A 130083-nucleotide genomic window follows, 5' to 3' on the forward strand; every position below is an offset into this window, starting at 1 on the left:
CCTCCTTTTCAATTCTTGCAGTCACCTCGGAGTGGAGTAGTCCTCGTGCCCATAGTTGAAGTCGGGCCACTGCTGCATTGTGTCCTAGCCAACAGGAAGGGACAAGGCCAGGACAGTGGACAACCCTTGGACAACCTTAGCCATACAGCCACCCCTCCCTGCAATGGTTCCTGGGAGATGCTGTGTCCAGCAGCGGGGCCGAGTGGGCATCACAGACTGGGGCTGGGGAAGCTGGGACGTTCCAGGATACAGAGAGATGGACAAGCACACCCGCCCGCACCCTTGGCATCTTGGGGTCAGTCTCCCACTGTGCTGCATTTGTGTGACGTTAACTATCTGGATTGTCCTGGGGCTTTTTGTGGCCCTGTGAAAGGCCAGAAATATTTCAATGGACCCCAAAGTGCGCGGGCTTCAGTTTGCAGGCTGTGTGCATGTGGGGAGTTGAGCTGCTCAGCCCTCCGATGCACCGCCTCATTCTGCATCTCCCTGGGCCAGCTTGGTGCAGAGGGTCCCCCCGGGTGTGGAGGTGCTACTGGGTGCCCACGGTGCAGCCTCTCCTTTCTCGGGTGAGGCATTGTGTCTGTGGCCCTGCAGGACTGCTCTCTCAGGCTTGGGTGTGGTGACCAGCAGGTGTTTTCTCGTCCCTTGTTGTGAAAGCTGAAAGGCCGCACTCCAGGCGCTGGCTGCAGGGGAAGGCTGTCTCTGAGCCTCCACTCTGGGACTCCTCCTGGTCGCCTTTAGATTCGGTTTCTCCCTCAGCCTATTGGCAACCTTCACGGCACAGGCACCGCCGCCTCCGCTTGGGCTTGACTCTGCGCCCCGTCTGCCCTTGCACAAGAAGTAGACAAGTGTGCGTCACCCATTTGTAAAATTAGGCTAAGTTAAAACTGCCACAAAATGCCTTCAGCCCAGGAAGTTGTCCCTCTCCACCACCACCCACCCTTGACAAAAGCACCAAACTTTGCCCTGACTGCCCTTTGCTTTGTTTGTTTTTTTAAAAATGTTTTATTAGGGGCTCATACAACTCTTATCACAATGCATACATACATCAAATGTATAAAGCACATCTGCACATTCATTGCCGCCATCATTCTCAAAGCATTTGCTCTCCACTTAAGCCCTTGGCATCAGGTCCTCTTTTTTCCCCTCCCTCCCTGCTCGCCCCTCCCTCATGAGCCCTTGATAATTTATAAATGATTATTTTGTCATATCTTGCCCTGTCCAACGTCTCCCTTCACCCTCTTTTATGTTGTCCGTCCCCCAGGGAGGAGGTCACATGTAGATCCTTGTAATCGGTTCCCTCTTTCCAACCCACTCTCCCTCTACCCTCCCAGTATTGCCACTCACACCCCTGGTCCTGAAGGTATCATCCACCCTGGGTTACCTGTGCCTCCAGCTCCTATCTGCACCAGTGTACATCCTCTGGTCTAGCCAGACTTGCAAGGTAGAATTCGGATCATGGTAGTTGGGGGGAGGAAGCATCCAGGATCTGGGGGATAGCTGTATTCTTCATCAGTGCTACATCACACACTGACTGAATCTCCTCCCCTAGACCCCTCTACAAGGGGATCTCCAGTGGGTGACAAATGGGCTTTGGGTCTCCACTCTGCATGTCCCCCCTCTTTCATTATGGTAAGATTTTTTTGTTCTGATGATGCCTTATACCTGATCCCTTCGACACCTCGTGATCGCACAGGCTGGTGTGCTTCTTCCATGTGGGCTTTGTTGCTTCTGAGCTAGATGGCTGCTTGTTTACCTTTAAGCCTTTAAGACCCCAGACACTATACCTTTTGTTAGCCAGGCACCATCAGCTTTCTTCGCCACATTTACTTATTTACCCACTTTGTCTTCAGAGGTTGTGTTGGGAGGGTGAGCATCATAGAATGCCAATTTAAAATAAGAAAGTATTCTTGCATTGAGGGAGTACTTGAGTGGAGGCCCAATGTCCTTCCGCCAACTTAACACTAAACCTATAAATATAGGCACATAGATCTAGTTCCCCATCCTCATATATATATTTGCATATATACATGTCTTTGTCTAGATCTCTATAAATGCCCTTTGCCTCCCAGCTCTTTCCTCTATTTCCTTTGCCTTTCCTCCTGTTCCACTATCATGCTCACTCCCCACCTGGGTTTCAGCAATACCTCTTCGTTACAGTACCCTTGATCATGCCCTACCAGGCCTCCCACACCCACCTCACCACCAATTTGGATCACTTGTTGTTCCTTTGTCCCTGAGTTTGTTAACACCACTTCCTTACCTCCCACCTCCCCCTATCCCAAGTCCCCACAGAACTGTTGGTCCCATTGATTTTCCTCCAGATTGTTCATCCAGCCTATCTTATTTAGACAAACCTGCAGAGATAATAACATGCACAAAAACAAGACAGAGCAAAACCAAGCAACACTATACAACAAAACAACAAAAAAAACCACTGACAAAGAACAAAACACAACAAAAAAGAAAAGCTTGTAGGTAGTTTAAGGATCGTTTGCTGGTCCTTAGGAGCGTTTTCCAGTCCAGTCTGTTGGGGCACCCTGCCCTGGCCCCAAAGTCCACCTTCAGCATTCCCTGGAGACCTTGCTGTTCCGCTGCACTCTCCCAGTGCTTTGCCTCGGTGTGGTGGGATCAAGTTGGGCACAATTCCCATACTGTGTCTCCGGTGTTGTCCCCCGCAGGGCTATGGGTCAGTGAGGGACGTCATGTCTCATAGTAGGGCTAGCTATGTGGTCCTCTCTGTGGACTGGCTGCTCTAATGGGGTCATCGTCCTCAAGATCTGGTGGACCAGGATGTGTTCCACTTTCTCCTCCCCCCCTTCATCTGCTCCTGTGTGCTCTGATCAGATATGTCCCTCTCGCAGAGCTGCAGGTTCAATGCCATTCTTTGAAATAAATTCTTCTGGGGGGAGTGTCAGGCGTCCACTTAGTATTTGGTACTGGGGCAAGCCCCCCTGACCTCTCCACTGGTTCCCTACTCCACACCAGAATGTTGCATTCACACCTTGGGGCACTGGGTTGAAGTCTGGTCCCTCTCTCCCTGTGGAGATGTAAACAATACCCTCCCCTTGGGTGGGTTAGCACCCCATGCCCCCGCTACTCATTTCTTCCTTATATTCATCCTTTTATTTTCCTTTCCCCACCTCCTCCCCCGTTGCCTACCATGTGCATCCCTGGATTTGATCTGGTCCCTGCCATACTACACAGACCTCACCCCAAGAATGTTTGTATAAGTAGCTTTTTCCCTATGCCCCTTTTGCATTTTTAAAAAATGCTTACCTCAGTGGGCTCATGTTATACTTGTCTTTTTGTGCCGGACTTACTTCGCTTAGCATGATTTCCTCCAGCTCTTCCCATGCTGCTATGTGCTTCATACATCCATCACTGCTTTTTAGTGATACGCAGTACTCCACTGTATGTATATACCACAGTTTTTTAATCCACTCGTCAGTTGATGGACATTCGGGTTGCTTCCAACTCCTTGCAATTGTGAACTGTGACACAATGAACATTGGAGCACAGATGTCTGGCCGTGGTTTGTTTCATGCCTCTTCTGGGTATATGCCCAGTAGGGGGATTGCTGGGTCCTATGGTAACTCGATTTCCATCTGTTTTAGATATCGCCAGATCGATTTCCATAGTGGCTGTATGTACTTACAAGTCCACCAGCAGTGGATGAGAGTTCCTGTGTCCCCACAGCCCCTCCAGCACTTGTTGCTTTCTGATTTTTTGAATTGGGCTACCTTTGAGGGTGTCAGGTGGAATCTCATTGTTGTTTTAATTTGCATTTCTCTTATGGCTAAAGATCGGGAACATTTTCTCATATGTTTGTTGGCTATTTGGATTTCTGCTCCTGTGAAACTTCCGTTCAAGTCCTTTGCCCACCTCTCAAGTGGGCAATTAGTTTTTTTCGTTTTGGAAGCTAGCAGAGTATTGTAGATTTTAGTAATAAGGCCTTTGTCTGATGTGTCATTGCTAAAGATGTTTTCCCAGTCCGTGGACTCTCTTATTACTCTCTTGGTGAATTCTTTCAATATACACAGATATTTTATCTTCAGTATATCCCATTGTCAATTGGTGCATCCTGTGCTTGTGTCCTTCCCTGTTTCTGATAGCCTATGTATTCCCTATGGCAAAGTCCTCAAGTTGGTGCCAATTCCCTCATTGGCCCTGACTGCCCTTTGTGTTCTGTCCAAGGTAACCTGTGTTTCATCATCTCCCGAATGGAATAGTGGCCGGTAATTGTCCTTAACTTCTCCTCTCCTTCCAGAGTCATTCTCCCCAGGCCGGTGTGTCCGTTTTCCCTTACAGAGGGGCTAACCAAGGACAAGATCTAGGGATAGGTCATAAAACAGGGTGTGTGGTAGTTACATCATCTGGTGTCAATTGGGGGCTGGAGAGGATTAAGAGTGAAGGGGTGGAGTCTAGTCTGCCAATCAGGTCATAGCCAATGAGGCCTCTGTGTGGCCGTGGCCTTCCCCTGAGGATTCTGGGGACTCCTGGGTTTCCTCCTTGAAGGCAGGAGAGACTCTCTCTCTGCTCACTTCCTGCAAGACATCCCTGAGGAGAAGCCACAGGGACCTACCCTGATGTAGCCCTGGATGTTGGGAGAAGCCACATGGAGGCCCTTGCCAGCACTGGGATGCTCACAGGCCACTGGACCCAAAGACTTTCAAACCACTGGCCTGTGATCATCCTGCATTTGGCATCATTGCATGTGTTTCGTGAGTCTGAAGAGGACTTTATGGATTCTATTAGACATATGATGTGGACCAGGTGGAGATGTTTTCTCGATATTCAACTGCTCTTGTATATAAGCCTCTTTCTTATACACATGTGTGTCCATGAATTTGTTTCTCTACTCTGCCAGGATTAACACAAGGTGTCTAAGAACTTTGCCTAGATCTGCTTTACTTTTGCTTCTGCTTAACAATATATAAAGTTTTACTTGCTGTTCTGGTTTCTATACCCCGCTTGCTTCCTGCCAAAGAAATGTCGGGACTCTAGCGTTTCACATCCCCTCTGCAGGCTGGGCCAGCCTGAGGGAATGCAGATTTGGACTTTGTAGCGGTCTTCATTTCCTCGAACCCGTAACACGTACACCTCAGACGTGACTGGCTGGAAACACATCTTACATGGATGTAGAAAACAATACCTGCTACCAAATGGGGTTCCACCCACAGGTTTTGTGTGTGGGGGGACAAAATTCACCCCATCAGAGTGAGGGGCCCTTTCTTCTGGTTCATCTGCCTTTTTGTTTAGATTGCTTCTCCCTGACAGCATTCTGTTGAAGCTCGCTTGCTTTGGTTTTTCAAATGCAACTACAAATCTGCTTCAATGGGTAAGTGGGGTTACGTGCATTCTAATGATGGTTCTATTTGCACCGAATCCTGCCATTGCATTTCACACGATAAAAATGAAAGAAAAACCACCCACTGGCATCTCATAACAACCCCATAGCCCAGGGTAGAACCGACCCTGTGGGTGTCTGAGACTAGCTCTTCAGAGAAGTAGAAAGCCCATTTTCTCCCCTAGAGAGGCTGGTGGTTCCGAATGGCGGACCTTGTGGATCGCAGCCGCAGGTGTAACCACTACACCGACAGGGCTGTTTATAAAATCATTATGTTTATCGTGATCTATTTCCCGTTACCTTCCCTTGAATGCCTCACATTTCCTTAGCGAATGCGCTTCTGCTGGCGGCCGGCTGACTCCTGTTGGTGTTCCGCAGGCCCTGGGTGGTACCCGCAGTGGAACCCATCCTGGGGACCCTCAGGACACAGGCTTGGTCTCTGCTGACAGACAGCTCATGGCCTTGAAACCCGGTGAAGCAGTTTTTCTCTGCACTCGGGCGGGCTGGGGGGTGGACAACGATTGAGACAAGGGCGCCACTACCAACAGCATCTCCTGCCCTGGGACTGGTGGACCTCCCCACGCCCCGCCCCTCAGCCTCTGTGGGCGTGGACCCCCCCACGGCCCACCCCTCAGCCTCTGTGGGCGTGGACCTCCCCACGCCCCGCCCCTCAGCCTCTGTGGGCGTGGACCCCCCACGGCCCGCCCCTCAGCCTCTGTGGGTGTAGACCTCCCCACGCCCCGCCCCTCAGCCTCTGTGGGTGTGGACCTCCCCACGCCCCGCCCCTCAGCCTCTGTGGGCGTGGACCCCCCCACGCCCCGCCCCTCAGCCTCTGTGGGTGTGGACCTCCCCACGCCCCGCCCCTCAGCCTCTACGCAGCCTGTGCCCTGGCAGTGGGGGGCGGGGCATTCCCCGGCAGTCTTGTCCGCATTGATTTCCTCTGTACTGGGCTGTCTGCCTGCCTCCAGGATGCTCTCCCTCAGGAGGGCTTGTGGCCTGCAGGTGCCTCAGTCTAGACTGGTCCTTTGAATGGCAATTGAATGGCTGGGCTGGCCAGAGGTCCAAAGTCCTTCTAGGCACAAGGCTCCATTGTCTCCTGCTCCAGGGCCAGGGCAGGAGCCTATGGCTGGACTGGCAGCTCTTCAAGAAGTCTGCTCTGTTGTGGGCATTTTCAGTGTTTCCTCTTATCTCTGAAGCTGTGGAATGCCACCCCCTGGGGTCTGGGGGGGCTTTTCCAGCTGTCTCCTCTGGGTCCACTCCAGCCCTTATTTCTTCGATTCTGGAATGTGCCGTTCTGTCGGACTCTCTTCTTAATTTGCCAATGAAATGTTTATTTAAATATCATGTGTTTAATACTACAAAGGTCTATAACATCGAAAAGGCTCATGCTTTAGGCCATCCCGTCCGGCCCACACGAGAGCTAGTCAACCCAAACCTGTGCCAGTGTGTCTCACCTGCAGGGCCTCGAAGGAGATGTTGTTATTTACACAAGAGAAAGCTTGGTCCCTGCTACAGTCTTTGACAAAAAAGTTACAAAAATCTTTGGATAAAGGAAGTAGTTGAATAAAGATTTCTAAGTATGACCTTCCTACTCTCCAAGGATTGTTTGTATCTCTCAAATAAATTTATTGATAACTTTTTAATTGTGAAGTAGGTGGGGGCTTATATTTTTTTAATTAAATACTTTTATTGGGGGCTCTTACAGCTCTTATCACAATCCATACGTTTATCATTGTGTCGAGCACATTTGTGCATATGTTAACATCATCATTTTCAAAGCATTTTCTTTCTACTTGAGCCCTTGGTATCAGTTCCTCACTTATATTTCTTATCATCTTTTTTGCATTCAACAACCTAAGTCACTCGCTTGCCCTGTCCCTCCCCCGACTCCCATCCTTCATGTAGGGTGTCACCTTCCCCTTCGACCAGGGGCCTACTGCCTCCCCTCCCACCTGGTCTGCTAGCTCTTTGGTACAAAAAGATTTCTCTCCATTCTTCCCTTGTCACCAGGGGTCTCATGTCATCTCTGTCCTCTTGTCAGCGACTGACTCTCCTGACAGCGGCACCACGGTTTTAGCGAACGTGCAGCCCCACTCACTGCCATGAAGCTTCTCCAGTTATTGCCCAGAAAGCGACAATGATGCCTTGAAGGTGCGATGATGGAGAACTTCATTGTGGCTCCACAGGAAGATTTCCAAATTATTTTTAACCCTTACCTCTTCGCATACCCGCTCCTGTTCTCACTGCTGAGCTGCGCTGCATTCCTCTGGCCTGGAGGAGGCGTCTCCATTGCCCTTGTCTGTCTTGTATTTTCTTTATTTTTAACTATTTAATTGGGGATTTGTACAACTCATCACAATCCATCCATCCATCCATCGTGTCAGGCATATTTGTACATTTGTTGCCATTGTCATTCTCAAAACATTTGCTTTCTGCTCAGGCCCTTCATATCAGCTCCTCATTTCCCCCTCCCTCCCTCACGAACCCTTGATAATTTATAAATTATTATTATTCCATGTCTTACACTGTCCAATGTCTCCCTTTACCAACTTCTCTATTTTGTATTTTCCATCTCCTCCCCCTTCCCGTCCGGCCCTGACTCACAGGAGTCCCCACCACTCCCTGGGCTCCAGCAGCTCCCCCTCCTCCTGCTTTTCCATACTGCCCAGAAATCCCTGCGGCCTAAATGTCTCCTTGCAACTATTTCAGCAGGTCTACTCCCGGTTTGTCTGGCCTTACTCCTCAGAGCTGGAGTTTTGGGAGGCCCTGCACCCTCCAGCTGTCCGTGCACCTGGCAGTGTGGGGGATGCAGTGAGACAGGACTCAGACAAAGGTGTGGCCAGGCATGTGTGACAGGGTGCGGCCAAAGGTGTGGCCCTGCATGCTGTGGTCCAGGCTGCTGACACAGCCCCCAGGCAGCGCCACACCGCTCCCTTTTTCCAGTGAAAATGCCAGCCTAGCTATCATGTATCTGTTTGGGACGCAGGCACACCCAGCCTTCCCGAGACCTGTCCCCGGGTTTGGGCTGGGGGAGCAAGGCGTGGAGTCCCACAGTGCTCGGGAGAAGGATGGTGTGGGCATGTGCTAGGCACAGCATCCACGCTCCCCCCGCCCCCCAGCAGCAGACAGCGGCTAGTGGGGCCTCTGGGTTTCCATGCCACTTTCCCGCGGCACTCCCTCCCATCCTGCTGAGGCCACCTCACCCAGTGACACTGCTCTGCACTTCTCCAGGGCAGGGCTGGAAAGTGGCCAGCTGGTCACAGAGGCCAATACTCCTCTGGGCACCCACAGTATTGCTGCCTCGGGCCCCAGGTGGGCTATCGGAGTGGCCTTGTAAGGTCTCTCTCCGGGACTAGATTTCAGCCTCGGTCCTTGGCTCCATGAGAGAAAGATTTCACGCCGAAGCCGGGCTCGTGATCCAAGTAAATTTAATGAGAGTTAAAAGAAGCTTCAGGTTTTACGCGGCACCCACAGGATTCCTTTGACCATGCGGCCTGGCAGAGACTGCTCCGGGTCACGCAAGGATCTCTCTCCTCTTACCACACAAGCCAAGCCACTCTCCCTTCCTGTCCCTGCCTTTTCTAGGGTTCCCGGGGGAGGGGGAGGGGTGGTGAACGACCCCAGGTCGATCCCATTGGCTGAATTGCAATCACCTGGCCCAGGTGGGCTGCTCCAGGTGTAACGCCCATCCGAGCCCACCGGCGGGAAAATCCAGCTTTGTCCTATGCTGGCTCTCCTGGGCATGCGTAAATGGACTTCCCAATTCCCTAAGCTAAGCTGCCTAACAGTCTCTGACCAACCCTGAACTTGCCCATCTCTCCCAGGCTCCCAGGTGCATCCGTAGGGAAACCCTGGAGTTGGCAGACACAGGCTCAGGATGCTGGGCTCAGCTGTGCGGGGGAGATCCCGAGGCCTCCCTTTGCCCTGCACCTTTCCCTCCTCCCATCTGGAAGCCACTGTCTGTCTTTCACCATGAAGCCTGGAGAAAAGAGCTGGTGACAGGTCTGTATCCCAGGTTGGGCCTCAGTGGCTTTGAGCCTCCAGCCTGACAGCCTCGCTCCTGGGAGTGGAGAGGTGGCCCTGGTTTGTAAATCAGCTCACAGCTGGGGCAGGAGCTGAAAGAGCATTTTCTCACCATTCTGGAAGCTACATATTAGGCAAGGATTCTGGTGGGGAGGGGGGGGATGCAAAAGACTTTCTCCCAGCTTTGTCTCCCCAAAGATATGCCAAACATTAGCGGCTGTTTGCCAGCACGTGGTGGGAGGTCAGATGCTTAGAGATGTTCTCCCTGAAGGCTTTCAGCCATCAATGAGGTCCACTGTAGGTGGGGTTCACACCCTACTGATAACGGTTTCCATGGAGAGCCAGAGAACAGGTCAAACCTGCTCAGTGACATCCAAGTTAGGCTGTCATCCTGAGTCTGGGATGGCCCATCTTGTCACATGTGGGCCCCCAATCCCTCCCCAATTTGGGGCATGAACCTACGACTGCTCTACTGACCGAGCCTGCCGGGTCTGTGAAGATTTGTTAGGGGCTGGCTACCCTGACAGGTGTGGGTCCTATCTGGCTGGCAGCCTGGGTCCCTGGGTCCTGGTCAGTAGCCCACGGCCCCCATTCCCAGTCAGCAGCCTGGGGTGTCCCTGTTCCTGGTTGGTAGACCCCGGCTGTCCCAGTCTCTTGGCTCGGAGACAATCTTCTCGAGCGTCCGTGTCCCCAGGACATGTCTGTGTCTGATCCCCCAATTAATTTCTCAGCGGAGATTCTGTTTCGGTCACAGCCCACGCTGACGCAGACAATTCAAGACCACACAGACGTTAGCTCCTCCGAGGAGCCCCAAGTCCACGTGGGGGCACAGACTCAGGGATGGAGTCAGGCTTCTGACACGCCTGTAGGAAGCTCTGGGTTGCCTGGGAGCAAGAGATGGTGCTACAGCTGTCTAGGATCCCGAGTCCCCCAGCACCTCGTGCCCTGTGCCAAGCCTGCGGTGCAACCCCAGAAGGTCCAAGTGGGGCTTGGCGTTTCCAGCAACGCTTGGCTTTGTGATGGTGTGAAATGTGTCCTTCAATCCTGTGAGCACAGGCTTGCAGGGACACATGAGGCCATGGGTGGTGGTGGGGGGGGTGGTCTGATCCATTAGAGTGGGGTCTCATGAGAGACACAGACCCAGAGGGCTGACAGCCGTGTGAGGAGGGAGCAAGGCTGCTGCTGCTGCTGCTCTTGGCGTGGAGTGACCCCTGAACCCAGCTCTGCGCCTGCTCTGTGTCTGCTCTCATAAACCCCTTAAGGTGCTTTCGTCTGGCCGACCAAGACACTAACAGCTGCGTTTGAGAAACAGCCCTGGGCCAGCCTCAGCCCACCAGGTGCAGATGCCCAACCAGGACACAAGCAGGCCAGGTGCCTCGGGCTGCCCGTGTGGAGTCAAAGTCACAGGTCATAAAGCTGGGTGCGTACCCCAGCCCCTGCTGCCAGGAGACACAGTGCACCTACTGTGAGCACCATCCAAGGGCCCTGATGCCCCACCCCTCCCTCCCTCAGGGTCCCTGGCCTCCTCCACCTTCATAAGGGGGCAGCAGCAGCAGCCTCTCCTATCAGACAGGCCTCCTCTCGGCAACCTTTCTGTCAGTTTGGACACCAGCCGTCCCTCTCACAAACGCTCCACTCCTTGGCTCCTTCCCATGGCCACACAGAACTCCTGGACGGCGCCCATGCCCACGGTGATAGAGCTTATCAAGGACGTGACACGTTACAATTCCGCCTCAGGAAAGACTCGGGATACAGCTCTATGTTGGCTTCCACGGGGGGCCACTCATGGGCTCTCCTGGTCCCCGCCTCTCAGTGTCGGCCACTTAGCAGATCTGGTGGGATAACCCAGGCCCGAGGGGTCTGAGGCCCTGGTCACCATGCCCTGGTCAGACAGACGGTGAGTCACAGTGACTGCTGATGCCCAGGGGCAGTCACCACTGGGCGTGCTCCCTGTGGGTGCTCTGTGAACCTTCTGAATTCCCACGCACTGCTCCACACCCCCTCTGGGCGCCATGACGCCACGTCTCCATGAGGACCTTCGGCACTGGCCTCCTGTGGGGAGGAGTCCAAGGTACACAGGGGCACGTGTCTGGAGCCTGGAGCTGGCGGGATGAGAGGCTCAGTATTAAGTGGTCACTGGAAGTGACAGTCTAGGGGCCACTCATGTCTTCCCATCATGTCCTCCCCCATCTACCAACTCTTGTTATTGGCACTAACAAGAGAACAGCTCTCAGCTCGAGACAGAAACACCACCCGAAGAGTCAGCAAAGTGTTGCCCAGAACACTGTCTGCCCGTCCTTATCCGCGTCACTAACAATGCCAATAACCGAAGAGCCTGGCACTGAAGGGAGGTTTTATAACACACTGCATCCTAAAGATTGTGCAGTCGGGCCTGGGGGGATGACAGTGTCACTTACTGTGATTACAGAGTATGGGTACAAAGTGAGGGTCACGTGCCAGGCAGTCACCTATATGCTGAGCAAATCACCCAAGAAGCTGAGGAGATGAGGAGTGTGGCATCAGGGCTGGAGGAAGGCTCTTCAGCAGCTGGCCACAGGCAGGTAACACAGCCTTGGTGGCTGAAAGCAGGACTTGAAGCGCTTGCTGAAGAGGAGGGGCGGCGCCTGCCTGCAGCGTGGATCCCACCGTGCAAGAAGGCACTGCTTCCTCCCTGCAGGACCAGCAAGGCCATGGAGGGGATTTAAGCAGATCCATTGAAACAAAACATGTTTAAATTGTTGAAGGTCAAACTCATGATCTGCTCTGTAAGCCTTCACCATAGTCACAATAAAAAAAATTTTTTTAAAGAAAAGAAAAATCTGAGATGGGTTTGTAAACCCTAGAGTGAGATTCTGCCTGGCCCACGGGTGAGACCATTGTCACATGTCTGACCAGGAGGCAACCCCCCCCCCCTCCCACTGCAGACTTAGGGGCTAAGAAGGAAGGAGAATGCACGGAACTCAAAGCCACCGAAGGACAGCAGTGAGGTCACCTTCAAGGTGAAAACGACACTTCTCCAGAAACCCCAAGAATCACACTGCCAGAGGCAGGGCGTTCTGCTGAATTCACTCGGGTTTCTCTGTAAAGGTCAGAGCATTGCTGGCAGCCCCACCCCCACAGAACTGGGGAGGGAGGGAGGTGTGACTGAGCTTATGCAACAGTTTAAGTATTCTTCACATTCCCCCCTGTTCCCTCTATCCCCCACTTTTTAAAGCAGTTCTTTGGAAGGTGGTGCTCACAGTGGCATTGAAAAGCGACTCCTCTCTTGCAGGCACCTTGGAGGTGATCTCACTGCTGTCCTTTGGTGGCATTTGGAACCTACTGCCCGCTGTTCTCCTCATGCAGACTCCAGAGTGCCCTCCTCTCAAACCTGGCGCGTGTGCACAATAAGGCACCTTGCCCGGGACTGTACAGACGCTAGCTTGTGGGATAAGTGAGACTGGCCGTCTCGAATGCTCATAAAGATGTTCCAATTGGCCCTGAAGTTCCAGCAAGTGACTGGAACACTCCTGGGCTGTGAGTTTCAGCGGGAGAGGACGTTTTTCAGAGAAGGGAACCGTGGGGGAAAGGACCTTCCTGCAACTTGGAAGTGACCTTGAAAACCTGAGACTGGACCAGACGAGGAGGAATGTCCGGTGGGAGCCTGAGGAACAACAAAGATGGCTTCACTGAAGAGACGAAGCGTTTTAGGGTGAAAATGAAAGCTTGCCAGAAGACCCCAGAACAGTTCTAAATTTCTTTTTTTTAAGTTCTAAATTTTATTAGCAATTAATAAAACTATCTGTGCAGAAGTGTATTCCACAGAACACAGCCCTTTGGATTTTGTTTGTACTTTCTGACCTGGGATGTGGGCTTCAAGTGGGCACTGTGCCAGCTTCATTAAAATAAACAAAAATACCTGTAGAACCCGGAAAAAGAAAAGTCAAATCCCCACAGCTGGAAGGATGAGCAACATTCCAATGAAGAGGGAAAGAATGAAGTTTTCAAGGATTTCATTTCAGGTGGATCCACAGGTAACATCCATGGAAGCAGCAGCCAAGAAATCAAATGATGTATGACTTCGGTCAAGTCTGCTGCAGAAGACCCCTTCTGTGCTTGAGCTACACAAAGCAGAGCTGACTCTGACGGGTCAGGCGTGCCTGCACCAAGTCACGGTCTCGCCCCTCACCAGACAGCCGCGAAGCCGGACCATGACTGAGAGCGCGCAGACAAGACCGAGGTCTTGGAGCGATGGTGCTGGACAGAGGCAATGACAAGTCCACGACCTGGCCGCAGCGAGGCGATCTGTCCTGGAGTGGAGAATTCATCTCTGTACCTTGCTCGTGCTATTAGGACCATGACCATTCCCAGGAGTAGGTCGTCGTATTTAGTAACACAGGGCTGGGGTGGGAGGGGGGTGGTGTCAGAGTAAGAGAGGAGCACCCTCAGCAAGATGGGCCCACACGGGGCAGCAGCAGTACCTGGCCTTGCTTTGTTCTGTTGTCCATCGGCTGCTCCGTGTCAGACCCGACCTGACAGCACCTGCAGACACCAACAGCGATTGAGCCTTCCTTTAAAGTGACGCAGAGCTCCGTTCCATGGATCCCAGTGGTGTAGCCAGCAGTCCTCGTAAATTTGCTTTCGTTGCTACTTTGTAACTATCATTTTGCTACTGTTATGGATCTGGAGATGCCTGTGAAAGGGTCGCTAGGCCCCCAAAGGGATGGAGACCCACAGGTTGAGAACCACTGGTGTATCCTGTCTCGGGGCACAACGCCCAGCTGCACAGAATGGCAAACATATTGTTCTCTAACTTTGTGCCCGTCTTAAGGTGTCTACTTGATGGGTCATTGTTCTTTAAGGGTGCATACTATTCCATGGTATGAATGTACCAGAGCTCATTAATTCCTCCACAGTCTTTTGTTTGTTTGTTTGTTTTATTTTATTGTTTCCATCTTTTGGCTATTCCAGAAGTTGCTGCAATAAACAGGTGGGCATGTGTCTGTCCGTGTTTCCGTCTTGATTTCTTTAAGGTACAAGGCAGGAATGTGCGGTCTTTCTGTCTGTGTCTGTTTGGTGACTGTTCGGTCCTACAATTCCACCAGGAGCCTGTGTGCTCCAATCTCTCCATCTCTTCTCCAGCATTTATTATTCTCTGGGAGGTTCGTTTGTTTGTTTGTTTGTTTTAACTTTTGCTAACACTGTCAGTGTGAGATGGCCTCTCATTGCTGCTTTAATTTGTATTTCTCCTATTGCTAATGAATGCACACATTTCTTCATGTGCTTGTTAGCCACCTGGATGTCATCTTTAGTAATTTGTCCATTCATGTCTTTGTGCCCATTTTTTGATGGGGTTATTCGTATTTCTCTTACTAAGGTGTTGCAGTTTTCTATAGATTTTTGAAATTAGCCTTTTATCTGATACATCCTTGCTAAATATGTTTCCCAATCTGTAGGTTTTCTTTTAGCTCTTCGATGATGGGGTTACTTTTCATTGTGTTTGGTAGTGTATTTTATGCCTTGTGTTAGAGACCTTACGTCTGTCTCTGTTTCTCACTGGTGGGCTCTGTGACTCTAGGGCTGCATGTAGGTCTTTACTCCGTCCTGTTTGTGTTTGCTTTTGGGGAGGCAGGAGACTGTCTCATTCTGTTGCAGGTAGAGACCCAGCTTTTCCAGCACTATTTTTCGAAAAGGCTCCCTCTCCCCACTTACCGTGTTCTAATCTTTTATTCAGAGCAGGCGTCTGTAGGGACTTGGCTGTGTTTCGCGGTTCTTGATTCTAACCCCCTGGTCTTCATGTCAGACACTGTACCGATACCAACCTGCTTTGATTACTACGCTATGGAGCGGATTTTAAGGCCTGGGAGTGAATGGCCTCCCCTTTGTTTTCGTTTTTTAACAGTGTTTCATTTATCCTGAATTCCTTCCTTTCCAAATAAAGTGGGAGACTAGTTTTCTACTTCTTTGAAGACTTGTGCTGGGATTTGACTAGGGGTCACAATGAATTGATAGCATGCTTTTGGTAATGCTGAATCTCCATTATTTCAGTCTTCCTATTGGGGTGGGAGGCTCCTCCTTTTGTGTATCTCTCTTTAGGTTTCTTGTAGAAGTGTTTCACAATCTTCTTTGTGTAAATCTTTTGTTTCTCTGGTAAGATTTATTCCCAGGTATTTTATCTTTTGGGTACTTACTATAAATGGTGTATATATTTTTAAGATTTACTTTTCAGTTTCATCTACTTTAAGACACAAGAATCCAACTGATTTCTGTATTTGATCTTATAGCTGCTGCATTGCCAACATTCTCAAGAAGCCCCAGCAACTTCTTGATGGAAACGGCGCGGTTATACATATAGGATTATATCATCTGAAAGTAGGGAGTGTTGTTTCTCCTGTGCCGATATGGAGGCCTTTAATGTCACTTGTACATCATATTGCTCTGACTAAGGCTCCCAGGACTTCATCACGTAAGAGTGGTGGTGGAGGGCAACTCCGTCTGGTCCCTGCTCGCAAGGGCCATGCTCGATTCCTCTCTAGTGAGTGAGCTGCTAACCACTGGATTTGCATATATGGTCTTTATTATGTTGAGAAAGTTCCCTTCTACCCCCATTTTGTTGAGTGTTTTAGTGAATGACTTTTCCGCATCAGTTGACACAGTCATGTGATTTAACCTTTACCTTGTTTATGTGGTGACTTACATCATACTTTTTCTAATGTTGAACCGTCCTTGCATATCTGGTATGAATCCTGCTCGATGGAAAGGTGCTTTTTGTTCGTTTGCTTTAACTTTGTTGAATTCTGTTGTTTAGAATGTTGTTGGAAAAGTTGACATCTATATTCATCAGAGGCATTGGTCTGTAGTGTTCAATTCTGGTGATGAAGGATGGCAGGACTTCATCTCACGTGCTTGGGCGTGCTGCCAGGAGAGACCATCCCTGGAGAAGGACGTCGCGGCTGGTAAAGTCCAGGGGCAGCTAAAAGAGGTAAAGCTAAAAGAGGTAAAGCTAAAAGAGGTAAAGAGGTAAAGTCCAGGGGCAGCAGTGGCTCAGACAAAAACGATGCTGAGGATGGAGCTGCAGGACTGGGCAGTGCTTCTGTCTGTTGCTCCTGGGTTTCTATTGGCTGAAGCCATCGGGGAGCACCTAGCAACAATGTCACACTCTGACCCCCAGGGACCAGGTTGTCTGATCATCCCTGGTCCACCGTGGTGCAAAGATCACAGTAACTGGATCTGGAGATTCTCTGAATGGCCATGTAGCCACAGCCTTAGTTTCTTGAAGCCGCCATAACCAAAACTCCCCACTAAGGGGTGACTTATAGGAACAGATGTTTGTTTTCGCATCATTTGGGGGCTAAAAGTTCCACACCCAGGCCTCCACCTTATGGGAAGGTCCTTCTCTGCCCTGCTGGCAAACCCTGGATTTCCTTGGCATAAGCTCCCACCTCCACGTGGTCTGTCCTTCCTGGGTGTGACTCACTCGACCAGCTGTGGGGGTAAGCAGCCCCCCACAACTAGTCCTGGGTTCAGTAAATGCAATTGTACAGTTGAGATATATAAAGATTATAATAAAGTCACAGAGAATGAGAGAGATCGCAGAGAGAGTAAAATAAAGAAATCAGACACATTTCATGGTAGCAAGCTCACCTCCTGGACGGCCATGATCTCAACAGCCAGGTCTGCGCACAGCGTGGGCCGAGAGGGCAGGGGAGAGAGCAATTTATTGCTAACTAAGACATATATATGTCTTTGGGGGTGTGCATGCCTCTCAATTACAGGTAAAATATGTCACAGGAAGGGGATGTACAATAGGCAATACAAGCAATAGGAGGAGAATATACAATGGGCATTAAGCGTAACAGGAAGGGGATGAACTAGGGGTGTACACATGATAGGAAGGGGAGGGACTAGGGTATACACGTGACAAGATGGGCAGACCCCAGACTCATAATCGGGGCCTAACCTTGGTCACCCTTGAGTGGGCTTGACCTCCTTGGGCTCTCCTTCAGGGAAACATCCATTACTGTCCTTATCAGAAGGGAGAGGGCCCGACTTAGGGTGGGACAGACTATACAGTCTGATTGCTCCAGATGGCGGATAACCCTTAGTGAGCATAACCTCTGACCTGCTTCCAGTGGCCTCCTAGTGTAGTCATGCACCATGTGTAGCAAACAGCTAGGTTTGGCGTATATTTGGGGTGACAACTTGGGAGAAATCTTTCTGTTTCCCCAAATCAGCCATCACTCAGTGGGGTCAGGGATAGAGCTGCCCTGCCCTGGTCTGACCCGAAGGTAAAAGGAGAAAACCTCCAGTCCCAGCCAGGGGCAGGGGCATGCACGTGTCCTCCAGGTGCACGAGCCCTCTCACCACCTTTGGGCGGGAGGTCAGTTGGGCACAGGGAAGAGGGTGAGCCTTGCAGAACCAAGGCAGCCCAGGCGTGAAGACCTGGTGGACGTGAAGATGGCTGGTGTGGGTGGAGGCCAGGGCTCAGGGCTGAGCGAGGAAGTGGGAGAGCTCCGTGGGCGTGGGAAGCTCGGCCAACATCCAGGGTGCAAGAGTGGAACGAGAAGCTGGGGCACAGGGGCCCGCGGCCCTCCAGCACAGCTGAGTCATAGTCGACCATCAGGAATTTGGGTGGAGCTCTCCCTCTTCATCGAATGATCTTGTAGTGAGCATTTCCCCTCCGAGTTCCTAACTTGCCTGGCATACCAAAGCACCACTGCTGCTGCCATCTATGTTGCCCCAAGGGTGGCAGCCCTCAACGCCACAGTCCACAGGCTGAGGGATACCCAGGGTTTCCTTAATTGTCCCAGAGAGTTCTCTGGCTAAAGTTCGGTGTTGCGTCTGCCAGGCAACTCGATGCTCTCATCAAAGGTGATGCTCCCACGTGCTCCTACTTCTTTCTGCCCCTGGCCGGTTTCCCGAGAGCTCTGGTGATCGGGGTACAGGCAGAAGGCCCCCCTCACTCAGGGCCTGTGGGCTCTGAATGGTCAGTTTCACAGCCATTCTTAACCCCTTCCAGTCACCACGGTGCCTTGGCAATGCCATCACCAGCCTTCTTTGAAGACAAACCAAGGAGGCAGATTTTGGGGGGGGTGTCAGCGCAGCTGTGGCAGCCACTTTCCCACTGGTGCACCTCCAGTGCAGGGCTGTGTCCCAATGGTGTGGGGCTCGGGAAAGTGGTGGAGGTGGCTGGCATCCGGTGGACCCCGCTGTGAGACAGCCCGAGAAAGTCTCACCTAGGAGTCCGAGCTGAAAACCGAGAGGAGGGAGAACTGTCTTTTGGGTGACCTCTAGCCTCTGAGGTCACCTGACGTTTTGCCAACTTTATCTTGGAGTAAGACATGGGAAAACCTAGGCCCCCACAAAGGCACGTGAGAAACATCATAGTTTGACTTTTGTAACTCAGGTTAATCTTTCTTTGAGCCCCATTGACAGACTTGTGGGCTCAGCCTCCTGGCCTCCCCAGTTCCTGGATCGCTTATCAAAGGTCTGGATGTTCAGGGTTGCTGGGGGGTCGGGGTGGGGCGACTTTGGGTTTTAAATCACTGCCATTGAGTATCTGCGGAGAGGGAGCCACCAGCTCCAAGCCCACCTCCTCTGACCCCCGCCACAGCTGTGTGCCCTTTGTCCCAGCACCATGCCACCTTCTCCTGGTGCATGAGGAATTCGTGTGGGAATTCCAGAGGAAGCAAGAGGCCCCCTGCCCCACACTTCCCTGGATCGGACTGTGTCCCCACAGGTGACTTGTGGCCCTAACCCCTGTACCTGTGACTACGGGGTTTCCTGTAGGGAGAAAGAAGAGGCAGGCTCAGAACTCATGGGGGCAATGCTATCCTGAACCTACCCAATGGCCGTGGGCTTGGTTTCCTGTTTCGTCTGTGTGCTGAGAAGCCCTGGTGGGAGAGTGGCTGCTGTCTGCAAGGCCAGCGGTTCAATACCACCAGCTGCTCTGAGGGAGAACAGCAGGACTCTCCACTCCGGTAGAGATGCAGTCTCAGAAACCAGAGGGGAGCTCAGTCCAGTCCGACAGGGTCGCTGTGAGTCAGCATCGACTCAATGGCAGTGAGTTTGTGTTGTGTGTGCACACGTGTGTTGATGAGGTCAGTGCCAGAGAGCACCATGTGTCCCTGCCTTCTGAGTGGGAACTTATGAAGAGACCCAGAGACACACACGGTAACAGTGACAGACATCAGGGACCCCCCCTTTGCTCCAGTGCCCCCGAAACTGAGAGGACACTCCTGTTCCTTACAGCCATTTCCTGTGGAGCTTCTGCCCAAGCAAAACCATGTAGCACAGCTCCCCACTGCACCGCCCCCCACCCCCTCCAGGCTGGGATGCTTGGGATGGATGAGATCCTCCCCAGCTGGGCCAGCGGGGGTATTGTCTGTGCCCAGCCACTGTGTGCAGTGGGCAGAGCACCCAGCCAGGGCCAGGAAAGCTGCCTGACCTTTGGCAGCCGTGTGGGAGGGAGGAAGACATGTGGGCTCTTCCTCCTGCGTCCATGTGAGCCTTTAGGTCCTCTGACTTCCACACAAGGCCTGGCTGTGGCGGGGGCAGCAGAGAGGATTGTTGTTGGGTCCAGTAGGCTGTGTCGTCCCCTGAGGATGTGAGGAACAAGGGCCCTGGCACCACCCCTCCTGTGTGAGCCCACCACCAGCACCTCCTGCTGGGAGGAGGGAGAGGAGGCGCGGCAGGCACAGAGGCCTGGCCCTGGTCTGGGACTCCGGTGTCCTGCATGAGACTGGGGCCCAGGGCAGAGTGGCAGGGTGTGTGTGTGTGGGGGGGGAGGCGGTCTCCCTGCATCTTATACTCGGCCCGACCAAATGCCGAGGGAGGGCTGGGTAGCCTCAGAGAAAGGTCTCCGGCTTTGGCTGTCACCCTGGAAATGACAGACCACCCAAGTCCGGCCACAGGTTTTAAAGAGGTTTGCATGCACAGGGACATGGTGACCCCTAATCCTCCCGGCTGGACCCAGAAGCGGCTGGTTGAGGGATCAGAGCATGGAGGGGGCTGCCGAGAGTTCCATAGTCCACACTGATGGAGCAGCGAGGAGCAGATGCTGGTGCGTGTTCAGCGGTGAATAGCAAAGAGGTCATTTTGAGGACTAAGGTGTGCTGACCCAAGTCAGGGTGTTTTGAATTGCCTCACTGACATGTGAAAGTTGGATGAAGAATAAGGAAGGAGATGGCAACAACAACAACAAAAATTTGATACCTTTCAATGACAGTGCTGGCAAGAACATCGAGCATGCCACGGACTGCCGGGAGATCTGACAAATCCGTCTTGGAAGGAATCCAGCCAGAATGTTCCTTAGAAGGGAGGATGACGAGACTTCGGCTCATATTCTTTGGACAAGCTGTCCTGAGAGACCAGTCCTTGGGGCAGGACAGCGTGCTTGGTAAAGCGGAGGGCAGAGAAGGCTCAGAAGATCCTCAAGGAGAGGGACAGACATGGTGGCTACAGCAACGGGCTCACACACAGCCTGGATTGTGTGTCCGCGCTGTGGTCCCGCACCCGGCACCTCCCGGCGTCACAGAGACTGGGAAGGGAATGACCTGGCAGCCTTGGAGCCTGCAGGGTTTGGGGGTTCGAAGCAAACCCTGAATCAGGAGGAGAGACACCGGAGGTGCTCACATACTGGTCCCCCACGATTCCCTCTAAAGAGGTCAATGAGCAAGCAGGGTGCTGCTGCCCATAGAGTGTTTCTCAGGTGTGCCCGTGACCAAGGTCAGGAGCAGAGTGGGCAGCTGACTCGTGGGCCAGTCGGGCTGTTGAGTTCAGCAGGACATAAGTTGTGTCCTGGGCCACTGACTCGTGCCTGCCCCGCCAGCCACACACCCCTTGCACCTGCAGTGTCAGGAGGGGCTAGATGTTGCTTCTCCTGGGACCCCCCACCTGCCCAAGATGAACCAGACACATCCGAGGTAGAGCTGGGGAGCTGGCACAGGGTCTATGGTGGACCAGCCAATTAGCTGTGGTGGGGCTGGCACTTGGAGAAAAGAGGCGTGGATGCGGGCTGACCCAGGGGTAGGGCGGGGGCTGGCTGGGCACTACTGCTTTGCTGCCGGTCACCTGGGGCAGCAATGACCTCCTTTAGAAAGACCAGCCCCCAGTCGGCCCCGTCAGGCCAGGGTTGAAGATGTCTCAACGTCCAGCCTTTGCAAAGTGTGGTGACAGCATCCTCTCCTCCTCCCCCATGTTCCCCTGGCCTTGGTTGCTGACCTCACAGAACTCGTGAACCACCATCAAAGGGCTTACGCGGCTGTGTCATCCCAAGTCACTGTCAGGTGTTAGGGTGGGGGTTCTCCTGGCTCACACGGCAGCAGGGCTGAGGGGCCCATGATCTGCTTGCCAGGACAAGGTACTGGCTCACGTTCTAAGAGGGAGGTCAGGTGATAATGGGCCAGCTGCAGGACCCAATGCATGAGAGCATCGGATGTCTGCTGGCTGCAGGCCACACCCTCAGGGACACGGCCCTGACTTAAGCAAGGTGGCATAAGGGTATGAAGGATCCTGCCTCGTCCACTGAGTGGACTGCACAGCCCACACCACAGCCACCAACACTGTGACTCACATAGACAGGGATGGGGGGCTCTGAGGTCATTTACCGTACCTCCCCCACCCTTCCTGATTAAATGCTGAGCTTTACCTGCAGACCCCACTTCTGCCCACCAGATCTAGCTCTGCAGACCCCCCACCCCTGACCGGGTGCTGTGTGTGGGTGACCTCCCCCCTCTTGGGGTCCCCTGCAGGGTTGGCCATCTGTCTGTCTTGATAGTTGGCTTACTGAGCCAGGAGAGGGCCTGGGGGGCAGAGTGGAGTCCTGAGCGCCCTCCCAGGGCTGAGGTCAATGTCTGGGCCAAGAACAGCTTCTACATTTGTGTGTTTCCTCTGGGCTCCAGTGGAGGTTCCTCACTGAGCCTCTGCCTCTCCTGCCTCCGGGGGACCCCAAGACGCAGCCTGCTCCCCACCCACTGGGGTTTTCTGCCTCACACACATACATAAAAGAGATCCCCTGCCAGGCCTCTTCCCTGTAAGACTTGGGTCTTAAGAAGAAAACCACTTCTGGTCTGCACGTCCCACCATGTACCCCTGCCAGGCAAGGAGAAAAAGTACCTGGCCTGAACCAGCTCTCTGGAGAAACCCCACACTGACCAACCCTCCCTTCCAGCCTCAGGTCTCCACCTTCGCCCTAGGGAGTCTCAGGTAGGAGGTCCCCTCTCCCCCTCCATCCTTGACCCTCTGTTCCTCCCATTTCAGCAGACGCCCACCCCCACTTCCACCTTCCACCTAGACACTGCTTGGGCCCCAGGAGCAAGCCTATCCCTCCAGCCCAGCAGCTCCTCCTTCTGTGCTCCAGCCTGCTGCCCCATCCCCAAGGGAGCCCCTGCCCCACCCCATAGGAGCCCCTGCCCCATCCCCATGGGAGCCCCTGCCCCACCCCATGGGAGCCCCTGCCCCACCCCCATGGGAGCCCCTACCCCATCCCCACAGGTGGGTTCCAATGGGCAAGAGCAGCCACTAGGGACTCAGCAGGACCCCACCATCTGTGTCGCCAGCTGCCTCTGTCTTGGAGAGCTGCATCCCCATCTGGACTTGTCTGTAGTCCCCCTGGTGCAACCCCACGACACCCCACGTTGTGTGTGCGTGCATGAGTGTGTGTGTCTGTGAGTGAGAGTGTGGGAGTGAACAGAGGTGCGAACAACTGTGTAGACATGCATGGACGTGTGTGCATGTGTGTGTGTGTGTGAGCATGGCTGGATGTGTGTGCACGTGTGTAGATGGGTGTGTCTGGGAGTGGGTGCATGCATGGTACACACACGTGTGTGCATGTTTGGGTGTGCACATGGTTGTGACTGTATGCTTGTATGCATGTGTGCTCATATGTGGGAGCATTACAGGTATGAGTATGTGAATGTGTGTGTATGTATGCCAGGATGCACACATGTGAATATGTGTGTTCATGTGTGCCTGTGCGTGTGCACACACATGGAGGCTTACTGTGTGTTTGTGTGTGTGGGGTCCTCACTGTGTGAGTATGTGTTGGTGTGCCCATGTGTGTGCTCATGTGCATGTGTACAGGCGTGTGTGTGCACATGTGGGTCTTCACTGTGTGTGTGTGTGTGTGTGTGTGCACTTGAGCACACAGTCTTCCCTGGTGTAATGGCCTGAGAGCTGGGTGGAGACCCCAGTGGGAGTGGGAGACCCCCAGGGGTCAGTTTAAACATATATGGCAAGGCCAGGGAGAAGGGGTCATGGCAGGGGTAGACAGAAGCCGAGCCCTGCACTTTGGGCCCTGGAGACCATGGCCCCTGCCTGACCCGCCCCGACTCCATGTCACGGTGTCTGTGGCAAGGGAGAAGCCTGCAGGAAGGTACTCTGTCACCAGAGTGGCCAGGAGCTGGACACTTGGGCAAGTGGGTGACAGTATGGGGGGGCCCATGGGGTGGATGTTACTGGTCTGTCCAGAGAGCCACTCAGCCCGAGTCCAGGGGCCCCTCCACCAAGGGGTCTGAGGATGAGGCTGAGTGGGGCAGAACAAGGGGTCCTGCCTGGACCTTGTCAGGGCAAGCTCTGTGTGTGTGAGTCCCTCCGAGGCTGGCCCCCACACTCAGACACTCCCTGGGCCTGGTCAGAGACCCAGCACCAGGGCTGGGCAGGGCAGTGAGGCATCAACCCTGCCAGCCATCCACCCCCGGTTGCGTCTGCCCTGCCTGCCCCAGCCTGCCACTGCTGCCCCGCCTGGCATTTTCCAATGCACAGTTTCCAGGCAACAGCACCAGGCCAAGGGAGACAGGCCTGGGCCAGGCTGGTCTATGAGGCCCATGGACCCTGGGGCCCTCGAGCTCCACTGGAGGGTCAGGCTCAGGACACAGGACACAGGCGGGGGCAGCCTGTCCCCAGCAGAGGCACCCTTTACATGAAGAGATCAATTCATGAATGAGGGGAGCTCAGTTCACACAGGGGCTCAGTTCATAGGGTTCAGTGCACAGGGGTCAGTGCACACAGGGGCTCAGTTCACACAGAGACTCAGTTCACACAGGGGCTCAGCTCACAGGGACTCAGTTCACACAGGGGCTCAGATCACAGGGACTCAGTTCACACAGAGACTCAGTTCACACAGGGGCTCAGCTCACAGGGACTCAGCTCACACAGGGGCTCAGCTCACAGGGGCTCAGCTCACAGGGGCTCACTCAGTTCACAAGAACTCAGTTCACACAGGGGCTCAGCTCACAGAACCTCAGCTCACACAGGGGCTCGGTCACAGGGGCTCAGCTCACAGGGGCAGTGCCTCTGCTGGGAGGAGGATCTGAACTAGAGGTGGGGTACATCCCAGACCCACTGGGGAGGCTCCAGAATTCTTAGGGGTGTCTGGGGCTGCACGGGTGGGGCCTGGAGGGGACTGGCAAGGACCACGTGGTGGGAGGGGTTAGAGCCAGGGTCCCAGGGAGCCCCCAGTCACACCTCCTGCAGAGACTGCCTTTCCTACCCCCTCCACCTCCTCATGGGAACCCCCGGAGCTCAGCTGGGTGAGTGGGCCTGGGGCAGTCATAGTTCCTGCTGGGGGGCGGGGTGGGAAGCTGGGTCTCGCCCCTTCCCCACCCTCCAGGCTGCAGCCCCCAGCAGTTTCCTAGGGAACTGGAGCAGGCAGGCGGCTGGTGGGGAAAGGCTGGACACAGAGCAGCATGGGCAAAGGGAGAGCAGGCTCCAGACTCACACTCCTCCTCCCATAGGGTCCCCATGTCCAGCAGCCCGACCCCTGTGGTGACCCCAACTTTGGGAAAGGGCATGAGGGGATCATGGGAGGAGGGTGCGCTGCCATCTGCCCTCAGCCCCCTTGCCTTCCTGCCATCCGCCTACTCCCCATTGCCATGGAGAGCCCTTTCTCTCCCCTCAGCCGCCTGGGAGACCAGAAAAGCCACCTGGGGGCAGGGGCAAGGCTCGAGGGAGCTGCCGCCCCTGCAGCCACCAGTTGCCACCCAGGCCGGACCCCAACCACGACCTCCTGGACCTTTTGGGGTCCCCGTGCTGTGGAAGTGACACAGGTGATGGAGACTGTGGTGGCAGATGGTGCAGGGTGACCCCTGTGGAAGAAGAGGGTCCTCAACCCCCGACTGCCACACGCACAGCTGACTGGATGGCATGGAGGGGCTGCTGGCCTTACAGGGCCCCTGAGCCCCTCGTGCTGTGGTGGCCGCCACCCAGATGAGGAAGCAGGAGGTACAGGGCGTGGGCATGGGCATCTTTGGGCCCCAGGATCCTCACCCAGGCAGTGCTGATGGACGGTTCTGGATGGGCAGCACCCCCTAGAAAACCTTCCCCACCCCCAACCATGTGCCCTTCTCCCCTGCAGCTGCTCCTGCACTTGCTGAGGCAGCGGGGTCTGCAGGTGAAGCAGAGGTCTAGGTGGTACCAGCTGCCCCTCCCCAGCTTAGAGGAGGACTGCAGGGGCTGGGGGAGAGGCTTCTGGAGGGGCTGGGACCTGGGGACGGGATTATAGTACTTCAGGGGCGGGGCTGTGGGACCTGGGTGGGGACAGGAGCCAGGGGTTGTGAGGCTCAGGACTGTGTCCACAGTGCGTCCTTGCGGAGGCCACAGTGTGGATGGATGACCGGGAGCAGGTGCTGAAGAACCCAGGAAACTGGCAGTTTGTTGCTGACAGATGAGGGGCTGGTAGGGGGTATTAGAGACCCGGTCATTCCAACTGGTTGTCCATCCTACCTCTGAGGGGATGGCCAGTTATCAGTGCTCCTAGTGTGGACACCAGGCCTCTCTGCACATCTGACCCTGTCGTCTGACCCTGTCCATTCCCTGCCCAGGGCCGACACTCACCTTTGTCCCCTGACCTCACGTGCTGAGCATGGTGAGTGCAGGGCAGCTGCAGTAGCTCTGGGAGTGGGCAGTGCTGGCTGCCCAGGACAAGGCAGGAGCTGTGCAGCCAAGGACTCTGGGCCTCGGGGGCCCTCACGGCAGGCAGGCCCAGGTGCCAGGCTGGACATGAAGCAGACAGCCTCTGAACACCAAAGGTTCAGTAACCCAGACAGGTGCCAGGCCCACCTCGGCTGCTCATGGGGGTGCAGGAACTGGGCAGGTACTGTGGTCTCCTGAGACAACGCTGCCCCCATTTAGCTCAAGTCCAGCTGTCCTGCAGGCAGAGGGCTCTGACCCAGTAGGAGGCCGCTGAGCAGCTGCCCAGGACAGGCCCTCCTATTGGCACTCTAGGGGTCACCAGACAGAAAGCGCTTGGCCAGGCCTGGTAGGTTTGTGCGGGGGAACCCAGGAGCGCAGGAAGGCAGCTGGAAGGGGGCCCCATCTCAGGTGATCCTTTCCTCAGCTGTGCTTTGGAGCAGAATGGGACCCTCCCCAAGGGGGAGCTGGTAAGAGGTTTCCGTGCAAGTCATTGGTGCCATGTGGGTACAAGCCCAGAGGGTTTGGTGAGGCCAGGTTGGATTACCTCACTGGAAATGCCCTGGACACGGGTTGGGGTTGGGTCCTAAGGCCCAAGGAAGGAGAAAATCCCACCACTGACTGCTGGTGGGAGGGGCCTAGAAAGGGGAGACCTGCCCTTTCAGGAGGTGAGGTGGATGCAGACGCGGAGCCCCTGAAAGCAATGCCCAGGACTCAATTCTCACCCCAACAACCTGAAGACCTACTGTGCGCTGTATGTGCCGTGCAGGCCCTGGCCACCAGCACCCCAGTGGATCTGGGGCAGGGTCGGAGTCAGATAGAGGCCCCACCTCTCAGCTGGAGTGGGCACAGACGGGACTAAGGGAGCGACACACACACACACACACACACACACACACGTCCTTCTATGCAGCAGTCCCTGGAGAGAAGCGAATATTTGGAGCTAGATATCAATACCTTTAGCTCTGAGGTCAAGGGAAGGCCTCTTCTACACCTGGCTCCTATCCTCTGTGCCTGACTGGGCCTTCCTCTTTGTCCTCCTCCTCTCTCTCCCCTTCCTCTCCCTCCTCCCCCCTCCTTCTCCTCTCCCCTTCTCCCCTCATTCCTCTTCCTTCCCTGATACAATCATGAGGTCTGCATCCTGTCCTGAAACCCAGGCTTGTTTCTCCAGCATGGGGAGACCCCTGCCAGCTCCACTGGACTCTTCCCCCATCTCTGACCCCCAGCATCCTTAATGGTCCCTGCCAGTCAGGAGGTCTACCTGCTCCCAGTCACCTCTCTAAGGCCTGGGCCACGCTGACAGACCAGCGTATAGGGAAGTGGGGGAAGGGCAAGGAGGCAGCAGGGGAGGTGTGGGGGGCCATGTTCCTGTGGTGTCTTCGGATCTACAGGGAGGAACCTGCCTCCTTAAGGTCCCTGGCCCCTGGGGCGGCTGCTGGAACTGCCCTTCAGCCATGCCCAGCCTCCTGAACTCTCTTTTGACAGCCCACCCTGGAGGAGTCAGCCTTCCCCCTGGCCCCACCTTGTCCCCTGGCTCCCTCTCTTGGCTGCCACCCTGGAGGGGATGTTGCTGTCCTGGGTCATTGGTGGAGGACCTGCTCTTACTGCTACTGGGGCTGTCCCTTACTGTGCCCAGGGACCAGGTGGGGACCTGTGGCCAGAGGCTCCAGCCAATACAGTGACTTCAAGGACCAGCCCTGGGTCAGCACCATGGGGGAACTCTGGCACCACTTGGGGTTCCCTGGGCCCTTCCTTGTTCCCTGGCTCCGTGCCTTGCTCCATAGGGGGTACTGGCACAGTCCTGCAGGCCTCCAGGCTAAAGCACACCCCAAGTCCCAGGGCAGGTGCTGGCTCTGAGGGGCCTGACCAGCAGTGGCCTGCTGCCCCAGGGAGCAGGGCCTTGGCCGGACTTGCCCTCCAGGGAGGTCTGTTAGAAGAGTGGAGCACCATGGACAGGGGCTGCCATGGGGAAAGGGCTTGGAGGATGTCGGAAAGGACTTCCTCAGGGAGGGGGTCCCCACCAGGAGAGGGTCTGGGCAGAGGATGAGAGAGGCCCCCCTGCAGTGGCTATGATCCAGGGCCAGGTAGGGGCAGGCAGGGCTGGCTGCACTGGGAAGAGGTGACCTGCCTGCCTCATGGTGCCTTCCCACATTGAAGGGGCAGGCGCTCATCTGGACACTGGGCAAGTGCTGTGGCCACGCAGAGATGCCAGAGCAGGGTGGCTTGCCGGTCTCCTGGCAGGACTTCCCAGACAGCATGCTGGCACCTGGTGAGCCGGGTGGGCTGCCAGAAGCAGTCACAGGTGACATGGGTGGGGATGAATTCGAGGCAGTCCAAGGCCTGTCCAGGTTCCAGAGAGCCTCAGCAAGCAGGTGTGAGCTGGGCAGTGTTGACCCTCACCCTCTCACACCTGTGTAGGTGGGACACGGGGCCCTCATGGTGTAAGTCGGGGGCAGCTGGCTGGCCCTGGATGAGTTTCTGGTCAAGAATGACTGGGGCAGACGTGAGGCCTGGGACCAGGGCATGGTCTCTGGCCTGCCTTGGGGAGTGAGTGGAGGCAAGTGGCCAATCCCACCTGTCTATCTGGCTTTCTGGACAGCCCAGTGAAGGACCAGCCAGAAAATCCACCAGCAGTCCCAGTCCTGGGCACCCTCCCCACAGCAGGCAGGCTTCTGGGCTGCCCTCCCCAGCCCTGCCAGCAGCCCCCGCAGGAAGGTGAGTGCAGGGCAGGATTGAGGGGGGTGGGGGCTGGCAGCTGCTCCCCAGGCTGGCGCCCCATAGGTGAGGCTGGCTACCCTTTCAGACAGGACTTCAAGGGCGCTGGGGATCCCCACCCCCGATGTGCCAGGAGGAGCTTCACACAGGCAGCAGTGGAGGGGAGCCCCAGGACCCAGAAGACCCTGGAAGCCAAGCAACAGGGGCAGGATTCTAGGACTTGGCTAGGGCTGAGCCTGTCCTGAAACAAGTGGCATGCCCGAAATCGAAACCTGGCTGACTCTCATTTCCCTTGCAAACTCCGTACAAATGCCCCCTCCGCCCCAAGCCTGCCCTGCATTCCAAAGGGCTGATGAAGGAGGGGCCCTGGCCCCCTGGTACAGCCCTCTGACCCCTGCCCCACCCTGCGCCCAGAGGGGCTCACAGAGGGGGCGTGCCCTTGCGCGGGCTCCACACCTGCCTGCCCCAACTGCTGGTGGCCCCCACACCTGGCCGCACCCCACCTTCCCGCTGCCACCCCCAGATGGAGGGAGGGTGCATTCGCCGTGGGCGGAGCCTGCGCCCAGGTTTAAATTTGGACCCGGGCACCTGGCAAGCGTAGACGCAGTAGGAGTCGAACCACAGACGGGCGGAGCACTGAGCCCCGCAAGGCTGCAGGTGGGCGACGGAGGCGGGACCGGCGGGAGGCCTAACATCTGCTCCGTGGCGGCGGGAGGGGAGGAGGGGTCTGGGTTACCCCCATGTCCCTAGCTACTGGCTGAGCTCTGGGGTCTCAAGGGCACAGGCATTAGGGGGTCAGTTGTGGTTAGATCGGAGCGCGGGATGGGGAGGTTCTGGGAAGGCCAGGTTTGGGGAGGGGGATGGTCTCACCCGATTACCCCTCCTCCATTTCCGGCAGGAGAGACTGCAGAGACTGTGGTCTTCCCGCCCCTTCCTCCGGCCAGGACCGGGGGCTTCTGCTGGGGTGGCACAAAGCAATCAGATTGATAAATTGGAGGTGGGGCGCCTGACAGCGGGAGGGCAGGTGGCTGGGGGGAAGGCGCCAGCAGTGGGGGGGGGCGCCACCTGCAGCTTGGGTACAAAGGGACTGGGAACACCCTCCCAGGAAGCCCGCCCCTAGTCCGCCTCCACCTGGCAGCATGCCTTGCCGCCTGTGCCAACCCTGGTGGGTGGATAGGCTGGTGGCCTGGCAAAGGCTAAGGTCACTGCCTACAGGGATTGGCCCCTGGACCAGGCTGCAGCTGTTAGGTTCCTACCGGGCTCAAATTGACAGACTGAGGGCTACCGCCCCACCGATACATCCAGTTCAGGGGAGCTGCACCCGGTGTTGACAGATGCGGCCCACACCCAGTGTGGGAATCATATCCCCCCTCCTGGTGCCTGCAGGCCACCTGAGGTGTGGCCACTTCAGGGAAGCCGCAGAGGGCCGCCCCTCTGGGGAATCTCTCAGAAGGCACTTTCTCACACCTACCAAGCATCCTGCCACTTCCAGATGTCAGACTGTCTGGATTCCACCCCCAAGGCCCTACCCCCCCACCCCACCCTTTCCAAGCTCCCCCTGCCACCTACTCACCCAATGCCCTGCTGCCTGGCTCCATCCCCACAAGGCTCAACCTGTCCTCAGAGCCTTCCTCCTGGGCTGCCAGGGAAGAGGTGGGGCTGGACAGAGGACACTCATACCAGGCCCAAGGTCACTGCCCAACCAGCCACCCAAATACAGGTGCATGGGCGCGCATGCGCATGCACACACACACACACTGACAGACGGCGTATTTGTGCACACTCAGACTATGCTCACACTAGAGCGTTCTTGCACACCCACACACATGTTCACTCACACACCTGTGCTCACTCACATACTCACACACATGTGCTCACACCAGCACACTCCCACATGCTGGGAAGCACACTCACGTGTTTGCCCTCACACACCTGTGCTCACACACATTCGCACACTAAGACCATGCACACCAGCCGCCCACCTCCTCTCCTCCCCGCTGTATCCTCCCTGAACCTCCTGTTTGGGAATCTGAGCCACTGGCTGGCCTGGGACCTGGCTCCCTGGGCTTCTCTTCCCAGCAGGGCTCCTCCCTGCGAAGGTGGAGCATTACTGAGGTCACACCCACAGGTCCCTCATCTCCCAGCTCGCCCTGGTGCAGATCAGCAGTCAGATGTCCACCACCCAGTGGCCTTGTGCACTGCTGACGGTGGCTGGGCACAGTGCCCTGGGGCTCAGACCACAACGTCACAGGGAGGGCTGGGCAGGTAGGTTAGACAAGGCTGCCTTGCCAGGGAGGCGGCCCACAGGTCCCAGCATGCCAGGCCTGTGAGCTCAAGACTCCAGGCCAAGGAGGGCCACTTCCAGATCCAGCCCCAAGTTGCTCGGTGAGGGGATAACTTTGCTCATGAGGGGTGCCTCCTACAGCCCCAGCCGGCCCCACCCCCACCAGCCCAGAAGCCTGCTGACCTGCCCTGTGATTTTCCATGGGGTCACCACAAGGCCTGCCCCACTCCCCACCATCACATCCCTCAGTCACCACCAAGCAGCAAGTGAGGCAGCCCAGCAAGGACCTTAGCTGAGTCCAAAGCTGAAAGGCCTAAGCTTCCCCAGTGGGGTGGGGGTCCTGGCTGCCTGAGCAGAGTGGGGGTCCCAGCTCCCTAAGTGGATGGGGGGGGTGAGACTCGGCTTCCTAGGTGGGATTGGGGACCCAGCTTGCACTGGCCATGCTGATAAGTCACATCTGCTTGAGAAGGGCTGGCCTTGGGCAGGACGACCCCAAGGAAGTTCAGCAGCTGGCCTTGCTCCCAAAGGCCCTCCCTCCAGCCCTGGGAAGCGTCAGGATGGAGGGCGTCAGGGGGGCATCTCACAGTGCCACCACCCCAGACCCCTGTTACATCACTCAAAAGAACCAAATGCTCTGCCAGAGTTGATTCCGACTTGCAGCAACTCCTGCAGGACAGGGCAGAACTGCTCCGTGGGAGCGGCAAACTTCATCTTCCTCTGAAGGGTGGCCGGTGGTTTCGAACGGTTGGCCTTGCAGTTAGCATCCTGATATCAGCTTGACCACAATGCCACCAGGGCTCCGAGGAAAAGGAGGTTAAAATACTAAAATTATGAGGGAAAGAGGGAAGAGGAACATGGCCTCACAGAAACAAACAAGTGTGTGCCAGCCAGGCGGTAACCGATTCCTGGAAGGAAGGCACGGACAATGATAACAAATTCAAGGAGGGTTTTTAAAATGTGGGGTGCCCTGGGGAACATGGCATTGGATTAGTAATGATAATTTTTTTTTAAGTTCCCAGAGGAAAGCCGAGGACCACAGGGCTTGATGGTTCATTTGACGAAAAGTTTGCAGAAAAGTTTCGTAAACAAACCACAAAGAGGGGATGCCCCATAATCTATACTATTAGGCCACGTTTACCCTGATGCCCAAACCAGAAAAAGATGCCACAAGAAAAGTTGTAGATCAATATCCCTTCCTGATGAAATGTTATCAGTTGAAACCCCCCCACTCCCAACACCCCCCACCCCCGCGGCAGCAGTAGTTTAAAGGAGACTGGTGGTGCAGACATGGAAGTGAAGGGTGTTTCTCTCAGGTCTCAGGCAGAAATGAGGAGCATGCTACTGGCAGCTGGAGGAAAGGCCATCCTTGTTACAAAGTGTCAGAGAACTTGGCTGACATGGCCTCTGTGGTGCATGGATCTTGAGCTGAGATTGCTCAGCCACAGTAGAAGGTGCCCCCTGGTGTCTCAGGGCTGTTATAAACTGTGAGGAAGGAAGGAGCCAGCCCTGGAGGGTTTGGGAAATTCGCAGCCTCTCCAGATGGTGTGCTTGGGGTGAGCCCGGGGGCACCTGGACTTCCTTAAGAGCTCAGGGATGTGACTCCTGGGTCCTGCCAGGGTCTCTGCAGAACCCATGGACAGAGCCGGGCTTGTTCCGGGCAGAGCTGTGGAGGAGGCCCACGGGGTTTCTGAGGTGTGACCACAGCAGAAACTGGCCCCAGTGTGGATCGAAAGGATCAGAGACAGAATGAAATGAGCGAAGGCTGTCAGACCATCAGTTTGCTCCTGAGCCGAGTGGCTGTGGGAGGCACAGAGGGCAGGGACAGAGCCCTAGAGGGTCACTGTTGGGCCTTGAAACAGAACGTTACTCTGCTGAGTGGGACTTGCTTGGATCCAGTGGCTCCTTCATTCCTTGGACTTGCTGTGGGGTGGCGGGGAGGTGGGGGTGGGGGTGGGGGGCAGGGACTGGCCAGGAACATGGTCATAGCAGGCAGCCGGCAAGGCCATGCTGCAGCCAGATGACCATGAGCTATGGGGACAGACCAGGGTGCACACACAGTGTGGAGGGAAGCTCTGCAGGGGAGAGAGGTGGCAGAGAGGCTGGCTCCCGGTGCCTGGGGTCTAGGCTGTGAAGATTGGAGGAGGGGGTCTGTGAGAGGCAGGCCCAGACCATGGGTTCCAAGCCACCCTTTCCCTGGGCAGGGGGCAGCCTGGAAAGGCTAGGAGGAGCTCTGGCCGGGTGTGTCCCACCGCAGGCCACGGTCCTCCAGAGTCAGCTAAAGGCCTCTAACAGAGCCTTTGATTCCCCTCAGGAGCAGACTTCCACGTGTTCTGTGAACCAGTCAGCACCATGAATGGCCACGTTAACTGTGACATCCTAGACACCAGTGGCACTGAAGCACCCAGAGTCCCCCAGACCGGGAAAACCATGCTGGGATCCGGCACCACCCCGGCACCCCAGCCTGAGGCAGCCCCCCACATCCAGGTCCGGAGCATTGCTGGGGTGCACATGGAGGTCTCTGGGCAGACCCTGAGTCTCTATGCAGCCATGAAGCAGGGCCTGCTCCCCTCGGAGCTTGGGCTGGCTCTGCTGGAGGCCCAGGCAGTCACTGGGGGTCTAGTGGACCCTGCCCAGGGCCATCTACTCTCCGTCTCTGATGCCCTGCGCCAAGGGCTGGTCGGGCTGGAGCTGAAGGAGAAGCTGCTGGCAGCTGAGCGGGCATTCACCGGATACCCAGACCCTTACGGAGGTGCGAGGCTGCCTCTCTTCCAGGCCATCGGGAAGGAGGTGGTGGAGAACGTGCTGGGGAGGCGCTGGTTGGAGGCCCAACTGGCCACAGGAGGCTTGGTGGACCCTTCCCAGGGTGTGTGGGTGGCCCCGGAGCCGGCGTGCCAGCTCGGCCTCCTGGACCGGGGCACGTGGCACAGCCTGGAGGAGCTGCAGCCTGGCTCCGATGCCGTGGGCTTCTGCGACCCAAACACCCTGGAGCCGTTGCCCTACCGTGAGCTCCTAGGTCGGTGCATGGAGGCCTCCGGCTCAGGGCTGGCCCTGCTGCCCCTGAAGACCACCTTCCACACACTGAGCGGGGCTGTGAGCGCAGATGAACTGCTGGAAGCTGGGGTCCTGGATGCACAGACAGCGCAAGACCTGCAGGAAGGCCAGCTGACTGTGGCGGACGTGAGCACCCGTACCGAGGTGCAGCAATACCTGCAGGGCACCGGTGGAGTGGCAGGGGTGGTCCTGCTGCCCACCGGCCGCAAGATGGGGTTCAGCCAGGCTGCTGCTGAACACCTGCTTCCGCTGGGCACTGTACTGCCCTTCCTGGAGGCCCAGGCCGCCACCCGCACCCTGGTGGACCCAACCACTGGCCGGCAGCTGTGGGTGGACGAGGCGGTCCGGACTGGCCTGGTCGGGCCTGAGCACCACACACAGCTGCGGGTGGCGGAGCAGGCGGTGACTGGTTTCCACGACCCCTTCAGTGGCTCCAGTGTCCCCCTGTTCCAGGCCATGCAGAAGCAGCTGGTGGATGAGCCACTAGCACTGAGGCTGCTGGAAGCCCAGCTAGCCACTGGGGGCCTCGTGTGCCCTTCCCGCAGGCTCCGGCTGCCCATGGAGGCTGCCCTCCGCTTTGGTTGCCTGGACGAGGGGCTTCATCAGCGGCTTTTGCAGACCACTGGCTTCCCAGACCCCGGGGCGCAGGGCAGTCTCAGCTTCAGCCAGCTGCTGACCCGCTGCGTCACCGACCCGGAGACGGGCCTGGCCTTTCTGCCCATCCGGGGTGGCACCGCCCATGGGGACGGGCCCCAGGGGCTGCCCTTCATTGACCACAGCACCCGACAGGCCTTGAATTTGGCCACGGCCACCGTCTCTGTGGGGAAGTTTCGAGGCCGCCCTGTGTCTCTCTGGAGGTTGCTCTTCTCGGAAGCAGTCCCTGCGGAGCGAAGGGCCGAGCTGGCCCAGAAGCACAAAGAGGGGGCTCTGTCGGTGGACGCGTTGGTCTTCCAGCTGAAGGCTGCCGTGGAGCAGGCTGCCACTGTGGCCAGGGTCACCTTCTCAGGGCTCAGGGGCACAGTGACGCCAGGTGAGCTGCTGGAATCTGAGATCATTGACCGGAACGTGTTTGAGCAGCTGGAGCGAGGGCAGACCTCGGCGCAGGAAGTGGGCTGCCTGGACTCTGTGCAGCGTTACCTGCAGGGCACCGGCAGCATCGCGGGCCTTCTGCTGCCGGGCTCCCAGGAGCGGCTGGGCATCCATGAGGCCCGCAGCCGGGGCCTGCTGCGGCCCGGCACCGCGCTAGTGCTGCTCGAGGCCCAGGCCGCCACAGGCTTCATGGTCGACCCGAAGGAGAACAAGACATACTCAGTGGACGAGGCTCTGCGGGCCGGCATCATTGGGCCCGACGTGTACGCCAAGCTGCTATCCGCCGAGCGCGCCGTCACCGGCTACACTGACCCCTACACGGGGGAACAGATCTCCCTCTTCCAGGCCATGCAGAGGGACCTGATCGTGCGCGACCACGGCGTGCGCCTGCTGGAGGCCCAGATCGCCACGGGCGGCGTCATCGACCCCTTGCACAGCCACCGCGTGCCCGTGGAGGTGGCCTACCAGCGCGGCTACTTCGACCGGGCTCTGAATCTGGTCCTGTTGGACCCGGCAGATGACACCAAGGGCTTCTTCGACCCCAACACGCACGAGAACCTGACCTACCTGCAGCTGCTGGAGCGCTGCGTGCGCGACCCCGACACCGGGCTGCGCCTCCTGCCGCTCAGGAGTGCTCAGCCGCAGCTGGTAGACGGAGCCACGCGGCAGGCCTTCCAGGCCCGGCCGCTGTCTGTGCGCTACGGCCGGTTCGCAGGCCAGCACGTGTCCCTGTGGGAGCTCGTCAACTCGGAGTATGTTCCTGAGCACCAGCGACGGCAGCTGCTCCGGCAGTTCCGGCTGCGCCAGGTGACGTTGGACCAGGTGGCCTGCTTGCTGCAGACCGAATCGCGGCAGTGGGCGGAGCTCACGCTGCCCGGTCTGCATGGCCCTGTGCCTGCTCACCAGCTCCTGGAGGCTGGGGCCATTGATGAACTGCTGCTAGACCAGTTCCTGTCAGGGGCCATCAGCCACGAGGCACTACTGCAGATGGATTCTGTGCACAGGTGCCTGCGCGGCTCCCGGGCGCTGGGTGGGGTGGTGCTGCAGCCCTCAAACCGGCGTCTTAGCCTCTATCAGGCCATGCGGCAGAAGCTGCTGGGCCCAAGAGTGGGCCTGGCCCTGCTGGAGGCCCAGGTGGCCACTGGTGCACTGCTGGACCCACACAGCCAGGAAGCCCTGACAGTGGATGAGGCCGTGCGCCAGGGGCTGGTTGGGCCTGAGCTGTATGACCAGCTGCGGAGGGCAGAGGCTGCGGTCACAGGCTACAGAGATCCGTACTCAGGAAAGCAAGTGTCCATCTTCCAGGCCATGAAGAAAGGCCTGGTTCCCGCAGAACAGGCCACCCGCCTCCTGGAGGCCCAGGTGGCCACAGGAGGGGTGATTGACCCTGCTGGGCACCACCACCTACCGATGCCCGTAGCCGCTGAGCGAGGCTGCATTGACCAGGAGGTAGAGAAGGCTCTGAGCCTCAGCCCACAGACCTTCCCCAGTCCGGATGGCCAAGCCCTCACCAGCTATGCCCAGCTCCTCGAGCAGTGTCCCCAGGACGCGGCCTCAGGCCTGCTGCTTCTGCCACTGCCCGATGGTGCCCCTGCTGTGCCCACTGAGGAGCAGGTCCAGGAAGCCCTGCAGGCCGCCCGGGGCTCAGAGGATGGCCAGTCGCTCTGGGAACTGCTGGGCTCCCATCACCTCACCGAGGAGGAGCGCAGACGCTTCCTGGAGGACTTCCGGGGGGGCAGCATCTCTGAGCACCAGCTGCGGGCAGCCCTGCAGAGCAGGCTGCGGGGAGCGGAGCTGCGGGCCCGGACCCACATCTCGCTGCCTGGGCCTCGGGGCGAGGTCCCGGCCGTGTGGCTGCTGGATGCCGGCATCATCTCCCAGGACACGCTGGAGGCCCTGGCCCATGGCCAGCTGTCGCCCGGGGAGGTGGCCATGCAGCCTGCCGTGAGAGCCTGCCTGTGGGGCACAGGCTGCGTGGCTGGGGTGCTGTTGCAGCCCTCAGATGCTAAGGCCAGTGTTGCCCGGGCCGTGCAGGATGGCCTCCTGCCAGCAGGCCTTGGACAGAAGTTGCTAGAGGCCCAGGTGGCCTGTGGGGCACTAATCGACCCCATAGCCAACCAGCGAATGTCCGTGGAGGACGCAGTGAAGTCTGGCCTGGTGGGCGGGGAGCTGAACGAGCAGCTGCTACTGACTGAGAAGGTGGTGACAGGGTTCCCAGACCCCTGCTCCAGCCACACCCTCTCTTTGTGGCAGGCTGTGGAGCGGGGGCTGGTAGACCGGGCTGAAGGCCTCCCCCTGCTGCAGGCACAGTTAGCCACCGGGGGCATAGTGGACACTGTCTACCAGGTACACCTGCCACTGCCCGCCGCCTGCAGGCTTGGGCTCTTGGACGAGGCCATGGGCCAGGAACTGAGCTCAGCCGACGAGAATGTTAAGTTCTTCTATGACCCCAGCACCCGTAACAAGGTGACCTACCAGGAGCTCAGAGGACGGTGCATCCAGGATGTCACCTCGGGCCTGTGGCTGCTGCCGCTCCCCCAGGACAGGGTGCTCGAGGTGGACGAGCACACAGCGGTGGCCCTGCGTGCAATGAAGGTGCCTGTGGGCGCAGGCAGGTTCAAGGGTCAGACCGTGTCGTTGTGGCGCTTGTTGCAATCCGAGTATGTGGGTGCCGAGCAGCGTCAGAAGCTGGCGGCACTCTGCCGGTCGGGCCGGGCCGCGGCACTGCGAGAAGTGGTCCAGGCCATCACCACGCTGGTCCAGGCAGCAGAGTCCACACCCTCACAGGCTGCTTTCCAGGGGCTGCGGAAGCAGGTGTCGGCCAGTGACCTGTTTCGGGCCCAGCTGATTGACAAGAGGACGCTGGACGAGCTGGCTCAGGGGAGGAAGACAGTGCGGGAAGTGACACAGATGGCCGCTGTGCAACGCTTCCTGGAGGGCTGCAACTTCATTGCTGGTGTGCGCATCCAGGCCACAGGCGAGGTCATGAGCATCCCCGAGGCCCTCCGCCGGCGTCTGCTGCGGCCCGGCACCGCGCTGGTGCTGCTCGAGGCCCAGGCCGCCACGGGCTTCGTCATCGACCCCGTGGAGAACAAGAAGCTGACAGTGGAGCAGGCGTATGCCTCAGGGATGTTTGACAAGGAGACCTGTGCCAAGCTGCTGTCCGCCGAGCGCGCCGTCACCGGCTACACCGACCCCTACACGGGGGAACAGATCTCCCTCTTCCAGGCCATGCAGAGGGACCTGATTGTGCGCGACCACGGCGTGCGCCTGCTGGAGGCCCAGATCGCCACGGGTGGCATCATCGACCCCGTGCACAGCCACCGCGTGCCCGTGGAGGTGGCCTACCAGCGCGGCTACTTCGACGAGGCCATGCACCGCGTGCTGCAGGACCCCGGCGACGACACCAAGGGCTTCTTCGACCCCAACACGCACGAGAACCTGACCTACCTGCAGCTGCTGGAGCGCTGCGTGCGCGACCCCGACACCGGGCTGTACATGCTGCAGCTGGTGCAGAAAGGAGAGCCATACCTGTACATCGATGAGGTCACCAGACGCCATCTGGGTACACAGACCACGCGGATACAGGTGGGCTGCTTTGCAGGCCAGACCATCTCCCTCTGGGAGCTGCTAGCCTCTGAGTACTTCACGGAGGCCAGGAGGCTTGAACTCGTCCAGGGACACAGAACAGGGACACTGTCCCTGCAGAGACTGACAGAGATCATCACCTCCACCGTGGAGAAGGCTGAAAATCACAATGGAGCCATCCAGGTGGCAGGGCCACAGGGACTGGTATCAGCCACCGAGCTCCTCCACTCAGGCATCATCGACAGCAAGACCCTGGATGCTCTGCAGAGGGACAAGGACAGTGTGGAGAGCCACCAAGAGCTGGCTCGGGTGCAGCGCTTCCTCCAGGGCCACGGGTGCATAGCAGGGGTGCGCACACCATCCTCCCAGGAGGTTATGGGCCTCCATGAGGCCAGCAGGGTGGGGCTGATTCCTGCAGGGATCGCAGCCCTGCTACTGGAGGCTCAGGCAGCCACAGGCTTCATGCTGGACCCCCACAGCCAACAGAGACTCCAGGTGGAGACAGCTGTAGCGGTTGGTCTGGTGGGTACGGAGTTACAGGAGAAGCTGCTGCGTGCAGAGCAGGCGGCCAAGGGCTACACCGGCCCAGTCCAAGGGACCCCACTCTCTCTGTTCCAGGCCATGCAGCAGAAGCTGGTCCCTCGGGAGGAAGCTCTGAGACTGCTGGAGGTGCAGGTGGCTACGGGTGGCATCATTGACCCGGCGAAAGGCCACCGTGTACCCCTGCACACGGCCTACAAGCGCGGCCTCCTAAACCAGGACACGTATGACCTGGTGTCAGATCAGAAACTCATGAAGAAGCGATTTGTAGATCCGACCACTGGCCAGACCACCACATACCAGGAGTTGCAGGCCCGCTGCCAGATGGATGAGATGGGCTGGGCCGTGCTGCACATCTCTCAGGAGAGCGAGGACTACAGCTATGTCGACCAGGCAACCAGGAAGGCACTTGAGGACGAATGGGTGGACATCACCTTGGGGCGGTACAAGGGCCAAAGGTGGTCAGTGTGGGCCCTACTGAACTCAGAGTACATGACAGAGCAGAAGAAACAGGAGCTGGTGGCGAAATACAAAAAGGACACCAGGCGAGCACTGCAGGGGGTGGTGAATGTGATCTTGGAGCAGATTGCAGAAAAGGAGAGGACCAGAAAGCAACTGTGGTTCCAGGGAATCCGGAGTAGTGTCACGGCCAGAGAGCTCTGCCAGGCCGAGATCATCAGTAAAAACCAGCTGCAGCAGCTGGAAGAGGGCAGTAGGTCTGTGCAGGAGGTGACGGAGATGGACGCGGTCAAGCGCTACCTGGAGGGCACCAGCTGCATCGCCGGCGTGCTGGTGCCTCGCCGGGACGCGCCGGACCGCCACGACAAGATGAGCATCTACCAGGCCATGTGGAAGGGCGTGCTGCGGCCCGGCACGGCGCTGGTGCTGCTCGAGGCCCAGGCCGCCACGGGCTTCGTCATCGACCCCGTGGGCGGCAGGCGGCTGTCGGTGGAGGAGGCCGTGGCCGCGGGCGTGGTGGGCGGCGAGGTGCGCGAGAAGCTGCTGTCCGCCGAGCGCGCCGTCACCGGCTACACCGACCCCTACACGGGGGAGCAGATCTCCCTCTTCCAGGCCATGCAGAGGGACCTGATCGTGCGCGACCACGGCGTGCGCCTGCTGGAGGCCCAGATCGCCACGGGCGGCGTCATCGACCCCGTGCACAGCCACCGCGTGCCCGTGGAGGTGGCCTACCAGCGCGGCTACTTCGACGAGGCCATGCACCGCGTGCTGCAGGACCCCGGCGACGACACCAAGGGCTTCTTCGACCCCAACACGCACGAGAACCTGACCTACCTGCAGCTGCTGGAGCGCTGCGTGCGCGACCCCGACACCGGGCTGTACATGCTGCAGCTGGCCGGCCCCGGCGCCCCCCTGCACCAGCTGAGCGAGGAGCTGCGCGCGGGGCTGCGCGGCGTCCACGTGACGCCCGCCGCGGGCGCCCTGCGGGGACGGCGCATGTCCTCGTGGGAGCTGCTCTTCCACCGCGAGGTGCCCGAGAGCCGGCGGCAGGACCTGCTGCGCAGGTACGGGGCGGGCGCGCTGACCGCGCAGGAGGTGGGCGCCGTCCTGACGGCCCTGCTGGACCGGGACCCTCAGGGCACCCTGCGCGCCGCCACCATGGAGGTGCTGGTGGGCAGCCTCCGGGGCCCGGCGGTGCCCGTCTGGGACGTCCTGGCGTCCAGCTACGTGAGCGTCCCCACGCGGGAGGAGCTGCTGGCCCAGTTTGGCTCCGGGGCGCTCGGCCTGCCCCAGCTGACCCGCCGGCTGACCGCCATCCTGGAGGAGGCCCAGGGGCGCCCCGGGTCCCCCGGAAGGGGTCCCCGGCCAGGGTCGGCCGGGTCCCGGGACAGCCCCGCGACCAGGGACGGGAGCGAGGTGGCCGCGGGGGCCGCCGCCGACGAGCCCAAGGCTGACCCGGAAGGGGACGCCCGGAGGCGCCGAGAACAGGCCCTGCGTGCCGCCACGGTGCGGCCGCGCGTCGGACGCTTCCGGGGCCAGACGGTGTCCATCTGGGAGGTGCTCTGGTCCTCCGATGTGAGCGAGCCTCGGCGAGAGGAGCTGCTGGCCCAGTTTGGCTCGGGGGAGCTGGCCCTGCCCAAGCTGACCCGCAGGCTGACCGCCATCCTGGAGGAGGCCCAGGGGCGCCCCGAGTCCCCCTCCAGGGACGGGGGCGAGGTGACCGTGGACGACGGCGGGCCCAAGGCTGACGCTGACGCGGAAGGGGCCGCCCGGCGGCGCCAGGAGCAGGCCCTGCGTGCCGCCACCATGCGGCCCCAGGTCGGCCAGTTCCAGGGCCAGACGGTGTCCGTCTGGGAGGTGCTCTGGTCCTCGTACGTCAGCGGGCCTCGCCGAGAGGAGCTGCTGGCCCAGCACGCGGCCAGCTCCCTGGCCCTGCCCGCCCTGGTGGCCGCGCTCACGCAGCTGATGGAGGAGGCGGAGGAGCGGCTGAGCCGCGTGTCCTTCCCGGGCCTGCGGCGCCAGGTATCCGCCGCCGAGCTGCACAAGGCCAAGATCCTGGGCCCCGAGACGCTGCGGGACCTGGCCCAGGGCACCAAGACCCTGCAGGAGGTGACGGAGATGGACGCGGTCAAGCGCTACCTGGAGGGCACCAGCTGCATCGCCGGCGTGCTGGTGCCTCGCCGGGACGCGCCGGACCGCCACGACAAGATGAGCATCTACCAGGCCATGTGGAAGGGCGTGCTGCGGCCCGGCACGGCGCTGGTGCTGCTCGAGGCCCAGGCCGCCACGGGCTTCGTCATCGACCCCGTGGGCGGCAGGCGGCTGTCGGTGGAGGAGGCCGTGGCCGCGGGCGTGGTGGGCGGCGAGGTGCGCGAGAAGCTGCTGTCCGCCGAGCGCGCCGTCACCGGCTACACCGACCCCTACACGGGGGAGCAGATCTCCCTCTTCCAGGCCATGCAGAGGGACCTGATCGTGCGCGACCACGGCGTGCGCCTGCTGGAGGCCCAGATCGCCACGGGCGGCGTCATCGACCCCGTGCACAGCCACCGCGTGCCCGTGGAGGTGGCCTACCAGCGCGGCTACTTCGACGAGGCCATGCACCGCGTGCTGCAGGACCCCGGCGACGACACCAAGGGCTTCTTCGACCCCAACACGCACGAGAACCTGACCTACCTGCAGCTGCTGGAGCGCTGCGTGCGCGACCCCGACACCGGGCTGTACATGCTGCAGCTGGCCGGCCCCGGCGCCCCCCTGCACCAGCTGAGCGAGGAGCTGCGCACGGGGCTGCGCGGCGTCCACGTGACGCCCGCCGCGGGCGCCCTGCGGGGACGGCGCATGTCCTCGTGGGAGCTGCTCTTCCACCGCGAGGTGCCCGAGAGCCGGCGGCAGGACCTGCTGCGCAGGTACGGGGCGGGCGCGCTGACCGCGCAGGAGGTGGGCGCCGCCCTGACGGCCCTGCTGGACCGGGACCCTCAGGGCACCCTGCGCGCCGCCACCATGGAGGTGCTGGTGGGCAGCCTCCGGGGCCCGGCGGTGCCCGTCTGGGACGTCCTGGCGTCCAGCTACGTGAGCGTCCCCACGCGGGAGGAGCTGCTGGCCCAGTTTGGCTCCGGGGCGCTCGGCCTGCCCCAGCTGACCCGCCGGCTGACCGCCATCCTGGAGGAGGCCCAGGGGCGCCCCGGGTCCCCCGGAAGGGGTCCCCGGCCAGGGTCGGCCGGGTCCCGGGACAGCCCCGCGACCAGGGACGGGAGCGAGGTGGCCGCCGGGGCCGCCGCCGACGAGCCCAAGGCTGACCCGGAAGGGGACGCCCGGAGGCGCCGAGAACAGGCCCTGCGTGCCGCCACGGTGCGGCCGCGCGTCGGACGCTTCCGGGGCCAGACGGTGTCCATCTGGGAGGTGCTCTGGTCCTCCGATGTGAGCGAGCCTCGGCGAGAGGAGCTGCTGGCCCAGTTTGGCTCGGGGGAGCTGGCCCTGCCCAAGCTGACCCGCAGGCTGACCGCCATCCTGGAGGAGGCCCAGGGGCGCCCCGAGTCCCCCTCCAGGGACGGGGGCGAGGTGACCGTGGACGACGGCGGGCCCAAGGCTGACGCTGACGCGGAAGGGGCCGCCCGGCGGCGCCAGGAGCAGGCCCTGCGTGCCGCCACCATGCGGCCCCAGGTCGGCCAGTTCCAGGGCCAGACGGTGTCCGTCTGGGAGGTGCTCTGGTCCTCGTACGTCAGCGGGCCTCGCCGAGAGGAGCTGCTGGCCCAGCACGCGGCCAGCTCCCTGGCCCTGCCCGCCCTGGTGGCCGCGCTCACGCAGCTGATGGAGGAGGCGGAGGAGCGGCTGAGCCGCGTGTCCTTCCCGGGCCTGCGGCGCCAGGTATCCGCCGCCGAGCTGCACAAGGCCAAGATCCTGGGCCCCGAGACGCTGCGGGACCTGGCCCAGGGCACCAAGACCCTGCAGGAGGTGACGGAGATGGACGCGGTCAAGCGCTACCTGGAGGGCACCAGCTGCATCGCCGGCGTGCTGGTGCCTCGCCGGGACGCGCCGGACCGCCACGACAAGATGAGCATCTACCAGGCCATGTGGAAGGGCGTGCTGCGGCCCGGCACGGCGCTGGTGCTGCTCGAGGCCCAGGCCGCCACGGGCTTCGTCATCGACCCCGTGGGCGGCAGGCGGCTGTCGGTGGAGGAGGCCGTGGCCGCGGGCGTGGTGGGCGGCGAGGTGCGCGAGAAGCTGCTGTCCGCCGAGCGCGCCGTCACCGGCTACACCGACCCCTACACGGGGGAGCAGATCTCCCTCTTCCAGGCCATGCAGAGGGACCTGATCGTGCGCGACCACGGCGTGCGCCTGCTGGAGGCCCAGATCGCCACGGGCGGCGTCATCGACCCCGTGCACAGCCACCGCGTGCCCGTGGAGGTGGCCTACCAGCGCGGCTACTTCGACGAGGCCATGCACCGCGTGCTGCAGGACCCCGGCGACGACACCAAGGGCTTCTTCGACCCCAACACGCACGAGAACCTGACCTACCTGCAGCTGCTGGAGCGCTGCGTGCGCGACCCCGACACCGGGCTGTACATGCTGCAGCTGGCCGGCCCCGGCGCCCCCCTGCACCAGCTGAGCGAGGAGCTGCGCGCGGGGCTGCGCGGCGTCCACGTGACGCCCGCCGCGGGCACCCTGCGGGGACGGCGCATGTCCTCGTGGGAGCTGCTCTTCCACCGCGAGGTGCCCGAGAGCCGGCGGCAGGACCTGCTGCGCAGGTACGGGGCGGGCGCGCTGACCGCGCAGGAGGTGGGCGCCGCCCTGACGGCCCTGCTGGACCGGGACCCTCAGGGCACCCTGCGCGCCGCCACCATGGAGGTGCTGGTGGGCAGCCTCCGGGGCCCGGCGGTGCCCGTCTGGGACGTCCTGGCGTCCAGCTACGTGAGCGTCCCCACGCGGGAGGAGCTGCTGGCCCAGTTTGGCTCCGGGGCGCTCGGCCTGCCCCAGCTGACCCGCCGGCTGACCGCCATCCTGGAGGAGGCCCAGGGGCGCCCCGGGTCCCCCGGAAGGGGTCCCCGGCCAGGGTCGGCCGGGTCCCGGGACAGCCCCGCGACCAGGGACGGGAGCGAGGTGGCCGCCGGGGCCGCCGCCGACGAGCCCAAGGCTGACCCGGAAGGGGACGCCCGGAGGCGCCGAGAACAGGCCCTGCGTGCCGCCACGGTGCGGCCGCGCGTCGGACGCTTCCGGGGCCAGACGGTGTCCATCTGGGAGGTGCTCTGGTCCTCCGATGTGAGCGAGCCTCGGCGAGAGGAGCTGCTGGCCCAGTTTGGCTCGGGGGAGCTGGCCCTGCCCAAGCTGACCCGCAGGCTGACCGCCATCCTGGAGGAGGCCCAGGGGCGCCCCGAGTCCCCCTCCAGGGACGGGGGCGAGGTGACCGTGGACGACGGCGGGCCCAAGGCTGACGCTGACGCGGAAGGGGCCGCCCGGCGGCGCCAGGAGCAGGCCCTGCGTGCCGCCACCATGCGGCCCCAGGTCGGCCAGTTCCAGGGCCAGACGGTGTCCGTCTGGGAGGTGCTCTGGTCCTCGTACGTCAGCGGGCCTCGCCGAGAGGAGCTGCTGGCCCAGCACGCGGCCAGCTCCCTGGCCCTGCCCGCCCTGGTGGCCGCGCTCACGCAGCTGATGGAGGAGGCGGAGGAGCGGCTGAGCCGCGTGTCCTTCCCGGGCCTGCGGCGCCAGGTATCCGCCGCCGAGCTGCACAAGGCCAAGATCCTGGGCCCCGAGACGCTGCGGGACCTGGCCCAGGGCACCAAGACCCTGCAGGAGGTGACGGAGATGGACGCGGTCAAGCGCTACCTGGAGGGCACCAGCTGCATCGCCGGCGTGCTGGTGCCTCGCCGGGACGCGCCGGACCGCCACGACAAGATGAGCATCTACCAGGCCATGTGGAAGGGCGTGCTGCGGCCCGGCACGGCGCTGGTGCTGCTCGAGGCCCAGGCCGCCACGGGCTTCGTCATCGACCCCGTGGGCGGCAGGCGGCTGTCGGTGGAGGAGGCCGTGGCCGCGGGCGTGGTGGGCGGCGAGGTGCGCGAGAAGCTGCTGTCCGCCGAGCGCGCCGTCACCGGCTACACCGACCCCTACACGGGGGAGCAGATCTCCCTCTTCCAGGCCATGCAGAGGGACCTGATCGTGCGCGACCACGGCGTGCGCCTGCTGGAGGCCCAGATCGCCACGGGCGGCGTCATCGACCCCGTGCACAGCCACCGCGTGCCCGTGGAGGTGGCCTACCAGCGCGGCTACTTCGACGAGGCCATGCACCGCGTGCTGCAGGACCCCGGCGACGACACCAAGGGCTTCTTCGACCCCAACACGCACGAGAACCTGACCTACCTGCAGCTGCTGGAGCGCTGCGTGCGCGACCCCGACACCGGGCTGTACATGCTGCAGCTGGCCGGCCCCGGCGCCCCCCTGCACCAGCTGAGCGAGGAGCTGCGCACGGGGCTGCGCGGCGTCCACGTGACGCCCGCCGCGGGCGCCCTGCGGGGACGGCGCATGTCCTCGTGGGAGCTGCTCTTCCACCGCGAGGTGCCCGAGAGCCGGCGGCAGGACCTGCTGCGCAGGTACGGGGCGGGCGCGCTGACCGCGCAGGAGGTGGGCGCCGCCCTGACGGCCCTGCTGGACCGGGACCCTCAGGGCACCCTGCGCGCCGCCACCATGGAGGTGCTGGTGGGCAGCCTCCGGGGCCCGGCGGTGCCCGTCTGGGACGTCCTGGCGTCCAGCTACGTGAGCGTCCCCACGCGGGAGGAGCTGCTGGCCCAGTTTGGCTCCGGGGCGCTCGGCCTGCCCCAGCTGACCCGCCGGCTGACCGCCATCCTGGAGGAGGCCCAGGGGCGCCCCGGGTCCCCCGGAAGGGGTCCCCGGCCAGGGTCGGCCGGGTCCCGGGACAGCCCCGCGACCAGGGACGGGAGCGAGGTGGCCGCCGGGGCCGCCGCCGACGAGCCCAAGGCTGACCCGGAAGGGGACGCCCGGAGGCGCCGAGAACAGGCCCTGCGTGCCGCCACGGTGCGGCCGCGCGTCGGACGCTTCCGGGGCCAGACGGTGTCCATCTGGGAGGTGCTCTGGTCCTCCGATGTGAGCGAGCCTCGGCGAGAGGAGCTGCTGGCCCAGTTTGGCTCGGGGGAGCTGGCCCTGCCCAAGCTGACCCGCAGGCTGACCGCCATCCTGGAGGAGGCCCAGGGGCGCCCCGAGTCCCCCTCCAGGGACGGGGGCGAGGTGACCGTGGACGACGGCGGGCCCAAGGCTGACGCTGACGCGGAAGGGGCCGCCCGGCGGCGCCAGGAGCAGGCCCTGCGTGCCGCCACCATGCGGCCCCAGGTCGGCCAGTTCCAGGGCCAGACGGTGTCCGTCTGGGAGGTGCTCTGGTCCTCGTACGTCAGCGGGCCTCGCCGAGAGGAGCTGCTGGCCCAGCACGCGGCCAGCTCCCTGGCCCTGCCCGCCCTGGTGGCCGCGCTCACGCAGCTGATGGAGGAGGCGGAGGAGCGGCTGAGCCGCGTGTCCTTCCCGGGCCTGCGGCGCCAGGTATCCGCCGCCGAGCTGCACAAGGCCAAGATCCTGGGCCCCGAGACGCTGCGGGACCTGGCCCAGGGCACCAAGACCCTGCAGGAGGTGACGGAGATGGACGCGGTCAAGCGCTACCTGGAGGGCACCAGCTGCATCGCCGGCGTGCTGGTGCCTCGCCGGGACGCGCCGGACCGCCACGACAAGATGAGCATCTACCAGGCCATGTGGAAGGGCGTGCTGCGGCCCGGCACGGCGCTGGTGCTGCTCGAGGCCCAGGCCGCCACGGGCTTCGTCATCGACCCCGTGGGCGGCAGGCGGCTGTCGGTGGAGGAGGCCGTGGCCGCGGGCGTGGTGGGCGGCGAGGTGCGCGAGAAGCTGCTGTCCGCCGAGCGCGCCGTCACCGGCTACACCGACCCCTACACGGGGGAGCAGATCTCCCTCTTCCAGGCCATGCAGAGGGACCTGATCGTGCGCGACCACGGCGTGCGCCTGCTGGAGGCCCAGATCGCCACGGGCGGCGTCATCGACCCCGTGCACAGCCACCGCGTGCCCGTGGAGGTGGCCTACCAGCGCGGCTACTTCGACGAGGCCATGCACCGCGTGCTGCAGGACCCCGGCGACGACACCAAGGGCTTCTTCGACCCCAACACGCACGAGAACCTGACCTACCTGCAGCTGCTGGAGCGCTGCGTGCGCGACCCCGACACCGGGCTGTACATGCTGCAGCTGGCCGGCCCCGGCGCCCCCCTGCACCAGCTGAGCGAGGAGCTGCGCGCGGGGCTGCGCGGCGTCCACGTGACGCCCGCCGCGGGCGCCCTGCGGGGACGGCGCATGTCCTCGTGGGAGCTGCTCTTCCACCGCGAGGTGCCCGAGAGCCGGCGGCAGGACCTGCTGCGCAGGTACGGGGCGGGCGCGCTGACCGCGCAGGAGGTGGGCGCCGCCCTGACGGCCCTGCTGGACCGGGACCCTCAGGGCACCCTGCGCGCCGCCACCATGGAGGTGCTGGTGGGCAGCCTCCGGGGCCCGGCGGTGCCCGTCTGGGACGTCCTGGCGTCCAGCTACGTGAGCGTCCCCACGCGGGAGGAGCTGCTGGCCCAGTTTGGCTCCGGGGCGCTCGGCCTGCCCCAGCTGACCCGCCGGCTGACCGCCATCCTGGAGGAGGCCCAGGGGCGCCCCGGGTCCCCCGGAAGGGGTCCCCGGCCAGGGTCGGCCGGGTCCCGGGACAGCCCCGCGACCAGGGACGGGAGCGAGGTGGCCGCCGGGGCCGCCGCCGACGAGCCCAAGGCTGACCCGGAAGGGGACGCCCGGAGGCGCCGAGAACAGGCCCTGCGTGCCGCCACGGTGCGGCCGCGCGTCGGACGCTTCCGGGGCCAGACGGTGTCCATCTGGGAGGTGCTCTGGTCCTCCGATGTGAGCGAGCCTCGGCGAGAGGAGCTGCTGGCCCAGTTTGGCTCGGGGGAGCTGGCCCTGCCCAAGCTGACCCGCAGGCTGACCGCCATCCTGGAGGAGGCCCAGGGGCGCCCCGAGTCCCCCTCCAGGGACGGGGGCGAGGTGACCGTGGACGACGGCGGGCCCAAGGCTGACGCTGACGCGGAAGGGGCCGCCCGGCGGCGCCAGGAGCAGGCCCTGCGTGCCGCCACCATGCGGCCCCAGGTCGGCCAGTTCCAGGGCCAGACGGTGTCCGTCTGGGAGGTGCTCTGGTCCTCGTACGTCAGCGGGCCTCGCCGAGAGGAGCTGCTGGCCCAGCACGCGGCCAGCTCCCTGGCCCTGCCCGCCCTGGTGGCCGCGCTCACGCAGCTGATGGAGGAGGCGGAGGAGCGGCTGAGCCGCGTGTCCTTCCCGGGCCTGCGGCGCCAGGTATCCGCCGCCGAGCTGCACAAGGCCAAGATCCTGGGCCCCGAGACGCTGCGGGACCTGGCCCAGGGCACCAAGACCCTGCAGGAGGTGACGGAGATGGACGCGGTCAAGCGCTACCTGGAGGGCACCAGCTGCATCGCCGGCGTGCTGGTGCCTCGCCGGGACGCGCCGGACCGCCACGACAAGATGAGCATCTACCAGGCCATGTGGAAGGGCGTGCTGCGGCCCGGCACGGCGCTGGTGCTGCTCGAGGCCCAGGCCGCCACGGGCTTCGTCATCGACCCCGTGGGCGGCAGGCGGCTGTCGGTGGAGGAGGCCGTGGCCGCGGGCGTGGTGGGCGGCGAGGTGCGCGAGAAGCTGCTGTCCGCCGAGCGCGCCGTCACCGGCTACACCGACCCCTACACGGGGGAGCAGATCTCCCTCTTCCAGGCCATGCAGAGGGACCTGATCGTGCGCGACCACGGCGTGCGCCTGCTGGAGGCCCAGATCGCCACGGGCGGCGTCATCGACCCCGTGCACAGCCACCGCGTGCCCGTGGAGGTGGCCTACCAGCGCGGCTACTTCGACGAGGCCATGCACCGCGTGCTGCAGGACCCCGGCGACGACACCAAGGGCTTCTTCGACCCCAACACGCACGAGAACCTGACCTACCTGCAGCTGCTGGAGCGCTGCGTGCGCGACCCCGACACCGGGCTGTACATGCTGCAGCTGGCCGGCCCCGGCGCCCCCCTGCACCAGCTGAGCGAGGAGCTGCGCGCGGGGCTGCGCGGCGTCCACGTGACGCCCGCCGCGGGCGCCCTGCGGGGACGGCGCATGTCCTCGTGGGAGCTGCTCTTCCACCGCGAGGTGCCCGAGAGCCGGCGGCAGGACCTGCTGCGCAGGTACGGGGCGGGCGCGCTGACCGCGCAGGAGGTGGGCGCCGCCCTGACGGCCCTGCTGGACCGGGACCCTCAGGGCACCCTGCGCGCCGCCACCATGGAGGTGCTGGTGGGCAGCCTCCGGGGCCCGGCGGTGCCCGTCTGGGACGTCCTGGCGTCCAGCTACGTGAGCGTCCCCACGCGGGAGGAGCTGCTGGCCCAGTTTGGCTCCGGGGCGCTCGGCCTGCCCCAGCTGACCCGCCGGCTGACCGCCATCCTGGAGGAGGCCCAGGGGCGCCCCGGGTCCCCCGGAAGGGGTCCCCGGCCAGGGTCGGCCGGGTCCCGGGACAGCCCCGCGACCAGGGACGGGAGCGAGGTGGCCGCCGGGGCCGCCGCCGACGAGCCCAAGGCTGACCCGGAAGGGGACGCCCGGAGGCGCCGAGAACAGGCCCTGCGTGCCGCCACGGTGCGGCCGCGCATCGGACGCTTCCGGGGCCAGACGGTGTCCATCTGGGAGGTGCTCTGGTCCTCCGATGTGAGCGAGCCTCGGCGAGAGGAGCTGCTGGCCCAGTTTGGCTCGGGGGAGCTGGCCCTGCCCAAGCTGACCCGCAGGCTGACCGCCATCCTGGAGGAGGCCCAGGGGCGCCCCGAGTCCCCCTCCAGGGACGGGGGCGAGGTGACCGTGGACGACGGCGGGCCCAAGGCTGACGCTGACGCGGAAGGGGCCGCCCGGCGGCGCCAGGAGCAGGCCCTGCGTGCCGCCACCATGCGGCCCCAGGTCGGCCAGTTCCAGGGCCAGACGGTGTCCGTCTGGGAGGTGCTCTGGTCCTCGTACGTCAGCGGGCCTCGCCGAGAGGAGCTGCTGGCCCAGCACGCGGCCGGCTCCCTGGCCCTGCCCGCCCTGGTGGCCGCGCTCACGCAGCTGATGGAGGAGGCGGAGGAGCGGCTGAGCCGCGTGTCCTTCCCGGGCCTGCGGCGCCAGGTATCCGCCGCCGAGCTGCACAAGGCCAAGATCCTGGGCCCCGAGACGCTGCGGGACCTGGCCCAGGGCACCAAGACCCTGCAGGAGGTGACGGAGATGGACGCGGTCAAGCGCTACCTGGAGGGCACCAGCTGCATCGCCGGCGTGCTGGTGCCTCGCCGGGACGCGCCGGACCGCCACGACAAGATGAGCATCTACCAGGCCATGTGGAAGGGCGTGCTGCGGCCCGGCACGGCGCTGGTGCTGCTCGAGGCCCAGGCCGCCACGGGCTTCGTCATCGACCCCGTGGGCGGCAGGCGGCTGTCGGTGGAGGAGGCCGTGGCCGCGGGCGTGGTGGGCGGCGAGGTGCGCGAGAAGCTGCTGTCCGCCGAGCGCGCCGTCACCGGCTACACCGACCCCTACACGGGGGAGCAGATCTCCCTCTTCCAGGCCATGCAGAGGGACCTGATCGTGCGCGACCACGGCGTGCGCCTGCTGGAGGCCCAGATCGCCACGGGCGGCGTCATCGACCCCGTGCACAGCCACCGCGTGCCCGTGGAGGTGGCCTACCAGCGCGGCTACTTCGACGAGGCCATGCACCGCGTGCTGCAGGACCCCGGCGACGACACCAAGGGCTTCTTCGACCCCAACACGCACGAGAACCTGACCTACCTGCAGCTGCTGGAGCGCTGCGTGCGCGACCCCGACACCGGGCTGTACATGCTGCAGCTGGCCGGCCCCGGCGCCCCCCTGCACCAGCTGAGCGAGGAGCTGCGCGCGGGGCTGCGCGGCGTCCACGTGACGCCCGCCGCGGGCGCCCTGCGGGGACGGCGCATGTCCTCGTGGGAGCTGCTCTTCCACCGCGAGGTGCCCGAGAGCCGGCGGCAGGACCTGCTGCGCAGGTACGGGGCGGGCGCGCTGACCGCGCAGGAGGTGGGCGCCGCCCTGACGGCCCTGCTGGACCGGGACCCTCAGGGCACCCTGCGCGCCGCCACCATGGAGGTGCTGGTGGGCAGCCTCCGGGGCCCGGCGGTGCCCGTCTGGGACGTCCTGGCGTCCAGCTACGTGAGCGTCCCCACGCGGGAGGAGCTGCTGGCCCAGTTTGGCTCCGGGGCGCTCGGCCTGCCCCAGCTGACCCGCCGGCTGACCGCCATCCTGGAGGAGGCCCAGGGGCGCCCCGGGTCCCCCGGAAGGGGTCCCCGGCCAGGGTCGGCCGGGTCCCGGGACAGCCCCGCGACCAGGGACGGGAGCGAGGTGGCCGCCGGGGCCGCCGCCGACGAGCCCAAGGCTGACCCGGAAGGGGACGCCCGGAGGCGCCGAGAACAGGCCCTGCGTGCCGCCACGGTGCGGCCGCGCGTCGGACGCTTCCGGGGCCAGACGGTGTCCATCTGGGAGGTGCTCTGGTCCTCCGATGTGAGCGAGCCTCGGCGAGAGGAGCTGCTGGCCCAGTTTGGCTCGGGGGAGCTGGCCCTGCCCAAGCTGACCCGCAGGCTGACCGCCATCCTGGAGGAGGCCCAGGGGCGCCCCGAGTCCCCCTCCAGGGACGGGGGCGAGGTGACCGTGGACGACGGCGGGCCCAAGGCTGACGCTGACGCGGAAGGGGCCGCCCGGCGGCGCCAGGAGCAGGCCCTGCGTGCCGCCACCATGCGGCCCCAGGTCGGCCAGTTCCAGGGCCAGACGGTGTCCGTCTGGGAGGTGCTCTGGTCCTCGTACGTCAGCGGGCCTCGCCGAGAGGAGCTGCTGGCCCAGCACGCGGCCAGCTCCCTGGCCCTGCCCGCCCTGGTGGCCGCGCTCACGCAGCTGATGGAGGAGGCGGAGGAGCGGCTGAGCCGCGTGTCCTTCCCGGGCCTGCGGCGCCAGGTATCCGCCGCCGAGCTGCACAAGGCCAAGATCCTGGGCCCCGAGACGCTGCGGGACCTGGCCCAGGGCACCAAGACCCTGCAGGAGGTGACGGAGATGGACGCGGTCAAGCGCTACCTGGAGGGCACCAGCTGCATCGCCGGCGTGCTGGTGCCTCGCCGGGACGCGCCGGACCGCCACGACAAGATGAGCATCTACCAGGCCATGTGGAAGGGCGTGCTGCGGCCCGGCACGGCGCTGGTGCTGCTCGAGGCCCAGGCCGCCACGGGCTTCGTCATCGACCCCGTGGGCGGCAGGCGGCTGTCGGTGGAGGAGGCCGTGGCCGCGGGCGTGGTGGGCGGCGAGGTGCGCGAGAAGCTGCTGTCCGCCGAGCGCGCCGTCACCGGCTACACCGACCCCTACACGGGGGAGCAGATCTCCCTCTTCCAGGCCATGCAGAGGGACCTGATCGTGCGCGACCACGGCGTGCGCCTGCTGGAGGCCCAGATCGCCACGGGCGGCGTCATCGACCCCGTGCACAGCCACCGCGTGCCCGTGGAGGTGGCCTACCAGCGCGGCTACTTCGACGAGGCCATGCACCGCGTGCTGCAGGACCCCGGCGACGACACCAAGGGCTTCTTCGACCCCAACACGCACGAGAACCTGACCTACCTGCAGCTGCTGGAGCGCTGCGTGCGCGACCCCGACACCGGGCTGTACATGCTGCAGCTGGCCGGCCCCGGCGCCCCCCTGCACCAGCTGAGCGAGGAGCTGCGCGCGGGGCTGCGCGGCGTCCACGTGACGCCCGCCGCGGGCGCCCTGCGGGGACGGCGCATGTCCTCGTGGGAGCTGCTCTTCCACCGCGAGGTGCCCGAGAGCCGGCGGCAGGACCTGCTGCGCAGGTACGGGGCGGGCGCGCTGACCGCGCAGGAGGTGGGCGCCGCCCTGACGGCCCTGCTGGACCGGGACCCTCAGGGCACCCTGCGCGCCGCCACCATGGAGGTGCTGGTGGGCAGCCTCCGGGGCCCGGCGGTGCCCGTCTGGGACGTCCTGGCGTCCAGCTACGTGAGCGTCCCCACGCGGGAGGAGCTGCTGGCCCAGTTTGGCTCCGGGGCGCTCGGCCTGCCCCAGCTGACCCGCCGGCTGACCGCCATCCTGGAGGAGGCCCAGGGGCGCCCCGGGTCCCCCGGAAGGGGTCCCCGGCCAGGGTCGGCCGGGTCCCGGGACAGCCCCGCGACCAGGGACGGGAGCGAGGTGGCCGCCGGGGCCGCCGCCGACGAGCCCAAGGCTGACCCGGAAGGGGACGCCCGGAGGCGCCGAGAACAGGCCCTGCGTGCCGCCACGGTGCGGCCGCGCGTCGGACGCTTCCGGGGCCAGACGGTGTCCATCTGGGAGGTGCTCTGGTCCTCCGATGTGAGCGAGCCTCGGCGAGAGGAGCTGCTGGCCCAGTTTGGCTCGGGGGAGCTGGCCCTGCCCAAGCTGACCCGCAGGCTGACCGCCATCCTGGAGGAGGCCCAGGGGCGCCCCGAGTCCCCCTCCAGGGACGGGGGCGAGGTGACCGTGGACGACGGCGGGCCCAAGGCTGACGCTGACGCGGAAGGGGCCGCCCGGCGGCGCCAGGAGCAGGCCCTGCGTGCCGCCACCATGCGGCCCCAGGTCGGCCAGTTCCAGGGCCAGACGGTGTCCGTCTGGGAGGTGCTCTGGTCCTCGTACGTCAGCGGGCCTCGCCGAGAGGAGCTGCTGGCCCAGCACGCGGCCAGCTCCCTGGCCCTGCCCGCCCTGGTGGCCGCGCTCACGCAGCTGATGGAGGAGGCGGAGGAGCGGCTGAGCCGCGTGTCCTTCCCGGGCCTGCGGCGCCAGGTATCCGCCGCCGAGCTGCACAAGGCCAAGATCCTGGGCCCCGAGACGCTGCGGGACCTGGCCCAGGGCACCAAGACCCTGCAGGAGGTGACGGAGATGGACGCGGTCAAGCGCTACCTGGAGGGCACCAGCTGCATCGCCGGCGTGCTGGTGCCTCGCCGGGACGCGCCGGACCGCCACGACAAGATGAGCATCTACCAGGCCATGTGGAAGGGCGTGCTGCGGCCCGGCACGGCGCTGGTGCTGCTCGAGGCCCAGGCCGCCACGGGCTTCGTCATCGACCCCGTGGGCGGCAGGCGGCTGTCGGTGGAGGAGGCCGTGGCCGCGGGCGTGGTGGGCGGCGAGGTGCGCGAGAAGCTGCTGTCCGCCGAGCGCGCCGTCACCGGCTACACCGACCCCTACACGGGGGAGCAGATCTCCCTCTTCCAGGCCATGCAGAGGGACCTGATCGTGCGCGACCACGGCGTGCGCCTGCTGGAGGCCCAGATCGCCACGGGCGGCGTCATCGACCCCGTGCACAGCCACCGCGTGCCCGTGGAGGTGGCCTACCAGCGCGGCTACTTCGACGAGGCCATGCACCGCGTGCTGCAGGACCCCGGCGACGACACCAAGGGCTTCTTCGACCCCAACACGCACGAGAACCTGACCTACCTGCAGCTGCTGGAGCGCTGTGTGCGCGACCCGGACACCGGGCTGCTACTGTTGTGTCTGAAGTCAGGCCCTTAATGTACTTTTCCCTTATGAATGTGTCCTAGCTTCACCTCAACAGGGTAATTTTCTTTCTTCTGTCTTGGTTGTTCTAATGTCTTTATTTACCCGCCTTCTTGGAAGTGTTGCATTCTTGGCTCTTTGTACCAGGCTGTAGCAACTCTCTGCCCCTGTTCCCTAACCTTTCTGCCTGCGTGGGTTTGCCTGTGGGCATCCCAGTGCCAAGCCCTCCCACTAATCTCCCTTTGCGGTCATTCCCACCTCAGTTCTCTTGATGTGTGAAATTCTGTGGCTTAGCGAGTTTCGTGCTCTCTCACCCGCCCAACCCTGTAAGCCCTCCCACCCCTAGACAGCTTCCCTTGAAGATGTATCCCTCTCCCTCTAAGTCATCACCCCTGCAGCCTCTATTCTACTCGATGCTCCTAGCAGTCTCTCTTGCTAGCTGATTCCTGCCTACAAATATTGTAATGTGTGCCCGTCGGATCCGACTGTATCACCAGACACCGTGATTTGTGCACAGTGCAGTGTCCTGCAGTTCGCTTGTCCCTCTTGGCCAGACACTATTCCAGGCTGTCCATCGTCCTTGCTCCTCTGCTGTTAACATGGGTACAGTGCTGCCACGGTGCGGGTGTAGGCTGCCGTTGGTTGTGTGGACACACCCTGAGAGCAATATGGCTTGGCCCAGGCTTAGCCCTTGGGAGCACTGGGGAACTGTCATGCGTCCCCACCCCAATCTGTTTCCCTGCATGGGAAACTGACTGCTGATTATGGCTCTAATCTCTGATCTCTCATTAGAAGCCTCTTCTGCCATCTTGAGAAACTTGGCTGAAATGTAATCATGACTGTTTGGTATTTTTTTCCCCAAAAGGCATTAAAGTGGTGAGTTTATGAATTACAAAGTGTTTCCTTTGCTGGTGGAGTAAGTCATTTTCTGTCCCTTCCTGTCTGTGTGCGCGGCCCCCCAGCTCCTGCATTGGAGACACTTACAGATGGAACACAGACTGGGTCTCTCTCCCTCTGGCTGTTTTCAGGCTTATAGACAGGACCTTCATCCAGGTCAGCTCACATTGGGGGGAAACCATGTCAGCGGAGCAACGAGTCCCGGCGTTGAGAATCACTGAAGCTGTCTCTGTGTCTCCAACGGACCAGTCCTCTGGGGAGGTGATCCTTGAGTCAGGACTCCAAGCACACAAAGGGTGATCAGCCTCCTAGATACAGAGCATGTGCAAAGGTCCTGGAGTAGGTGCCAGGCTCACGGTGAGTGAGCGGGGGGCTGCTGCCAGGCCTTGCTCAACCCACCTCAGGGTATGATTCCTTAGAAGGACCTCAGGGTCCAGAAAGCCCTCAGATGCACAGCTTTCTCAGAAAACACAGATGGTGTCCCCACAGAAGCGGGTGATTGGGGTGCATGTGGGAGGGAGTAGGCAGGAGCCGCCCTCTGTCCTGGTCTGGTAAAGCCATGTGCAGCAATGGTGGGTGACAATGTGCCCAAGCTTGGGCACTGGGGTCACAACTGCAGTCTCCAGTCAGTCACATGGATGTGGGTACCTGCGCCCCCGAGGGGGCGCATTCCATCTACAGTAAATGGACACCGTGTTGCCAGGGCCCATGAGACAGTACACATTAGCAAGGCCTGGCCTGGCCCAGGCCCCCTGGCATGCAAAAACACCTTCTTGAGAAGCCCAGCAGGGAGCCCACTCCCCAGAGCTGACTGCAGGGTCACGCCAGCCAGGTGAGTGAGCCCGGCACTGGGTAAGTTCTGAGCAGGCCAGTGATGTGTCCGCTTGCCACTGTGTGTGAGGGGAAGGCCCGTAGGACTCCTGTGGGTCATGAAATTGGCAGGCGGGGGGCAGGGGCCCCAGGCTGACGCTACGTGGCAGGTTGGAGAGAGGGACCTACGTGGCTTTGAGCGGCCACAAGAGCCAGCATCCAGTAGCAGGACGGAGAAGGCTGGGCTGGTTGCTGCACCCCCCCTCCCCCCAAAGGAAAATGTCGGTGTTGGGCAGGAGAGGGTCAGAGTACAGACAGGTGGAGGGAGAATTCCTTCTTCCAAAGCCCCTGTTGGTGGACTTTCATTCACAGCCATGTGCCCCAACTGCCTGAACCCAGAGCAAAGGCTCTGTGAGCCCCCTCTTGGGTATGTGGACAGAAGATAGAGGCCCCCTGAGTGGCCCACTGGGTTTTGGAGTGGGTGATGCTGGCCTGGGGAGCTGACCCTAATAGTGGGGACAGGGTTCTGGCAGCAGGGGTGTCTGTGGCACAGTGGGGCCCTGCTGCAGAGGGTGGCCTTCCCCTGGGTCATCAGGGACCATTAGAGGTCTCTTCCCAAGATCCCCAGAGGGCCCTAAGGGCCAGGCTGGGTGGGGGGGCGGGGGATGGTGTAGGAAGTCATGCCGGCAGCAGTGTCCCGGGACCCAGGCCCCTGAGATGTGCTCACCGCCGCCGCACCCTGGGGCCAGGCCAGCTCAGGGTGTGCCAGAGGCCTCCTCCCTGCGCAGCGGGCCTGCAGGAGACTGGCCTGGCCCTGCCCGGCCCGCGCAGCTTCGGGAGCGGTCTCGGGGCGGGGCTTGGGGCGGGGCCCGGGACCGGACTCGCGGGGCGGAGGCTTCGATGGGGCCCTGGGCAGGCTCCGGGCGGGGCGTCGGGCGTCGGAGGCGCGGCCTGCAGGCAGCCGTGCCAGGGGCGGGGCGGGGCGGGCCCGGCAGAGGGGCGGGCGGCTCTGCGGGAAGCTGTGCTGGGCTCCCGCCCGAGGAGGCGGCTCCGGAGGGCCGGGCCGGCCCCACCCCCGCGCCCGCCGCAGGCCCGTTTGCGCTCGCGGTTCCTGATTCCCGGAGCCGGGGTGGGCGCTCCAGGCGGCCGCGGCAGCTCCGCTCCGGCTCCTGGGCCTGGTCGGCTGGGCGCGGGGCCAGGGCGGCGAGCGGCGGCGGCGCGGGGCGGGCGGATCGCGCAGGGCGGTGGCCCGGCCAGCCGAGCGAGCCATGGCGGCCCCGGAGCCGACGCCGAGGCGGGGCCGGGAGCGGGAGCGGGAGCGGGAGGACGAGAGCGAGGACGAGAGCGACATCCTGGAGGAGAGCCCGTGCGGGCGCTGGCAGAAGCGGCGGGAGCAGGTGGGCACGGGCGTGCCCTCCGGGGGCCTGGGAGGCCACGCGGGCGGGGGAGGGGGGCTTGGCGGCCCCGTCTGGACGGCACTCACTAGGATCTCGGCGCCCTGAGGATCCTCCACCTCAGGGACCCCCTACTGCAGCCTTTACCACTGCTCTGGGGTCAGCTGCTGTCCTGCCCCTGGACTCCCTGCTATGAACACCCCTGAGCCCTGCCAGACCAGCCCTGTCTGGGCCTTGGGCCAGGACCAGCTTTGCCCCCCCCCCCCAGGTGAACCAGGGGAATATGCCCGGCGTGCAGAGCACGTTCCTGGCCATGGACACCGAGGAGGGGGTGGAGGTGGTGTGGAACGAGCTGCACTTCAGCGACAGAAAGGCCTTCTCGGCCCATGAGGTGAGGCCCCGTCCTAGTCCCCCCACACCCCACACCCTGCCCAGACTCATGACAGTGCCCCCCACCCCGCCCCCAGGAGAAGATCCAGACGGTGTTTGAGCAGCTGGTGCTGGTGGAACACCCCAACATCGTCAAACTGCACAAGTACTGGTTGGACACAGCCGAGGCCCGTGCGCGGGTGAGCCCAGAGGCTGGGGGCCCGCAGGGGGGAGAGGGCACGGCCCCTCGAAAGCTGAGTCCCAGACAGAGCCTGTGGTCCCTCCCAGGTCATCTTCATCACAGAGTATGTGTCCTCGGGCAGCCTCAAGCAGTTCCTGAAAAAGACCAAGAAGAACCACAAAGCCATGAATGCCAGGGTAGGGGTGTGGGCTCTGGGGGCAGGGGTGGGGTGGGGCTGCGGGGAGGGCGGCCCTCTGACAGTCCTCTCCCCTTCCCCCCCAGGCCTGGAAGCGCTGGTGCACTCAGATTTTGTCAGCGCTGAGGTGAGTGCCTGGATTGCCCGCCCCAACCCAGCTCTGCTCCCATTTGTGGGCGCCCCCTGACAGCCTCCACCTGCCCCCGCCCCTACAGCTTTCTACACGCCTGTAGCCCCCCCATCATCCATGGGAACCTGACCAGCGACACCATCTTCATCCAGCACAATGGCCTCATCAAGATTGGCTCGGGTGCTGGCAGGACAGGGGCCTTGGAAGGGCGGGGCCCATGGGAGGTGGGGGCCATGGGAGGGCGGGTCCTGCAGGGTCTGCCCAGAACCGAGTGAGGGGGGCACTGAACCCCCTGGCACTCTGACGCTGCTCTTTCTTCCGGTTGTGGCCGGCACAGTGTGGCACCGCATCTTCTCCAACGGTGCGTGGGGACTGTGGGGTGGGTGGGAGGCAGTGTCAGGGGAGAGAGAGGCAGTTGGTTTACCCTACACCCCACATAGCACTCCCAGACGACCTCCGGAGCCCCATCCTGGCTGAGCGTGAGGAGCTACGCAACTTGCACTTCTTCCCTCCCGAGTACGGCGGTGAGTCTGGGTGGGGTCTGGCCTCCGTCTGCACCCTGCCCCTGGCATCACCCTGCCTGACCCTGCGCCTGCCTTGCAGAGGTGGCTGATGGTACCGCTGTGGACATCTTCTCCTTTGGGATGTGTGCCCTGGAGGTATTGGCGCGTGGCCTCAAGGCCCCCTTGCTGTCCTGTGTGCCCTTCCCGGTGCCCACTGCCTGACCTGTCCATGCCCCCAGATGGCGGTGCTGGAGATCCAGGCCAATGGTGACACCCATGTTACAGAGGAGGCCATTGCTAGTGCCCGGCACTCGCTGAGTGACCCCAACATGAGGGTGAGCTGCTTGCCCTTTCCTGGGCAGGCTCGGGGTGGTTGAGCTGGGCCCAGGCCTCTAGGAACTAGCCAGGCATCTGGAGAGCCAAGCAGGGATGTAGAGCAGGGGGTGCAGGGCCACCCAAGGGAGGACCTCAGGGAGCATAGCTGAGAGGCACTGCAGGAAGACCAGAAGCTCAACCTGCTCCTCCCGTGCTGAGGCCAGTGCAGGGGCCGTGGGAACCCAGGGAAGGGCTTGGGAGGGAGGGCCCCAGCAGGGAGCAGACAGCCCATTCTCAGCATGACCAGCTCTTGGTGGGATCCTCACATGCTGGTCACAGTTGTCCATTCCTAGTTGGCAACACTGAGCTTCAGCAAGACTATGCACAGTGCCCAAGACCTCAGAGAAGTGTGGGGCTCAGGATGGCACCCAGGACGCCTGCCCCAGACCTGCTTTGACTCTTCCAGGGAATGTGGAGCTGCAGGTGGGGGCAGGGTGAGGGATGCGGCTGCAGCCTGGCCTCCCTGCTCTCACGGCCCTGGGCTTAGGGGAGCCAAGTGGGAGAGACAGGTGTGCTTCTGGGGAGATGGACTCAGGTTGCTGGCAGGCTTGGCACCCTTGCAGCTCTGCCCAACACACGTGAGGGCCCCTGTGGGGACTGAACTACTGGGACTGGGGGCGGAGGGGCTAAGAGCTGAGCACCTCCACTCACTGTCCCCCATCCCCACCCCAACCCTTCCGACCGCCTCCAGGAGTTCATTCTGTCTTGCCTGGCCCGAGACCCCGCGCGGAGACCCTCTGCCCACAACCTGCTGTTCCACCGTGTGCTCTTCGAAGTGCATTCACTGAAGCTGCTGGCCGCGCACTGCTTCATCCAGCGCCAGTGTGAGGGGGGGCCCAGGGGGCTGGGGCGGGGGTGGGGTAGGGAGGCCACGCTGAGCCCCTGTGCCCTCCAGACCTCCTGCCAGAGAACACAGTAGAGGAGAAGACCAAGTCGGTGGACCTGCATGCCGTCATGGCTGAGGTCCCCAGGCGTCGCCAACCCCCCGTGCAATGGCGGTGAGCTCCAAGCCCACCCAGCTGCGCCCCACCTCAGAGCCCCTCACCGGCTCCTTATGCCCACCCACCCCTCCCCTGGCCCCAGGTACTCAGAAGTCTCCTTCTTGGAACTTGACAAATTCCTGGAGGACGTCAGGTGAGTGAGGCATTTGGGGGGCTTGGGCCACCTCCAGGCCAGAGCCCAGCCACCCCTCTCTGCCCCCAGGAATGGTATCTACCCACTGATGAACTTTGCCACCACGAGGCCCCTGGGGCTTCCCCGGGTGCTGGCCCCACCCCCAGAGGAGGCACAGAAGATCAAGACCCCCACTCCCGAGCCCTTTGACTTAGAGACCAGGAAGGTGAGCCCAGGCAAGCTGGGGGTTGGGGCCCCATGGAGGGGGTAGGGCCTGGTGGGTCCCACCCCAGCTCCATTATGGGCTGCTGGAGACCATATCCCAGGGTGACTCTGTACGTGGGCCAGGGAGAGACAGAAGGTCCCCTCCCCGCTTGCCCCCAGACCTGCCAGTCCCACCCTGCTCTGATCCCACCTGTTGGCCACTGCTATTGTGGCCTCATGTCTCCCCCAGGGCCCTCTAGGCGGCGTGTTCCCCCAAAAAGCACCTCCCAGGCAGGACCCTACCTCCAGCTTCACCTCCTCTTTCTCCCTTACCATGTCCTTAGCCCCCACCCTGACCTGGGTTACCTCCAGGCCTTACCTGGACACAGGGCCACCAGCTTCACTCTGGACTCCCCTGGGCTGATGCTCAGAGCTGCCCCCACCCTTCCCAGAAAACCCCACACGGCTCCTGGCTGCCCACAGAGGGTCCAGATGCCCGTCCTGACCCCTCCTGCTCTGCCAGCCTCGCCGGTGTCTCCCTACCCCTCCTCTAGTCAGACTCCCTGTCTGCCGCTCACCTCAGCAGCAGCCCAGGGGCTGCTCAGCAGGTGACTCTCTAACTCAGCGGTTGGGTGGTACCATGCTCTGATGGTGCCCACCCTCTGTGGGCCTGTTCAACCCTACAGGGCCCCCCAGGGCCCTGGGAGAAGTATCTCTTTGGGCTGGTTGACCTTGATGCCCCTCGGTCCCCCTCCCCAGGTGATCCAGATGCAGTGTAACATGGAGAGGAGTGAGGACAAGATGCGCTGGCATGTGAGCCCCAGTTTGGCGGGCAGCACAGGGTGGAGCGTGATGGGTGGGTGGGGTGCCAGGGGACAAAGCACTGCCCTGCCACACCACACAACTTCCGTCATCACGGCTCCCTCTCTCCCCCCCCCCCCCCAGCTCACCTTGCTGCTTGTACTGGAGGACAGGCTGCACCGGCAGCTTACCTACGACCTGCTCCCAAGTAGGTGGGGGAGGGGCGGGGGAGAGGTGAGGGGGAGAGGCAGAAGTGTGGCCCCACATCTCACTCTGTGCCTTCTGCCATAGCTGACGGCGCCCAGGACCTGGCTGCAGAGCTTGTGCACTATGGCTTCCTCCATGAGGTACGGGTGTCCAGGAGCTGTCCTGGGGGGTGCGTGCCCTGCACTCCAGTAACCCCTGTGTGCACTTGTCCCCCTCCTCCCCCCCGCAGGACGACCGGCCCAAGCTGGCTGCCTTCCTGGAAAGCACCTTTCACAAGTACCGAGGGGCCCAGCCCTGAGCCTGAGCACTGAGCACCGGCCCAGCTTGCGGTTCCCTGTGGGGACTGGGACCAGGGCTGCCTATGATAGCCTATGCCACTGAGGACCGGGGGCCAACAAACCTGTGCCAGGAGGCCTTGGGATCAGGGAGCCATAGGCTGGGCCCATGAGGTGAGGGCGCCTGCCCTGTGGCGTGGCTGGGCCCTGAACAGTGCGCAAGAGGCAGGACCCCTCTCCTCGCCTGTGACCCACCCCGCCTGGCTTCCTCCTGCCTTCCTCAGCAGCACTCTTTCCTGGGGTCCCAGGAGACTGGCTGGCCAGAGCCTGGGCCTCTGACCCCTTGCTCGGAGGCAGCCTGCAGGCAGTGCAGGGCAGTCAGCCATCCATGGGACTGTTGTCCTCCCTGGGAGAGCCCCTAGCATCAGGGCCTGCAGCCCCAGGGTGCAGCCACTGCGAAGCCTGGCCTTTCCTGGGTTCCCAGAGCCCTGGCCAGCAGGGAAGCTGATGGCCAGGCCCTGCTGAGACGTACAAGGCCCCAGTTCTCGTAGCTCATGCCCTGGTCCTCACAACGGTTCCAGAGTGGTGGGCAAAGCTCAGGGCCACCCAGGCCTCCTGGGGCCCATCTCCACTCCCTCCATCTGCTGCGGATGGTCACAGCACAGCAGTGCTCCTGGAGCTGCCTCCAAGAGGACCTGGTCCTCAGTGTCCCAACCTGGTGGGGTGCACCTGTTGCCCTACACAAACCTGCTCAGGGTGTCAGCACCTGGCTCCCTCTGCCTCCCACCCAACTCCTGTCTGAGTCTGGGAAATTTCCTATCTCGGAGATCACCCCACCCCGAGAGCCTTCGCCCTCAGACCACCTTGCCCCCATCTGCAAGCTTGGTAGAACATCCCTCCTTCTCAAATGGCACGTCTGAACCACAGCCCACTGCCCTCTTCTCCGGAGCCTTTCAATGCCAAGAGCTGTACCTGACCCTGGCTGCTGTCACAGAGCCGCCCTTGGTGGGTTGGACTCCTGACCATTCTAGAACCAGAGGTCCAGGGGGTTCTCACAGGACTGAAGGCTTGGCGTCCCTGGGCTGGGCTCCTTCCAGCATGGCACTGGGGGCAGCACTTCCTCAGGGTTGGGAGTGTTCTTGTCCCTGCGGTTGTAACACCAAGAGCTGGCTGGTGGCCACTGCAACGGGAGGCCTGTCCCCTGTTCCTAGTGGCCACCCACTGCCCTTTGCTCAGGCTCTTTCCTCCCGATTCCAAGCCTCTTGCGGCGGCCGAGTCTTTCTCAGGCCATTTCTCTGGTTCTCTCCTGCCACTTTGAAGGGCTCTCGGGATGAGGCTGGGCCCTCTGGATGCTTCAGGGTGGTCTCTATGTCCCAGTTCTGAGCCTCAGCCATGCCTGCCTGGCGTCCCCTCACTGTAACACACCCACAGGTTCCAGGCCTTAGGGCTTGGATGTCTTTGAGGCCCTTTTCTGCCTACCCCAGCACCCTAACCAAAACCAAACAAAGCAAACTCACCAAGGTATGTAAGCTACATTAAATGTAAAATAGTGAACCTCCTGCCACCTAAAACATTTCAATACTATTCACACACAAAAAAAAATCCAACACTCACACCTTTCATCTCCCAATCACAAATCTAAGAGACTGCGCGGGTTTGGATGGAAGGCTTGGGCCTGGGGCATCCTGAACGGCAGACACCAGACAACAGGGTGGGGCGCAAGGAGAGGAAGCCAGATTGTCAACAGTCAGTGGAACCATGGGTTCATGTAACGGGGCGTCTGTTTACTTTTTCACTTAAAACTTTATCTTTCAAAGTTATATAGACGTCCTGTTTTATAAGTGAAATGATTTTTCCAAGGCTGATAATAAATCACAACAATAAACATGGCCTCCTGACCCTCTCCTAATTCACCTCTCAGCCGTGTCCTTGGACATTGAAAGCCCATGTTTCGGACACCCATGAGCATGCTTCTGCAGCTGTTTCTTCGCTTTCCTAGAGCCGGGTGTCCCTTCCTGGCATCCTGGGGGGAGGGGGGATTGTCACCTGCCTGTCACCCCACAAACACACCCAGCACTGTCCCAGTGTGATGGGCATCTCAGCTGCTTGGGTTCTTAGCTGCATTACCAGGGGCTTATAGAGGGGCAGCGAAAAAGAGGAAGGCCCTCAGCAAGACGGATTGACACAGTGGCTGCAGCAGTGGGCCCAAGGGCAGAAACAATTGTGAGGTTGGCGCAGGACTGGAAGACACCAGATTCTGTTCACGGGCAGGGTCAACATGAACTGGAATCGACTGGATGGCACCTGATCACAGCACCCGTGGATCTCATCAGAGGACAAGGGGTCCTAGAGTTATGTTTTCTATCTTGCACAACTTTTTGTTTTCCCCGGAGTTAATCATTGCCTAGGGTTTTTTCATTGACTTTTCTATGCAGCAGGTTGCTGCTTCCTCCGTCCACTCTCCTGTGAACCTCGTCTGGGAACACACCGTGTCATTGATTGCATCATGGGTGCATCTCTCCTGTGGTCTACCACGCCCGCCCTCTGCCTAAGGCTGCCCACCGCTCAGCGCCAGCTACGTGCTGGGTTACACTTGCACTGGCCCCTAAGCCACTCCCCCCGGCCCTCTTTGATCTCGCCACGTGGGAGGAATGCCTGTGGGTTTCTTGACCGAGGGGCTGCATCCTCCGCCTGCTTGTGCCGGGCTAAGCCTCATGTTGGCTTGACTGTGTAAGAAGGGCCAAACACTTAAAAGCATGGCCCCCTCGGTGTGGAGACGTCTGTTGTGTCCTCTCATGCTTTCCTGAGTCCTGCCCTCTTGCCTGTGGTTCTTTCTCTGGAAATGTCCCACTTCTTCCCTTTGCCACCATGCTCTGGGGGAGGCCTGATTCCCCCTCGGCTGTTCTTTCTCAGGAACCATTTCCTGGAGAATCGGGCAGAGCTTCACAGAGCAGGTCTGTTTTCCATCCAGCAAGTCATAACCCATTTGTTTGGTGAAGCCGGTAACAATTCCCACAATGTGCCAGCATTCGTCCCACTGCCTCCAGGGTGTCCTGTCTCCATGGCTCAGTCCCTCCTCACTTTCTACACATGGTCCTTGGGTGAGTGCTGCCCTTTTGATCTCAAATGTGGGTTCTTCTACAGGGTGCGGCTCTTGCCCTCTGTGGCCTGAAAGGGAGCTGTGGGAGCGGATCGTTGCTGGGTCACTGGGAGGGGGCGAAGGCGCATAGTCTCACGGCCCTACCCAGCACATATTCTGGACGGTTTGGAGTTCTGCCCCACTTCCTCCTCTCAGTCCAGCCAGGACGTTCCGGGCAGTTGTCATGGTAGCAGCCATCAGCACTCTGGTCTTGGTCATGGGGCCTTGTTTCTAGGAGAATCTCTTGCATTGTTTCCTGGTTGACTTCTAAGCCCCTCCTCATTTTTCTGAAATCCTATTGATCTAGATGTCGGACTGACTCTTGTTCAGGGGCCCAAATACAGTGGTTGCTGTTGGGAAGGGCACCGTCCGTGTCTGGACCCATTTGGACTGTGTACTGGCTGCTTCCCACTGTGCAATACGGTGCAGGGGGGAGGGAAACACCATTTTCTCATTTACAAAAATGAGCTCTTAGAAGGCAGCTCTCTGATCACCCAACTGAAAGAGAGCTCTGCTTGAGTCCATTGCAAAGAGAGAAGACAGAAAGAGCTGACCAACAGGTGGAAGTTGAACACGGGAAATTTTGCTGAAGATGGTGCAGAACCCATCGCGACTGCGTGTCAGCAGGGAGCTGTCGGAAATTCAAGCTGATTCAGAAGAGGACGTGGGGCCAGGGATGCCATTCCTGATGGGAGATGGACCTAGCTGGAAGCAGAGGAGATCAGAAAGATGTTCACCTGGGTTTTATTGGTCCTGCAAAGGCATCTGTGTGGATCACAGCCACGTGTGGATAACGGTTGCGAAGAATGGGAATCCCAGAACACTTGATTGTGCTCCTGCAGAACCTGTACCTGGGACAAGAAGCAGTCCTTAGAATGAAGCAAGGTTACAAGGTGTGGTTTCACATCACAAAAGGTGTTTGTCAGAGCTGTCTCCTGTCCCACATGAATCCCGTCTGTCATTGGAGAAGAAACGGCTTTAGGAAGACAAGCACAGCATTGGGGTCGGAGGACGGCTCATGAGTAGCCTTCCATTAGAGGATGGCACGGCCTTCCTCGGTAAAAGTCACAGAGCAATTATACAAAGATCCTCACCCCAGAACAGTAAGCAGAAGACTGAAAGTGCAGAGAACTGTGCTTCATTTGCATGCCATCCAGGCGCATGGAAGCGCAGTCAAGGAAGTGAGCGGCACAGGGCCTCAGGCAGATAGATCTGTTCTAAAAGACCTCTTTAAAAGGTTACAAAAGAAAACGTCACTTGGGAGCCTGCTCCCCCCCCCCCCCAAGGTCTTCTCAGGCCCCTCATATGCATTCAGAAGCTGGACAATCAGGAAGGCGAAGGATTGATTCTTTTGAACTATGGTTTTGGCGAAGAACACAGAAAATGCCATGAATGACAGCAGATCAAGGAGCCCTGGTGGCTGGAGCTGTGGACGAGGTGATAGCTGCTAATCACAAGGTCAGTGGTTCGAATCCACCAGGCCACTTGAAGGGAGAAGGATGAGACTGTCTGCCCCAGTAGAGATTTACAGTCTTAGAAGCCCTGGATGAGTCAGAACCGACCCACTGGCAGTGGATTGGGGTTTGTTGTCATTAAAAGATTTATAAGTCTGTTTGAAAAGAAATTCAGCCAGGCTGCTGATTATCTGGCAGGCGGGTGAGACGTCATCGTATATATTTTAAAAAAATTTTTAAAGATCATTTTATTGAGGGCTCTTACAGCTCTTAAAACAATCCATACATCAATTGTATCAAGCATATTTGTACCTATGTTGCCATCATTGTTTTCTAAACATTTACTTTCTATTTGAGCCCTTAGTATCAGCTCCTCTTTTTACCCTCCCCCCATGACCCCTTGATAAATTATAAATTATTATTTTCATATCTTACACCAACTGCTGTCTCTTCCCCCCTGAGGTTTCTTCCTCCCTTCCTTTCCCCACCTTCCCCCTACCCTCCTGGTATTGCTACTCCATTTCTGTTCCTAAGGAGTTTATCTGACCTATATTCCATGTATCCTGAGCTCTTATCTGTACCTGTGTACATGCTCTGGCCTAGCCTGCAGTGAAAGGCAGGATTGGGGTCATGGTAGTGGGGGGTGAGGAAGCCTCAAGGAACCAGAGGGATATTGTGTGTTACATTGGTGTTATACTTCACCCTGGCTGACTCATCCCTTCCTTGTGACCATTCTGTGAGGGGATGTTGCATTGTCTACAGATGAGTTTTGGGTCTCTGCTCCAGCCCCTCTTGTTCTCTAAAATATGGTTGGTTGGTTGGCTTGGGGTCTTCTGATGCCTGTTACCTGATGGCGTGAACTGAACCTCATGATTGCTTATTCCATGTGAGTTTGTTGCTTCTATGCTAGATGGCTGCTTATTTAACTTCAAGCCTTTAAGATCCAGACACTGTATCTTTTGATAGCCAGGCGCCCTCAGGTTTCTTCACCACATTCACTTGGGCACCCATTTTGTCTTCAGCCATAGTGCCGGGAGGGTGAGCATCACAGAACGCCAGGTTGTTAAAACAACGTGTTCTTGCATTGAGTGAGGGCTTGAGCAGAGGCCCACAGTCAGTCCACTACCTCAGTGTTTTGCCATATAAATATATGTACAAAGGCCAATACCTCTATTTTTATGCATATATTTACATATGGACACAACTATGTTTTTACCTCTATCCATAGCATTGCTTCCTTGATCTTTCCTCTGTTTCCTTGTACCTTCCTCCTGCCCCACTAACACGCTCACCCTTCTTCTGCCTCCTAGTAATTCCTCTCAGCTATATTGCTGTTGCTCCAACACTACCGGGTTCTTTACATCCTCCTCATTGATTTTAATTCCCTAGTTGTTCCCCTGTCTATGGTGGTGTTTGCACACCGCTCCCTTCCCCCACTCCCCCCTCCCCCTAAGTCCCTCTGGAACTGTAGGTCCCATTGCTTTCTCCTCGGGTTTGTTTCCCAAGCCTATCTCTTAACTTTCTGCTCCAGCAACAAGAGCGCCAGGCAGGTGACTCTACCTGGACGCCATCTTGACCTCCTCCATCGTATGTGTTTTAGACATGCTAGGAGAGGGAACAGTTTGGGAAAGTAAGAGGTCAGCTAAAAACAGGAAGACCTTCCACCAGATGGATCAACCCAGCACCTGCGACAATGAGCTGAGCCTAGCAGGGCTGGAGAGGGAGGCGCATGGGTGGGCGGAGCTTCCTTCTGTCATTAGGGTCTACCACAGGTCTGGCATGATGCCACCTAACAAGAACAACACACTGGGGCCCCGGCAGTAGGACTGTTGTAAGAACTGTGTGAGTAGACACATGTAAAGTCATAACGGTGATTGGCGCTCACAGACCATCATGCCGAAGCTAACACTGCGATCAAGTCCACTCTGACTCACAGTGGCCCTGGGGTTCTGAGCCCGGCAGTCTTTGCGGGAGTGGTCACTCCATCTCTCTCCCGAGGAATGGCGGGCGAATTCCAACTGCTGACCTTGGGGTTAGGAGTCTAAGAGGCAGCACCAGGGCTCCAGGGACTCTATACCAAGGACCCACCTGCACAGGGGAAGCTTGTGGCTCCCCCTGGTGGTGATGAAGAGTGAGCCCCCCCCCCTCCTGCAGCAGGAGGGGGTGCCTGTGATCACTGCCAGTGTCACTATCATGGGGTTGTTTCGACTCGCAGCCATCCCTTCTGCCCCCCTTGGGTTCTCTAGGCGACATCTTTACCAAGATGCCAGGACTGTCCCCCAAGGAGGCACCAGGGGGATTCATTCAACACACTGTCCACTTAGCAGTCCAGTGCTTCACTGCCATGCCAGCAGGCTACCCCGTGGTTGCTGGGAGGACCCCCGTCTTCTGGCTGGCTGTTCGATTTGGAAGATGTGCACTTTCTGCTGAACCGCTCACCTTGCTCTGGTCACTTGCAAGCACACCTTGGAATCACCTAGATATGTCTCTTCCCCAGCCTCCTGCTCATATGTTCCCCGGGTGCCATCCATCTCAGAGCCAGAGGGCGTATTTGTTTCTCCCTAGTCCTTTATTGTCTGCTCTCTCCTTTTCCCACCTGGCTTGTCTCCTCTTTCTCAACGAAGCAAAATCAACTTGTTGGCAGAGTGTTTGTTTGTTACTTCCAGGTGTCTGGGGCTGGGCGTGGTGTGGGCTGGCCAGCTGCGTTGGCCAGTGAGGCATTCTTTGCAGCTGGGATGCATTGAGGCCAGAGAATTGGCTGGGTAGTTCTAAGGGCTACTTTCTCCCTGTGAGCTGCTGAGCTGCCATAGGAGTGGCTCACATCGGAGGCCAGCCTCCAGGTGGAGGTAGGGAGACAGCAGAGTCCCTCTTATTTCCCACTTTCAGAGCAGGCCCCTTCTGCTGAGAGAGGGCAGGACCTGCCAGCCATAGTTGGAAGGCCGGAGGTTGGGGTTCTGCTCCTGGACCTGGTGACTTTCCAGTAGGCCCCTGAGATGCTACCCTCCTACTCGGTTGTCCTTCTCTGTCCAGCTCCCTCATCACCCACCCCCTTGTGGGCTTTCACCTTTGAAAATCCCTTTCACCTCGGAGAGGCTCCGGAAGGAGAGGAAGCCGACATTCTGCCATTTAGCTCAGTTGTGTCTGCATGGACTGCTGAGCTCTCGGGTCGAGAAGAGACTTGCCGGCCTGGGGATGCTTTGTTGTCTCAGCTAGCCGAAGCCAGCGGCCAGCACAGTCTGAAGTCTCAGGCCATGACATGCTCTTCCCAGCTGGAGACATACGGCAGCTGCCTGAGCAACTCTTCCATAGCAGGTGTGGCTGTGGGGCCATCCCCAAACGGCCCAGAGCTGTGGACAGACCCCTCTGAAGCTCAGCCTTGGGTTGGAGTTCTGCTGACCGACCTTCACGGTGTCTGTGATGCCACTGGCTTCAAGCAGCACTGTGTTGCTTCTGAGAAGCCCCAGTGGTGTTCCGTGGGAGAAAGAGGAGGCTCTCTGCCTCCGTGAAGAGTCACCGCTTTGGAAACGCTGTGTAGGGTCGCGATGAGTTGCAACTGGCCTTGTTGGCAGTCAGCGTGGGTATATTGTCAGAAGTTTGCCTTCTGCTCTGGAGACCTGGGTTTGATTGCGGGCCAACGCACCTCTAAGTGGCTTTCGGGCTCAGACTTCAGCAGAGTTTCTAGACTAAGATGGACTACAAAGAAAAGCCTGGTGGTCTACTTCTGAAAAGCACACAGTGAGACCCCACCTGACCCCCAGCTCCTTGTGTGGTGTCTGGGCTTTGGGCAAGCATCCACATTGGTCTTGTGGCCCTGGACCTACAGAGGGCCCCAGAGGGCCTGGGACTGGAAAAGGAACAACTGCTTCCTTTGTCCTGAGACCAGAGCAGTCTAGGCCCTTCTGCCACAACTGAACATTCTGCGAACAGACTCCACCGAAGAGTCCTATACAAAAGGGGAGGGAAATGCAGAAAGGGATGACCCCATACTTGAGGGGTAGTGAGCCCATGTGCATGGAACCAGAATGCCATCATGGGCGGCACTTAGGTGGGACCAGCTGGAAATTGGGTGACCTGCAAGTGCTCGGCCGCGCATGCTCTCAATAAGATAAGCAAATTTGGCCAGGAACAATACAAAAGAACATTCCAGATCCTCATGAGTCACAACCCTGCCACCCACAAGGCTCTGGGGAGGGCGCGCATGGCCGACTCTGCGTTTGGGGGAGAGAAGCAGGCCGATTCCCTTGCCCCTTCCCCCCACTTGAAGTCTGAACGGATGCTTCAGCCACGAAGGACTTCAGCCCAGCGGGCGGGGGCGGGGGCCGGGGCGGGCTTCGGTCCACAGCCCGCCCCGCAGGGAGGAGTCTGCGCGCCCAAGGCCCCCTGGGGTAGGCAGTGGGGGCGGGGGCGGGCCGCAGGGGCCGGTGGGCGGGGCTGTGAAGGGATTCGGGCTGGCACGGCGGCGCGCCCCGCCCCAAGGCCCGACTCCAGCCCGCCCCGCCCCGCCCCGCCCCGCCCCGCTCGGGGGCCTTAACCGTCCCCTCCCTGCACCGGAAGCGCGCTCCTTTCTCCCTCCCCAGGCGCGAGAGCTCCCAGGCTCGTTATCGCGAGAGCTCAGGCTTTTCCTCGGCACCCAGATCGCGCGAGACTGCCAAGGGAGTAGGAGCGAGTGGCGCGCGCGGCGGCCGCGACGGACGCAAGATGGCGACGGCGACCATAGCTCTCGTAAGTGAAGCCCCTGGGACAGCGAGCTGCGCCCCAGCTGGCGGGAGCGGGTCATCAGCCCGACCTAGGGCGCGGAGGAACCCCGGAGGCGCGACGGCCGCGCCCGGGACCTGTGCGAGTTCGCGCAGCCTTTCCCCTCGCGAGCCGGGGGCGGGGCGGGACGGAGGCGGGAGCGCGCGGCCCGGGGCGGCTGCGGACCCAGCTTCCGGTCGCGGCGTTCGGCTTCCTGTCGCCCCTACAGGGGGCGTCCGGCCCCCAGCGACCCACGCTGGCCTGTAGGGCCTGGCTCGCTCGGGGCCAGGGGTTGGGCCCGCCGGGCCCGGCGGGTGCGGGCGGACCGAAGCGAAGCGGGGTCGTCATCCTGTCTTTGCCGGCGGGATTGAAATGGGGGCTCCGGGGGCATGATGACGTCGTCCTCCAGTCTGTCTGAAATGGGTCTTCACGAAAGGGACGTCCAGGTTACCGCATCACACCACCACCATCCCCGGCCTGTAGGGGAACCAGGATGGGACGCAGCTCGTAGGACAGAGCCCGTGGCTCAAGTGACAAGGGTCGGCCGCGCAGCCATGGCTGCTAGCCAGCCGACGCTCTGGCGGAAACTGGTTGCCAGGTTACAGGCGCGCGCTCACCCCGTTATCCTGCTCTAGCCAACGTTGGGGTTCTCACCTGTCTCACTCTCTTGTGGGTGGACCTGAGTCACCAGATGCCCACTCCCACCTGGGTGACCACGCTTTTGCTGTACACAGGACTTCCCTCTCTCACTGCGTGTGTGGGCTCCTCACCCCAGTGTCACCCCGCCCTCCCCACCACACTTGTGGGACTGAACCCTTCAAGGCACCCTGCCCTTGCTCACACCCAAAGTGTCAGGCCTGAGAATCAGACAGGGGCCTGAGACAGGCCGCAGAATAAGAACCCCCAGTTCGTGACCCAGTGAATGGCACTCAGGCCTGGAGCCTTCCTATGCCCTGCTCCCTAGGGCCACCAAGGGAATGGGGTGGGGCTTTGTGAGCCAGTGCCTGGGAGAAGAGAGAGGAGGTTCTGAGGGGTGGTGACTGCCCCTGGTGAGGACTGGGACATCTGAAAGGGGAAGAGCAGGGGAGCCCCCACAGGACAGCAGGGACATCACACCCCGGCCTGGATGTGTGAGTGGGGACCAGGCCTGATGGACTATGCTGCTTGCTCTAGGCAAGGGTGCACTGGAGAGTTGTCTGTTGGTACTCCTGGAGCCTCGGAGGCCTGGACTCCAGCCTCCACAGGGGCCTGTCAGAGCCTGGGAATGGGGCGTGGAGGGGGGTGGAGTTAGCCATCAGGATCACCTTTGAGTAGAAGAGTGTCAGACTATCGTCTGTGCCCCGTCCTCCCAGGATGTGCTTTCCCCACGCAGCTGCTCTCTTCCTGACGCACAGGGACTGGCGGGGCAGCACCTATGGCCAGCACTCCCCTCCTTGGGGGCTTGCAGTTGCATGTTGGGACAGTAGCCCCAATAACATACATATCCTGTGCAGGGAAGGTCTGAAGCACGTGACTATCCTCCCAGCAAACATACTTGAGACCTTGCCATGTTCCTAGCCCCTGTGAAAATGTGGTCTCCTTCACCTCTTCTAGCTCCAGGGGGAGAGATGCCCAAGGCTGACTCCTGAGAGGCAGGCATCAGGCATGCCTCCTTTACCAGCTGTCTCCCAGGTCCTCTGCAGAGTCTGGGCATGTGTGTGGTTTGGCCACATAGAACTCTTTCTTCAGGACAGTTGCTTCTAGCCCACCCCTCCACACCCCACCTGCAAGCAGGCCTTGCTTAGCTCCTCCCCTCTGTCTGGCTCAGGCAGTTGTTTGTGTGTTCACGCTAGCACACAGCCTGCACCCAGAGTTGCTTGGCTCTCACCCTGGGTTGTCTCCTACTGTCGTCACCAGGATGCCCTTCTCTTTCTTGTCTGTTGGGTTTAAGTGGTTCTCAGCGCAGGGACCCTGTTTGTCATCTTCGTAGTGAACCCACCTCTGGAATGGATTTCTCTAGCTTAGCAGGGTAGCAGAAATGACCTCTGCCCAAGAAGGGTCACCCTCACCTCCAGCTGCTGTTCTCTTCACGCATCACACCCAGTCCTCTGTGGACCCCCCCCCCCCCCATTGGCAGGTAGGCAGCTGATGCTCCCCACTTGCTTCAGGCCTCTTGCTGTTCCATTGTGCAGGGTGCACTCAGCCACTGCTTGGGTTGAGGGATACCTCATAACCCCAGAGTGGGCCCGGGTAGCTGGCCAGCGGGCCGCCTGCCGGGGCAGTGCTACTGCTGTGGCAAAGAGCAGTGGCCTGGGGGTGCAGGCTCCATGTCAGGGCAGGCCGTTCCCCAGGAGTCTCTTCAGGGCCCCATCGGACATGCAGTCTAGCCTGGGCTCTGATCACAAGGAGCAGAAGGGGACGAGTGTGTTGGCTTGGTCTCCCCATTTGTGAAGCAGCCCCTCATGGCGCTGCACTGAGGGCTGGTGGCAAAGCTAAACTTGGGTGCCCACTTGGGTCGTAGTCCTGTCAGGGGGTCCTCTGCTCTGGACTCGTCTGGCCACTGCTTGAGGCAGCAGCTGGGCCTGAAGGAGGAGCTATTCCACTGGCTTCAGAGACCAGGATAAGGGTGACCTGCCTGTCTGTTTCTGCCATGGGTTGGTGGTCTGGGAGCAGGTTAAGTGTTTTGCCTGCTGACTCCTGTTACAGCCGTGGGTACTCTAGCCAGGCACAGCACTATCCACACACACATGCGTGCATGCACGCGCACCTTGAGGTGCTGGGAAGTCACCCCTACATTCCTCCAGTTCTGTACCTGTCCTGGCGGAGGGAGTGGAACTGACCCTCAGGGTTCACCCTTCTGGGGTCCTCGGCCGGGGGCACCGCTAGGCTCTTGGCCTCCCTCTGCCTTTCTGGGCAGCCCCGCTGGGCCCAGGCCTGGCTGCCTGACTGAGTCTCTCCTGCCTGCAGCAGGTCAACGGCCAGCCCGGAGGGGGGTCGGAGCCAGCGGCAGCGGCAGTGGTGGCAGCTGGAGACAAGTGGAAGCCTCCACAGGTACCAACCCGCCCCCGGCCAGGAGAGGGGCTCGGCTGGGGGCCCAGAGGCCTGCACAGGGACAGGGAGCTCCCCCAGTGTGCACTGTCACATTGCACCTTGTCAGCCTCTATAGGAGGGTGGGGCGGGGCGGGGCAGGGCAGAGCCCTGTGAAACAAGCTTGGTTCAGCCCCCCATGGCCTGCTGTTGTTTGGGGGTGGGGATGCGGATGCTGACAAAGTGGCTGGGGGCCTGTGGGGCTGGGGGTATGCCTGGCTCTGGGAAGTGGCTACCTAGAGGAGGGGCCGCTTGGACTGCCTGTTGTGGGAGAAGGGCTTTTTGTTTCTTGAGACAAAGAGGGCATTGAGAGTTTCTAGGGGGCTGAAGGTTAGCATTGATCGCCATGGCAACGGTGGGCTCCAGGTCCCAGCCTCTCCCCTTGGGGCCCCTCCCACTCAGCTCTCTAGACTCCAGTCAGTGGGGGCAGGGACAGATGGGCCTGACCCGAGGGCCTGCTAGGAGCTGTGCCCTTTGGCCTTGAGCCCTAGTCCTGGCATGATGGGCTGACTAGTAACTTCTTGGGCCAGGGTCCCATGCCCTCCCCTCCCCTCCCCTCTGAGTTCCCTGCCAGTTGCCTCATATTCCTCCCAAAACCCAGGCCAGTCGCTCACCCCATCCCCCTTTATTCACTGGGGTAACCTTTCTCATGGCCCCTGCTTCTCACCCCAGGGGCCATTCCTAGACTAACCTGAGTGACCTGGAAGACCTAACTAGTAGCCAGGTCGGCAACTTGCAGCTTCCTCTCAGATGGGGCGGTTGAGCATCCAGGGCTGCAGGCATTCTGGGAGCAGGAGGGTCACAGGTAGTGCTGAGCAGCACTGTGAGCTGGTCCTGCTGCTGGCCTGAGACCTGGTCAAGCTTAGTCCACATCCTCTCTGGGAGGTTGGAGAGGGGTACCTAAAGACATTCTTCCCCCAATCTTCTAGGGCCCTGATGCCATCAAGCTAGAGAATGGGCAGAGCACAGCCGCAAAGCTGGGGCTGCCCCCCCTGACGCCTGAGCAGCAGGAGGCCCTCCAGAAGGTGAGCAGAGGGGCTGCAGGCTGAGGGGTGGGGTAGAGTATGGGGAAGGCCATGTCCCCCCCAGGCCAGCCCCTAGTGCCCCTCACCTACATCTCTCACAGGCCAAGAAGTATGCCATGGAGCAGAGCATCAAGAGTGTTCTGGTCAAGCAGACCATCGCCCACCAGCAACAGCAGCTCACCAACCTACAGGTGAGACGCGCCGCCGCCTGCTCCTCTGCCTGCTCGCCACTGTCGCCTGAGCCCCCACCCGGCCCCCAGCTTCGATGCAGCTGCCCTGGGCCACGTGTAAGAGCGCTTGGGCCCCCCCACACAGTGGGGCCGGCTACCCAAAGCCCAGCCCAGGTGGGGGCAGTTTGTAGGCCCCCCAGCAGGGCTGTAGGCCCGGGGGGCGCGGCCAGTAGGTCCTGGGCCTCGAGCCCCGCCCACCCTCAGATGCACAAGCTGCCAGGAGGTGCCCTGCCTCTTCACGTCCGTCGCCCCCCTCCGCCCAACTTCCCTCCCTCCCGCTCCCTTCCTTTTTGGTCTTGGCCGGCCGGCCAGGCTGCAGGGCTGGGCAGTGGGGCTCTATGGCCCCCCTGGGCAGGCGCCGGCCCACAGCCAGCAGTGTGGGCAGGCAGGCGGCCTGGCTGCAGGGCGGGGACCGGGCCTGCCGCTGTCTGCGTGAGTGCTGACGAGAGGGGGCTGCTCGGCGCCAACAGACTCAACTCTGTCTTTACTGTCTTTCAGATGGCAGCAGTGACAATGGGCTTTGGAGATCCTCTCTCGCCTTTGCAATCGGTCAATAGACTTGCTCACTTCTTCTGGGCTCATGTCCTTAGTCAGGGCTAGAGGGGGGCGTGCAGCCCACAAGCCGGGGCCTCGCTGCCCGCCCGCTCTGGACGAGCGCAGCAGAGCGCCTGGTGTGGCAGGCCAGAGTGCGGGCACCCCGGGACCCCCGGGCAGGCTGCCCCTCCTCTGAGGGCCCGCCTTAAGGTTGACCGGCCAGGTAACTGTGGAGGGCCGCGCGAGGCAGCCGGTCTGGGAGGGCAGCTGCAGGCCCACGCACATGGCCGCTCCCCCCCAGCTTGCTGCTCAGGCTGGAGTCAGGCCTCGAGGACAGGGGTCCACACTCATGGCCCCTCAGACCCTGGTGGGTGGGATGGCTGGGGGGGTGGGGCTGGGATCCTGAGTTAGCAAGAGGGAAGGGCCTGGGCCACCACCAAGCCCAGCCAACAGGAGCAGGCAGCCGGCGGGAGCGGGGGAGGACCAAGGCCGCACCTGGCCAAGGGGCCCTATGAGGGGAGGAGGCTGAGGGCAGACAGACCCGCCCAGTACCTGGGCATGCTGGTCTCGGGGAGGCAGGCCAGCATCTAGTGTGGGCAGCATCTGGGGGGTTTGCGAGAACCACCTTGCCCACTGCCATCAGAAGTCCCCCTCTCGAGGGGTTCCGTTGCTCCCTGGGGAGCCCTCGCAGGTGGCCACTTGGACGTGTGGCAGCGAAAGTGGTGGTTGAGGGTCTCGGGCCACATAGTTAGACTGCGGGGGGGTGGGTAACCTCCCACTTTGCAAGTTCCTGGTCTGAGGATAGCCATGCCTCCTTGGGGAGCCTCCTGGAGGGGAGTGTGGGTCCTGCTTTGGAGGAGAATCGGGCCTTGATTGAGGCCCTGCACTGACTGCCTGGCCCACATTGGGCCGGCTATTGTGGTGCAGAGCATGGTGGGCCTTGGCATGGGAGCCTCGGCTATATGGGGGCAGGGCACTCAGCCCCAGGCTTTTGTGGTCTCCCTCCAGGGGCACACTCTGGGCAGGGTCCTCCTGGGTGGCCTGCCACCCGTGGCCCTGCCCGGCCTGTCTTCTGTGAGGTGGCACGAGCAACGTCCCTCAGTGCACTGGCCATGTATAGTGACCCTGCCCTGGGTCTGCCCGGCCTCCTCCCTGGTCCCTGGCACCCATGGGCTCCACTTTGGGGTCTCTGGGGCCTTGTGTTTCTTGTGGGGGCCAGACCTGCCTGACTGCGAGGGGTCTCAGGCATGGGGAGACCATCAGGTGCTGAGCCCTGCCAACCCCATGAGCAGCTACTGCCCCTCTAGGGCACCTGCCCCTCCGCTCCTGCCAATCTGGGCACATCTGCCAGTCTTCTGCCCGCTTGCCCTCTGTCCTCCAGCCTGGCGGCTCCTCCCTCCCTCCGCAGCTGCCGGAGGGACCTCTAACCCAGGCAGAAGGCCCGGCCCTGCCCCCAGCTGTGGGCCTTACAGTCTGGTGGACTGGTACACTGGCCGGCCTGCCAGGTGGGGTCCCGCCGACCCCAGCCCTTTGCAGGTGCCGAGTCTGTGGCCGTAGGCGGGCGGGCCCAGTGGGGAGCGGCTTCCTGGCCCTCACTACCCCTGATGAGCCAGCGGCTGTCCCTCCTTATGTCCCGCTGCAGATGGCGGCGCAGCGACAGCGGGCCCTGGCCATCATGTGCCGTGTCTACGTGGGCTCCATCTACTATGAACTGGGAGAGGACACCATCCGCCAGGCCTTTGCACCCTTTGGCCCCATCAAGAGCATCGACATGTCCTGGGACTCCGTCACCATGAAGCACAAGGTGAGCAGGGCACCTGCTGCTGCTGGCCCCGGCCCCCAGCACTTGGTCTCTTCTTACGAACATCCCTTGTGGCTTCCCCAGGGCTTTGCATTTGTGGAGTACGAGGTCCCTGAAGCTGCGCAGCTGGCCCTTGAACAGATGAACTCAGTCATGTTGGGTGGCAGGAACATCAAGGTGAGTAAGCGCCCAGCCCCTGGGAGGGCTCTGCCCCACCGCCCTCACAAACACAGAGCCCCCCTCTCCCTAGGTGGGCAGGCCCAGCAACATTGGGCAGGCCCAGCCCATCATCGACCAGCTGGCTGAGGAGGCACGGGCCTTCAACCGGATCTACGTGGCCTCTGTGCACCAGGACCTCTCGGACGACGATATTAAGAGTGTGTTTGAGGCCTTTGGCAAGATCAAATCATGCACACTGGCCCGTGACCCCACCACCGGCAAGCACAAGGGCTACGGCTTCATCGGTGAGTGTGAGGGCTGCAGTGGTTAGCGCTGGGTGTGGGGCCAGGCGGGACACCCAGCTCACTGTTCCCTTGCCTGCAGAGTACGAGAAGGCCCAGTCCTCCCAGGACGCTGTCTCATCTATGAACCTCTTTGACTTGGGGGGCCAGTACTTGCGGGTGGGCAAGGCTGTCACCCCCCCAATGCCCCTGCTCACGCCAGCCACACCAGGAGGCCTCCCACCTGCTGCTGCTGTGGCAGCCGCAGCGGCCACAGCCAAGATTACTGCGCAGGTGAGGCTTCTTGCCACCGGGAGATGGGGGATGGAGGTGAAGTGGGTCTGATGGGGGGTGGGCAAGTCCTGGTCCTTTGGGGCCTCAGCCTGGTGACCTTTGGAGTTGCAGGAAGCAGTGGCTGGAGCCGCAGTGCTGGGCACACTGGCCACACCAGGATTAGTGTCACCTGCTCTGACGTTGGCCCAGCCCCTGGGTGCTCTGCCTCAGGCCGTCATGGCTGCCCAGGCCCCTGGTGTCATCACAGGTTAGTGAGGAGAGGCCTTGCCCCACACCTTCTGGCCGGCACCTGGGGATCCCATCATCCTCACCCCTCTTCCTAGGACCGGCTGGGGAGGGGTGACCGCTGGATTTGGTTGGTTGTGCTGCAGGTGTGACCCCAGCCCGTCCCCCCATCCCGGTCACCATCCCCTCTGTGGGGGTGGTGAACCCCATCCTGGCCAGTCCCCCTGCGCTGGGTCTCCTGGAGCCCAAGAAGGAAAAGGAGGAGGAGGAGCTCTTCCCCGAGTCGGAGCGGCCCGAGATGCTGAGCGAGCAGGAGCACATGAGCATCTCCGGCAGCAGCGCCCGCCATATGGTCATGCAGAAGCTGCTCCGCAAGCAGGAGGTGGGCATCGGGGCGGGGTGCACGGGCTGTGACCGCTCACCCTCAGGCCACCGCACTCAGCTCTCCCCTCCCCCGCAGTCCACCGTGATGGTTCTTCGCAACATGGTGGACCCCAAGGACATTGACGACGACCTGGAGGGGGAGGTCACGGAAGAGTGTGGCAAGTTCGGGGCTGTCAACCGCGTCATCATCTACCAAGAGAAGCAGGGCGAGGAGGAGGATGCAGAGATCATCGTTAAGATCTTCGTGGAGTTCTCTATGGCCGCCGAAACCCACAAGGCCATCCAGGCCCTCAACGGGCGCTGGTTCGCTGGCCGCAAGGTGGTGGCTGAAGTGTACGACCAAGAGCGTTTTGATAACAGTGACCTCTCGGCGTGACCTTGGCCCCTCCTGGACTTGTGCCCCCGTCTGTCTCCTCTGTGTTTTCTAGAATACTCTGTGCCCTGGGCCCCACCTGCCTGGGCCCGGGCAGATAAAAGTGCAGCTGCTGCTGGTCTGCCTTGTGTGTTACTGACATCAGTCTTGTGACCGTGTGTGTGGGGGGGGGGGATGGGGGGGGTGTTGGAGCCTGCTAAGCAAGGACCCCCATAGGGCTGGGTGCCGATTTCTGCTTTTGCAACCTGTAGGGGCTCTTGGGGGCCTGAGAACTGAAAGGATTTCCCTGTCTGCAGAACCAGCTGAGTCGGCCCAGCTGCATAGTGGACTTGCAGCCCCATCCAGAGGGGGGTAGGGGATGAGCCAGACCCCAGGGCAAAGGACTAGCTAGGCTGTTTACCCAGAGTTGCTACTGCTGCTGTCTTGAGCCCCCACTTCCCAGGCCTCATGAGGGTCCTGAGGCCAGGCTGCCTGCAGGTGGTGTACTCATACCACTGTTTGGATGAATCCTGGTTTGACTACAACTCCCATGGTTCCTTTCGCCGGAGGCGGGGCCACTGTTCCCGACATGCTGTGCGCGGTCGCCTTCGCAGTGCCTTCTGGGACTTGCAGTTTCCGCGGTGCAGGGGCGGCGAGGGCGGGACTCGGCTTCCCGGCGGGCTGCGCGCGTCCGGGCGGGTGTCGGTGGGGCAGTCCGGCGGGCAGCGGCGGTGGTTCCGGCTGCGGCACAGCAGACAAGCGGAGTGGCCCGGCGGGATGTGGAGTCGCCGCCGCCTCGTCCTTGTCCTCCTGCTCGTCCTCAGCGCCTGAGCGCCCCGGGGCCGCGCCCCCCAGGCCGGTGGTGTCCGGCCCCCGAGCGTCCGGAACGCGGCCGGCCGAGCCCCCGGCGGCCGCCCCTGCGGCCTCCCCCCGCCGCTCATGCGGGCCGCGCCCCGCCCCCCGGCCCGAGCCCGCGCCCGCTCCTGTCCGGCTGCACCATGCTCAAGTGCATCCCGCTGTGGCGCTGTAACCGGCACGTGGAGTCGGTGGACCGGCGGCATTGCTCGCTGCAGGCCGTGCCCGAGGAGATCTACCGCTACAGCCGTAGCCTGGAGGAGCTGCTGCTGGACGCCAACCAGCTGCGCGAGCTGCCCAAGGTGAGCGGGCACCTGCGCGGCGGCGACGGTGGCGGGTCCTGGGCGGCCGGGGAGATGCCGCGCCCGGCCGGGTGGGGCAGCGAAGCCTCCCAGCCGGCCCTGCCGGTTCCTACTGGCCAGAGCCGTTTGCCCGCCCCACCCTCACGGCTGGCTTGGCCACCTGGACTGGCACCAGGTGGAAGCGGCCTTCAGGTGACTGACTGCCCGGTGGGGGAGGGGGCCGGACCTGGAGAGAAAACCCGGTGACCCTGCGGGGGCGGCGACCAGGCATCGGGCTCTGCAGAGCTGGGCGCCGCCCCCGCCCCCCACGTGCAGGAGTACTCTGGAACTTGCAGTATGGGCTAGTGAGCGCCCGGTGCCTGGGGGCTATTCCTCAGAGGGCGGGGCTGCAGGCGGGTTGGGCTGCCCAGTCACCTGCAGTCTGGCAGCCAGCAGCTCTGCTGTTTGACATTGCTAAGCTGCCTGTTGACTCCTGCACCAGGTCCAGCGCCCTGCTGGGGGGCAATAGCAGAAGGTGGCCTGGTCCCCTGGGTGGCAGGGCCGGAGTGGGAGTTGACACAGCGCACTGGCAACTGGATGCAGAAGGCCGGTTGGAGAATGTCCACCGTTCTCAGAGCTCCGAGTAACCTCTGTTTTTTTCTGCACCACTACCCCTGCTACGTGCTTAGAGTCCTGACTGGCACCTTGAGGTGGCAGAACCCCAGCCATGTGTGACTCAAAGAGTCCTGCCCATGTGCTTGTCTCTGCCCTGGAGTGTTCCCTGCGGTGGGGGGCCTGCCCTGCTGACCACACCCCCACCCACAGCCCTTTTTCCGATTGCTGAACCTGCGCAAGCTGGGTCTTAGTGACAACGAGATCCAGCGCCTGCCACCGGAGGTGGCCAACTTCATGCAGCTGGTGGAGCTGGACGTGTCTCGGAATGGTGTGGACTGAGGGGTGGGGCCTGGAGACCGGGGGTGGGGGTGGGGCCTGGAGCTAGGAGGGCCTGCCCTTGACTGGAGTCCCTCCCCAACAGATATCCCTGAGATCCCAGAGAGCATCAAATTCTGCAAGGCCTTGGAGATTGCTGACTTCAGTGGGAACCCCTTGTCCAGGTGTGGTGGGGTAGGGGTAGGGCTGGGGGTGGGGAGGTGAGAGCTGAGGGCCGGAGCCCTGGCCCAGGTGTCTAAGGTACGCTCTCTTCTCCTGCCCAGACTCCCGGACGGCTTCACTCAGCTGCGAAGCCTGGCCCACCTGGCCCTGAACGATGTGTCCCTGCAGTCGCTGCCCGGGGACGTGGGCAAGTGAGTTCCGTTTAGGCCAGGCGCCTCCCAGCACTCTTGTTGGCCTGCCCTCTCCCCTTTCTAGTGTCTCCCATGACCCGTCCTGATCTCTTTCAGCCTCGCCAACCTGGTGACCCTGGAACTACGCGAGAACCTGCTGAAGTCCCTGCCCGCGTGAGTATGCCATGCTGCCCACTACCCAGCAGGCAGGTGGTCGGGGCCTTTGGGCCATCTCCACACCCTACACTTTGCTTCCCTGTAGCTCTCTGTCCTTCCTGGTGAAGCTGGAGCAGCTGGATCTCGGTGGCAATGACCTGGAAGTACTGGTGCGGGCACGGCTGGTGGGGCGGGGTGGGGGCAGGGGTGGGGAAGAGGCTGGCTGGGTCTTGCTATTACACCCATCCTGCCTCCTCCCCTGCCTTGCAGCCTGACACCCTGGGGGCGCTGCCCAACCTGCGTGAGCTGTGGCTCGACCGGAACCAGCTCTCCATCCTGCCCGCGGTGAGTGGGCTGGGCAGTCCCTGGCCCCCTGCCTCCTCCCCCCCTCCCCCCCCCCCCCGCCACCCTGACCCCTGGTGCCCGGCCTGCAGGAGCTGGGGAACCTGCGGCGCCTGGTGTGCCTGGATGTGTCTGAGAACCGCTTGGAAGAGCTGCCTGCAGAGCTGGGGGGACTGGCCCTGCTCACGGACCTGCTGCTGTCACAAAATCTGCTGCAGCGTCTGCCCGACGGCATTGGTATGTGAGGCTTGCGGCTGCCAGGACCAAGGGCCAGGTGTCGGTCCAGCACCCTGTCGTGGTGGCCGACACCCATTCCTCATGCCTGCCCCCTCAGGCCAGCTGAAGCAGCTGTCTATCCTGAAGGTGGACCAGAACCGCCTGTGCGAGGTGACTGAGGCGATCGGGGGCTGTGAGAACCTGTCCGAGCTGGTTCTGACTGAGAACCTCCTGACGGTAGGCCTGGCACGAGACAGGTGCCAGTGGTACACACTGTGCGCGCGAGGATGCGGGAGGGCTTCTTTTCTTTCCGTCTCTCCACAAGCACTTTGAATCTTCCCACGTGTAAGGAGAGTGTGTGTATGCACATGTGGGTATGTGCACCCGCATCGGTACACGCTTGTGTTTATACAAATACACAGCACAAAGAGGGAAGCGCTTGCACTTCAAGGCATGCATGTGGACACATGGGTACAGGTGTGTGTATGGCTAACAGCTGTGAATGAGCATGTGGAAATGGTGTGTGCAGCCAGGTGGAGCTAGCATGTGTGCGTTCAGACGAGCAGCAGGCAGTGTCATACGATGTGCATGTGAGTGAGGTGGTACGTGTGCACGGATACCAGTAAGCAGGTAGAAAAGTTACGTGTGTGCAGATTTGAGTTTGCAGGTGGTGTAGGTGTGTGTGTTGGGGGTAGAACTGTGCATGGACATGTGTGTGCAGGTGGAAGTGTGTATGTGGATGAGAGCATGCAGTGGGAGGTGTGTATGCAGGTGTGCGTATGTACTTAGCGGTTGGAGGCGTGTTTATGCAGACACTTGAGGGCACAGGTGTTCTGGGGATGGATGTGAGTTTCAGTTAGAAGTCAGGGAGCCCGAGGGTATGCAGTGCTGGGGTGGTGGGAGCACAGGAAGGAGTGGATCGGGCAGGACAGGTAACGGGACAGGGGTCCAAAAAGCCAGGCCAGGAGCCCTTGTGGGGCGGAGTAATAACTTGGGGTGTATTTGTATGATGGGTCACGGATGGGGCAGCCAGCGTGGTGCCTAACCTACCCTGCCCCCACAGTCCCTGCCACACTCCCTGGGGAAGCTCATCAAGCTGACCAACCTCAACGTGGACCGGAACCGCCTGGAGGGGCTCCCAGCTGAAATCGGCAGCTGTGCTGCGCTCAGTGTGCTCTCTCTGCGAGACAACCGCCTGGCCGCGCTGCCCCCGGAGCTGGCGCACACGGCTGAGCTGCACGTGCTGGACGTGGCCGGGAACCGGTGAGCCATGACGCTGGGCCCTGCCCATGACCCTGCCCACTCCCCTGGCTTAGGTCCTGCCTCATTGCTAGCCACCCCCACACACACCCGAGTCCTGGATGGCCCCGCCCCCACTGAACCCCCTGCCCACTCCTCAGGCTGCAGAGCCTTCCACTGGCGCTGACGCACCTGAACCTGAAGGCGCTGTGGCTGGCAGAGAACCAGGCCCAGCCCATGCTGCGCTTCCAAACAGAGGAGGACGCCCACAGCGGCGAGAAGGTGCTGACCTGCTACCTGCTGCCCCAGCAGCCCCCACCCAGCCTCGGTAGGTGTCGCTGCCCTGGCCACTCGGGATGTGCCTCCTAGGGGTGCGGGCTGATGCTGATGAGGTGTATGACCCCCCTCAGAGGAGTCCGTGGTGCAGAGTAGCCCCTCCGAGAGCGACGCCCCGCCAAGCCGCATCAGCGTCATTCAGTTCCTCGAGGACACTGAGGGGGCTGAGGACAACGACGAGCCCGCCTCTGAGACTCGGGTATGGGGGGGACAGGGACCCCGGGGGCCGCCTCAGCCCCCCACCTGACCCCTGCCCCACCCCTCACCCCCACCACCCCACAGGGCCTGCAACGCCGTGCCACGCCGCACCCCAGTGAGCTGAAGGTGATGAAGAAGGGCATGGAGGAGCGCCGGGCTGAGCTCCCCTCCTGCAGGATGGTCCCCGGGCCCCCCTCACCCACCTTGGAGGTGCTTGTAGTCTGGTGGTGGCCCTGGGTGGGAGCTGGCTGCATGCAGGGAGGAGACTGCTCCAGGTGGCATGGGCACTGAGCCAGGCCCCTACTGCAGGATCCAAGGCTCAGCACTGAATCTGAGGCCTCACACCCGTCTGCCAGCACCGGCTCGGAGGGCCTGTCTGAGGGCCTGCCAGCCCAGGCCGAGGACCTAGGCCCACAGGAGCCCGGGGCCGCCAGCCCAGAGGAGGATTACGAGGAGGTGAGCTGAGGCAGGGGGCAGGGGCAGGGGCAGGGGTGTGGCACAGTCAAGACCAGGGCTCCGTGCTGGCAGGTCTCCTGGAGCAAGGCTGGGGCCAGCTGCCAGTCCCCACTTCCTGCCCTGGCGGCAGTGGCGGCAGCAACAGCACATCCTGGCTGGGCCCCTCTCTCACGCACACTCACAGCCCACAGTGCACTTCTCGGAGGACACGCTGCTGCCCAGGGAGGACAGTGAGGAGGACGAAGGGCAGCCTGAGGCCCCCTGGCCCGCGTCTGGTGGCCGGCAGCGACTGACCCGCAAGGATACGCCACATTACAAGAAGCACTTCAAGGTCTCCAAGCTGCCGCGGCCTGAGGCAGTCGTGGCCCTGCTGCAAGGCGGGCGCCCGGATGGCGAGGGCCAGGCTGCGCCCGGAGGCTGGCACAATGGCCCCCACGCCCCCTGGGCTCTTCAGGCTGAGGAGGAGGAGGAGGAAGAAGAGGAGGAAGAAAACCAGGTGGAAGAGGAGGAGGAGGAGCCGGAGGAAGAAGCCACAGCCGCTGCACCCTCAGTCAAGGTGGGTCTTGGCCCCTTAGCCCTCCCGCCCCCAACACCGGGCAGGGGTGTAGACATGATCCAGGCCAGGACAGGCCTGCATGGTTGGGGGCAGACTCCCCCACCCCCAAGGGTTACTGGCCCACTGGTTCTGGTTGTCGGTGCCCACCCTGAGCAAGTCAGAGGTGGAGCTGGGTTTAGGGCAGTCATGATCCAGAGACCCTGGTGTGGTCTCTGTTGCCCTAGCGGCTAAGGGGCAAGCAGGTCCCCCAACCCTGGCCCCCAGTTGGGCACACAGCCTCTTTGGGCTGCTAGTCCCAGGCCCCAGATGGGGGCGGCTGCTCTTGGCCCCCACTCTTCCGGGCAGACTCTGGCTCTCACACCTGCAGATGGGGACATCTGGCTGGCTACCCTGCGTGTGCTCCGATGATGGCCTTGGGGCTCTTTCTGTCTGCCTGGTGGTGGGTGGTGACGAGGCTGTATGCTGGCGGCTGGGGGCGGTGGTGGCGGTGGCGGTGGCGGTGGCAGTGGTAGTGGTAGTGGTGGCGGCGCTGACCTGCGTGCCCTGCTGGTCCCGTCTTGACAGGGGGTGTCCTTTGACCAGGCCAATAACCTGCTGATAGAGCCGGCCCGCGTTGAGGAAGAGGAGGTCTGTACCCCACCCTCGCTGGCTCCTGGGCTGTGGGCTCACGCGCTCCTCTCCTCTCCCTGTTTGCACTGCTTCCTGGGTGTGGGTGCACGGCCTCCGTTCCTGAGGCTCAGGCCAAGGAACCCTCCTTCCGAGCGCCCCGGGTCTGGCAGGGCACTTGGACCCCTCTTTTGGGGGCCTAGTGGCTATGAGGCCGGTTCCTCGGAGCCCATGTGGGCGGACCTGGACATCGTGCATGTGCTTATTCCTAGCTAACTCTGACCATCGTCCGGCAGACGGGGGGCCTGGGAGTCAGCATCGCGGGAGGCAAGGGCTCTACCCCCTACAAGGGGGATGACGAGGTGAGGGTCTTGATGCCTGGGGCCGCGCCACAGCCCACTGCCCTAGGTGATGGGGTGCTAAAACACATGGGGGAAGAGATGTGGCCAGCCCTCTTCCATGGGGCTCACCGCCTGGGGGAGCCACCTAAGGCAGCAGGCCATCACCAGGACCACTCTTTAAAAGAGGGGTGGGGAGCACGGCCTCCCTGGGCATGGGGGCTGAGGGCTGCCAGGCTCTGGACAGCAGCTGACCGGCTGACCTTGCCTGCTCCTGCAGGGCATATTCATCTCTAGAGTGTCAGAGGATGGCCCTGCGGCCCGGGCCGGCGTGCGAGTTGGGGACAAGCTGCTGGAGGTGGGTCCAGGGGCTGTGGGGGCTGTGCCCTGTGCCTCTCCCCGCTGCTCGGCAGGTTCCTGCAAGGTGCTCAGCCAGCCCCGCACTGGCACCCCAGGAAGGGTGCTGTGCTCTGGCATCCTGTCTTAGGGAACTGGCCAGTTGCAAGTCTGGGTAGTCCATGAGCTGGGGCCCCAGAACCCACGGTGCCCAGGGGGACTCACAGGAGGGTGAGCCCTGGGCTCCAGCAACACCACTCGGGGGGGGGGGCAGGGTTACCCAGAGCCATCAGGCCTTGGCTAGCCCTGCCAGAGCATTGCGTGCAGCCGCCTGCCCGCCCACCCGCAGGTGAATGGCGTGGCCCTGCAGAGTGCGGAGCACCATGAGGCTGTGGAGGCCCTGCGGGGGGCAGGTGCCACCGTGCAGATGCGGGTGTGGCGGGAGCGCATGGTAGAGCCGGAGAATGCTGTCACCGTCACACCACTGCGGCCTGAGGATGACTACTGCCCAAGGGACAGGCGAGGGGGTGGCCTGCGTCTGCCCCTGCCTGAGCCCAGGCCCCCTCGCCAGCGCCACGCTGCCTGCCTGGTGCGCAGTGAGAAGGGCCTGGGTTTCAGTATCGCCGGTGGGAAAGGCTCCACACCCTACCGGGCTGGCGACACGGTGAGGCCAAGGGCAATGTGTGAAGGTGCCCTGGGGGCAAATGGGCAGTGGGCCTCACTGATGCTGTCACCACCCCCAGGGCATCTTCATTTCCCGAATTGCGGAGGGCGGGGCGGCTCACCGAGCAGGCACCCTGCAGGTCGGCGACCGAGTGCTTTCAGTGAGTGGGCTGGGCAGGGCAGGGCAGGGCAGGGATGTGGCTGGGGCCAGCCCCCATCAGCCAGGTACCTGACCAGGCTCCGTTCAGCAGATCAACGGGGTGGACGTGACGGAGGCTCGCCACGACCTTGCTGTTTCTCTGCTCACCGCCGCCTCGCCTACCATCGCACTGCTGCTAGAACGGGAGACTGAGGCGTCCCCACCCCCCAGCCCGCCCCCACACTCCCCCCCACCCCCTGCTGCTGCCACCACCCCAGCCACTGCCAGCACCCCAGAGCCTGGGCCACTGAGACTGGCCCCTAGCCTGCTGGCTGCTGCCCTCGAGGGGCCCTATCCAGTGGAGGTGAGGCCCTGGGTGCCCAGTGCCAACCAGTGGCAGGACCCTGGGTGGGCACCAGACCTCTCTCAGGGCCCCCTGCCAGCATGACCTGTCTCCATGGGGCTGGGGGTCTGTGGGCAGTGACCTGACTGGCTCTCAGACAGCCGACGAGCCTGCCCTCCACACGGCCGGCACCATGTGCCCGGGAGCACTCTCCTGTGTTGTGTGTGGCTAAGGAAGCACCCTTCCCTGCACCGCCTCCAACATGCTCCCTGGTGTCCCCAGGAAGTCCGGCTGCCCCGAGCCGGGGGCCCGCTGGGACTCAGCATCGTGGGCGGCTCCGACCACTCCAGTCACCCGTTTGGCGTCCAGGAACCAGGGGTGTTCATCTCCAAGGTAGTGGGCGGCGCCTCCCTGGGGCGGGGCTGGCCGCAGGGTGCTACCTGTCGCCCGGCCCCCACCAGCCCGCCACCTTCGCAGGTGCTGCCTCGTGGTCTGGCCGCACGCAGTGGCCTGCGAGTGGGTGACCGTATCCTGGCAGTGAATGGGCAGGACGTGCGGGAAGCCACACACCAGGAGGCAGTCAGCGCCCTGCTGCGGCCCTGCCTGGAGCTGTGCCTGCTGGTGCGCCGAGACCCACCGCCTCCGGGCATGCGTGTAGGTGACGGCTTGACTGCGGGTGTGCAGGCCAGAGAGGGGCTGGGGGCGAGACGGGGCTGACCTGTCCTACGGCCCCTGTCACGCCTCCCAGGAGTTCTGCATCCAGAAGGCCCCCGGGGAGAAGCTGGGCATCAGCATCCGAGGGGGTGCCAAGGGTCACGCGGGGAACCCCTGTGACCCCACGGACGAGGGTGTGTTCATCTCCAAGGTGAGGCTGCCAGGGGCCAGGGCAGGTGGGTCCGGGGCAGGGCTGGCGGGGCTGGGTGTGGGCAGCCAGCCTGTCCTTCCTTGCTCTACCCAGGTCAGCCCCACAGGTGCAGCCGGCAGAGACGGGCGTCTGCGGGTTGGGCAGCGCCTCCTGGAGGTGGACCAGCAGAGCCTGCTGGGCCTGACACACGCCGAGGCCGTGCAGCTGCTGCGGGGCGTGGGCCATACCCTGACCGTGCTCGTCTGTGACGGCTTCGACGCAAGTGCAGCTGCCGCTCTGGAGGTCAGTGGGGCCTGCTGCCATGGGGGACGCTTGCATGCACACGCAGCCCCCCTGGAGATTATGGGATCCGTCTGGCACAGATGAGGCACATAAGAGCATGTGTACACACACACGTGCACTCACACACACTGCCGTCCTGGAGGTCAGCGGGGCCTACCCGGCATGGGAGATGTGGGCACACACCCTCCTTGCCCCACAGAGAGGCAGAGAGGTGAGGCGGAGGGAGACAGCCGGGTCTGGGGCTATGCCCCTTGTCCAGGTGGTGCCCCTGAGAAGTGCCAGGCAGGCGCCCACTCGCGGGGGCCAGTACTGCAAGCCCTCAGATGATGGCTGGCTGGCCTCCCCGGGCAGGCCCGCCTTGGGCCGTGGGGCATGGTGAGCACAAGGGCAGTCTGACCCCACCACAACTGGACAAGGGGTTCCCACTGAAGGCAGCAGTCTCCCCAGCGGGGTGGGGCTGTGGGATGTGTGCCCAGTGCAGCCTCTGTGGGACTAGTAAGTTGCTTTTGATTTGCTCTCTGGTCCGCTCCCTCTCGCTGCCCTGTGAGGCAGTGGTGGCAGCAGCTCCCTGTCCAGATGTGGCCCCTCAGATGCTAGGGCACGGGCTGCAGGCTCCACGTGCCTGCCGCCCTCTGCACCTGGGGACATGGACTCAATCACCGGGCCCCAGGAGCATGCCTCGTCCTGGGCTCACGGCACCCCTGGCTGCACCAGTGTGGGACTTGGGCAGGCTGCCAGCCCCTTGTGTGCCAGGCCTGTGGGTCCTCCTGTCTTGGGCTGATGGTGCTGGGCTCATCTGGTTTTATCATCGTCTGAAGGAGACAGGTGGTGGCCCGAGTCTCCCAGTGTCTGGGTTCTCGGGAGCCACTGTAACGTGTCACTAGAGGAAGGCTTTCGAGAACAGACACTTACTTTCTTGTAGTTTAAGAGGCTAGCTGTCAGTTCAGGGCATTGGCTCCGGGGCAGGTCCTTGTCTTCAGCTGCTGCGTTCCAGCTCCCCGGCACTCTTGTCTTGGTCATGGTCTCTGCTCAGTTCTTGAGTCTCTCCTCCCTCAGGGAAGATGGGCTGAAACACCCCAATGCCAGGCCTGTCTGCTAGTGTCACAGACAGCTCGCTCCCCAGAGGCTAGTCCCAGATGTCAGGCTCAGGTATGCAGATCTTGGAGCAAGACTCGGTCCACATTGCCAGTGGCCTCTGCTTCTCTGTGTCCCTGCTGGCTGGCAAGAATCCCTCTGCTTTCAAGCCTGGGCCACTGCCCTGCCTGGTGCCTACTCCGGGTGGCCAGGAGTAAAGCTGCCCTGCACACGTGGCACCCCTTGTGAGGTGGCCAGGCTCCCCCCCCCCCCCGGGGTCTGCCGTCTCCTGAGCCCAGCAGACAAGGCCTGAGAACTGGGCACGTGGCCACCCAACATTACATGCCAACACAGCCAGGGGTGACTTGCAGGCCTGCCCCAGTGGGGACAGGAAGCGGCAGGATTTGCCCCAGCCTGTCCTCTCCTGTCCCTCAGGTGTCCCCAGGTGTCATCGCCAACCCCTTCGCAGCCGGGCTGGGCCGCCGTAACAGCCTGGAGAGTGTCTCCTCTGTGGACCGAGAGCTGAGCCCCGAGGCCAAGGTCAGCTCCTAGGGAGCTTGGAGGTAGGGGCTAGGAGCCCGGGGGCAGGCAGCCCCTGACCGACCAAAGTTTGTTCTGCACCCAGGACAAGGAGCTGGCCAGTCAGACCCTGCCTCAGGAGCCTGAAGCCAGGGTGAGTGGTTGGTCATCCCCACAAGGAGTTGGGCCCTGCCTCCCAGCTCGGCACGGATGGCTCAGGGTTACGGGCAGGCTGGGCCGGGCACTCCGGGAGCCTTTATGTGCTTTTGGCCAGTGTGCCACCAGGAGGTTGCGGCCCAGGATGCCTATGCTTGTTTCCCACCCCTCGGATCCTGGCTTTCTACTGGTGCCCCTGCTGTGTCTCCCCCTCCACACCCTCACGAGAGCGTCCTCTGCTCTACCCACCAGGGTCCAAGCCCAGAGCTGCTGAAGCTGGACTGCCGTGCACTGGCTGCGGTGCCTAGCAGTGGCAGCGTACAGAGGGTCAGTGTGGGGCCCTGTGGATGCTGCAGGACAGGGCATTGCAGTGGGAGGAGTGGCTGGGCTCCCATGTTACGAGGCCTGCAGAAGAGCCATGCAGGGACTGCCTCAGAGAGGTCTGGGTTTAGCCAGACGGGCACCAGGACCACCCCCACTGATCAGCCTGTGGGCCACACCTCACCCCAGGAGTGTGAGCTGGACAAGCTGGGGCCCACGAAGCATTGCCAGCCCCCAGGGGTCCCCAGAGAGGGCCCACTGCAGCAGAGTCACCCACCGGAGTCTTTGGAAGCCCCGCTGGTCCCTCTTAAGTCAACCTTGGGTGGGAAAGCAGACTGGGTAGGTGCTGAGTTCTAGCTAGAGGCTGCAGGGAGGGGTGGGCCCCACAGGCCTGGGGTGGCTGAGTAGAGACTGCAGAGCCAGGGAAAGCCGCAGGCCTGCAGCAGCTGTGATAGGGGGTGGGGAGGGGGGCAGGGGCCGGGGACAGCTGGTGGGGTGTGGATTGGGAGGGCGTTCAGAACCAAAGATAGCTCACCAGGGTGTGCCCACCACCCACGACCAGAGCCCGTGGGAGCGAGAGGTGAGGGACAGAAAGGGGGCTGCCCAGGACAGCTCGGGAACTTGTGAAGCTGGGGGAGGGGGGCCCAGGAGAGGGGTGTGGAGGACTGCTGGCCGAGGGGGCCCACAGGAGAAGATCTTTGAACCTAGGGCTGACCCTGGGCTGGGGCGTGGCGGTGGGGGTGGGGGAGTGGACCAGCTCTGGGCTCCCCAAGTCCTCTGCCCCTGGCTCCTTCTTCCAGCTCTCGAGCTCTCTCCCTGTCTCGCTGTGGTCTGTCCTTTTGTCTGTCTCCCTGTGAAGATCCAGATAGCCCCGCCCACCACCTTCCATGGACAGAGAACTTGCTGCCCAGCCCAGGCCTGGGGGCCAGGCCTGCCCAGCACAGAGGGGGGAGGGGGAGAGCCTGGTGGACTCCCAGCCGAGGCCGTTTGGCAAGAACCCCTTCATGCTGGCCGAGTGGCTGGCCAGGCCACCCCGGGGACGGCCCCTGGGGTTGGGGCAGGCTGGGGAGGTGAGGACCCACTTGGGTGGCTGGGAGCCCTAATCCCCTCCTCAGCCACCAGCCAGGCTGGCCCTGGCCCACCCACTACCCCTCCTACAGGTGCCATCAGGGGTCACTGGAGCTCGGATAGCTGAGGCCCCCTGCTCCCCCAGCGGCCAGCAGGTGAATGTCCTGAGATAATGGCTGCCAGAGATGGGGAGGGTAGTGGGGGCTAGGTGCAGGACCCCGGGGTTACCTCCCACCTGCCCCAGGCCACAGTCTGGCTCACACTGACCTCTCCAGCCATCCTCTGGCCCACAGTGTCTTCCCTGCTCCCAGGCACAGCCCTCCCTTGCCTGAGTACCCACAGTGGGATCGGGGAGGGGGTTTCTGAGACCATCTCGGAGGAGGCCAGCCATCCCCGGGTAGAGCTATGCCCACTTAGGAGTGATGGCCTCCCCTGCGCCTGCACACCCCATCCAACTTTTCATTAGGGCCACACACATGCACACACACACACCTGCCCTGTGGGGGAGCGCGGTGAGGCCCCATCTAGACACCCTCTACGGCTCTGTCTTTCTCTTTTTCTCCCCCCCCCCCCACATCCCTGGTGCCCACCCCCGCCCCTACAGACCAGACCCGGGGTGATCCAGCCACTGGCCCAGGCCTGGCCCAGGGTCTCCCCAGCCCCCAGGGACAGAGGTGGCCCCCATTCTGTGAGTTCACTGCCCTGGTGGGCGAGGCAGCTTTGTCCTCCCAGGACAGCGGGCACAGTGGGAGGGTGGTTGGCTCTGTGCTCTTTGTGAAGCGGGCAGCTGGTGGTGGGGGCTGGCAGCACAGGGCCCTGACACAGCACATGCAACCCTGCCCCACAGCCACTATCCCCGCCATCCCCACACGAGCTGCCCACCAATGTGAAGCAGGCCTACCGAACCTTCGCAGCGGTGCCCACCCAGCACCCTCCCGACGATGTCTCGGTCCAGGTATGTGGGCTGACGAGGGCCCAGGTGCTGGCCCAGGCTGGGGTCAAGCCAGCGAGTCTCAGCACCTACTCCCCTCCCCACAGCCCTGCCTGCCAGGGCCAGCAGCCTCTCCAGAGCAGCTGCCCTTCCGTGAGAGGCAGAAGTACTTTGAGCTGGAGGTGCGGGTGCCCCAGGCCGAGGGCCCACCCAAGCGGGTTTCTCTGGTGGGCGCCGATGACCTGCGCAAAATGCAGGAGGAGGAAGGTGAGTAGGGGAGCTGGGGACAGGGGAGGGCGCTGGGGCAGAGGCTGCGGAACTGACTGCCTTTCCCATTGCCAGCGCGAAAGCTACAACAGAAGAGAGCGCAGCTGCTGCGGGAGGGGACCTCAGCTGCTCCGGAGGCGGAGGCAGGGCCCGCCCTGCACCTGGACCTGGACCTGGACGGGGAGGGCCCAGACCAGCAGGAGGACGATCCAACCTGGGCAGATGCCAGCCCTGCAGGAGGGTGAGGGGTCAGCCCCGCCCCTAAGCCTGGCATTGCCCTTGCCAAGCTGGCCCCCACCTGCCTGACTCCTGCCCCGGCCCCTCCCTCAGGCTCAGCCCGGCATCACCACCGACACCGGGAGATACTGCCCCAGTGCGGACGGCCAAGGCCGAGCGGCGGCATCAGGAGCGACTGCGTGTGCAGAGCCCCGAGCTGCCGGCCGTGCCCGAGCGAGCCCTGTCCCCCGCTGAGCGCCGGGCCCTGGAGGCCGAGAAAAGGGCGCTTTGGAGAGCCGCCAGGTGAAGCTGCCCACTCACTCAGCGACCTGCCCCCATTGGCTCGTTGCCCCGCCCACCTGCTCAAACCCCCTCCCCCCCCCCAGGATGAAGTCTCTGGAGCAGGATGCCCTTCGAGCACAGATGGTCCTCAGCAAGTCCCAGGAGGGGCGGGGCAAGCGCGGGCCCCTGGAGCGGCTAGCAGAAACCCCCTCGCCTGCGCCCACGCCCTCACCCACTCCCTTGGAAGGTCTGGAGGGGAGGCGGGAGGAGGGGAAGTGGGGGCCCAACCTGCAGCCGAAACCTCACTGAATCCTGCTTCTTGTCTCCCAGACCTTGGCCTTCTGACCAGCACCTCTCCAGGACTGCTGGTGAGGCCCCTGGCCACCCTCCCGCGACCTGGGTGACCGACCCTACACCCCTTCCTCTTCCTCACAGCGGCGGGGGTGGGGGAATCCTTCGCAGTAGGCATTCTCTTCCTGAAGCCCTTCGTCTACCTCCCCACACCCCCCGGCAGTGGGGTAGGGTGGGGCTCGCGTGTGCACCCTCTCTCTCTCTCTCACTCCACTGTCTCTGTCGCACGCTGTGCCTTCAAGTCCTTGTCTGGAAAGAAGTTTGACTACAGGGTCTTCGCAGCCCTCCCCTCTTCCAGACCTGTCTATGACATCCAGGTAGCGCCGCGCCCACTGCACGCTGACCTGGCCTGTCACCCTACACCTGTACCAGCAGGCCCCCCCAATGCCCTGCTGGCTTCTTGCTTGCTGGGTGGGGGCCCTCCCTGTCACCTCCGAACTGCCGTGAGGGTCCGTCCCAGAGCCTCAGGCTGGGACCCTGGGACCCATGGTCGGGTGGCTTGGGGAGGCAAGGCGTGGCCTCACCCAGCCCCTCTCCTCTCCTCCCTCAGTCCCTGGATTCTGCTGAGGAGCTGAGACCCCTGGAAGAGTCTCCGAGCCCCTGTGAGTAGGTGGGGGTGGGGGGGTGTTGAGCTGGGTTCTGCAAGGGGGAGGGTCTATTTGGTTCCAGCTCACCCCCTGCCGCCCCCACAGGTCCACAGGAAGAGGACGGGGAAGTAGCCCTGGTGCTTCTGGGCAGACCCTCGCCAGGTGCCCCTGGGCCCGAGGAGGTTACCCTCTGCAGTAGCCGTCGGCCTGTGCGGCCCGGACGCCGCGGCCTGGGCCCGGTGCCTTCCTAGAGGGCCAACTGCCCCCACCTCCCCTGCCATGGGGGCTCCCTGACTTGGGGTGGGTGTCCTGCCAGTTCCCCACACCACCCCCACTCCGAGTCTTTTAACCTGGGCCGTAGCATTTTAAAGAGACCTCCCTCAGGACTGGCCTCTGACTAACCCCTCACCCCCAGCCAGGACCTCTTTGGCGAGACTGTAACTAGTGATGTTTGTACAACCAAAGACTCTATTTTGTGGTTTAAGGAGAATAAAGTTGACTACATTTTACATCCTGTTTGTCCGCCCCCCACAGCCAAGCCTCAACTGACCACACCTGGGGTTGCAGCTGTTTGGGGGCCACTGAGCCTGTCTTGACCCCCAACCCCAATTTGACCCTATACTTCACTGCGGCCAGCACAGAGGGGCTGTTAGGCTTGTAACACCCCAAGACACCAGTTGTCACCCACTTGACTTGAGGCCGGCCCAGGGGTCAGAGAATGTGCTCTGAGGCCTTCCTAGGGGTTAGCTTTTCAGGAAGTGGGTTGAGGTGCTGGGAGGGGGGCTGTTTCCAAGTTAACCGTTTACCATGTGTGTACCGCCTGGGGTGCCGAATGCACCCCAAGACCCGAGTACACCAGTGCTTACCCGCGCAGCCCCACCACAAACACTCACGAATCCCACCCTTCGACGACAGGCAGGCCTTTATTGGGGCCAGAGCTAGAGGCCAGACTGGCCTGGCAGTAGCACGCGCACCGGCAGCAGCAGCTGCATCTGCTCCGCGGGCGGCCACCTGACCTGGGTGACAAAGAAGAGACGGAAGTGCACCAGGCGCGCTGCCTGGAACTGGGTGGGCTCGTACTCCGGCCCGTCAGCCGGTCGCAGCAGCGACAGGTACCGCTCCTCCTCCAGCAGCGCGCGGCTCAGCAGCTCCTGCGCCAAGCCTGCCTGTACCGCCTCCAGCTGCCGCTGCACCGCCTGGAACATGTCCACCTCGCGCAGGTCAAACACCAGCGGCTTTCCGTACCTGGGCGGGGCAGGGTGGTGAGGGGCGGGGCCTGGCATGCCCCGCCCCGCCCCGCCAGACCGCACCTGAGCGCCCCCAGCAGCGCCAGCCGCATTCTCTCGGGCCGCAGGTGCTCAGGGTTCATTGTGTCCAGGTAGTTAGTGTCCTGGTAGCGCAGGAAAGTGGCCGCCTGACCAGAGGGGTCGATGACAAGGGGCCACCTAGGGGCAATAGCCAGGTTACCCAGGACCCTAGGCTCAGTTCACCCCATGCCCATCACCCCTGCACTGACCGGCCGTCGCTGCGGATGCGATCACCTACATCCTTCATCAGCACGTCATGCAGCTCAGTTACCTGGCATTTCAACCCAGGAACCTCCTCTGCATCTGTGGGGACATCAGGGTGAGGCCACCGCAGGGACATACCCCACCCCCACCCCTCCCTCCGGCCATGCAGCAACTGTCCCAGGCCCAGCCCCAACCCACCCTCCTGGGTCTGCTCCCGCAGCGCCAGCCTGGCCATGGCCAGCCTCTCCTCAGCCTTCTGGGCTTCCTGCCGCAGTCTATCCACTTGGGCTTCTGCGTCCCTGATGGCCTTGTGAGAGAGGTGTTGCTGACCACCCGGGCCCCTCTCCCGCGCAAGGCAGCCCTTCAGAACGTATCATTCCCGCTGCAGGGGACGTGGGCCGAACATCTAGAGCGGGGGCCCCTTGGGAGCAAGGCCCCCCTAAGCCGAGGCGAGCCACAAGGGGTGTCCAGGAAGACTGGGGGGCACAAGTCAGTTCAAACCCAGAGAAAGGCAGGCAGTGTACCCCTGGCCACCACACCCAGGTGCGGCCCACCTGCAGTGTGAGCTCCGTTTTGCCCATGTGCTTCCGCTCACACTTGTCGTGCTCCGTGATCCTTCGGTTGAGTTCGCAGTAGGCTTGATGCAGCTGGGGGTTGGGGCCCAGGACCGGGCACAGGCTAGACTGCGCCCTGCGCCCTCGGGAAGAGCCCGCCTCCCAGTTCCAACCCTCCCCTCTGCGGACTGGTCGGACACCAGGCTCCTCCTTCCTCAAACCCGGGGCTCACTCTTAGCTCCGCCTCCTGTCCCAGCCCCGCCTCCCATTGCCCTTTCTTCGTGGCCCTGCCCCCAGCCGGGTCCCGCCTCTCACTAGCCACCCCCCTGGTGGACCCGCCCCCGTGGCTCCACCCGCTACTTCCAGGCTCCTCCCCAGCTCCCCCACCCTGCTGTCTGATTCCGATTCCTCCTACCTTCCACTGACCAAGCTCATTCCCACCTGACCACCACAGCCTGACCTTGCTGGACCTCCCCCCTGCCTGCCCAACCTTCTGCGGCTGGGCTCTACCCAAGTTGCCCGGCTCCTCCAAAGCCCCACCCCCTGCTGTCTAGGTCCTCCCTGGCCCTGCCCCCTTCTGCTCCGTAGCTCCGCCCCCTGTGCCTGCCCCCGCTCCTGCAGCGAGGTTCCTCTGCCCTTGCCTCCCACCTCCTTGTGGCACTGCTGCTGCTCCTTGGCCAGCTGCTGCACCCTGGAGTTGAGACTGGGGCCAGAGAAGAGGGGTGATCAGATCTGCCCTTCCCCGTTGTCCCGCTGTGCCCCCCGCCCCAGACTCCGCACCGCTGAGCCTCGGCCTCCTGGTGCCGCTGCACCTCCTGCTCACGGCGCTGCCGCTCGGCCTCCATGTTCTGCAGCATGGCTTCCGTAAGGCTCAGGTCCCATGCCTGCAGCACACTGACCACTGCGTCCAGGGAAGCCACCTGTGGCAGACAATGGGCCAGCGCTCAGCGTCAGACGGCAGAGAGTTCAGGCCAGCACCCACTGCCCTGTAGGCCTCCGAGGCTCCCTGCTTCAGTCTGCTGCCTCGGTTGCACCTGTGAGCCCCGAAGGCACTATGAAGGGGACCCTTCCCTGCTGGGCAGTGGGAACCTTCCGAGGCTGCAGCACAGGCTAGCCCTGCCCTCCCTGGGCCAACCCAGACACGTGCAGCCTTTCAGCAGTTAGATGGACGCCTGTCCTCAGGACCTGCTGTCCCAGAGACCCACTGGATGCTCCATCATAACTCGCTTCTTCAGAAGCAGGAGAGGACCGAGCCCTTCCGCTTAGAACAGTGGTTCAAATGACCCTTTCACAGGGGTCGCCTGAGACCATCGCAAAACACACATTTCCGATAGTTGGGGGTCACCACAGCATGAGGAACTGCATTAAAGGGTCGTGGTGTGAGGAAGGTTGAGAACCACTGGTGTGGAACCTACACACTGAGCCCCAGGGAGCACGTGGAGTGGGAGGGTGGCGGCCCGGATGGGAGGACGAAAACAGAGCGAAGCCAAGCGGATGGGTGGCAGGAGGGCGGCTGTATCAGGTGGACGCCCACGACTGGAGGAGACTTTGGGCCTGCGTCCATTGACTGCTATTCGAACAAAAAACAAATGCTATGCCATGAGTGGGCGATGGAGGGAGACGTGGGGGTAGATCAGGGAAGCCCAGTGATGGGGGTGGGGTACATTAGCAAGGTTGCCACAGCCTCCAGGGAGATGCCTTGGCCAGGGTTGCACTAGACCCCCAAGGGGCCTGAGTGTGGGCAGAGCGGGGAGGACTCTAGGTGGGCAGGGAAGAAAGTAGAGACGGAGGGGCAGAGAAACCGACATAGCCAAATGGTGCCCAGTGCCTGAGTACTGGCGTGGGCATTACCTGTGGCCTCCCTCCTCCCTCCCTGCCCTCTATTTAGAATAGGTCTTGATATCTCCTTCCTTGCTCTTACCTGCCTCCCTTCTGTAGTTACCCCAGCCCCCTGTCCAGCCCAGTAGCCTCAGCCCCTCCCCCTGCCCTGCCTTGTCCATTCTCATGTTACTGGTCATTCGTTTCCCGTGGCACAGGGGGAGCCCACGAGTCCAGGAGTTTGAACAAGGCATACAAAGATAGGCCCCAAGCGTGTTAGCTCCTGATTGGACTAAGGAGTGATTGACATGCTAATTCACTCTCCGTATGGACAGATGAAACTGACACGAAAGAGAAATTGGACAGATGAACAAATGGATCACTACGTGAACAGAGAAACAGAAATACAGATGGTAAGTTCATTTACGGGTGGTACTGTGAAGGGCCATGGAGTCAGCTGGCCCGTGTGGAGTGGAGGGAAATGGTCCGGGACCGTCCCACAGCTGTAGGGATGCTTGAGACCACCGTGGCAGCCACTGTGAGTCCTCTTGTTCACTTCACTGAGAAGGAAGGCCTTGTCCAGGGACCAGCATGGCCCAGTCTCACGAGCCGCCCTTGGAAAGAGCTTGATGTCTCTGCGTCTCCCAGACAGATGGGATGATGCTTTTTCTAGGACTCCATGCTGTACCCCACGGTGCGTCAGGCCCTCCCCAGTCCTCTTGACTCACGGCTGGCTTTCACATGCAGAGGCGGTGCCTGAAAATACCCTGGCTTGAGTCGGGTGCACGTGAGTCCTCCAAGGACATGTCTGGGTCTCTTGCAGCAGATTTGCCCAATCTAAGGCACCGTCTGACTTCTTGACTGTTGCTCTTGAGCACTGAGTGCAGACCAAGTAAAACGAAGCCCCTGACAACCTCAATCTTGTTTCCATTGATCCTGATGTTGCCTCCTGAGGCAGCGGCCGAATCATCTAGCAGCGCCCTTTGTGATGGCGTGCAAATTCGAGCCTCTCTGGGTAGGCTCCCACTTGGGAGGGAATCCTCTGGCAGGCTCTCCGGGCAGGACTAAGGAGATGTGTTCAGAGTCTGCACCTGACTAGAGGGTGGTGAATCCAGTCCCCACCCTTTGCTTCCCTGGAAAAGACAAACGCCTCGCCTCCATCAGCGGCTCAGAATGGGCCGTCTCAGAAGCAGGAACAGGGCGAATTCCTAGGACCACCAGGGAAGAAGAACCGCTAGCTGAGCAAGTTTGCAATCCCTCCCTGCTTGAAGTAGTGGAGGCAGCAGAGGCCATGACGCATCGAGACTAGAGGCCCAGGCAAGGAGACCATGAGATTGTGGTTTCCCGGCCCACAGAAGAGGCAACCAAGGGACCATGTATGTGGCTGAGAGACTGAAGACCAGAGAGAGAGAGACCTGGCTGCTGGCTGAGGAGAGGTGCTGCTGTGGACCTGTAACTGTAAGTATTGCTTACTGCTGGCTTGTGGCGCCCTGCCAATCCCCTAGGAAGCCCCCTTACTTGTGAGCTTCGTGGTCTGTTGGTTCTGTGTGGACACTGACAAACTGTAGAACTCAGTGGAAAATGCAGTGCCGTGGGAGGAATGGCGGTGTCCGACCGAATGGGGCGAAAGGAGAGGAGGGAGGGCAGGAGCTGGGGAGGAGTTGGGTACCCTCCCCCTTGTGAAGCTGGAGGGGGTCAAGGGCAGGCCTGTACTATTTTCTCACGTATTAATTCCTCGTGAGGGTTTTGTTTCCTTGGTGCTGAGGTGAACTTCACACTGAAGAGTGCAGTCTTTAACACTCATAGTAAGGCGTCCAGCTCCACTTCACTTTCAGAAGCAAGGCTTTGCCATCTGCACGGCAGCTGTCGGAGGCTGCTTTCTTCTCCACGTTGTCCGGCTTCCTGAAGGAGCAGAAAAAGGACGGTGAACGATACAACTCCTGGCGCACACAGGCGCTGATTTCAAACAGGCCGCAGCCCCTGGTTCTGTGTGAATGGCCGGTCCTCGATCGGTGAGCATGATCCCCGTGAGCACAATGGCGTGCTCTGGAGTTCCATCCTCCTCAACACGATCTGTAGTTATGTTACGATCCACCTAGTCATGCCTCTGCGTCGTTTGGCAAACACGGGAAAGGGCTTCCTGGGATGATCAAGGTCCACTTGACGTGAACACCACCACGCTCGTCCCACCTCCCCTTCTGAAGCCAGCTTGCATCGCTCACAGTTCCCTGTGGAGGCAGCCATAGTAAAGTTCCCTCCAGTTCCGCTCTACTTGCCTGTGAGGTTAATGATGTGGTTCCATAATCCCCGCCTTCTGTTGGGTCACCTTTCTTTGGAATGGGCATAGCCGTCATCTCTTCCGGTTGGCGACATGGGCAGCAAGCTCCCAACTCTCCTGCTGTAGAAGAGTGTGCGCCTGCCCAAGCCTCTGTGCAGCGTGGGCATCTGTCTTCAGTGCGGACCCCAACCAACCGTGTTTGACCCCACGGCTCCGAAGAGCCTTGCCATCTTCCTGTGGTGCCGCTTGCCCACAGAGGTCATTGAGGAAACACCTGCAGGGCCGCTCCTCTGCGTCAGTTCTTTCAGCTGGGGACGCGGTGAGCATGCTCTTCCCTTTCGGGGTTCAAGCGCGTCTCGCGTGCTTTACGGTAATACTTAGGCTCCTTTGAAATCTCTTGCTCAGCCTGTGTGTGTCCTCTTTTCTTCCGCTTACTGTAACCACTCTACATTGGGCCTTTTACTAATGCCTCTCCTTTTCATGACCTCGCTCTTTCTTTGTTCACGATGCCACACACAGCTTTTCTGCTCTTGGTCCCTGAGTATCCAAACGCATCAGACCCATTCTTGGGATGGTTCTCTACATTCAGGTGAGACATACTCAAGGTCGTCCTTTGGCCCTCACGGACTTGTGTTCATTTTTTCCAGCTTCAACTTGAGCTTGCATGTGAGCACTGATGGCCCGTGCAGCCGCTGGCCCTGGCCTGGTTCTGACTTAGGACGTCCACGGTCTCTGCTGCCTCTTCCCCTGGAGAGAGGTGATGTGACCCTGTGCAGTCCCTCTGGCAAGGACAACTGTGCTTGTGTGGGTCTTGCAAAAAATGCTGTCATTTCCAACACTAATCCTTCGTCATTGCTTCAACTTGTATATTTCAATCATCATCAAGTGTTGATGCCTCTTGACTGTATGAATGATTGATTCCAGGCTACACAGTTGGTTAAAATCTTCAATTTCTTCATCTTTGGCATTTGGTTGCTGTGTAAATTTGAAGAATACTCTCAATGCCTGTATGGGTTATAAACAGTGTTGGACTTCAGGATAGACCTTGAAATGTCCTTTTTGATGGTGAATACATCTCTTATCACGTTGTCATCCTGGCCTAGTAGACCCTATGACTGTCTGACTCAAAATGGCCAGTGTCAGTCCACCTCAGCTCACTGGTACCTCGGATGGCCATGGTGACACATTCGATCTCACTTCGTACAACTCCCGGTCTCCCCAGGTCCACATGTCACATGCTCCCAAGTTCGTTATGAATAGGTGTTGGCAGCTGCTGCGTCTCGACTTTAAGTGGTGCCACATGGGCACGTCAAGGTCTCCGGAGCTTGACTCCAGCTGTGGCATGAGGTTGACTTGGCTTTGAGGAGGTGGCTCTAAGGCCGTGATTCTCAACCTGCCTCGTGCCGTGCCCCTTTCATACAGCTCCTCGTGTGGTGGTGACCCCCAACCATAAAATTATTTTCGTTGCTGCTTCATCACCGCCATTTTGCGACTAGTCATTCGACCCCCAAAGGGGCCGTGATCCACAGGTTGAGAACCGCCGTTCTAAGGGTGCTGTGAGTGCCTCTGACCAAGAGGAGGTGAAGCCACCCTCGGACACTCTCCTACCCAAATGTTCGAGGCAGCAAAGCAGCCAAGTGGGGAAAGCCAGACGCCCACCAACGAGGGGAAGCAACATGTGGGCCAGACGTCCATCCGCAAGATAGGCAACAGGTCTGTCAACACGGATAAGCAGACGGGGTTGGTCCAGACCAGGGGTTACCACTCCACAATAAGAAGCTACAAACAGGTTGGGGTCTCTCCAGACAGAGCTTTCTCAGTAGGCCCACGTCAGTGTCAACCTTATAGAGCAGCTCAGGGGCTGCCGTTCGCGCCGAAAGGTCCGTTGGAGCTACGAGAAGTAACGTGCACACGGTTTGGGCCTTAGAGCCGCACCTTGCTGGGTCAGTTTCCACGCGTGCACACGTCAGCCTCTGGCATACGGCTCCAGTCTACCCGATGGGTCTCACTGTGTAGCTGATGAGAGCCTGCACACGTGAACTCAAGCTCCAGTCTGACTGAGAGAATGGGAAATGCAAGACCAGCGAGAACAAAGACGGTGCAGAGCACAGGCCACCATCCGCATGGATGAACCTCTTACGCATTGCACTGAGCAGGGAGGCAGAGGCGCAAAGGTGGCCTGGCCTGGGGCTGCCTGTGCGGTGTCCAGTCCTGCACACACAGAGGGCCAGGAGGCTGCTCTCTCTTCGCCGTGGTGGAAATGTCCTGTGGCGGGACAGTAGAGATGCGATTGTTACACGGCATGGTACACTTCCTAAGGAATCGCCGCTGTGCGCTTTGAAATCATCACGATCCAGAGGAAAGTGACACTATGTCCCCACAGTCCAATCCGAGGGGGTTTCGGAAGGTCCGTGGAGGAAAACTGCGCTGACAGGCCCTGTGCACCTCTTCGCTGTGGTAGTGAAAGCCCACGCTGCGTCCTCAGTGGCTCAGTCCAGCAGCTGACCGCGATAGTTGTTGAAAAGCAAGCGACGTAACATTCGGGGTTTCACTACATTGTTGCGTACATATGTCAAACGAGCCCTGCCCCCCCCCCACACACAGCAACTGCGTAATAGCTGCTCGAGATGGCCTTCTGAGCCACCTGCTGGTTGACCGCACAGCCAAGGCATGTGCATCAAACGTCACTGGACTTCTCCAGAGAGTGGCGGTGCTTGCCCTCACCTCTGCTTGGACAAGGTTTGCTGTGTGTGGGTCTCACGCACGTGCTCACACCCAGATACAGGCAGCGCTGGACAGAGAACGCTCCCAAGGCCGGTTTGGTCCTCGGAGATCACGACACCTGGCTGCCCTACAGTATGCACACAGATACGAAATGCAAATTACAAATGCAGACAGATGTCCCTTTCTGTGGTCCTTGAAGGAAGGAAGCTGGCCCTGCACACGCAGGCTCTTTACTTGCCCCCCTCTTGGGGCCCCGTGTGGTTTGGGTTGGATGGTGGTAGAAGTGTGTGATCTAGAGGTGCTGCTGCCGGGTGGGTGGGTGGATGGGACTCTACTCAGGGGTGACCCCGTTCTGAGACGGAAGTGGAGACCACTAGATGGAGGCGGCCTGTTTCCTTGTCTGCAGCCGGGCCCTCTTGTCAGTCTGCTGCTTCTTGCTGTTAACATCCTCAGCCTCTGTCCGTCATCTCCATCCCCTTCTTAACCGCCCCCACCCTCCTCCTCCTCGTCTTCGTCTGCCTGCTGTGCCTCCTGGTCCTCCTGAGCAGGGTCTCCTTGCTCTCCACTGCCTCCCCCACATCCTCCCTCCCTTATTTCGTGGTGCCCACGACTGTGCCGGCCGTGGTGGGTGCACTGCTGACTAATACAGCCAACCAGAGCACACACAGTTGTCAGGGTCTGTCCCACATGGCCAGCAGACACAGGGTGGGAACCACGTAGAGAGAGGGCTTCTCAAAGCAGCCGCTGGGGCTGGGTGGGGCTTCAGCTTGGCCAGGCTGACAGTGCTTCATGGCGCCCTGAGTTCCGCTCATAGGGAAGTTCCACGTTGTATTTTCAGCTCACCCTCTCTTGTATCACTCTTTCTGGTTCCCAGAGTCAATAAATGCTTCGCTTTCCTTATTCTTTGTTTTCTGCCCTCATATACCACTCGACACCCCTCCCCCCAACACACACACACGTTCTCCAACAGAACTGAAGCAGCCCTGGGCATGATCAGACCCAGCATGCCTGGGACATCCCTCCAAGGGACCTGCCCCTCCTGCTCCAGTTAGGCCAGGCTGCTCCTGAGACAGCTGGATCCGCTGCTCACCTCTCAGGGGTGGGGGCCTCTATCTGCTGAGTCTCCCTCTTTGGGCTTGCTCTCCTCCTCCTTTGTCTTCGGTTGCTTCCTGGGAAATGCGGGGAAGAAAGTTGCGCTGTGTCTGTCTGTTGTCTGAGGCTGCATGTTGGAAGAGATCTCTGTTCTATCTTGATGGATAGCTTAGCTGGGTCTAAAACCCCAACCTGGAGACTGCTCTCCTCAGAATCATAAAGGCAGGGCCTGCTCTCCCATACTCTTGTTCAAGGTGGCCACTGGCAAGTGAGGTGACACCGTGCTTCCCGGTTCTTTGTGTGTGGTTTGGGATTTGTTTCTTTTGCTGTTCTTCTTAATGACTCCAGCGGTCTTTGTATCATCGCCTGTGTTGTGAAATTATATGTGACCACTCCTTGGTGCAGTGGCTCTCTCTCCACTAATTGTCCTGGGCATTCAGTGAGCAATTGCAATAGAGAAAAACAAATCTTTCAACCCTGGGAAATCCTTCTTCTTCTTCTTAGAATAGTTTTTTTTTTAATAGTTGGATTAGGTGAGGATGCCCTCTTGATTTGAAATTACTGAACATAAAGTCCTTTCTTACACATACATGGGTGTGACTATTTGGTTTCTCTGGACAGACAGCCTGACAGTCTTCTTTCTGGACTGGCCATGTGTCTGGGCTGAGAGGACAAGGGGTCTGGGAAGCTCGGTGCTGAGTAAGGGCAGTCTCTCTCTCGTCGGCCCCTCCCTCTCAGGACAGCCTGAGAGTTTGCACCAGGATCCTTCTGCGTCATCGTCTCCAGAGAGGACTGTCAATCGGCTTCTGCTGGACTGGCAGAGTGGGCAGACTCCCACTCGAGCCCATGGTCTTCACCCACACAGCACCCACCCACCCCCAAGGCTCTCGGCCTTCTGAGCCCATCCAGGGGCCACAGTGGACGTGGATCTGCGCTGGGACCCCCAAGCCAGTTCCCATCGTCTCTCAGCTCCGGTCTGTGGGCTCAGCCTTTGTCTCCCTCTTATTCCCATTCCTGAGGGAGCCAGAAGTCAGCCGGGACCACCAAGGACACAACTCCCAACCTGCCTGCCCAGCTGGCCTCGTGGCCTCTGCACCCTCTGCACTTGCGCTCGGCTCAGGTTTCTGACCAAGGGGGGCCTCGTTTTCACCTTCCTCTCCAGTTCTGGTTTCCTGGGAGTTTGAAGAAAGGGTGGGCCTTAGTTATGCACACAGGGATCCTCTTGGCCACACCCCCTGCCATCACAAAGTCACCTGTGGTGAGGGGCGCACATCAGGTCATGAAGTCCTGCCATGGGTCTCTGGCAGCGTTGCTACTGTCACCAGTCTGGTTTTACAAAGGGGAAGTTCAGGCCGTCTAAAAGGTGTGGTAGCAAGCCCAGGGCAAACACCCACACCCAGCCATCTAGCCAATGTCCACTCATGTGACCTGGGGGACAGAGTAGATTGCCCCTGTGGATTTCCCAGGCTGATGCTTTTTAGGGGAGTAGAAAAACGTGTCTTTCTCCTGTGGGCACCCCTCCTGCCCCCCGCCTGCCCGGCTGCAGCAGCTCTGCTTGTGAGGAAAGGCAGAGGCGGCTCCAATCACTTGTGTGGACCAGCTTTGCTGTCCCAGGCTCTCCAAATGCCTCCTCTACGCCGCTTCCCCTGCCTGGCGGCCACCTTCCCTAACATCTTGCTGGCCCCTCCTGTCAGCCTCTAAGGACACTCATCAAAGTGAGCGCCCCACTGTGCACCCCCTCCCCTCAGTGCACTAGCTCAGGGCCCCAGCAGGAAGGCCACTCCCACCCTGTCTTGGCCCACTTCCCTGGCCCAGGGATGAGCACCCCGCACACCCCTGTGCCCCCTGCAGCTCCCATCCCCACTGAGTCAGCAGGAAATAGGCCCTTTCCCCAGCCCCTTCCCACTGAGAGGTGGGATCCCTGCACCCCACCCTGTTGCCTTTGTCCTCCTGGCCTCCCTGTCCTTTATGTCCTTTCAAAGCCCTCTAGCCCCTCGACTGTGGGCATGAGGATCAGGCATTGTGCAGAACAGGAAAAGGAGGGGGGTGTCCCAAAGGGTTGCCAGGCTGAGGGGTGGCAGGGGACAGGCCCAGCCAGGGCACAGAGCCTGAGGCACAGGGGCTAGGGGCTGCCAGCAGCTGGGACCCTCCAGGTCCAGGCAATCCCTCAGCCTTGGGGATGTAAGGGGATCCTGAGGCCGGTCAATGAAGGCCGTCCTTTCCACACCCCCAGTGCGGCCTGTGGCCTGAGACACCCCAATCCAACTGAGACTCACTTGACCCCGGGGCCACCTCTCCAGCACTGGGTGAGCAGGGCAGGTGATGAACCACCCCTGGGCCCCAGAAACAGAGGGGCCTGTAGTAGCTGCTGCCCCAGCACCCAGGCCAGACCTGAGAGGCAGCCTGCAAAGGATCGGGGGCCCCAGGGGAGGCCCTCAGAGCCAGTGTCATCAGCTGGGTGACAGGAGGGCAGAGGCAGGCTCGCATGTGACAAGTGTTCTGGAGTCCTGAGGCCAGGCCCCTTCCTCTTGGGGCGGGGGGGATGGGGGTATGCCTATATTGCTGTCCCTAGACCCCCACTGCCAGCCCACCTGCTCCGGCGTGCTCCCGTCCTCCGCGTAGATCCGGGGGTCAGCGCCCAACTTCAGCAGCACCTCCACGGCTGCCAAGTGGCCTCCAAAGGCCGCCCTATACAGCGGGGTCCGGCCGAAGGCGCCCTGCGAGAGGGAGAGGAGGGACCCCTCCCTGAGCAAAGTCCCTTACCCAAGCCTGCAGGGGGGCTCCCACCCCAGTCGCCACCACCCACCTTGCTATTGGGGCTGGCACCCTGCTCGGCCAGCAGCTGGATGGTGAGCGGCTGCCCGCCCGCAGCCGCCTCGGACAGCGGCGTGTTCCCACTGCTGTCCTGACACTCCACCAGCTCCAAGCGCCGCTGCAGCCGCCGCGCCCGACCGCCTTCGTCGCGGCCCACGCCGTCGCGGCTCAGCGCGTCCTCCACCTCGGCGGATGCCGGAGCCCGGTCAGCGGCCGGCAGCCGGCGCCGCCCCTGTGGGCGCCCCTCCCGCCGGGGCCCCAGCGCGCCCACCTCCTGCAGCACCGCCTGGATCTCGCCCACGTGGCCCTCGAAGGCCGCCTCCAGCAGGCGCCGGCGACGCAGCTGCTCCTCCCGGCGCCGGCGCTGCGCCTCCTCTTCCTCCTCGCGCTGCCGCCGCGCCGCCGCCTGCTCCCGGCGCACCATGGCCAGGTAGGCCTGCGGGGACGGGGCCGCCGAGGGTCCCGGGGTCTCAGGCCCCAGCCCTGAGACCACTGCCCCTCCAGCCTTGGGCCCTCCAGCCAGGCGGTCACACCTCCAGTGCCTAGGCCATGTCCCCACCGAACGAAGTCACCTCCGGTCACGACCTGTCCAGCCCCGCCCCCCGGGGTCCCACAGCCACACCTCACCTCCTTCTGCAGCTTCTCCATCTGCTCCAGGTACTCCTGCTGCTCCCGCTGCCGGCGCGCCAGCTCCCGCCGTGCACGCAGCCTCCGGAAGGCGCACTGGATGACCGTGGCCGCCCGGTCCTCCGCAGTTGGCTCTGCGGGACACGGATGAGAGCCCTCTCTTCCAAACGCCATCCCGGGTGTGTGCGCCGAGATGGACCCTCCCCACACCTGGAGGCAGGGCCCACCCCACCGTGCCCTTGGAAACACACACGGCAGCCCAGCCAAAATCACCCCTGGTTGCCAGGGGCCCAAATAGGGCGCCCCTAGCTCCCACCCCCGCCCAGACAGGCTGGGCCCACGAGTTGGGCCAAGGGGTTGGTAGTGGCCCTGCAGAGAGAGGAGGGAAGTGCTCTGCCCGAGTTGAGCATCCCTGGACCCACGGAGCCCCTCCTCAGATGGACCCCTGTGTCCCAGCCAGGGTCATCAAGAGGCCAAGTCTGGGATAGGGTCCCCATCAAACCCCCAGCCCCCAAACCCAGCCAGGAAAGAGAAGGCCCTCAGGGGACTGGGCTCCATGTGCACCCAGTCCCACCCAGTCTGACTCTGCCCCATCAGGCACCACGTAACCTCTCCTTCCCTCCTCTGCACCAGGCAGGCACAGGCCCGATGGCTGGCCAAGTCTGAGTCCAGTAGCAGAGCCCTCGTAAGACAGCTCCGGGGAATGGCAGAGCTCCCATTCAGGGCACAGGAGTGGTGACCAGAATTGGCCACTGAGAGGTGACCCGGGAAGGAGGGAAGATGCCCACGGAGTGGACAGAGCCTGGCAGTCAGAGGGCTGTGGGCAGGCCAGGGGGGCTTACAAGGAGAACTGATGAAAACCCCTAAGTCCAGTGAAACGAGGTGGCCAGCACAGAGGGCACAGCACACAGAGGGGCAGGGGAGCCCACCCCACCCCCAACCCCCGGCTTTCACAGCCAAAGACAATCCGTCAGGACCCAGGTGGTGCTTACGAGGTAGGCTGCTAACAGCAAGGTCAGCAGTTTGAAACCACCAGGCACCCCTCTGGAGACAGATGGGGTTTCCTAGTCCTGTAGAGAGTTACAGGTGATGTGTGATCAGGAGATGTCAACGGGATCAGGTGGCAGGCATCAAAGACCCCGAATAAAAAATCCTATCAATGTGAATGAGGTGGGAGTGCTGAGTGGAGACCCAAAGCCCAGCTGTAGGCAACCGGACATCCCCTTACAGAAGGGTCACAAGGAAGAGATGAGCCAGTCAGGGTGCAGTATAGCCCGATGAAACATACAACTTTCCTCTAATTCTTTAATGCTTCCTCTCTGCACCCCCCCCCCACTATCATGACCCCAATTCTACCTTACAAATCTGACTAGACCAGAGGATGTACATGGGTACAGATAAGAGCTCAAAACACAAGAAATCAGGACGGATAAACCCCTCAGGACCAATAATGAGTAGTGCTATCAGGAGGGGGAGGGGAAGGGGAAGGTGGGGGAGAAAGGGGGAACCAATCACAATGATGTACATATAACCCCCTCCCAGAGAGACAGACAACAGAAAAGTGGGTGAAGGTAGCTGGGTCAGTGTAGGACATGAAAAATAATAATTTATAAATTATCAAGGGTTCATGAGGAAGGGAGGTTGGGGAGGGAGGGGGAAAATGAGGAGCTGATGCAAAGGACTCAAGTAGAGAGCAAATGTTTTGAGAATGATGATGGCAACCAATGCTCAAATGTGCTTGACACAGTGGATGGACAGATGGATTGTGAGAAGAGATTCACGAGTTCCCAATAAGATGATTTTCAAAAAGAGTTATAGGCAAATCCCCTGAGGCAGCCGTGCCTTGTTGTGTAGGGTCACTGTGAGTGAGTGAGGGCCAGCGCAGTGTGTGGGTGTGTGGCCAATCTGTGTGTAGTGTGGGGTGTGGTGTGCGGGGGTGCAATGCTTTGACGAAGGAACCCATTAGAGAGCAAGTATCTTTCCTGAGACAGAGACCTGGTCAGCGGAGTCCCTTTCTTGGGCCCCCTGCCCCCATTCTTGGGAAAGCCCACTTGAGAGGCTTCCTCCCCCACCCCCCTGAAACCTTGACGAGCCCCTATAGTCCTGGTCCCCAAGCCCACACCTCGGATGTGCCTAGATCGATTGACATGTCCTTCATAAGCTAAACAACACCTGGTTGGCGACTCCTGTCTGCTCTGCACAGCAGCCTGCCCAGGTTTGCCATGCGCTTGTGCGGGACTGCTCAGTCGAGCATGCAAATGAAGGCACCTTAGCCTACTGCGCAGATGAAGTGATATGCCAGGCCTGGAGACTGACCTGGAGCTTGTGGCTCTCAGCAGCTGGGCCCTCAGAGGTTTCCCAGAGAGCAAGAAGGGCTCTCCTCCCAGAGCTTGTGCATGGCCCTGGCTTTTACTGAGGACAGTGACGGCCCAGAAAGGCCCAGGGGCTAAGCCAGCAGTGACAGGCCCAGAGGAGGTTCGTGGCAGCATTGGTGGGGGCAGAGAGCTGCATGACTGAGGGGGCGTGCAGGGCCTGCTTGGTTATAAGGTGCTGCCCTGCCTGGAAGACAGGGGCTTTGCCGACAAGCTCTGTGCGAGTCTGGGTACTTTAGAGAAACAAATCCACAGAAACTCATGTATAAGAGAGAGTTTTATATAAAGGTTAAGTGCACATCAAGACAACAGCCCAAACCAGTGCTGCCCAAGCCCACAAGTCCAACATTAGCCCATTAACCTATATGTTCAACACCAATCCACAAAGTCCTCCTCCATCTCATAGCACACACCCAGTGATGCCGATTGCAGGAGGAAAGCCGAGTCAGTGAATGTGTAAGCATCTCAGCGCTGGCAGGGGTCTCCACACCGGTGCTCCAGCACCCAGGGCTGCATCAGGGTAGGTCCATGTGGCTTCTTCTCAGGGATGTCTTGCAGCAACTGAGCCTTGCCAGCTAAAGGAGGGAACTGGCTAAGGCAGCTGCACCCTGGTCCGACCATCAGAAAGACCCGAGAACTACAAAGGTGAGGCTCACTGAGCCATTTATCCCTCCACTCCTCAATTGATCCCACATGTGTTTATCGGCCAGATTGGTACAATAAATTAACTACCTCAAGCTCTGTGACCCTGAAGCTACCTTGTCCCTTGTCCCTGAACATCAAGTGGGTGTGGCCCCTGCAGTGGATTGCCAAGACCCCAGAGCAGTAGAGCCTGTGCTGTGGGCGGGACAGGTGGCTTCAAGTTGGTACCATTTGGAGAGTCGTGAGGGGCCGGTCTGACCTCCACCTCATAAGGGCTGGACTTAAGCTGACCTTCATTTGCATTTCCTCCCTAAAGTTAGCAGGTTCTGACCCTGTTACCACCGCCACCATTCCGCACAGGCCTAAGACGTAAATCTAGAGAGGACGGTCGAGAAATACACTGGGAAAATTAAGACAGGAAGAAACTGGCATCGGGAAGGATGCCCACCGTGCTGGTGAACCTCAAAAGAAAAAAGTAATTATGCGTGGATTGGATTGTGACCCTTTGCAATGTATGTCGGTGACTGGGCCGGGATTCCCAGGTGTGTGATGATGTAATCACTCTTGGAAAGATGGCCTGCCAATCCCTGGGAAGGGACTTAGCGTGGGATGAACAGCCTTAACCAGGGCACAGCCCTGAGCTACTGTAAGGGGGCGTTTCCCTGGGTGGGACCAGCAGGGCGTTTTATCTTAGGAGACATAAAAGGCAAGGGAAGCCAGCCCAGAGAGGGGCCTGCTTCCCTGGAGGAAGAAGGGCTGGGAACACAGCATGGAATGTCCTTTTGGACCCTGGCGCCCCTGGGCCCAGAACCTGCTAGACCCGGGGGAAGGTTGATGCCAAGCCAGTTGGAGATCCCCCGGGAACACTGGACCCACGGATGTTGAAAGGAGAACAGATGAGAGACAGAGAGAGAGGTAGCCTTCCGTTGGGGCTGGCTTCACAGTCCCACTGCCGAGCTCCCCCGCAGGGAACGAGTGTGTTGGTTTGTCTGAGCCTCCGCTTGTGGTATTCCCGTTCCAATGGCATGGCACGAGAAAACTAAGGCTGCTTAAGTAGAAAAAGCAAGTCCCCTGCAAGGCAGCGGGGTTCTCATAAGATTTCACAGCAAAACCCCAAGTCAGAGGATGGTCACCCACGAGACTCTGAGAAGACTGTCCCTCCTGAAGGTGCTCCCGCAGAGCCGGGACATCAGCCCAGCCCCACCAGTGGGACTTACAGAAAAAACGGACGGACAGACGGATGGAAGCTATCTATTTCTAAAGCCAAGGTCTGGCGGCCACAGTGAGAGCACTAGCCTAAGAAGGGAAGGACTGGGGCGCTCAGAAGAGGGACTCGTGAAACCAAGATGCCAGCACGGGGTGGGTGGGTGGAGCGTTATGGGCTGAATTGTGTCTCCCAAGAAGTCCTGTTGAAGTCCTGACTACTGCCCCTCCTCAAGGTGACCCTGTTTGGAAAAGGCATTTTCTTTGTTGTTTCCATGAGTCCTGTCCAAGCAGGGTGGGTCCTAAACCTAGTCCATTCTGAGCAGGGGCTTCAGGGAAGAGCATGAACCACAGAGACCCCCTCTGCAGATCAGGCAGGCTGACTGAGCTGGCCACAGGGGAGCCCTTACACCTGAGAGAGTGTCTGTACAGTGCTGTCCCTCCGTCACCCAGTTGTGGTGTTTTTGTCACAGCAGCGGCAGGAACCAGTATGGTGGGTTCTGCCTGGAGACACTGCATGGTGTTTACAGCCGAGTGCCTGGTGGAAGGCTGAGAAACTGAGCAGGACTTTGCAGAACGCAGAGCTCAGGAGACAAAAATTGAAATTCACAGCATTGGGTGTCGCCTGAACCCCCATTGTCCTGCAGAAACATGACCAGTGACGTCTCTAACACTGACCTTCAGGAGTTTCAGAGGCTTGCTGGTGCCATCAAGTGGGTCCAACCCACAGGGACCCTGGGGCCGTCCTCACAGCCATTCCTATGCGCTGCGGCCCCTGGGGCCAGCCGCCTCCTTGAGTTCTTCTCTTTGTGGCGACCCTTGACTTTACCACGCCTGCTGTCCTTCTCCAGGGACTGGTCTCTCCTGACAGATGCCTGTCATCCGGTCAATTCCAGCTCACAACTTAGGTCAGGTCCCTCTGTCGTACATCTCTGTGGGGACAGACAGCCTCACCTTTCCCTCAAAAGGCACAGCACCCAAAACACAACCAAGCAAAGGAGGAAACAAGGTATGAGAAACACAGTGAAAATGACGGCCAGTGGAGACACCCAGAGAGATCCAATAATGTATTTCTTAGACAGTATTGATTTATGATGAAGATGTTCAAGGAATTGAAAGACAGGGTGATTTTAAAGCTTGGGCAGGGAAGGAGGAAAATAAACATCAAATGGAAAGTCTAGAATGTGTAGATACAAACATTGAAAGTAAGCGCTCAAGGATGAATTGAACAACATAACAGATGCAGCTGAAAGTAGAACGAGTAAATTGGAATATCGTACAAAGGAAGTGCTAGAGGAATGCACAGAGACACCAAAGGCTGGAAGCCGGAGGAAGAGGGAGGGAGATGCCTGGCACTCCCAGAGAAGTTCCCGGGTGCAGACAACGGGGCTAGCAAACCAAGAGAGAGAACTGGATGCAGCAATGTTTAGGGAGGATTTTTCAACACTAATAGGAGACAGCAAGTCACAGCTTGGGATGTTCACTGTAAATTCTAATCAGGGTAAACACACACAGACAAAAGCATATCACAGTCATATAGCTAAACACTAAAGAAAGATTTAAAAATTTTAATTTGCCAGAGGAAATGAGATCCAGGATCTTCAAAGAAGTAATACAATTTGTAGTGAAGGCAAAATAAACACACCTTCGGGCAAACAAAGCCTTCAAAGGACCCAACAGCAGCGGGCCCACACTAAAAACAACATAAAAGTCGTTCTTTGGGCAGAAGGGAAATGCCAAATCGGGTGAGCAGGTGCGGGGAGGGCTGGAGTCCCATCCCGTGATAAACACGAGAACAAACACAGGCAGCCCTCGGTGTGCAGCTCAGTCAACACCGGTGCACACATGGGAGGTTTAGTGGGGAAGACGGGCAAGCACAGCGGCTGGGGGTGCTGTGATGGAGCATTTGTTTCTAAAGGGGTTGGTCCGCCCAGTAAGCCAGGAATTTGTGACCCAGGGAGTGACTGTATGAAGCAAAAGCAGGACTAACACAGTGCATGAACATTAAAGTGAAGTAGGAGTAGAGATAGAGACCTGTAGATAGAGATAGAGACATAGAACCTCTCGCTGCCACCCAGTCAGTGCTGACTCAGAGCCATCCCCGGGGGTGTCCCTTTGCAATGGATGTCACAGACTGTCAGGTTTCCCAGACTGTCACTGTTGAAGGGAGGAGAAAGCCCAGTCTGTCTCACAGCTCAACGCATAGCCACTACACCAACCAGGCCTCCAGCAGAGACATGGACATGGACATGGGCATAGACATTGAGATAGTTAAGGTTGATTGTGCCAACCTGGCCTATAAACACATGTGAGGTTAATTGAAGGGCGGAGGGATAAATGGCTTGGTGAGCCTCGCCTCTCTAGTTCTCAGGTCTCTTGCTTTCTGATGGTCGGACCAGGGTGCAGCTGCCTTAGCCAGTTCCCTGCTTCAGCTGGCAAGGCTCACTTCCTGCAAGACGTCCCAGCCACATGGACCTGCCCCGATGCAGCCCTGGGTGCTGGAGCAGCCGTGTGGAGACCCCTGCTTAGCTCTTTGACGCCGCCATTTCTTCCATTTGCCTTGGCTACTCTGGCTGAGGACAAGTTTCCGCCTCTTTTGATGCCCACTTTGATCCTTCTTTCTTTCCTTCTTCTTAATGACCTTTGGCTTCTTCATACATGAGGTTCTTTTCCCCAAAAAACCACATTTGATTGGGAGTGAATACAGATTGCTATCGTTCCACAGTTCAATCCCATCGAGCAGTGTTGTGCGATCGCTGCCACGGCTTCAAACACTCTCCTCCTTCTTGGACCCCTTGACGTCAGCTCCTTCTCTGCGCTCCCCCCCCCCACTGTCCCCATGATGCTCGTGATGTCATCCCACAGCCCTTCAGGTGTTCGGCATTCGTGTGCAATGTGTCAGACCTGTCCTTGAGATGTTCTCAAAATCCAGGTGCGACAGACTCAAGGTTGTATTTTTGGTTCACATGGAATCTAAATTTTTTTTCCTTCAGCTTCTAGATGAGCAATTGATGGTCTGGTCCTCGCCGGCCACTGGCCTCGCTTTAGCTCTGGGCGTTGGCCTTCTCCCAGCTCTGATTTGTACGTGTGCGCACTCCCTGGGATGTTGGAAACAGGCATTTGTGATGTCCTGCAAAATGCTGCCATGTGGTCTCCAGCTTCACCAAGAGGTATTTTCCAACAACAGCTCCTTCCTCTTTGTTTCCAGTCTTTGCATTTCAACCACCCATAGGGACCCGTGCATCTTCATTGCACGTTTGATCGATTCCAGACGGAACAGATGGCTACCATTCTCCGGTTTCTCCGTCGCCAGCTTTAAGGGTTGGGGCATACAACCGAGTCACCGTTGAATCGACTGGGTTTCCTTGTACGAGGGCAGCTATCATCCTACCACAGGCGCCACTGTACTTCCGGGTGACCTGGACGTGTTCTCTTTTGACCATGAATGTGATGCCATTCCTCGTCTCCCTCTCCTTCCCGGCTCTGTGAAACTGACCAGTGGGTGCAAAATTGCCCACACCAGCTCAGCTCAGCTCACTCGGGCCTTGGTATTGATCTTCATGATTTCATTTTCCATGACTTCCAATCTTCCAAGATTTATACTTCACACATTCCAAGTTCCGCTTACTAATAGGTGTTTGCAGCTGTTTCTGCTCCGTTTGCATCAGGCCGCACAAGGCTGCGCTCCATCTCAGGATGGTCGCGTGGACGCAGAGAGGGCAGGGGTTGCTCAGTCACAGTTTGAGCACCTTTTGACCTGAGGGGCTTGTCTTCTGGCTCTACCTGTGACCCTGGGTGGCTGCCGTTCACCAGGTTCTCCGGATCTCACAAGGTGCTGCTGCCCCTGAAACCCACAAGTCCCCCCCAGTGGACGGCACCTGTTCACTTTGGGTGACCACTCTGGTGTTTGGGACGCCAGGGGCATGGCTCACGGCACCGCAGCGTGCACACACACACACACACACCACTACACTGTGCCAAACCGGCAAACAAGTGGTAGGTCTGGCTTCCAGGCCGTGGAATAGGGCAGAGCTGGTGGGATACACCCCCACGGTGACGTCAACTGCCGAGGGTGAGGCCACACAGTTGTAGAAACAGGCTAGCCCACTCCCAGGCAGCTTCCAGGTCCTTGGGTCAGATGTTGGAGTGGAGGCTTCTCCTGACTTTCACAGCATGGGGGCTGATGAACCCAAGTTCAGCAGGAGGAACACAGGCTAGTGGTTGCAGAGGTGGGGGAATCCAAGAGCATGAATTCAAGGTCAACCAGCAGATCAGACAGCAAGCTGCCGGCAACTCCCAGGACTGGCAAGCAGTGTGGCGGGCCCCTGGTCAGGTTCAAAGAACCTGAGGTCGATGAGTCAGATGCAGGATCCAGACCCAGCAAAAAGAACAAGAAAACGTTTTCATGCTGTCACTGATATTGGAAGCAGGCCACACCCTAGGAGGCGACTGTATGGGGTAAAGGTGTTCACTCTAAGCAAAGGTGAGGCACCCTAGCCCAAGCTCTCTACAAGGATGGGTGCTTGCCATGGCAGTGGGTCCTGTGTTGGGGATAGTTACAGTGTGTCAGATTGCATCGTGCGGAGTTAGCTGGTCTTACTAAAAGACACAATTTTAACATTTAACTCAGGTGGAAACAGACAAGGGCAATCACAGGATCCTCGCGGGACACCCAGGCGGCCCCACACGTGGGCTTGCTCTTGGGTCTGCTTGCTTTTGGAAATGCACTTACTTGCTTAGGGGTCAGTGAAGACAGGTGATCAAGGTGAGAACTCTGGGTTGCTGGGAGTCTGCGCCCTGAGACCTCGGTGCATAAGAAAGAGCTAGAGACCCAAGCCACTGTTGTTGGGCCCATTCTGACTCGTCGGGCTGGGCTGCTCGCTGCAGTGTCTCCCCAAGAACAGACTGCCGGGGGCTCCCACTAGCTGTGCCACAGATGGTGAGGCAGACAGCTTTTCTAAGATGACAACCTGATCTACATTGTGGGTCCGCTAAGATTTAGAATGGAGCAGCTGGTTTAGATTCAGATTCAGAACCCCACCTGCAACACTAGACCTGACCCTTCTGCTTTTCTGGGCTGTCGCCCTCCTGGTGGCCGGGGCACTGGGAGAACAGGAGACGGGGAGTGGGATGAGGAAGCAGAGTAGAGTAGTTGATGGCAGAGCGGACTGCAGCGGCTAACGGCACCGATACACACAGACTGCTCACTGGTCCACTGCTGCGTCCACTGAAGGGGTGTTTTCACTGTGAGAATCAGTACATCCTTGCCTGCTGAACCGCAGAGAGCCCTGCCCCGGCCAAGGTGACACAGAACCTAACAAGCACAGAGCACTTGACCCAAGCCATGGGATTTGTAATCGCTTCATACGCACTCCAAAGACGGACAGTGATGAAGGAAGACCGCGTCACGGATGCCTTTGAGGCAGCGGATGCTGAAAGCGCCGTGGAGGCAGTGGACCGAGCGGACCTGTCTTGGAAGAAGTGCCGCCTGCGTGTGCCTGAGAGGAAAGGATGGCGAGGCTTCGGCTGACAAACGAGTTGTCAGGAGAGACCAATCCCTGGGGAAGGACATCAGCTTGGAAAAGTGGAGGGGCAGCATTGTGGGAAGGCCCTCAAGGCACTGACCCAGCACCATGCTGCGACCCTGGGAAGAGGCAAGACAGGGCTGCTACACACAGGGTCACAGCAAACAACACCAACAACACCAGGAGGAAATAAACACATGCTAATGCATCAGAATGTTACGGCACCACAAGGAACACTGAGTGGGTAGAAATGTAAAAAGCAACTGCTAAGGAAGTATATTAAAACCCCAATGTAGAGCCGAGTGGAGCGTGAGCATGATCGTGGGACAGGAGAGCTCTCGACACGTGGAATTAAGGACAGATAAAACCCTCAGGAACAGTGGTGGGAGTAGAGATATCATAAGGGTACAGGATGGTGGGGGCTGGAGTGGGTGAAATGGGGAACTCAACACAAAGTTGGATATATACGGCCCCCCCGCCCAGGGGGAAAAATAACAAATGTGAGCGAAGGGAAACAACAGACAGTGTGAGACACGAAATAGCAATAATATATAAATTGATCAAGGATTCACAGGGGGCGATGGAGGGACAGTGGAGAAGGGAGAGGGAAAAGCGGAGCTGATACCAAGGGCTCACGTGGAGAGAAATTGTTTCGGAAATGTTGATGACAACATATGTACAAGTGTGCTTAATAAGACTGAATGATAGACTGTCATAAGATTTGTAAGAGGTCCCCAATAAAATGACTAATAAAAAAGAAAAGAACTAACAACAAAACCCCGAAATGTGTTATTGATTATCGTAAATGTGAAAAGACAAAGATTGCCAGGTAAAGACAAAGGTCATCGGATGTAGTGAAAATACATGTGCTGCTTGGAAGGGTCACATCTGAAGCACAGGGGCGCAGCCCCTCGCCCGCGCTGCAGCAGTTGATGAGAGCAGGAGGGCAGTGGCCGGGGCCTCAGAGCAAGTAACTTGCAGGCAGAGAGCTCCCCGGAGCTGGGCATGTGCAGGCAGCAGCGGGGCGGCCGAGACTCTGCCTCAGCATTATCAGGAGGGCCCACTCCCCGGAGGATTTTATGCATGATTGGTGGGAGCAAAAAAAACCAAAGACCTTCCATGGACCCAGTGGCTGCAGAGGGGAGCTCAAGCTCCGCAGGGGTGCGGGTGGCGAGGGCCGGGCTGTGCTTTCCTCTGCTGGCCAGGACTAGCTGGACAGCAGGGCTACTGTGGGGTTTTCCAAAGCAATTCGAGGATCTGTCTGGACGGAGTGGTGAGAGTTCACCACACGATGAGCATAACCAACCTCCCGGAACTGACCTGTCAAACGACGCTTTGCTGGAAATCTATAATGAGCAATCATCAATTGACCAAGACTGACATACTGGACGCATTGTTAATGGCTACACCAACCCCTAAGCTCTGGCTAAGGGTGGACACGTCATCCGAAATGCCGCGCCAACGTGAAGCAGAGAAGCACCAAGCCCACAGAGGGGAAGTATGCCAGCCAGCACTCACGAGGGCTCCCCAGAATCCGGTAACAGGCACCAGGACCCCAGAGCAAGACATATTGTTGAGAACAAGGGAGGTCAGAGCAGAGACCCCAATCCCATCTGTGGACAATGGGACAGCTCCTCACAGAGGGGTCACAAGGAAGGGATGAGTCAACCTGGGTGCAGTTTAGCACTGATGAAACACAATATTCCTCTGGTTCCTTGAGGCTTCCTCACACCCCCCCCACACACACACACACGCCCTATCATGACCCCAGTCCTGTCTTTCACTGCGGGCTAGACTGCAGCATGTACACTGGTACAGATAAGAGCTCACAACACAGAATCCAGGCCAGATAATTCCCTCAGGAACAGAAATGGGAATAGCAATACCAGGAGGGTAGGGGGGAAGGTAGGGAGAGGAAGGGAGGAAGGGGGAACTTATCGAAATGATTGACCGATAACCACCCCATCCGCTAAGGGGACAAACAGCAGAAAGCGTGGAGGAAGGGAGTCAGTAGTTGGTGTAAGATATGAAAACAATAATAATTTATAATTTATCAAGGGTCACGGGAGGGTAGGGGGCAGGAAGGGAAAAAAGAGGAGCTGATACCAAGGGCTCAAATAGAAGTAAATATTTAGAAAATGATGATGGCAACCTATGTACAAATATGCTTGATTCAATGGATGTGTGGGGTGTTATGAGAGCAGTCAGAGACCCCCAATAAGATGATTTAAAAAGAAAAGGAATGGTGGTCAGGAGGTTGGGTGAAGATGTTCCAGCCTGGGCCTCCTGGAGTAGACCCTAGGCACGGTGGCATGCGTGTCACTGGGCATGCTAAGTGGCCCTGCTGCAGACTGGTCTGCATCAGCAAATGGCCACGGGGACATGCACTTGGTCATGGTGACAGGGTGGTGCCTGTGCATGTCTCCAAGCCTTGAGCCAGGCTCCCGGAGACAGTCATTGTGAAGGGGACACCCTCATCCCGTGTGGAAGAGATGCTCCTACTGGGCTTGGGTAGGAGCTCTCCAGCCAGCACCCATCTGTGCAGACCCACTAAGTGCTTTACTGTCCAGGTGCCCCACAAAGCACTGCTGTGGGCCGTGAACTCCAGCAAACATCAGCAGTGGAACCCGACCCCGGGGCCCTTGCCTGGTTTCTCCAGAGGGGAGTGGCCTGCTGGCACCTCTGAGGTTAGGGGTGGCACGCCTACTTGGTAAAGTCGGGCTGCTGCTGCTGCGAAGAGGGAGCAGAAGCCCACTGCCCACTGGGGAAAGTGAGCTGCGGCCTGGGGGAGGCCAGGCGTCCCACCCTCTGCCCTGACAGTTGGAGCCAGGGCTGGTGAAGGAGAGGTTCCCTGAGACTGCAGCCTGGAGTCTGGCACCGGGACAGGGACCCACGACACAGGAACAGCTGGAGAGGGCCAGTGGCTGAGTTAGCAGGCCAGTCCTGGGGTGGCTTCCAGTGACCAGGCCGCCATCTCCTAAGGCTGAGTCCTCCACTTCCTCTTGCCTCTGCCCAGCTCCACCTGCAAGGCCTCATTCTGGCTGCCTCTCCAGAAAGCCCATCTCTGCGAGCAGCCCAGCTGGCTCCGACCAGGGGGCAACTTCACATGAGACAGAGTGACACCAAGCCCTTCCCGGCTGCCTTCACGACTCTGGGTAGGTGTTCCTATCAACCACCGCACCCATCCATCGCAGGGGGTTCCTGGTTTTATCAACCCCCCTACTGCATCAAGCATGATGTCCTTCGAATCCTTGCAGCGGCCCGCCACAACCAAGAACCCGGGCAATACACCGAGTCTACAGAACTTTCACAAAAGTAATTCCATTGCGATTTTCAAACCTTCTCAGTCGCCCTGCCCCCTTATCATCAGGACAAAGGGCACGTCTCTTGCCCTGGTGCAGGGGTGTTGTGCATGTGTGTGTTGTTCTGTGTGCAGGACGGCATACAGGACTGGTAGTTCGTCCGAGGGCAAAGCCACGGGGGTCCCCAGGGAAGCCTCAGAGCTGAGCTTGACCAGCGGTAAAACAACAAGGCTCTGCCATCCTAGCTTCTTCCGTAGAGGGTCGCGAGGAGGGGATGGAGCGGGAGAGGCAAAACTGGGGGCGGGGAGGCCAGGCTAGAGCCCCGGCTTGGCAGCCGCGGGGAGAAGGCGCTGGGCGGTCTTTGGGGCGGAGGAAGAAGCCCCAGCCGCGCGCGCTCGCTCGCTCGTGGGGAAGCCCTGCAGAAGCGCGGGGCTGAGCGTCTGGATGTGCTGCCGAGGTGGCCGGGACTCCGCGCCGTCAGGAGCGTTACAGAAAGGCCGAGCAGATGGGGCGTGCGGCTCCGGGGCAGTGCGCGGGCCGCCGGCACCGGCTGGAGGAAGCAGCGGGGAGGCCGACGCGTCCCGGCGCGCGTCGGTAAATGTGGCACAGCCGTGGGCATCGCCTCCCAGCCAGGCCACACGAGGGCGCCCACGGACGGCAGAGACCACGCTGAGCCTGGGCGCCCGCCCCGCACGCCGTCCGTCCCCCGGGCCAGGGGCAGGGTGTGTGCTGGGGGCACCGCGCTGCATGGGGAGGGGAGGGGAGGGGCGGGGCGGGGCGCAGGACCCGCGGGCAGGGCCGCCCAAAGGCAACTCAGGAAGGCACTGGAAGAAGCGCCGGGGAGCCCGGAGTGACGGAGGCCGCCCACCCACCTCCCTGCAGAGGGACGTGCTCCTCCCCACCGTGGACACGCCCCGGGCGCGCTCGGCTCACCCAGGCACACACTGAAACGCCCCACGTGTGTCCCGCCTAGGACAGCCTTCGCCTCCCCCAGCGCCCCCCACCCCGCAATCGTGATACCCAGCGCTCACCTCTGGGGGGTTCGGGGCCCAGTGGGGGCGCAAAATCCCGGGTCTGCTCGCCTGCCTTCCTGGGTGGCTTGGGGTCCTCCCCTGGCTTCCCTGAGGGGGAGGGGGAGTTTGCTCAGTCATTGTGGCGGGTGGGGCCCCTCCTCCAACCTCAGGAAGTGTTTATGGGGCGCGTCCCGACTATTAACGAGCGGCCTGTGAGGCACCACGCGACGCCTTTAACGAGGACTGCACATCTTAAGTGCGCGCGCGCGCGCGCGCACACACACACACCTTCAGAGCCCCCCAGTCCATTCCCTCCTGCCCGCCATGCCCCGCCCACACCCCAACTTCTCACCAAAGGCCCTCCTCCCCTCCCAGGCTCTTAGCTCTGTGGCCCCTGCTGTCTGTCCATCTCCTCAGGCCAGGCCTGGGCCAGGGGTGATGTGGGATGGGGCATGGAGGGCTGGGCCCAGCAAACCAGTCCAGCCAGAGCGGTGGCGCCACACCCAGCCCGAGCCCTGGGCGTGGGGCTGAGTCAGCTGGCCCAGGTGGGGAATGCTGGGGAGGTGAAGGTCCACAGCCTCACCTCTCACAGGACCCAACCAATGCCCCCACCTGCGCTGGCCCTGTGTGCCCCACCCCCACCCCACCTCACCCCACCCCACACCCAGAAATCCCAGGGACCCAGGCTGGCCGGTGTGTTTCAGTGGGCAGGGGAGCTGGGTCCAGAAGGCCCTCTGGTGCCACCCTCCCTGCCCCTTAGCAGCCGCACAATGCCTGGTGGCCTTGTCCTGCCTGGCCCACCCCAGGCCACGTGCAGCCTACCCCACTGATAACCAGGCCCACTGGGCTCCCCCTGGTCTGAGTTGGAGCCTGAACAGGAGGTGGAGAGAGATAAGTATGGGTTGGGGGCTCCCGTGACTGTGTGTGAACTGTGAAGCGTTGGGGGCTCCCGTGGCTGTGGGGGGATAGGGGGCCCCATGCAGTGAGGGGCTGGAGGCTCCTGTGGCTGTGAGAGGTTGGGGGTCCTCTGGCTGTGAGGGGAATGGGGGTCTCATCAAGTGAGGGGGCTAGGGTCTCCCATGTAGTGAGGAGCTAGGAACTCCCATGGCTGTGAGGGGCTGGGGCCTCCTGTGCAGTGAAGGTCCGGTGATGAGGTCCTTGCTTGGGCAGCCGAGTGGCCTGGAGTTCGTGTTTCCCGCGCAGGGTGGGGTGGAGGCGGGCACCTGCCTGGGCAGGAACAGACAAGCCCTGCGCCTGCCGTAGGCCCGGCTTCCAGAGGGACCGAGAGCCGCCTTCAGTTTCTCCCAGCCTCCTTCCCTGTCTGGCCAGCCGGGCCTCTGGCCCATAAGTGCCGCCCAGTCAGCATGTTAGTCAGCCTGCTTGCCGCCGGGAGCAGCGCTCCTGGAGTCCAATAAACTCCTGCTTGGCCCAGCCCGCCTCTCGGGGGCCCCACCAAGCCCATAGGCAGAGCTGAGCGGCAGTACTGCCAGGCCGGGCAGGGGCAGGGGCAGGGTCTGTGCTGTGTGTGGGGATACAAGTGGGGCTGGTGGCTCTGTGAACCCGGCTGGGAGCAGACCCTGGGCGGCAGCGGCGGCCACGAGGGCCATGTCTGGGAAGCGAGGGCGGTCTCGCCGAGCTCGGGCCAAGAAGGCAGGCAGGGACCTGCGGGCTGCCCGGCAGCAGGGCCCCAAGGCCCAGCCCCCGCCCCCTGCCGCAGGGGGCCCTGGGGAGGAGGCAGGGGTGGACCCTCTGGGGCACGTGACCCATGGCCAGCCTGCACCCCAGGGCCACCCCAGGGCCACCAGTCCAGAGCGGCCACGGGCAGCCACAAGCCCAATGCAGGCCATTGGCCCGGGGTCAGAGCTGGCACTGGTCCCTGCTGTGGATATGGAGTGCTGCGGGGAGGGGGCTCTTGTGCCCGGGCTGGGCCCCGAGCTGCTCAGGCTCCACGAGGTCCAGCTGTGCCTGGTCCAGGAACAGCTGTTGCTGGAGGACCGGCGGCGCCAGATAGAGCTGCAGAAGCAGCTGTGGCAGGAGGAGCAGCTGTGGCGGGAGCAGCTGTGGCAGGAGGAGCAGCTGTGGCTGCAGCAGCTGCAGGAGGAGCAGGCCTGGGTGCGCGTGGAGGGGCTGGAGCTGGCCCTGGCCCTGGAACAGCTCCACAACGAGGGCCTGCAAGGGCTGCAGACCCCGGGCCAGGTAAGGCTGGTGGGCAGGCGGGCGGCATGGGGTGACTGCGCAGTGTGGTGGTTACATAGATGGGCCAGGGGCCCCAAGGCATGCTATGACCGGGCAGGGGAGTGCATGCGACGACTGGACCCACCCAGCTGCCAGGGCCAGTGCAGAACAGCCTGAGCATCCCGCCATCTCTCCAGGGAACACACACCGGTGCCCACCGCCCAGAGCGCCGTAGAGGGTGCAGCAGACCACTCAGGGCCAGCTGTACTGGGTGCACAGCACATGCGAAGGCGTAAAAGGGGCCAGGACATGGAGGCCTGGTGTCCCTAGGCTGCTGGACAGAGGCACAGGTGGCGAGCTCAATGCTTCCTGTTTATTGGAATGTGTGTGCCCAATGGCTGAGATCAGGGAGATGGCATGCGGAGGCCCATTAGCCTGTTTCCTGGAGCCTCAGACGCGGCTGGAGCTATTTTGGGGAACTGGGGTCAGAACCCCCACTTAACACAGGAGGAAGAGCACATCACACACCCTGCAAGGCCCCTGGGGAGCCGGGAGCCCTCTGACCTGCAGGGGAGGCACCACAGGAGACAGAGGGAGGCGTGGTCCCTGCACTCCCCCAGAGCCACACACAGCTGAAGACACGGGCTGGCAGCATGATAGATAGGGAGGATGCTGCTCAGAGAATTGGGCAGGGGGACGGGGGCAGGACTGGCTGTCATGGGTGAGCCGGTCAGTGAAGGGAGAGGGAGAAGCAGTAGACATGGAAAGCCCAGATGACCCAGTGGAGCAGAGGGTCACAGTGGACCACCTGGCATGAGCATGCTGTTTCAGGATACAGATTTGGGCCATACCGGCCCTTCCATCCACCCCTGCACCCTCGCATCTCCACTGGTCCTTGGGTTCTGCTCCCTGGAGCACTAATCTGGGCCCTTCCCAGCCACCAGCGAGCGGTACAGGACTCAGGGCCAAAGTCTGGAAGGGGCAGCTGAGTTCTGAGCAAATGCCTTCCTACAGGGGTGCCCTAGGGGACCCCAGAGGGCCTCTCGGGGTCAGTGTTTGGAGGCAGGGCCTGTGGAAACCAAGGGGCACTGGGGCACTCACCAGGCCTGGGTCTTGTCTTGGCTGCAGAGATCGACTTCTGCCCCTTCCCTGGCAGAGCTTTGGGGCCCCCTTTCTTACTGCTCATCATCCTGGGGGCACAAGAAAGGCCCAGGGATGGGTGCTCAGAGTGACAGAGGGTCAGGTGGCAGGACGGTGCCCTCAAGGGCATGGGGTCTCCAAGGCCCACTCACCAACCCATGTGCCTCGGGTCTGGTCCTGCCCACTGTCATTGTGGCTCACGCAAGAATGGGAGCCCAGAGCCCTTGCTGAAACCTCTGACTCCTAGGCTCTGGCCCTGCTCACTCTCTAGTTCTGGGGTCCTTGGGGCCTGTAGGGAACCCTCTGACCCAGGAGGTGCCCCAGACCTGGAGCATGGCTCCGACCCAGACAGTGTTCCTCCCACCAAGCTGGCTCATCAGGTGATACTAAGGGGAGGAAGAACGAACTGGTGATCTGAAATGACCTGGAACCAGAGAAAGTGGGACCTCCGAGGCCAGAGTAGGAAAGAGCAGCAAGCAGCCTCAAGGCTGGCAGAGAAGGCTTCTCAGACTGCTGAGACAAAAGGAGCAGGGCACTGGTGTGAGGGTGGAGATGGGAGCACAGGGTGGGCAGGAGAGGAGCAATGTGCTGTGGGCACAGGCAGAGTAGACAAGAAAGGAGCAGGGTGCTGTGGACACAAGTAGAGTGGGCAGGAGAGGAGCAGGGTTCTGGGAACACAATCAGAGTGGGCAGGAGAGGAGCAGGGTGTTGTGGGCACAGGCAGGGTGGGCAAGAGAGCAGGGTGCTGAGGGGACAGACAGAGTGGACAGGAGAGGTGCAGGGTGCTGTGGGCACAGGCAGGGTGGGCAGAAGATACGCATGGTATTGTGGGCACAGGTGGAGTGGGCAGGAGAGGAGCAGGGTGCAGTGGACACAGGTGGAGTTCGCAGAAAAGGAGCAGGGTGCTGTGGGCACAAGCAGGGTGGGCAGAAGAGGATCAGGGTGCTGTGGGCACAGGTAGAGTGGGCAGGAAAGGAGCAGGGGCTGTTGGGCACAGGGAGGGTGGGCAGGAGAGGTGCAGGGTGCTGTGGGCAAAGGGGGGTGGGCAGGAGAGGTGCAGGGTGCTGTGGGCACAGGCAGGGTGGGCAGGAGAGGCGCAGGGTGCTGTGGGGACAGGGAGGGTGGGTAGGAGAGGTGCAGGGTGCTGTGAGCACAAGCAGGGTGGGCAGGAGAGGCGCAGGGTGCTGTGGGCACAGGTAGAGTGGGCAGGAGAGGAACAGGGGCTGTGGGCACAGGTGGAGTGGGCAGGAGAGGAGCGGGGTGCTGGGAGCATAGGTAGAGTGGGCAGGAGTGGAGCAGGGTGCTGTGGGCACAGGCAGGGTGGGCAGGAGAGGCGCAGGGTGCTGTGGGCACAGGTAGAGTGGGCAGGGGTTGTGGGCACAGGGAGGGTGGGCAGGAGAGGTGCAGGGTGCTGTGGGAACAGGTGGAGTGGGCAGGAGAGGAGCAGGGTGCTGTGGGCACAGGCAGGGTGGGCAGGAGAGGAGCAGGGGCTGTGGGCACAGGGAGGGTGGGCAGGAGAGGTGCAGGGTGCTGTGGGCACAGGTGAAGTGGGCAGGAGAGGCGCAGGGTGCTGTGGGCACAGGTAGAGTGGGCAGGAGAGGAACAGGGGCTGTGGGCACAGGTGGAGTGGGCAGGAGAGGAGCGGGGTGCTGGGAGCACAGGCAGGGTGGGCAGGAGTGGAGCAGGGTGCTGTGGGCACAGGTAGAGTGGGCAGGGGTTGTGGGCACAGGGAGGGTGGGCAGGAGAGGTGCAGGGTGCTGTGGGCACAGGTAGAGTGGGCAGGGGTTGTGGGCACAGGGAGGGTGGGCAGGAGAGGTGCAGGGTGCTGTGGGCACAGGTGGAGTGGGCAGGAGAGGAGCGGGGTGCTGTGGGCACAGGCAGGGTGGGCAGGAGAGGAGCAGGGGCTGTGGGCACAGGGAGGGTGGGCAGGAGAGGAGCGGGGTGCTGGGAGCACAGGCAGGGTGGGCAGGAGTGGAGCAGGGTGCTGTGGGCACAGGTAGAGTGGGCAGGGGTTGTGGGCACAGGGAGGGTGGGCAGGAGAGGTGCAGGGTGCTGTGGGCACAGGTGGAGTGGGCAGGAGAGGAGCGGGGTGCTGTGTGCACAGGCAGGGTGGGCAGGAGAGGAGCAGGGGCTGTGGGCACAGGGAGGGTGGGCAGGAGAGGTGCAGGGTGCTGTGGGCACAGGTGGAGTGGGCAGGAGAGGAGCAGTGTACTGGGAGCACAGCTAGAGTCGACAGGAGAGGAATGGGGTGCTGTGTGCACAGGCAGGGTGGGCAGGAGAGGAGGGGTGCTTGGAGCACAGGTGGAGTGGGCAGAAAGGAGCAGGGTGCTGTGGGCACAGGTAGAGTGGGCAGGAGAGGTGCAGGGTGCTGGGAGCACAGGTAGAGTGGGCAGGAGAGGAGCAGGGGCTGTGGGCACAGGTAGAGTGGGCAGGAGTGGAGCAGGGGCTGTGGGCACAGAGGGTGGGCAGGAGAGGTGCAGGGTGCTGTGTGCACAGGCAGGGTGGGCAGGAGAGGTGCAGGGTGCTGTGGGCACAGGCAGGGTGGGCAGGAGAGGTGCAGGGTGCTGTGGGCACAGGTGGAGTGAGCAGGAGAGGTACAGGGTGCTGTGGGCACAGGTGGAGTGGGCAGGAGAGGTGCAGGGTGCTGTGGGCACAGGTGGAGTGGGCAGGAGAGGAGCAGGGGCTGTGGGCACAGGCAGGGTGGGCAGGAGAGGTGCAGGGTGCTGTGGGCACAGGCAGGGTGGGCAGGAGAGGTGCAGGGTGCTGTGGGCACAGGTGGAGTGGGCAGGAGAGGTGCTGTGGGCACAGGTGGAGTGGGCAGGAGAGGTGCTGTAGGCACAGGTGGAGTGGGCAGGAGAGGTGCAGGGTGCTGGGAGCACAGGTAGAGTTGGCAGGAGAGGTGCAGGGGCTGGGGACACAGGTAAAGTCGACAGGAGAGGAGCAGGGGCTGGGGGCACAGGTAGAGTCGACAGGAGAGGAGCAGGGGCTGTGGGCACAGGGAGGCTGGGCAGGAGAGGAACAGGGTACTGGGAGCACAGGTAGAGTGGGCAGGAAAAGAGCAGGGTGCTTTGGGCACAGGGAGGGTGGGTAGGAGAGGTGCAGGGTGCTGTGGGCACAGGTGAAGTGGGCAGGAGAGGCGCAGGGTGCAGTGGGCACAGGTGGAGTGGGCAGGAGAGGTGCAGGGTGCAGTGGGCACAGGTGGAGTGGGCAGGAGAGGTGCAGAGTGCTGTGGGCACAGGTGGAGTGGGCAGGAGAGGAGCAGTGTACTGGGAGCACAGCTAGAGTCGACAGGAGAGGAATGGGGTG

General features: G+C 61.1%; 5 protein-coding genes across 21 annotated transcripts; 4 read left to right on the forward strand and 1 right to left on the reverse strand.

The window, feature by feature from the left end:
- Nucleotides 1–33608: 33608 nt before the first annotated feature.
- On the forward strand, nt 33609–55607 carry EPPK1 (epiplakin 1). The gene is made up of 9 exons (XM_075550508.1): nt 33609–41402; nt 41703–43241; nt 43542–45080; nt 45381–46919; nt 47220–48758; nt 49059–50597; nt 50898–52436; nt 52737–54275; nt 54576–55607. Exons 1-9 carry the CDS (start codon nt 33609–33611, stop codon nt 55605–55607), a joined length of 19599 nt encoding a protein of 6532 aa, XP_075406623.1.
- Nucleotides 55608–58322: 2715 nt separating this feature from the next.
- Nucleotides 58323–64932, forward strand: NRBP2 (nuclear receptor binding protein 2). The gene is made up of 18 exons (XM_075549145.1): nt 58323–58696; nt 58962–59084; nt 59161–59262; nt 59351–59440; nt 59526–59566; nt 59655–59749; nt 59907–59930; nt 60010–60093; nt 60173–60228; nt 60312–60407; nt 61139–61271; nt 61343–61445; nt 61531–61581; nt 61651–61786; nt 62524–62577; nt 62710–62773; nt 62857–62912; nt 63002–64932. Exons 1-18 carry the CDS (start codon nt 58568–58570, stop codon nt 63068–63070), a joined length of 1506 nt encoding a protein of 501 aa, XP_075405260.1. The 5' UTR covers nt 58323–58567; the 3' UTR covers nt 63071–64932.
- A 7279-nt stretch (nt 64933–72211) lies between these two features.
- PUF60 (poly(U) binding splicing factor 60) lies at nt 72212–80867 on the forward strand. 6 transcript variants are annotated; one of them, XM_075549146.1, is made up of 12 exons: nt 72220–72362; nt 75321–75404; nt 76370–76465; nt 76567–76656; nt 77194–77244; nt 78872–79033; nt 79115–79207; nt 79281–79494; nt 79574–79764; nt 79876–80011; nt 80136–80371; nt 80450–80867. In XM_075549146.1, the coding sequence occupies exons 1-12, from the start codon at nt 72339–72341 to the stop codon at nt 80747–80749; spliced, it is 1677 nt and encodes a 558-aa protein (XP_075405261.1). In that variant the 5' UTR covers nt 72220–72338; the 3' UTR covers nt 80750–80867. The 6 variants fall into 6 exon arrangements, with proteins under 6 accessions (XP_075405267.1, XP_075405261.1, XP_075405264.1 ...); XM_075549147.1 differs by having other exon boundaries at nt 72255–72362; nt 75324–75404; XM_075549152.1 differs by lacking the exon at nt 77194–77244 and having other exon boundaries at nt 72212–72362.
- Nucleotides 80868–81428: 561 nt separating this feature from the next.
- On the forward strand, nt 81429–96496 carry SCRIB (scribble planar cell polarity protein). 12 transcript variants are annotated; one of them, XM_075549153.1, is made up of 38 exons: nt 81429–81882; nt 82687–82804; nt 82898–82976; nt 83076–83165; nt 83262–83318; nt 83407–83470; nt 83571–83645; nt 83735–83879; nt 83977–84095; nt 84922–85121; nt 85259–85425; nt 85508–85632; nt 85716–85841; nt 85941–86087; nt 86272–86643; nt 87208–87270; nt 87522–87611; nt 87868–87945; nt 88273–88587; nt 88667–88747; nt 88835–89089; nt 89351–89461; nt 89546–89722; nt 89817–89933; nt 90027–90215; nt 91725–91829; nt 91915–91962; nt 92217–92291; nt 93446–93508; nt 93958–94041; nt 94201–94308; nt 94392–94551; nt 94627–94792; nt 94882–95070; nt 95154–95296; nt 95380–95417; nt 95951–96002; nt 96093–96496. In XM_075549153.1, exons 1-38 carry the CDS (start codon nt 81724–81726, stop codon nt 96236–96238), a joined length of 4896 nt encoding a protein of 1631 aa, XP_075405268.1. In that variant the 5' UTR covers nt 81429–81723; the 3' UTR covers nt 96239–96496. The 12 variants fall into 12 exon arrangements, with proteins under 12 accessions (XP_075405268.1, XP_075405269.1, XP_075405279.1 ...); XM_075549154.1 differs by having other exon boundaries at nt 88838–89089; XM_075549164.1 differs by lacking the exon at nt 93958–94041 and adding an exon at nt 95643–95717 and having other exon boundaries at nt 88838–89089.
- Nucleotides 96497–96902: 406 nt separating this feature from the next.
- Nucleotides 96903–109579, reverse strand: IQANK1 (IQ motif and ankyrin repeat containing 1). Its single transcript, XM_075550509.1, is given in 12 exon segments — nt 96903–97108; nt 97154–97232; nt 97298–97432; nt 97504–97597; nt 97697–97805; nt 98053–98145; nt 98701–98784; nt 98826–98972; nt 108556–108681; nt 108771–108962; nt 109050–109214; nt 109406–109579. Coding segments are annotated over 12 exon segments (1581 nt in total). The 3' UTR covers nt 96903–96925.
- Between the last annotated feature and the right edge of the window lie 20504 nt (nt 109580–130083).

Source organism: Tenrec ecaudatus, chromosome 5 (assembly GCF_050624435.1).
Source record: "Tenrec ecaudatus isolate mTenEca1 chromosome 5, mTenEca1.hap1, whole genome shotgun sequence".
Lineage (NCBI taxonomy): Eukaryota > Metazoa > Chordata > Mammalia > Afrosoricida > Tenrecidae > Tenrec > Tenrec ecaudatus.

Coding starts and splice junctions, on each gene's coding strand:
- EPPK1 (XM_075550508.1), top strand. CDS start 33,609: ATGAATGGCCACGTTAACTGTGACATCCTAGACACCAGTGGCACTGAA. Junction 45,081..45,380: donor CGACCAGGGACGGGAGCGAG/GTGGCCGCCGGG, acceptor GACGGGGGCGAG/GTGACCGTGGACGACGGCGG. Junction 46,920..47,219: donor CGACCAGGGACGGGAGCGAG/GTGGCCGCCGGG, acceptor GACGGGGGCGAG/GTGACCGTGGACGACGGCGG.
- PUF60 (XM_075549146.1), top strand. CDS start 72,339: ATGGCGACGGCGACCATAGCTCTC. Junction 72,363..75,320: donor CGACGGCGACCATAGCTCTC/GTAAGTGAAGCC, acceptor TCCTGCCTGCAG/CAGGTCAACGGCCAGCCCGG. Junction 79,208..79,280: donor TGGGTGGCAGGAACATCAAG/GTGAGTAAGCGC, acceptor CCCTCTCCCTAG/GTGGGCAGGCCCAGCAACAT.
- SCRIB (XM_075549153.1), top strand. CDS start 81,724: ATGCTCAAGTGCATCCCGCTGTGGCGCTGTAACCGGCACGTGGAGTCG. Junction 94,309..94,391: donor CCGACGATGTCTCGGTCCAG/GTATGTGGGCTG, acceptor CCCTCCCCACAG/CCCTGCCTGCCAGGGCCAGC. Junction 94,552..94,626: donor CAAAATGCAGGAGGAGGAAG/GTGAGTAGGGGA, acceptor TCCCATTGCCAG/CGCGAAAGCTACAACAGAAG.
- NRBP2 (XM_075549145.1), top strand. CDS start 58,568: ATGGCGGCCCCGGAGCCGACGCCGAGGCGGGGCCGGGAGCGGGAGCGG. Junction 59,931..60,009: donor GCACCGCATCTTCTCCAACG/GTGCGTGGGGAC, acceptor CACCCCACATAG/CACTCCCAGACGACCTCCGG. Junction 61,787..62,523: donor TTGACTTAGAGACCAGGAAG/GTGAGCCCAGGC, acceptor CCCCCTCCCCAG/GTGATCCAGATGCAGTGTAA.